The 124589-nt window shown below is 40.0% G+C and overlaps 2 protein-coding genes and 1 long non-coding RNA gene across 4 annotated transcripts; 1 reads left to right on the top strand and 2 right to left on the bottom strand.

Moving 5' to 3' along the window:
* Positions 1 to 20985: 20985 nt before the first annotated feature.
* LOC126267375 (28S ribosomal protein S27, mitochondrial) lies at positions 20986 to 66537 on the bottom strand. 2 transcript variants are annotated; one of them, XM_049972556.1, is made up of 7 exons: positions 66378 to 66537; positions 51522 to 51611; positions 42763 to 42833; positions 34618 to 34870; positions 32602 to 32759; positions 21606 to 21836; positions 20986 to 21521 (listed from the first exon to the last, which is right to left on the bottom strand). In XM_049972556.1, the coding sequence occupies exons 1-7, from the start codon at positions 66448 to 66450 to the stop codon at positions 21036 to 21038; spliced, it is 1362 nt and encodes a 453-aa protein (XP_049828513.1). In that variant the 5' UTR covers positions 66451 to 66537; the 3' UTR covers positions 20986 to 21035. The 2 variants fall into 2 exon arrangements, with proteins under 2 accessions (XP_049828513.1, XP_049828514.1); XM_049972557.1 differs by lacking the exon at positions 42763 to 42833 and having other exon boundaries at positions 66378 to 66467.
* Positions 66538 to 90584: 24047 nt separating this feature from the next.
* Positions 90585 to 95148, bottom strand: LOC126267378 (ATP synthase subunit e, mitochondrial). The gene is made up of 3 exons (XM_049972562.1): positions 95062 to 95148; positions 90869 to 91025; positions 90585 to 90745 (listed from the first exon to the last, which is right to left on the bottom strand). The coding sequence occupies exons 1-3, from the start codon at positions 95104 to 95106 to the stop codon at positions 90696 to 90698; spliced, it is 252 nt and encodes an 83-aa protein (XP_049828519.1). The 5' UTR covers positions 95107 to 95148; the 3' UTR covers positions 90585 to 90695.
* A 227-nt stretch (positions 95149 to 95375) lies between these two features.
* On the top strand, positions 95376 to 117374 carry LOC126267379 (uncharacterized). The gene is made up of 2 exons (XR_007548999.1): positions 95376 to 95857; positions 117008 to 117374. It is a non-coding gene; the product is annotated as an uncharacterized LOC126267379 (long non-coding RNA).
* Positions 117375 to 124589: the final 7215 nt, after the last annotated feature.

The following is a 124589-nucleotide window of genomic DNA, read 5'->3' as shown; positions in this document are numbered from 1 at the left end:
TTTATGCAATTTTAAATCACATTTTCTGCTCCAAAACACACATACCCTTCTGCAATCAAATGAAACTATATGGTTCCAGAGACAATTTCAAATTTCAAACATCTACGTCATACATCTGGAGACAAATGAAAATTTGCACCAAGCCAGGATACGAACCTGGACTCCTTCTCAGTCATAAAATGTGTTAACCACCACACCACCTTGGGACAGTGGCTTTGCAAAACTGCATGGACTATCCTAGCATGCTTCTCTCCTCAATTCAAATTCCCATTCAGGGCTCAGTTCACTTGGTACCCCCCTGGTCTTGGTACAAATTTTCATTCATCGCTTCATTCTGTGCATATACATCATAGATGTCTTAGGTATTAAAAGGCCTGTGGAACCATACAGTTTCATTTGATTAAAACACCTGTGCCTGGGTTTCAGGCAGGATCCACTGTTTCATCATTGCTGAGGTGTTATTCCAAACAATACATTTGGAGAGCCTCCACAATGCTGTTCGAGTTTATGGGGAATACCAAGCGGGCTGGAGCGTGAATGGGAACCATTGAGGAGGGAGGTGTGCTAGGGTAGTCCGTGCAGTTGTGCAAAGCCACTGTGCGAGGGTGGTGTAGTGGTTAGCACATTTGTCTTGTTGGGAAGTGACTGAGGTTTCTTCTGCAACACTTAATAAGAAAATTCTGTCAACTATTATTGCTCTTTTGGCAGCAACACTTTCTGTGAATTTGTAAATACTGTCAATACAGTTTCATTTCTTGCCCTGAGGATGTCTCCACTAGGCCTTCTGTAATGGTAAATTTATCCAAGTGATAAGGTTTTGTGAGTAAATATAGCTACAAAATGTGTGACAGCTAGTGATTAAAAAAAAATGCAAAGCAAAATCCTGCAGGTTCAACAGAATCAAGGGAATGAGAGAATACACATTCAACAAATTCCATCTGTGATTTCAATGTAGCAAAATGAAAGAACAAATTCAATGTTAACAGATATGCACACTAAAATATCATTTGGACCAAGTACACTTGGATAAATATAAACTAATATCATATTGTTCTAGAATCAATAAAAGGGGAGTGGATGTACCACATACTTCAGAATCTGTTTTCATACACAAATTGAAAAAAATTAGAAAATACTATGCCGTAATAGTGGATCTGGACAAACAAAAGCTTGTAGTGTTGACTGCATACAGCCCATAAGCAGAACATATCCTCAGTTTTGTGAGACATTTGAGTATCAATGAACAAAGCCGACTAGACATGTGTTATTTGTGAGATTTTAATGTAAATTACCTGCCCCATAGTTCTGACCGAAAACACCTATACTTTCTGATGACAAGTTTGTAATTATTATGCAGTGTAAGTCCTAATGTTGGTTGAAACTGATTGCACAACAATGATAAACTGTGTATCTAGTCACAGTAGTAATATTTCGTCAATAAATCATACTGACCGGTTAGAAACTGATGTAAAAATTATGTATGTTGTGTGGAACTGATCAGAATTAATCACAGTGTTGAGAGAGAACTTGGAGGAAATATGTTGGGTAGGAAGTGTTGAAGCAGACAATGTTCATGACAACACTTACTCTTTCTTCCTTCTTAAACGTTTTCCTACAACACTTTGAATCCTTTTACATCTGTACACATCCGAAAGGACAGATTGTAATCAAGAACGGAAACTGTTGCCACAGGTATTGTAAATTCATCCAGTCTATCATCAAAAACACAAAACATAAATACTACGCACAATAAATAAATTACAAGAATGAAGTAAAATCTATCTGGAGCAATATTTATTAGGAAAGAGATTAAGACAATTGTGATTAGTTCCTAATAATAGCACCAAGAAATGGATCTAATGATAAAAAACTGTCAAATGTAGCTGTGTGGAATTATTCTAATAGACCTTATACAATACCCTGATGTACTATTGTGATCTATCAATGATTCATGGTATGTTTGCTGGACAATGTAAATGTGCAATGCTACAGTTCATCTATAAAATGTAGATGACCAAATCATCTCCAATTACAAATGAATTTCGCTCCTTCCAGTCGTTTCAAAACTTTTGAGACAGCGGCTTAAATAGAATCCTAACTCACTTTTCAATTGCTCGCATTCAAATGGCTCTGAGCACTATGGGACATAACATCTGAGATCATTAGTTCCCTAGACTTAGAACTACTTAAACCTAACTAACCTAAGGACATCAAACACATCCATGCCCGAGGCAGTATTCGACCCTGCGACTGTAGCATGGTTCCCGACTGAAGTGCCTAGAACCTCTCGGCCACAGCGGCCGGCCTTTCAATTGTAAACTGCATCTCAGTTTGGCTTCTGTATTTTAAGCAAGTAATGTACAATAGAACACTAACTCAGTTTGGCTCTGAATGGAATTCTCTACAAATAAAACTGTAAATTATCTACTAATATTGGGCAAAGCCATATGAGACAAAAGATCACATTGGTATTTTCTGTTACCTTTCCATGTAATGACGTTACTGGCATTCCTCTTATGTGGATGGAGTGTCACCTACACAATAAAATGGCAAACATCAATGTGTCAAACTGGGCCACAGGATTAAAGCCAAAAGTGTCCAGTGCTGATTCTGATTCTGTTCCTATTCTTAACAAATATGAAGAAACCCCCCCCCCCCCCCCAAAGACTTCAAGAAGCTGTTAACAACTGAAATGCTGACTGAGATTGCAAGCATTTTGATGAATACTGTGAACACTACCTTTTGTGCGCAGGGTGTGGCGTATTACACTATCTGAACACACCTTGAAAGTCCAGCTTAGCACTAGTTGCTCACTATATCTGCTGGCAGTGAACTGCCTGTGACAAACTGGTCTATCATATAACTAAACAAGTCCAGTGTTAATGTGTTCATCACTCTTTCGTGCTATACCATGTGATCATCAATTGTATTTATTTTTTGCGATCTTATAAACATTTACATCTGCCACAGTTGTATTATTCCATGCCAAATTTTACATGTAAATACTTTTGGACTTAATGTTAAAAATATTGAAAAATTTCAAAATAATGAGCTAAATGGCAACAGACAAGGACCTGGAAGAGAGAATTAAACTGAGGTCATAGAAAACTCTAAAGTCAGTTTTTGTATTTGAACTCTCAACACAAAATGGATTTGGGTCCGAGATCCAGCCATGGATCCAGTGTTTGGTTCTGGCCACGTTAACAGTTTCTTTTATCATTTTCCAATATCCGCCCCCAAACAAGACTTGCCATCACCCCCCCCCCCCCCTCACTTCTTTATCCTTGCACACTCGCTCACACACACACACACACACACACACACACACACACACACACACTCTCTCTCTCTCTCTCTCTCTCTCTCTCTCTCTCTCTCTCTAGAAACGTGTCACTAAGGCATATTCTTATAATAAATGATGACAATATTATGAACAAGATAGATTGCTACTCACAATATAGAGAAGATGTTGAATTGCAGACAGGCACAACAAATAGTCTGTTATACATTTGAGCTTCAAAAAGGCCTTTTTCTAAAGCAGAAAACACACACATGCAACCACTGTCTTTGAACACTGAACCTGAACTGCGAGCAACTGCACCTGATGGGAGAATCAATTTGTATATGGTGGTGGCAAGGAGAAGGCTGTGGTGGGGTTCACCTCAGTGAAAGCTTCACAGCCTGCATCATCTGGATCCTTCCAACCAACACCAGCTTTTCCGAACTGTGCAGGTGGGGACTCTCTCTGCACTATATCCTATGTTCCCATAACCCTCATGGCTCCAACCTTCACTTGCCCTGTCCTCAACTACCTAACCCTTCCCCTGCTGCCACTCCAGCACTACACAGCCTTTGATTCCACCAATGTAGCCATTAATCTTTTTCCTCCTCTACTTCTCTCCTTTTTCCACTCCCCCACCCCCTCTCCCACCCCCCACCACCATCCCCCACTCCAATCTCAACTGCACCTAGCAGCCCTAGTCCATCCCCACCACATCCCTGCATGCTCCCACAAGTCGCACTACACTCTCCCCCAACCCTACCGTGCTGCTTTTCCCCTTCCCAGCCCCAGCCTCCTCCTTACCCCCATCACCTATGGCTTGCTTCTTCTGTCACATGCACTTACAGTCCAGCCTCATTGATCAAAGACACAGTGGTGACATATATGTGAGTTGTCTTGTGTGAATGTGGTTTCTACTTTAGAAGAGGGCATTTTGGCCTCCTCATTAGTTATGTGATCTACCCATCTTCAGCAGTCTTCTGTACCACCACATTTCGAAAGCTTCTATTATCTTCCTGTCCAAACTATTTATTGTCCACATTTCACTTCCATGCATGGATATGCTCCATACAAATACTTTCAGAAACGACTTCCTGACACTTAAATCTATACTCAATGTTAACAAATTTCTCTTCTTCAGAAACACTTTCCTTGCAATTGCCAGTCTACATTTTAGATCCTCTCTACTTCGACCATCTTGAGTTATTTTGCTCCCCAAATAGCAAAACTCATTTACTACTTAAATCATCTCATTTCCTAATCTAATTCCCTCAGTATCACACAATTTGATTCAACTACATTCCATTATTCTCGTTTTGCTTTTGTTGATGTTCATCTTATATCCTCCTTTCAGGACACTGTCCATTCGGTTCAGCTGCTCTTCCAGGTCCTGTGCTGTCTCTGACAAAATTACAATGTCATTGGCAAACATCAAAGTTTTTATTGCTTCTCCATGGATTTTAATTCCTACTCCAAATTTTTATTTTATTTCCTTTACTGCTTACTCAATATACATATTGAATAACATCAGGGATAGGCTACAACGCTGTCTCACCCACTTCCCTTTCATGCCCATCGACTCTTATGACTGCTATCTGGTTTCCGTACAAATTGTAAATAGTCTTTCGTTCCCTGTATTTTAACCCTGCCACCTTCAGAATTTGAAAGAGAATATTCCAGTCAACATTGTCAAAAGCTTTCTCTAAGTCTACAAATGCTAGAAACGTAGGTTTGCCTTTGCTTAATCTTTCTTCTAAGATACGTCGTGGGGTCAGTATTGCCTCACGTGTTCCATCATTTCTATGGAATCCAAACTGATCTTCCCCGAGGTCAGCTTCTACCAGTTTTCTCATTTGTCTGTAAAGAATTCGTGTTAGTATTTCGCAGCCAAGGCTTATTAAACTGATAATTTGGTAATTTTCACATCTGTCAACACCTGCTTTCTTTGGGATCAGAATTATTACATTGTTTTTGAAGTTTGAGGGTATTTCGCCTGTCTCATACATCTTGCTCACCAGATGGTAGAGTTTTGCCAGGGCTGGCTCTCCCAAGGCTATTAGTAGTTCTATTGGAATGTTGTCTACTCCCGGGGTCTTGTTTTGACTTAAGTCTTTCAGTGCTCTGTCAAATTCTTCACGCAGTATCATATTTCCCATTTCATCTTCATCTACCTCCTCTTCCACTTCCATAATATTGTCCACAAGAACATCGCCTTGTATAGACCCTCTATATACTCCTTCCACCTTTCTGCTTTCCCTTCTTTGCTTAGAACTGGGTTTCCATCTGAGCTCTTGATATTCATGCAAGTGTTTCTCTTTTCTCCAAAGGTCTCTTTAATTTTCCTGTAGGCAGTATCTTTCTTACCCCTTGTGATATACGTCTCTACATCCTTACATTTGTCCTCTAGCCACCCCTGCTTAGCCATTTTGCACTTCCTGTTGATTTCATTTTTGAAATGTTTGTGTTCCTTTTTGCCTGCTTCATTTACTGCGTTTTTATATTTTCTCCTTTCGTCAATTAAATCAATATCTATTCAGTTAGTCAAGGATTTCTATTAGCCCTCATCTAATTACCTACTTGATCCCCTGCTGCTTTCACTATTACATCTCTCAAAGCTACCCATTCTTCTTCTTTCCCTCATTCGTGTCAGTCGTTCCCTAATGCTCTCCCTGAAACTCTCTACAACCTCTGGTTCTTCAATTTATCCAGATCCCTTCTCCTTAAATTCCCACCTTTTTGCAGTTTCTCAGTTTTAATCTACAGTTCATAACCAATAGATTGTGGTCAGAGTCCACATCTGCCCCTGGAAATGTCTTACAATTTAAAACCTGGTTCCTAAATCTCTGTCGTACCATAATCTTCCAGAATCTCCAGGCTTCTTCCATGTATATAACCTCCTTTCATGATTCTTGAACCAAGTGTTAGCTATGATTAAGTTATGCTCTGTACAAAATTCTACAAGGCGGCTTTCTCTTTCATTCCTTACCCCCATTCCATATTCACCTACCACGTTTCCTTCACTTCCGTTTCCTACTATTGAATTCCAGTCACCCATGACTATTAAATTTTCATCTCCCTTCATTATCTGAACAATTTCTTTTATCTCATCATACATTTCATCGATTTCTTCATCATCTGCAGAGCTAGTTGGCATATAAACTTGTACTACTGTAGTAGGCATGGGTTTCATGTCTATCTTGACCACAATAATGCGTTCACTATGCTGTTTGTAGCAGCTTACCCGCACTCCTATTTTGTTATTCATTATTAAACCTACTCCTGCCAGAAGTCTTGTTCTTCCTGCCACCAAACTTCACTAATTCCCACTATATCCAATGTTAACCTATCCATTTCCCCTTTTAAATTTTCTAACCTATCTACCCATTTAAGGGATCTGACATTCCATGCTCCGACCCGTAGAACGCCAGTTTTCTTTCTCCTGATAACAATGTCCTCTTGAGTAGACCCCCGTCCAGAGATCCGAATGTGGGACTATTTTACCTCCGGAATATTTTACCCAAGAGGACGTTATCATCATTTAACCATACAGTAAAGCTGCATGCCCTTGGGAAAAATTACAGCTTTAGTTTCCCCTTGCTTTCAGCCGTTTGTAGTACCAGCACAACAAGGCCGTTTTGGTTAGTGTTACAAGGCCAGATCAGTCAATCATCCAGATTGTTGCCCCTGCAACTACTGAAAAGGGTGTTGCCCCTCTTCAGGAACCATACGTTTGTCTGGCCTCTCAACAGATACCCCTCTTTTGTGGTTGCACCTACAGTACGGCTATTTGTATCTTTGAGGCAGGCAAGCCTCTCCACCAACAGCAAGGTCCGTGGTTCATGGGGGTCAGTTTATTATTATAAATTTTCCTTCGATACTTGTCCCTGTTTTCTAGTGTAACCATGGCTTGTTCGATTTTGTCTTGTAGTGTCATTTCTGTAGTGTGTATCTTTGGTATGAGCAACTCCCACTCACTTATTTGGTCCAGAACATCAATTCATTAGGTGTTAAACATGTTGAAGAATGTGGAAGGTTATTGACCACTTGCATGAAAGGAGTTACGTATTCTACCTATCAGGTGTTTTTGTGAGGTGTGTATGTCCTAATAAACTGGTCAAATTCTTTAAACACTCATTCAGCTTCTGGCTGAAAAAGGCTTACTAATATGTGCTTTATGCCCTGTGAGGTCACAAATTGTTTCTACTTTTGCCTAAGAATATATGAAACATTGTCAGTTAGTAGTACCTAGTACCTTTGGTTTACCTACTCTTCTAGTCTCCCTCAATTCTTTTTCTGATACAGGGTGTTTCAAAAATGACCGGTATATTTGAAACGGCAATACAAACTAAACGAGCAGCGATAGAAATACACCGTTTGTTGCAATATGCTTGGGACAACAGTACATTTTCAGGCAGTCAAACTTTCGAAATTACAGTAGTTACAATTGTCAACAACAGATGGCACTGCGGTCTGGGAAACTCTATAGTACGATATTTTCCACATATCCACCATGCGTAGCAATAATATGACATAGTCTCTGAATGAAATTACCCGAAACCTTTGACAACGTGTCTGGCGGAATGGCTTCACATACAGATGAGATGTACTGCTTCAGCTGTTCAATTGTTTCTGGATTCTGGCGGTACACCTGGTCTTTCAAGTGTCCCCACAGAAAGAAGTCACAGGGGTTCACGCCTGGCGAATAGGGAGGCCAATCCACGCCGCCTCCTGTATGTTTCGGATAGCCCAAAGCAATCACATGATCATCGAAATATTCATTCAGGAAATTAAAGACGTCGGCTGTGCGATGTGGCCGGGCACCATCTTGCATAAACCATGAGGTGTTCGCAGTGTCATCTAAGGCAGTTTGTACCGCCACAAATTCACGAAGTATGTCCAGATAGCATGATGCAGTAATTGTTTCGGATCTGAAAAATGGGCCAATGATTCCTTTGGAAGAAATGGCGGCCCAGACCAGTACTTTTTGAGGATGCAGGGACGATGGGACTGCAACATGGGGCTTTTTGGTTCCCCATATGCGCCAGTTCTGTTTATTGACGAAGCCGTCCAGGTAAAAACAAGCTTCGTCAGTAAACCAAATGCTGCCCACATGCATATCGCCGTCATCAATCCTGTGCACTATATCGTTAGCGAATGTCTCTCGTGCAGCAATGGTAGCGGCGCTGAGGGGTTGCCGCGTTTGAATTTTGTATGGATAGAGGTGTAAACTCTGGCGCATGAGAGGATACGTGGACGTAGGCGTCATTTGGCCCGCAGCTGCAACATGGCGAACGGAAACCCGAGGCCGCTGTTGGATCATCTGCTGCACTAGCTGCGTGTTGCCCTCTGTGGTTGCCGTACGCGGTCGCCCTACCTTTCCAGCACGTTCATCCGTCACGTTCCCAGTCCGTTGAAATTTTTCAAACAGATCCTTTATTGTATCGCTTTTCGGTCCTTTGGTTACATTAAACCTTTGTTGAAAACTTCGTCTTGTTGCAACAACACTGTGTTCTAGGCGGTGGAATTCCAACACCAGAAAAATCCTCTGTTCTAAGGAATAAACCATGTTGTCCACAGCACACTTGCACGTTGTGAACAGCACATACTTACAGCAGAAAGACGACGTACAGAATGGCGCACCCACAGATTGCGTTGTCTTCTATATCTTTCACATCACTTGCAGCACCATCTGTTGTTGAAAATTGTAACTACTGTAATTTCGAAAGTTTGTCCGCCTGAAAATGTACTGTTGTCCCAAGCATATTGCAACAAACGGTGTATTTCTATCGCTGCTCATTTAGTTTTTATTGCCGTTTCAAATATACCGGTCATTTTTGAAACACCCAGTATGTGTGGCTATTCCATTTTTAATGGTATACATTTTAATATGTTTAGAGAAAATATCATATAGTGCTACTACATATGTTGGTCCTCCTTTACTTATTGGATATGGACCAGCTATGTTCAGGGGTACTATATCTGGAGGATTTTTGTGAGTATTGGATGTAACTCAGTATATTTTGACACGTTGGACTGTTTTGATTTTTGACATATTGCACATTTCCTTAATACCTGTAGGACTCACCTTCTCAAATTTGGCAAACAACAAAGTGTTGCAAGTTTTTCAGTACAGTTGCCTATGCCATAATGTCCCCATACTTCATGTGTGTGTCTTATAAATTCATTGATATAATCTTCAAGAATCCACACACACCACTGAGCAGATTTTTTATGTTTCCTATGAAACAAAATGCCCTTGTACTCCTGATACTTACTTACCTTTCCACCTTCATCTTGCTTACGGTTTTGCATGACAATCTTGCTGTAGTATAATTTTCATTGGCTTACAAAACTTACGATAATCAGACTGTTGTGCTGTGCTTTGCATGAATAACGTTGTGATTTCTGCATCCTGCTCTGTTAATTCACCAAATTCTTCTAAACATTGTGGTAACCTGGACAACGCATCTGCAATAAAGGCATTCGAGTCAATTCCGCACTGTTGCTTGGTCCTAAAAGTGCGCGCTTATGGTCTATCCGATGACATATGCGGTTGGATAGAAAGTTTTCTAACAAACAGAGAGCAGTATGTCATCCTGAATGGGGTGACTTCAACAGAAATAAGTGTAACTTCAGGTGGACCCCAGGGCAGTGTAATAGGTCCACTGCTTTTTACAATTTACATAAATGATATGGTTGATGGTATTGACAGCGGCATTAGACTGTTTGTCCATGATGCTGTAGTGTAAAGGAAAGTAGTATCACACAAAAGTTGTGAACAAATCAGTGAGCATTTGCAGAAAATAAATGTGTGGCGTAATGACTCTCAATATTAGTAGGTGTAATCTACTGCGTATAACAAGGCAAAAATCCCCATTAATGTATGAGTACAAAATAAATGTCCAGTCTTTGGAAGCGGTAACATCCGTCAAGTATCTGGGTGTGACTATTCGAAATGATCTCAAATGGAATGATCAGATTACACAAGTAACAGGCAAGGCAAACTCTTAGATTGTGGTTTATTGGTAGAATCTTGAAGTGATGCATTTCTTCAACAAAGGAAACTGCTTAAAATATGTTAGTTCGTCCAGTCTTAGAGTATTGTTCATCTGTATTGGTCCCTTACCAGTTGAGTCTCATTCAAGAGATTAAAAAGTTCCAAAGAAGATCAGCAAGATTTGTGACCGGTACATTTACCCATCGTGAGAGTGTTACAAATCTCATGAAAGTTTGAAGTGGGATATACTAGCAGATAGATGATGCGCTAAATGGGTGGGGCTGCTCAGTAAATTCCGAAATCTGATCTTTGCCAACTTTCAAATAGCGCAATGATCACCATTCAAAGATAAGGGGTATTAGAGTTCATGCTCAGGCATTCAGACAGTTGTTTTTCCATTGTGTGATCTGCGAGTGGAACAGAGAGAGGAAAATATGACTTTAGCGCGAATTGTGCCCTATGCTTGGTGGTTAGCGGAGTATACATGTAGATGTGGAACATTCTGACTTCCTTTAATATAAATGATCTCAAAATTGAATTCTTGTAAATATAGACACCATCTAGCTAATCGACAGCATAATAGTTTACATGTTAAAAGAAATGACAGTGACTGATGGTCACGGTAAACTTCGATATTCTTGCCCCACAAAAAAATGTTCATACTTTTTAAATGCCCATATTACAGCTACACTTTCCAATTCTAACATGGAGTAAGATCTTTCTCCTTCTGATAATGTGCAACTTGGGTAGTTCCTTGCCTTCTTTCTTTTGCATCTAGAACAAGCATGCCCTCAGCCCTTGAGATGGGGCATCATGTGTAGACAAAAATCCTTGGAATGTCAAGGTGGCTAAGAATGTTTGCATTGACCAACGCCTGCTTAATGTTATTAAAGTCCTCTTGACACTTATCATTCCATAACCAAAACATATTTCTTCATAACGAGATGAGCAGTGCATCACTGTTCATCAGTTGTTGTGGTATGAACTTACAAAAAAAAAAACTAGTCTTAAAAAGATCTTAAGTTGTTTTTTATTCCTTGGAGCTAGACAATTGCATATGGCATCAAGTTTCTTGAGATCAGGTAACATATCTTGTCCTGACACAACATGTCCCAAAAATTTGACTTGCTCCTTATCAAAACTAGATTTTTTAAAAATTGGCTGTTGTTACTCCGTAATCTGCAAAGTGTTGGAGCACCTGTTCAATGAGCCTGATATGTTCTAACCAAGTGGGTGTGGCTATTTGCATGTCATCTACATAAACAGTGACTTTGCTAAGCAATTCAAAACCTTGTCCAATGCAGATATAAACACTCCTGCACTAATGTTCTGTCCAAAAGGTAGAATACGAAATTCGTGACTTCTGCCACCACAGACAAATGCTGTATACTTTCAACTTTCTTTATGGTACTTTATTTGCTAGTAGGACATCTTGAGACCGAGTATACTAAAATATCTTGTATAGCAAAACTTTGGAAGCTGTTCGTCTATGTTGTCTGGTCTTATGCATACAGGTACTATAATCTTATTAATACCTCTAGCATCAAGAACTAATCTTACAGAACCATCTGGTTTGCTTACTGGTAATATTGGACTACAATAGGGTGAAAATGAAGGTTGTATAATTCCCCGTTTAATTATATGATTGATCTCTTCCTTTACTGCCTCTCATTTTGCCCATGGAATAGGATATGACATTACACAAAATGCTTCATGTGGATAGACTTCAAATTTATATTTATAATCTTTGATTACTCCTGTCTCCTTACTGGAAACACTGGCATATTTAAATAACAAGTTACAAAGTTCTCGTCATTGCATCTCATTTAGTACCTGTGGTTCACTTAGTTTCTGCTCTACCATATCATAACTCACCTCAGTGTTTGCTTCTTGTTCAGTATCAAATTTGCTTTTGTTACTTTCATCAGATGTTCTGACTAAATCAATAGAAAAGATATCATCATTTACAAAAAGTGGCATTTACCATTACCTATATCCATCTGCATTTTGTATGTTCTAAGCGTGTCCATGCCAATAAGACAATTAACTATAAGTTTGTCAAATATAAGAAAGTTGCACTTCATCGTATAATGTTCAACTTGTAATGGAATAAGTGCCTGATGTTTAACCAATATAGTCTTACTGCCTGTAGCAGTTTGCACCTTGTAATTTTGGGCAGGAAAAAAGTTGAGAACTTGCGTCTCTTCTACAATTCACAAAAAAATGAATTTGACATTAGGTTAGTATCTAAAATTAACTGTATGTCAATGTTAAATATTTTCACGGTAATGACTGTTTGTGTTTGTTATTCCTTGGCTTTATCTATGACATCTAACTCATGCTGATACAAATCATACTTGATGTCACCTTGTTTGTCTAACCTTATAAAACATGTTTGTAGTTCTACCTTGCCACTGCTCCCTGAGAGGTCAATAGCCTGGGTCTTAACTATGACTGGTTGGTGTTTTCCAACGGTGTAGTGTGACTTAATTCATTACCTGGAGAAATTTCAGTTAGTTGCACTGTGTGGGTACTTCGCTAATTTGTGTCGTTAGCTGCTGTGCAGTTATTTTGCTGCCCAAAAGGTCAGCTGCAGTAAAGCGTAAGACATGGCATTGTCGCAGCGCATCAGCCACTGCTGTGGCTGACTGTTTCCATTCATGTTCAGCACAGGGCCTTGTGATGATGAATTGTAATTCGCTTATGCATTGAAAGTACACTTATTGTTTCGGAAATTTCTTTTAAATTGTTTGGTTTTTCCATTCCCACTACCATACTCATTACCTCTGGGTATGTAATTTTGCTGTCATGTGTACCATCCTTTCTGTGTGTTTAGATCACATTTTACCAACAATTTACATAACTAGGTTGTTGTTGTTGTGCCTGATTTTCTATTGCCCTTTTGGGTACAGGTCTTTCCTCATAGATTAAGTCAATAGAATCAAGCACTGACAGCAAATATTCAGTGTCATGCTATGGCATTGCGACTGATTTTTCTCTAACGTGCAATGGTAAACGACTTTTCAAAATTTTTAACACGTCTACCTGTGATAATGGGTTCGTCAAGTAGCTTGTCTTGTTCAGGTGTTTTTTCAAAGTATCCACATTAGCCATTGAATGGTGCAGGGTTGATAACCTCGTGTCTGAGACATTCTTGTACTGCCTCAGAAGAGTATTTCTCAAGAAAAGCTCGTTCAAATTGGATGTAAGTGCTGCAACGTTCGCCCTCTTCACTTGCCCACAAAAGCACATGACCTTGCATATATCCCACAACAAATCTGATTTTCTGTGCTTCTGCCCAGTTGGATGGAAATACATGATGAAAAGCACTGATAAATAAAATGAAATTCATTCTTTTACCTTTGGTAGTGAATGTAGGAAACTATCGATGTATCGGCAAACCTTTGTCTGCAAAAATACACTACTGGCCATTAAAATTGCTACAACAAGAAAAAAGCAGATGATAAACGGTTATTCATTGGACAAATATATTATACACTAGAACCGACATGTGATTAAATTTTCAAGCAATTTGGGTGCACAGATCCTGAGAAATCAGTACCCAGAACAACCACCTCTGGCCGTAATAACAGCCCTGATACGCCTGGGCATTGGGTCAAACAAAGCTTGGATGGCGTGTGCATGTACAGCTGCACATGCAGCTTCAACACAATATCACAGTTCACAAAGAGTGGTGACTGGCATATTGTGACGAGCCAGTTGCTCGGCCACCATTGACCAGACGTTTTCAGTTGGTGAGAGATCTGGAGATTGTGCTGCCCATGGCAGCAGTCGAACATTTTCTGCATCCAGAAAGGCCCGTACAGGACCAGCAACATGCGGTCGTGCATTATCCTGCTGAAATGTAGGGTTTTGCAGGGATTGAATGAAGGGTAGAGTCACGGGTCGTAACACATCTGAAATGTAACCCACTGTTCAAAGTGCCGTCAATGCAAACAAGAGGTGACCTAGACGTGTAACCAATGGCACCCCGTACCATCATGCCGTGTGACACGCCAGTGTGGCAATGAGGAATATACGCTTCCAATGTGCATTCACCACAATGTCGCCAAACATGGATGCGACCATATTGATGCTGTAAACAGAACCTGGATTCATCTGAAAAAATGATGTTTTGCCATTTGTGGACCCAGGTTCATCATTGAGTACACCATCACAGGCACTCCTGTCTGTGATGCAGCGGTAAGGGTAACTGCAACCATGGTCTCCGAACTGATAGTCAATGCTGCTGCAAATGTCGTCGAACTGTTCGTGCAGATGGTGGTTGTCTTACAAACGTCCCCATCTGTTAACTCAGGGATCGGGATGTGGCTGCACAATCCGTTACAGTCATGTGGATAAGATGCCTGTCATCTCGACAGCTAGTGATACAAGGCCATTGGGATCCACCCACCGATTCCATATTCTGCTAACAGACGTTGGACATCGACCAATGTAAGCAGCAATGTTACAATATGATAACCTGCAATCGCGATAGGTTACAAGCCGACCTTTATCAAAGTCGGAAAGGTGATGGTAGGCATTTCTCCTCCTTACACGAGGGCATCACAACAACATTTCACCAGGCAACGCTGGTCAACTGCTATTTGTGTATGAGAAATCGGTTGGAAACTTTCCTCATGTCAGCACATTGTAGGTGTCACCACCGGCGCCAACCTTGTGTGAATGCTCTGAAAAGCTAATCATTTGCATATCACAGCATCTTCTTCCTGCCGGTTAAATTTTGTGTCTGTAGCACGTCATCTTCGTGGTGTAGCAATTTTAGTGGCCAGTAGTGTAATTGCTAGATACATGGCATTTTCCGTCATATTTAGGTGTTTATTGTAGTTACCTGTAATTCAGGCTGGTAATTGTTCAGGTATTGGGAGTTGTGAGTATGTTTACACTTTACACTCCTGTCACTGATATCTGCTTGGGGACTTGTGACAATTTGTGGATAAATACCAACAGGCTGTGGTTAGTCTGTGTATTACTTCAAGATCAGGTAATATTTTCTTCTAAAAGATTGCGGGGCTTATTTTCTGCAGCTTGTAGATTAATGTTTACCTTGTTCACTATTTCATTTTCTGTTTTCTGATGATATCACTCAAATTTTCATTGATTTTCTCTCTCTCTTTCTTAGCTCATGCTGAGTCAACTTCTAATGTTGCTACCCTTGAAGGAAGCTCTTCTACAGCTAGAGGTACACCTTCATAGTCTTTATTTAGTTTGTTTATGTCAGTGGATACTTTTTTTTACTGTCTAACACAACTGGTTTTGTGTGACTTCAATGACTGTGGTTGTGTCTGTGATTTTCTTTATCTGTTGCTCTACTAGATCATTATGATTGTTGAAAGAATCTACCTTCTGTTTCGATTCTGTAATATTACTGTTAACTTCAGAAAGCACTTCATGCTTTACATGTGTTTTCATATCATTCAATTTTTCGTCAATTTCAGTGCAAAAATTTTTGGCTAAGTCATCGAATTTCTGTGAGACTGTGTTTTGCAAATCCTTGAATACTTGTTTTTGTTCTTGTTTCATTGTATTTAGATGTTGTGTGATGGTTTTCAGATTGTGTGTCAAACTATTAATTTTGATGTAAATAAAATAGAAAGAAACTTCCACATGGGAAAAATATATTAAAAACAAAGATTCCAAGACTTACCAAGCCGGAAAGCGCCGGTAGACAGGCACAATAAAAAAACCACACAAACACATATACAAAATTTCGAGCTTTCGCAACCGGCGATTGCTTCATCAGGAAAGAGGGAAGGAGGAGGAGAGATGAAAGGATGTGGGTTTTAAGGGAGAGGGTAAGGAGTCATTCCAATCCCGGGAGCGGAAAGACTTACCCTAGGGGGAAAAAAGGATAGGTATATACTCGCGCACGCACGCGCACGCACGTGCACGCGCGCTCACACACACACACACACACACACACACACACACACACACAAGCTTTCGCAACCGATGGTTGCTTCTTCCCTAAGGGAAGTCTTTCCGCTCCCGGGATTGGAATGACTCCTTACCCTCTCCCTTAAAACCCACATCCTTTCGTCTTTCCCTCTCCTTCCTGAAGAAGCAAACCATCGGTTCCGAAAGCTAGTAATTCTGTGTGTGTGTTTGTCTGTTTTGTTCATTGTGCCTGTCTGCCGGCGCTTTCCCGCTTGGTAAGTCTTGGAATCTTTGTTTTTAATATAACAAATAAAGAAAATAACCCAACAGTAAACGTAACTAGAAAATAAAAACGTGAACTAAAAGATAAAAATGTTGTTGAGACGTACCATAAAATTAAACTATTGTCACGGTCACGGCACTCGTTTCAGTCACTATTACTCAGCCACGAAAACATTACCCCTGCCTCCGATGCTTCCTGACAATTACTGAGAGTAGATCGTACCGCTACCACTGTACGCAGTCTAACAGTGTGACACTGTATTATTCCAGCGTGTATTCTTTTGTTGTGACTTACAGTGTGTGAGTGAACATGACTGAAATTCTTGCGACTCCTCAAACGCCATGTAGTAAGCCCGCGATACACAGTCTGGTGCGAAAAATAATTCTGAATGAGTATGAGTACTGCAAAGAAGAAAAAAAAAAAAATTAATTTATACCATCATTTGTAGCAATCCATGAAGCGTACTGCAACAGACACAGAAATCAGCAATTTGGCTGAAATAGTCCTGGAAAATCTCCCAGTATTTCAGGGAGGCAAAGATGACCATTTATTCAATACATTCATTTGACAGCCCACTGTGACTCACAGCATCCTCTGTAGTTTTTTTTTTTTTTTTTTCATCAATCTACTGACTTGTTTGATGCGGCCCGCCACGAATTCCTTTCCTGTGCTAAGCTCTTCATCTAAGAGTAGGACTTGCAACCTACGTCCTCAATTATTTGCTTGACGTATTCCAATCTCTGTCTTCCTCTACAGTTTTTGCCCTCTACAGCTCCCTCTAGTACCATTGAAGTCATTCCTTCATGTCTTAGCACATGTCCTATCATCCTGTCCCTTCTCCTTATCGGTGTTTTCCACATATTCCTTTCCTCTCCGATTCTGCGTAGAACCTCCTCATTCCTTACCTTATCAGTCCACCTAATTTTCAACATTCATCTATAGCACCAAGTCTCAAATGCTTCGATTCTCTTCTGTTCCGGTTTTCCCACAGTCCATGTTTCACTACCATACAATGCTGTGCTCCAGACGTACATCCTCAGAAATTTCTTCCTCAAATTAAGGCCGGTATTTGATATTAGTAGACTTCTCTTGGCCAGAAATGCCTTTTTTGCCATAGTGAGTCTGCTTTTGATGTCCTCCTTGCTCCGCCCATCATTGGTTATTTTACTGCCTAGGTAGCAGAATTCCTTAACTTCACTGACTTCGTGACCATCAATCCTGATGTTCAGTTTCTCGCTGTTTTCATTTCTACTACTTCTCATTACCTTCGTCTCTCTCCGATTTACTCTCAAACCATACTGTGTACTCATTAGACTGTTCATTCTGTTCAGCAGATCATTTAATTCTTCTTCACTTTCACTCAGGATAGCAATGTCATCAGCGAATCGTATCATTGATATCCTTTCACCTTGTATTTTAATTCCACTCCTGAACCTTTCTTTTATTTCCATCATTGCTTCCTTGATGAACAGATTGAAGAGTAGGGGCGAAAGGCTACAGTCTTGTCTTACTCCCTTCTCAATACAAGCACATCATTCTTGATCGTCCACTCTTATTATTCCGTCTTGGTTGTTGTACATATTGTATATGACCCGTCTCTCCCTATAGCTTACCCCTACTTTTTTTCAGAATCTTGAACAGCTTGCACAATTTTATATTGTCGAACACTTCTTCCAAGTCGACAAATCCTATGAACGTGTCTTGATTTTTCTTTAGCCTTGCTTCCATTATTAGCCGTAACGTCAGAATTGCCTCTCTCGTGCCTTTACTTTTCCTAAAGCCAAACTGGTCATCACCTAGCGCATTCTCAATTTTCTTTTCCATTCTTCTGTATATTATTCTTGTAAGCAGCTTCGATGCATGAGCTGTTAAGCTGATTGTGCGATAATTCTCGCACTTGTCAGCTCTTGCTGTCTTCGGAATTGTGTGGATGATGCTTTTCCGAAAGTCAGATGGTATGTCGCCAGACTCATATATTCTACACATCAACGTGAACAGTCGTTTTATTGCCACTTCCCCTAATGATTTTAGAAATTCTGATGGAATGATATCTATCCCGTCTGCCTTATTTGACCGTAAGTCCTCCAAAGCTCTTTTAAATTCCGATTCTAATACTGGATCCCCTATCTCTTCTAAATCGACTCCTGTTTCTTCTTCTATCACATCAGACAAATCTTCACCTTCATAGAGGCTTTCAATGTATTCTTTCCACCTATCTGCTCTCTCCTCTGCATTTAACAGTGGAATTCCCGTTGCACTCTTAATGTTACCACCGTTGTTTTTAATGTCACCAAAGGTTGTTTTTGACTTTCCTGTATGCTGAGTCTGTCCTTCCGACAATCATATCTTTTTCGATGTCTTCACATTTTTCCTGGAGCCATTTCGTCTTACGTTCCCTGCACTTCCTATTTATTTCATTCCTCAGCGACTTGTATTTCTGTATTCCTGATTTTCCCAGAACATGTTTGTACTTCCTCCTTTCATCAATCAACTGAAGTATTTCTTCTGTTACCCATGGTTTCTTCGCAGCTATCTTCTTTGTACCTATGTTTTCCTTCCCAACTTCTGTGATGGCCCTTTTTAGAGACGTCCATTCCTCTTCAACTGTGTTGCCTACTGCGCTATGTATTGATTCTTCCTGACTAATGTCTTGAACTTCAGCCTACTCTTAATCACTACTATATTGTGATCTGAGTCTATATCTGCTCCTGGGTACACCTTACAATCCAGTATCTGATTTCGGAATCTCTGTCTGACCATGATGTAATCTAATTGAAATCTTCCCGTATCTCCCGGCCTTTTCCAAGTATACCTCCTCCTCTTGTGATTCTTGAACAGGGTATTCGCTATTACTAGCTGAAACGTGTTACAGAACTCAATTAGTCCTTCTCCTCTTTCATCCTTGTCCCAAGCCCATATTCTCCTGTAACCTTTTCTTCTACTCCTTCCCCTACAACTGCATTCCAGTCGCCCATGACTATTAGATTTTGATCCCCCTTTACATACTGCATTACCCTTTCAATATCCTCATACACTTTCTCTATTTGTTCATCTTCAGCTTGCGACATCGGCATGTATACCTGAACTATCGTTGTCGGTGATGGTCTACTGTCGATTCTAATTAGAACAACCCGGTCACTGAACTGTTCACAGTAACACACCCTCTGCCCTACCTTCCTATTCATAACGAATCCTACACCTGTTATACCATTTTCTGCTGCTGTTGATATTACCCGATACTCATCTGACCAGAAATCCTTGTCTTCCTTCCATTTCACTTCACTGACCCCTACTATATCTAGATTGAGCCTTTGCATTTCTCTTTTCAGATTTTCTCATTTCCCTACCACATTCAAGCTTCTGACATTCCATGCCCCGACTCGTAGAACATTATCCTTTCGTTGATTATTCAATCTTTTTCTCATGGTAACCTCCCCCTTGGCAGTCCCCTCCCGGAGATCCGAATGGGGGACTATTCCGAAATGTTTTGTCAATGGAGAGATCATCATGACACTTCTTCAACTACAGGCCACATGTCCTGTGGATACACGTTACGTGTCTTTAATGCAGTGGTTTCCATTGCTTTCTGCATCCTCATGTCATTGATCATTGCTGATTCTTCCGCCTTTAGGGGCAATTTCCCACCCCTAGGACAAGAGAGTGCCCTGAACCTCTATCCGCTTCTCCGCCCTCTTTGACAAGGCCGTTGGCAGAATGAGGCTGACTTCATATGCCGGAAGTCTTCGGCCGCCAATGCCGATTATTTATCAAAATTTAGGCAGTGGCGCGGATTGAACCCGGGACCGAAGACATTTTGATTATGAATCAAAGACGCTACCCCTAGACCACGGGGTACAGGTCTATTCCTCCTTAAAGAGTAACTGAGCAGGTGACTTGATATCTCACAGAGCTTTATAAAGCACAGCTAACAATAAGTATCAACTGCCTTCAACCAGTTTACGAGTAACTTCAACTTACTGTGCTCTATAGTGCTGAGACAGTGCATGTGGGAAAAAAGATTGAGGCAGCCCAATCTCAGCAATCTCTTCCAATATACTTCTCCACATTACTTAAAAGCCTTGAACTACTCACACATCTGACAGGTGCCCAATCAAAGGAGAATCACTTGTATTGGTCTTTTTATTAATAAATAATACTTTTTAAATCATTCAAAGTAAACATTCTTTTCCCCACAGACCATGAAAAGATGTCTGAAGAGAGTTCACAAAGTAGAAAACATGCTAAACATGAGATCACTCAATTAATAAGCTAAGAAGGAAAAGTAATGTACAAGTAACTAAAACTATAGGGTGAAGGAGTATTTTTGCTAAGCACTTGCACTTTGTCAATCTTCACATTAGCTCTTTACATTTTCTTAGTTTCAGTACTTTCTCTATCAAGTCGAGATAGCATCGCATACTGATTTAATTCCATATATGTAGCAATACAGCACTGCCCAAGAAAAGACTTGAAATCACAAGAAAATGAAGGAAGGATATACAAAGTTAAAAATGAACATGACACTACTACTTAAGACATTCTTTAATTATTTGCTTAATGTTCATAATTTACACACATTATTTTTTTCTTTTAGTTACTTCTGGTGGTATGTAATTTTCGTCGTCTTCTTTCTTTTTCCCTTTCCTTTTTACCTCCTCCTTTGGTACAGACTTGGCTTCTTTTATAATAAGGTTAAGTTTCTGTAAATTATCAAAAAAGAATAATTCTTCCTCTTGTTTTGCTAGCCGCTCCTTTTCCTCTTGAATTTGCTGCAATCTTTTCTGTGTCTTCACTTTGTCCAATTCTTTCTGGAGGACTTCTTCACGCAGCTTCTCCCATTCCTTATATACACTACGTTGTGCAGTTATCATCTGCTGCTCATGCTCGGCCACTACAGCTTTAACTTTACTCACGACTGCTGTATGTAAACACTCGCTTGAAACAAGGCCCAAGGTTCTTAGGTTTTCTATTTTTTGTATGCATGTATCTCTTACACTACTTCCAGCGTCCTGTTTTTCTGGATCCTTTTCCATTTTCTGGAATTCACATTCAAGTATTTTTATCTGGAACCAAAACAGAAAGAATCAGTTCTCTGAAGATTCACCAGTTTGTCATCATTTTTTACATATACACACCAGCACACTTACCCCTTCATTGAATACGGTTTGTTTTTTCTCTAACACTTCATCCAGACATTTAACAACTTTGTTCCATTTTTTATATAGTGCCCAACCCACTAACTGGTATGTGTATCCAACAGAATCAGACAAAGCTATGCCAATGGTAGCAAAAGTCTTTCCGAGCAAGAGCTGAGGATCACGTAGATCAAAATGGTCATCAAAATATGGGTTTCGTATGTACTTTACACGTACTTTCACCTGAAAAAAATATTGAAATGTAACTAACAATACCTCAAAATATTTATTTTACATGCACTTCGTTATTACCTCCCCCCCATGGAAAGTCATGGGAATAATGGAAGAAATTTGTGCGACTATCTAATGCTCGATGCCTCAACTATACACTGAGGGAACAAAAGTTATGGGATACTTCCTAATATCATGTTGAGCCTCCTTTCCCCCAGCGTAGTGCAGCAACTCGATATGGCATGGATTCAACAAGTCGTCGTAAGTCCACTGCAGAAATATTGAGCTTTGCTACCTCTACAGCCATCCATAATTGCGAAAGTGTTGCTAGTTAAGGAAGTTGTGCACTAACTGACCTCTCGATTATGTCGCATAAACGTTTCATGGTATTCTGTTGGGTGATCTAGGTGGCCAAAACATTCGCTAGAATTGACAATTTTCTTCAAACCAATCATGAACAACTGTGGCCCTGTGACATGACATCATTGCTTGGGAGTATGAAGCCCATGAATGGCTGAAAATGGCCTCCAAGTAGCCAACTACAACCATTTCCAGTCAGTGATCAGTTCAGTTGGACCAGAGGACCCAGTCCATTCTATATTAACACATTGCGCAACATTGTGGAGCCACCACCAGCTTGCACAGTGCCTTGTTGACAACTTGGAACCATGGCTTCGTGGGATCTGCACTACACTCAAACCCTACCATCAGTTCATACAAACTTAAACCAGGACTCTTCTGACTACGCCATGGTTTTCCAGTCATCCAGAGTACAACTGATATGGTCTCAAGCCCAGGAGATACGCTACAGGCGATGATGTGCTGTTAACGAAGGCACTCGCATAGTTCGTCTGCTGCCATACCTCTTTAACACCAAATTTTGCCACACTGTCCTAACAAATACTTTCATCGTACATTCCACATTGATTTCTGCAGTTATTTCATGGAATGTTGCTTGTCTGTTAGCACTAACAACTCTACGCAAATGCTGTTGCTCTCAGTCATTAAGTGAAGGGTGTCAGCCGCTTTGTTGTCTGAGGTGAGATAATGCCTGGAATTTGGTACTCCTGACACTCCTGTCACTATGGATGTCAGAATATTGAATTTCTTAATGATTTCCAAAATGGAATGTATCATGCGTCTAGCTTCAAGTACTATTTTGTATTTAACGTCTGTTAATTCCGATCGTGTGGCCATCATCATGTCAGAAATCTTTTTGCATGAATCATCTGAGCACAAGTGACAACTCTGCCAATGCACAACCCTTTTATGCCTTGTGCATGTGATACTACCGCCATTTGTATATGTTTGTATCGCTATCCTATGACTTTTGTCCCTTCAGTGTACAGTGAGTTGTTACCTTTACTTCTTCTATTATTATTATTATTATTATTATTATTATTATTATTATTATTACTATTATTCAAATCTACTTGCAATTATGTACAGCATGACCTAATACACAATTCATGAGTCAAATACGAGATACAAAAAACAAACATCAAAATAAAATAGATCTGCGCTTTGTTAGGAAAACGTTAAACAGTGGATATAGGTAAACTGGACAAATGCCAACATATCAAACATTGGCTGCATCTAAATTTTGAAGGGAAGAAAGTTTTGTGTGAGAAAATAAGTAAAATTATCGCAGAGCCTGATAGGGATGCTTTTGGAGAGTAAAACATAGCAATTTAATCATTACATACCAGAATGTCAGTATATAACAAATAAACCACGGCACTTTGACATATACTTAAATGAATCAAAACTGCATTTCTTCATAGAACGTGAATTAGGTTGCAAGGAAGAGGAAGCATACGGATACAGGCTAAGAAATTACAAACACATGAACTTGAACTTTAGAAGGTGGAGAGGTGGGCATTTATAGTAGAAATGATACATCATGTGAAAAAGACAATTGGATTGATGAGCTGAGTAAAGAAACGGTACTTGAGGTTGCATAAATAAATTTAAAACTAGAGAACAATAGCCTGATTATAGTAGCCCTGTACAGGTCACCTGAAAGCAATACTGTAGAATTTTTCAGTTGTCTGGAGGACTTACTGGAGAAGACATCAGCATACAAAAAATGTGCTATTTGTTGGAGACATCAACACAGACTCTTTAAATAACAGCAATAATTATTTGCGTTATGTTGACTTACTTCAGAGTTACAACTATTATCACATAAACTCAGCACCTACAAGAATTACTGTAGAAAGACAGACATGATTGACCACAATCTGCATAACAAAGGAGAACATAAACATACCCACCGTAGAAAACAGAAGATCTGAACACAGAGCCATTACTATGGAGATTGATTTAGGAAATGTAGATATAACTAAAAGTGATTCATTTATGTATTAAAGAAAATTTAATTATAATAAACTTAAGAGGGCATTGGGCAATGAAAAATGGGAACTAGTTTGCAATGCAACAAATGTGAATGATAAACAGGAAATTTTCTGTAAACTATTCAATAAGACTTTAAATGAAACACATCCTTTTGTAAAACAAGTAAGCAAAGTTATTAATCACAAAGCTGATAATTTCCCTTCAAAAAATCATGGAACTGGGAGAACATGAAAGTCTGTTATGTACTCTTTAGAGATACTAAATTACAATACTGTGTAACAAAATACAAACTGGGGGGAGAGGGGGGGGGGGGGGAGAGAGAGAGAGAGAGATTTCTTGACTAAACTTAAAGCTCAGAAATATGCCTATCAAGAAAGCAAACTCAACCTGTGTAAGTAAAACAGCCTGGAAAATAGTGGGAAACAGCTTCTCATCAACACACGAGCATAACATTAAAAGAAAATGACAATGTAACCAATGACCCAAAAGAGAAACACATACAGTTGTTTAATACAATTGTCACAAATGAAACACATGATTGGGCACTGAATTTAAGCCAATCCTTTTTCATCCATGGCATTACTGAGAGGGACTTCCTAGCAATCACTTCTAAACTTCAAGCTAAAATGTCTTGTGGGTGGGATGACATTTCACCTAAGCTGCTACAGGAATGCAGAGGAGAATTAGTGAAGATTCTGACACATCTAATAAATATCTCCCTCTGCCATGGAGAATTCTCTGCTCTTTTGAAAATCACTGGAATTCTACTGGTGTATAAGAAGGGAATAAAAACTGACACTAAAAATTAGAGACCAATATCATTAACTTGAGAGCTTGGGAAACTATTAGAGAGAGCAACATGAAATAAATTTGAGGTATATTTAATCAAACATAATCTACACTCCTGGAAATGGAAAAAAGAACACATTGACACCGGTGTGTCAGACCCACCATACTTGCTCCGGACACTGCGAGAGGGCTGTACAAGCAATGATCACACGCACGGCACAGCGGACACACCAGGAACCGCCGCGTTGGCCGTCGAATGGCACTAGCTGCGCAGCATTTGTGCACCGCCACCGTCAGTGTCAGCCAGTTTGCCGTGGCATACAGAGCTCCATCGCAGTCTTTAACACTGGTAGCATGCCGCGACAGAGTGGACGTGAACCGTATGTGCAGTTGACGGACTTTGAGCAAGGGCGTATAGTGGGCATGCAGGAGGCCGGGTGGATGTACCGCCAAATTGCTCAACTCGTGGGGCATGAGGTCTCCACGGTACATCGATGTTGTCGCCAGTGGTCGGCGGAAGGTGCACGTGCCCGTCGACCTGGGACCGGACCGCAGCAACGCACGGATGCACGCCAAGACCGTAGGATCCTACGCAGTGCCGTAGGGGACCGCACCGCCACTTCCCAGCAAATTAGGGACACTGTTGCTCCTGGGGTATCGGCGAGGACCATTCGCAACCGTCTCCATGAAGCTGGGCTACGGTCCCGCACACCGTTAGGCCGTCTTCCACTCACGCCCCAACATCGTGCAGCCCGCCTCCAGTGGTGTCGCGAAAGGCGTGAATGGAGGGACGAATGGAGACGTGTCGTCTTCAGCGATGAGAGTCGCTTCTGTCTTGGTGCCAATGATGGTCGTATGCGTGTTTGGCGCCGTGCAGGTGAGCGCCACAATCAGAACTGCATACAACTGAGGCACACAGTGCCAACACCCGGCATCATGGTGTGGGGAGCGAACTCCTACACTGGCCGTACACCTCTGGTGATCGTCGAGGGGACACTGAATAGTGCACGGTACATCCAAACCGTCATCGAACCCGTCGTTCTACCATTCCTAGACCGGCAAGGGAACTTGCTGTTCCAACAGGACAATGCATGTCCGCATGTATCCCGTGCCACCCAACGTGCTCTAGAAGGTGTAGTCAACTACCCTGGCCAGCAAGATCTCCGGATCTGTCCCCCATTGAGCATGTTTGGGACTGGATGAAGCGTCGTCTCACGCGGTCTGCACGTCCAGCACGAACGCTGGTCCAACTGAGGCGCCAGGTGGAAATGGCATGGCAAGCCGTTCCACAGGACTACATCCAGCATCTCTACGATCGTCTCCATGGGAGAATAGCAGCCTGCATTGCTGCGAAAGGTGGATATACACTGTACTAGTGCAGACATTGTGCATGCTCTGTTGCCTGTGTCTATGTGCCTGTGGTTCTGTCAGTGTGATCATGTGATGTATCTGACCCCAGGAATGTGTCAATAAAGTTTCCCCTTCCTGGGACAATGAATTCACGGTGTTCTTATTTCAATTTCCAGGAGTGTATTTAACAATCTACAACATGGTTTTAGACAAGGATGATCTACTGTAAAAGCAGTAGCAATTTTTATACATGAAATAGTAAAGAAGTTCGAAGAAGGAGACAGGGTAACGGGCACCTTCCTGGTTATGAGTAAAGCTGTTGATACTGTAAGTCATATAATTCTATTGCATAAATTAGAAGCATGTGGGTAGAGAGGGGTAGCGTTACAACTACTTACCTCCTATTTGAACAACAGGAAACAGTGTGTCAAGCTAAGTTATAAAAGGAACGAACAGTTAGGAACAACCATATCAACCCACGTGATACTTCAATGTGGTGTGCCCCAAGGAAGTGTATTGGGGCCTTTTCTGTGTCTCGTGTACATGAATGTTTTAACTGAACCCCAAAACTGCATGTTTGTACGTTATGCTGATGACATCTCTTGTTAGCTGGGACCGTGATGCGCAAACTACCACAAACAGAAGTGAAATCAATTATAATTTTCTGTCAAGTTATCTTATGGCAAATAAGATAATCGTAAATAAATGGAAGACAGTGACAATGCAATTTATGCTTAACTATAGTCAGAACATAAATAGAACTCTATCTATACATCCACTGGCCTTTAGCTATGGAAACAAACAAAATTTTTTGGTTATAGTTGTTGACAAACAGTGTAATTTTTGACAAACACCTGCCATGGAAAGAACATATAGACCATATTTATAAGAAAACCAGTACAAATGTGTGTACTGAAAAGGGTCTCAGCCTTCGTGGATCATGATAGCTTGGGACAAACATACTTTGGAGCAATACATCCACATCTTCTGTATGGTATTGAGATATGGGGAGGGGCACCAGCTGCCTATACAGGCGGGTTCTTCAGACTACAAATAAGGTAGAAAGAGTGGTAGTCAAGGTAAATAGGAGAGAGCCTTGCAGAGAAATCTTCAGAAAATATGAGCACTATTCAAAAAGTAGGGAACATTTCCATCTGACACCGGTAGGCGTGCACCAATTGTGTACATTTTGGTATGTGTGTGCTCTGCAGCTCAGTTGGCATTCATCCGTGACAGTGGGAAAGTCTCTGCACATCTGTTTTTTTTTTTTCTTTTTTTTTTTCGAAATTCGAATTTGAAATGTGTGCTGCAATCAAAAATCTCTCCAGTTGTGAGGTGCAATCTGTGATATGGTTTTGTTGGCAAAAATCCTAAAACCTATAGAAATTTATCGTGAACTGTGTGAAGTGTACGGAAACAACGTAATGAGTGAATGTTCCATCGAGAAATGGTGCATTCGGTTTGAAAATGGTCAAACCAATGTTAACGACAAAGAGAAGAGCAGAATGAGATTTTCACTCTGCAGCGGAGTGTGCGCTGATATGAAACTTCCTGCCAGATTAAAACTGTGTGCCCGACCGAGACTCGAACTCGGGACCTTTGCCTTCTGTAAGGTTTGGAAGGTAGGAGACGGATACTGGCAGAAGTAAAGCTGTGAGTACCGGGCGTGAGTCGTGCTTCGGTAGCTCAGATGGTAGAGCACTTGCCCGCGAAAGGCACAGGTCCCGAGTTCAAGTCTCGGTCGGGCACACAGTTTTAATCTGCCAGGAAGTTTCAAAGAGAAGAGCAGACGCCCGAGCATTGTGACTGACGATCTTGTCGTTAATGTTGATGAAACGATTTGTGAAACCCATCGCATCACAATAATGGAGCTCTCGCTTTCTTTTCCACAAGTTTCACGGACTTTGTTGTTTGAAATTGTCACTCACAAGCTAGGCTACCACAAATTTTGTTTTTGCACAACAATGCCCGACCTCACATGGCAAACCACAATAAAGAACTCATTAATTTATTCAAATGGGACATTTTCCCTCATCCGCCCTACAGCCCCGATCTTGCACCAAGCGACTTCCACTTGTTTCCCAAGATGAAGAACTAGCTTGCAACACAGTGCTTTGATGAAGACACGGAACTCCCGGCAGGCGTGATTCACCGGGTGAAGTCTCAGGCGGGAGAATTTTATTCTTACCCTTGCAGTGTTTCTTCTCAGACATCAGATTCACACTCAGTAGTCCTCTGGAAAGTGTCAATGTTTTTGCATTAAGATAACATGAGACATGCATGCAAACACCTTATTTTCCACTTCAGTTACATCCATATTAACCAGTGTATAAATTCAAGGCACATATTTCTGCAGTAGCTTAACATTGGTCACACCATTAACTGGTTTTTGTCTACTCGTTTCGTCTATTGGTATGGCAATAACACAGTGAGGCTATTACACTAACCTACAGATGATCCTAGTGGCTGCACATTTTACAGACAAATGGCATTCATTTACTTGGACTAATACAATGCTATAATTTAACAACAGAAAATCCAAGATGAAATAATGACTATATTATGAAAAGGATAGTTGCTACTCACCATGCAGCAGAGCTGATGAGTTGCAGAGAGGCATAACTGCCTATCTGCAACTCTGCATCTACGCTATGTGGTAACAACTATACTTTTCATAAAGTTATAATTTAAACGTGTTTCCAGTTTGTTTCAGTTGTTTGAGCTCAGGTGCTTGCCTTGTAACTGTTGACTGATCTGATTGTGAGAGAACTTGCTTCCTTCCTCTATGCACAGTAGTGGTACTGGCCAGTGCAAGCCAGCACTGCCACAACTACACTGATTGCAGTCATTAGTTGATGCAGCATATCATCAGCATGGCCAACCCAAGTACATTGGTACAGCCATTCAGCTGGCAACCACAACTATCAGGAAAATCCAGGCTGCTTCTGCAGCATTTTGACAGGCAAGCTACGTGACACTTGGAAAACCTGCATCTCAACACGCCTGACCCTGGTATATGTACTGGCCACCCTGGTGGCAGAGAAGGCACTGAATTGATAACTGCCCAGAGAAACACTGTTGCTCTACTGCTGTCCGTTGGTGAAGTCATCATCATCCATCACCCTACAGGACCATTCGTTGTACAGTATGGCATCAGCTTCAATGGGCTGAGTGTCCAAGAAAGACTCTTCTAGTCTCTAACCTGCTTTGTTACTGAGTGAAGACAGCCAGACATCAGGAGGGGGGAGGGGGGGGGGGCAGCAGAGTTTGCTCCCTGGATGTCATCACTTCCATCACCAGTCACTGCTGGGGCACGCTGCCAGCCCATCATGCATGTGGCATAGCGGCATGGGTCTGCAACACCAGCACATGATACAGCTATGCCACCAGCTGGGAATGCCTACCTCACAATATCACTGCTCATGGGCTGTGCTGAACCGTGCCGGACACAGGCAACGATGCAACAAAGCATTGCCATCGAGGATTGAAGTTTGATGCCCATTCTTGCTCAGTGTGGGTATATGATTTCTGATGTATGCTTCACCAGAGAAATAAATCAAGTAGTGCCAACCTGAGTGTGGTTGGGTTTGCTCCTGCCCCCAAGAAAGAAGCCACATGCTTATGGGATCATACTCACCTCCCTGACAATTCTGCTCCTGACCTCCTCACCCTGCAACAGGGTGACTCTACCCAGCAATGTTGATGCTGTGGCAGCACACTTCATGTCTTTCATAACATGAATACTACAAATGATCAAAGAGCTACTTCGTTTCAGTTAGTAGCGCCACTTAGGCTGCCATGATTCAGAATAATTATTGTGGTTTTTTTCTTACTTAATGAGCCTTTAACAAAGGAGACCACAGACTAAACTATTACCGCAGCATACATTTACACACTGTTGTCATGCCTACACAAACACTGTTGTCCTATCTACCTGCAAAAACCTTCATGGCTTTTAAGACTGAGAAAATTTTCAAGAAAAGTTCCTTCATGTCTCTGATATTATCGAGGCAATACGCATCACAATGTTTGTACTGTAAAAAATGTGTTGAGCTTTTCTTTATGAGATACATCTTCAACTGAAAATAATTCTCCATCTGCAAATCTGTCAAAATATATCTTCCAAACATGATCACGAACTAAGGCATTGCAGGCAACAAATCTATGCACTTAAACTGTAATATATGTTCATCCCACACAGCAACAGACAAGAACATACTGATGCTCTTCCATTCAGACTTTACATGTTACTAAAGCCACTCTCCCATGGAACAAAAGATGTTTGCAGACATAGAACAGGTCAAGTTTAGTGATATCACTGTGCAGAATTTCAGTTTTCATAGCTTTTGGTACCATACAAATTTTTTATCATAAAATGTTAGGGCAGGAAATGTTTTTATAATAAAATGGCAGGAAATGCAGCACATCAGGCACTTGCGCGTGTACACACACACACACACACACACACACACACACACATTCTCTCTCTCTCAGGGTTTTACTGCCTGAACGTGAGAATGATGAAGTAATCTTTATCTTATCTGGAAGACTTGTAAAATTGTATCACACTATTTGTACAGGAAGTTTTAAAAGTTGATGTCCTTACTGACAGGACAAAGAACTCTCCTTTAGGTCTTGTATCATGGTCATGGATATGGCAGTTTTTATTTATGTATGCTACAAAGGCATTAACGTGGCTAGCACATGGACAAGAGCAGAAATGTGTGTTATACTAGAGGCAACATAGCAATGTTACATGTGCCCATTTTCTTAAACAAACTGTGTAGTTTAAGCACCAGAACCAATGCTGGAGAGAGCCGCAGTTCCAAATGAAAATGAAGAGCACATTCGGTGTGATGCACCAGCTTTTTATAAGAGCGCACCAACCATGACCGAAACCATGTCTAACATGCTTCACAATAAGAAACTCACTTCGTGTGAGGATGGCATTGTGGACTGCCATGCCTCACTTCAAATTTTACATGTGTACTGCACGACATCACCAACTGTCTGTCATAAATGTTTCTTTAATCTTGGTCTTCAGTATTTCTCTTTAACAGTACCAATATTCTAAAAAAACTTTCCCATGGGATGTACAAATAATTGCTGTATCCTGCTATTAGTGCATGTGAGTGACTGCACCAAGTGTAGTGTCACTGTGCGTATGCACTCAAATCAATCACCAACTGTATCAGTGCAGGCTGGCCACTAGAGGCCATATGTAAAAACCTTTCCCTCAGCATGGTCTGTGCTACGCCGTTTACAGGTGACTCACATCTAAACACACACACAGCAGTGCTGACTCACCCCCCATTATGTTCTTTTAGTTTGCACTGCTCACATAAGTCATTCTGTGCATCCCTTAGGTTGCACCTTCTGTATGATTCTTTTGTACTGTTGCGTGTGGAGTCACAAGAGACTTATTTCCATTATTGTTCAGAGGTTTTCGAATGAAGCCATATTTCTTTTACTTGGGTCAGTTTCATGCATTACTTGCTTACTACAATAACAATAATAATATAAAATGTTAGTTTGATTTTCATTTCATTCTTTGAAATGTAGTCAGTTGGCAAGTTTCTTGCACTGTTTCTCTTGGTGATTGAATCGTTTCATACTTTTTGTTACACAGAGCTAGTTTCCTAGCATTTCTTGTTCTGGTGGACAAGTTAATGTTTTATCATGCTGAATTCAGTACCTCTGATTGTCGGCTGGTAACTCTTAAGAAATTGACGTTGACAGACATCTGTAATAAGTCATCTTTAGACAAAGAGGCTATATTATCATGAGCTTTCCTACACTTGAATCTTCTTCTGCATCACATTTTTAACCCAAGTTCCACACATAAAGAAATACAGTTTAATAAGTGAAATGAAAGCATTTGAATTCACACATGTATGTCTCTAAAGCTGCGTGTATAAAAACACTCTTCTGTTGCAACACTTTTCCTTTCAAAATTTGTTTCTTCTTGTTTTCTTGGCAAATATAAAGTTAGCACCTACAAAACAGCATTCCCTGCCTGCCTTTCAGTACCACAGAACATAGTGTATGCTGAGAACTTTTCCAGTTATTTGTACAATGTTCAAGTTTGTATGTCTATCGGTACCCAGATAGGTACACCATAATTAGTAGTTGTACTAATGTCTCCAGGACAATTTGAAATGTCAGCACTACATTAATCACCTCTAGAACTAACATTTTTCTGGTTTAAACATATTAATAATCTCTTGACATATCTATTTGCTTAATTCATGAAAGAAAAAACTTTAACTTCAATTCTTGCCTCTTCTTCAGTGTCATTTTCTTCCACCACCTCCTCTTTCCAAGGTTCAGCCCCAGGATCCTTTAAGTACATATGGCACGAATAGAGGGCAAGGTGTGCAGTAAGAGGATTGGACCAGTCCTCCTGTAGCATTTCCATTGCAGCAACTTTTGCAGCAGCTGTAAAATAAAAATGCCTAATTACACAAGAAAATGGTCTTAAACTGAAATCTATCAAATAAACATACTCATTTAACAGACATAAATGCATGTGGCTTGCTATCAGAAACATAAGCCACTTGTTCCCCTAAAGAGAAAAATGTTTGACAAAATCTGACACTCCAGTCACCCAAGAACCTAGCACAGCACAGCACAGCAAATGAGCAACAGCATGGTCACAACATTTGAAAACCTGAGAGGTCGAATGTTAGATCTCTCTTTCTGGACCTACAGCTTTGAGTAACTATTTCTTACATGCATTGTTTGTACAGTGTCAAACCGAATGAGGGGTCTATAACACCACAGTTTCCTACGATGCTTTTTGATGATCCAGGGCATGTAAATGTGAGGGGTTTTTGTTTTCTTTTTTTAAATCAAATATTTCCTAATGGTCCTGATTTAATTAAGTCCACGCACTTTATCTGACATTTTCCGGAGAATAGATTCCATTCCCAACTATGTAGAAAGTATAAACTGAAGGGGGACTGCTGCCATCAACTGCAGCGGGACCAGTGGCAACGAGTGAAAACGTGTACCAAACCGGGATTCGAACCCGGAATCTCCAGCTTACTAGGAAGGAGTGGTAACCACTGCGACATCCGGGACACAGCATTATCGCAATTGCATGGACTATCTTGGTACGCCTCAAGGTCAATCCACACTACCACCAAGCACCATCTGTCGACAGTCCCTGTCCATTATACTCCTGCTTGCTACTGAGAGATTCCCACAGGAGGTCAGACATATTTGTGCCTATGCACTGAAGAAAGTGGATCCATTGCTCAGCCAGGCTTATCAATTATTTGAAAGCATGGTGCCTGCTCGTACGGACAGGGATCGCAGACAGGTGGCACTCGGTGGGAGTGTGAACTGGCCGTGAGGCGTAGAAAGATAATCTGTGCAGTTGTGATAACACTGTGTCCCCGATGTTGCAATGGTTACCGTACCTTCCTAGTAAGCAAGAGATCCTGGGTTTGAATCGCGGTCCGGTAAACATTTTTGCTCATTGCTGCTGATTCCACTTAATGTTCCATTACAGCTGATATCAGTGCTCCCCCTTCACTTTACATGCAGTGTTTCACAGCTGTGGGATCTGAATGGTGTCTGTTCTTTCGAATGAACAGACATCATGCATTCAAATATGTAGAAAGTTTTCAAAGTAACTACCTTTAGTTGCCATAACCTTCTACGGAATTCAATACATTAAGCAGTTAAAAATTTCTGTAGATAGGAGGATAAATGGAAACCAGCAATGCCCAATCTGGGGAACAGGATGGACGTTCCAACAATATTTTCTTCAAACCTATCAGTTTTCTCATTGCTAAAAACCTTTACACATCATCCTGCTAAAAGACTTTTCTCCCTCCTTTTGCAATCCAGATCTCTTTGCACATACTTATTCATATAGTTGATCCAGAAGTCTTGTATAGCATTCACTGACAGTATGAACACATACTTTTCCATCCTGGAAAATACTGGCCAGCACATGGAACTGACATTGCCACTTCTGGTGTAGAGCGACCAGCTTCCACCCATTGTATTCTTTGCTGTTTTGTTTCTGTCCTTTTATTGCACGCTATTCGTGCTCAAATGAAGCACACATTTGATGAAGGTAATGGTAAGCTATGTTCACATAGACTGTAGGGCAACACAAATGGGCTTAACTAAATTATGCCTGAAGACGGTGTTGAATAACTGCATTTTAACAGTGATAGTTATGTTATAAAACAGCCTATTTATGATCACGATGCAATACAACTGAGTAAATGGTTGAACTGCATTTATTGCTTTTTTTAGCTTTTGCTATAATATAATTTACCTGCATAATTTCCCGATTTTAGAAATGTATCCATTAACAAACATGAACAATAATAATCAGGAAAGATTCCATAGTTAATTCTGTCATTCAAAATGTTCAACAGCTGTTCATGTCTGCCAAGTTCTAGTAAGATACGAATGACAGCATGTGGTGTGGAAGGTAACATAGATGATGTGTTTTCACTTAATCGAAGCTTATGAACCAAATCTTCCAACTCATCAGCATGTTCTTCAGTCTTCACAGCATTTGCAAACTGTAACAGAAATGAAAATGACATTACTACACCCATGAAAATGTTACTGCACAAAGGAAACAAAATAAGCCTGTGCTGAGTAGATACTACATTAAAATCATTTAAAATGGCAAACTGTGCAACAACACATGAAAAGTATTCCAAGGTTCCTAATATACTTATTTAGTTTGCAAGATGGAACATCAACACAAGCAATTAATAATGAAAATAATCTAATCATCATCTTTTCATTGACAGTGCTTTAACAGAAGGCATGTTTGCTGATTAAATTACAGGAATAGCGTTCTGCAGAATTATGTAAATATTAAAATCTTCGCAAGAGATTTTGTGGTGTGCATAATCAGTAGAACCCTATTCCCATAATTTGAAATAACACCATACATGATGTAATGCCAGATTAAGTGCATTTTACCATTTGATGTATGAAGACAGGAATTCAAACCAGACATGATGGTGTTTCAATGCAAAGGATTAAACCTGGAGGCAAAATAATAAAGAAAATGAACTTATAAAAACTGTATCTGTCATCAGAGGAACACAATTCTGCAAAAAAGAAGCAATTCATGATTACTCTTGCAAAATAATAATCCATACACCTATCTGCCTCCTCTCTCACTGTACAAAACACTCACTGAAATTGTAACAAACCACGCAGAAAAAAAAAAACATTAGTTTTTAATCTGATAAAGCAAATGACCTTTAGACAAGTAAATGTTACAGTGTACCATTTGCAAGTCTCAAATAAAATTATATGATGGGGTGTTTACAAAGTAACAATATTATGAAAAGGAAAGTTGTCACTCACCATATAGCAGAGATGCTCAGTTGCAGATAGGCACAACAAAATGTCTGTCACAAATAAGCTTTCGGCCAACAAAGCCTTTATCAAAAATAGATCACACACACACACACACACACACACACACACACACACACACACACAAACACACAACTGCAGTCTCTGGCAGCTGAAGCCACACTGCGAGCAGCAGCAACAGCATTTCATAATGGGAGTGGCAACTGGGTGGGGGTAAGGAGGAGGATAGGGTGGGGAGTGGGAGGGATAGTTAGGTAGGGGGTGGGGACAGTGAATTACTACTGGGGAGCATACAGGGACAAGGTTGAGGGAGGATAGGGCAGGCAGGTGCAGTCGAGAGGTTAGACGGGGGAAAGGGGAGAGGGGGCGGTAGCAGAAAAGGAGAGAAATAAAAAGACTGGGTGCATTGGTGGAATGAGGGCTGTGTAGTGCTGAAATGGGTACAAGGAAGGTGTTGGATGGGTGAGGACAATGACTAACAAAGGTTGGGGCCAGGAGAGTAATAGGAAGATACGATATATTTCAGGGACAGTTCCCACCTGCACAATTCAGAAAAGCTGGTGTTGGTGGGAAGGATTCGTATGGCACAGGGTGTGAAGAAGTCACTGCGATGAAGGATGTTGTGTTGGGCCACCCACAAAATGTAGCCAAGAAACAAGTGGGCCACCCTGTTGCTCAGCACACTGACCAACACGACATTCTTCATTTCATTGACTGCTTCACACCCTGTGCCATATGGATCCTTCCCAGTAGCACCAGCTTTTCTGAATTGCACATGTGGGAACTCTCCTGGCATCGACCTTCATTAGTCATTGTCCTCACCATCCAGCCCCTTCCCTGTTCTCATTCCAGCACTACACATCCCTCATTCCACTGACGCACCCAGTCTTTTTACTTCTCTCCTTTTCACAAGTTTTCATATTTTGGTAAGCTCAACAGGTTTCATTAAACCAAGTTTTGGCATGTACACAAAGGGAAATGTGCATGGTGGATCATTATCTGTTTTGATTTGTGGTGGGGAGGTAAGTAATTTTAATGTGAGAACTATTCAAAAACTGAGAACTGTTCTAGAAGAAAGAAAACAAATAACTGGAGCAAGGAACAGATTAGAACGAATGAAATAACTGAAAGTGTAATGGAGATGAGCAAGGTACGTCCAAGACAAGGCCTTTATCAAACAGTGCATGTCAAATGTTGTTGTTGTTGTTGTTGGTGGTGGTGGTGGTGGTGGTGGTGGTGGTGGCTATGGTGACTGTGGTTGTTGTTATTATGTTGATTACTTTATGCAATACTTCCTTCAAAAAAAAAAAAAAAAATTAATCGAACCAGTTTTCATTGATTTTATAAATCTACAAATTTTGTCATGATGTACGAATATAATGAGGGCTATATTAAAATGACCTTAAAATGGACATGGTTTATTTTACCCAAGAAATAATCATACCAAGATCTGACAACAGACTTAAGTGTAAAATGTAATTTGAACAAAAAAGTTAGAGGAATAGTAGAATGAATCTAGGTTCCAAAGGAAGTAAAACATTATTAATAAACATTTACATTAGAAGCAATCAGCTGTTGGGAGGATCTAGAGATCTAAGAATAAATTCAAATACAATTTGAGAAGAACAATTATGGAAGGAACAGTAATAGACTAGACCGATAAGGACACATTCATGAACATTAAATCAAGTCACAAGCAGGTACTTTTTAGTGATAGAATTACTACTTCATTCTGAGAAATCTCTTTCTCAGCACTTTCCACGAGTTTTATTTTCATAGTTTGCAGTGCTCTTAGCTTTCCTCTACTCACTTTTTATTTGTCTCATAGTCTTTCAAAGACTTCTCAGTTGCCCTTTTGTCTGTTACTGATTCACTGTATCTACCACGTGCATTTTGGAAATTATGTATTAACTGCTTTGTGACAGTTACAGACACCACACACTCTCTGTGACTGCATCATGAACAGCACTAACAGTACGAGAGTGGCTTCTGTCAAATTTTTGACCAAAACAGAGAAATCTCTTTCAAGGCTGATATTGCCATGGAAGAGACTGCAAGTATCCTTGATAAACCTCTTCACATTTTCACGTTCACTCTTAACCTGAAAGACCATTATCCAGAACTGATTGATGCAACGACAAACCCCATCAAATTCTTTGAGGATATCCTTCACTGACATCAGATCCCCACTTTCTTATGATCAGCATTAATTGCCACTTCTGGGTCTAAACATGGAATGCCCTTTGCAAAAGAGTATGTCAGGGGTAATTTATCCTGAATTTTGGATACCATACTTTTTATAAATATAAGGCACTCATTTCAGAATGCCAAGATATGTTTCTTCAATGTGTCATATTGACCAAGGGCTTCTTTGGCTCTGTGTATGATGTCCATTTTCTGAGGTTACAACTAATTAATATTTAACTAATTAATGGAAAATCTCATATAAAGATGTGAAACAATTACTAACAAAGAGATAGAGGGGCTGGCCAGTACTTACCTCAGCTCAGTACAGCCGATAGAAAGACAAAAAAAAAAAACCGAAAATTTAAGTTCCTAGCTTTCGGAATAAATGTTCCTTCATCAGGGAGGAGAGAGGGGAAAGAAAGGGAAGAAGGGAAAGTGGATTTAGTTACTCACAACCCAGGTTATGAAGCAACAGGGAAAGGAAAACAGGGAAGGTAGCAAGGATGGAGGCATGGTTGTCTGAGGGAAGCCAAAGATATTCTACTGCAGGTACTGTGCCAGCTTCAAACCAAAGAGGTTGCATACAGAAGTAAAGAGGTGTATAGTATAAAGATGTAGGATGGAAAGATGCATGAATGGCTAAAGAGGAAAGGGAAAGAGGAGAAGACTGAAAAGTAAATGGGAGTGAGGTTGTTTAACGTAGGTTCAGTCCAGGGGGATGGCGGGATGAAAGGATGTGCTGGAGTGCAAGTTCCCATCTCCGCAGTTCAGAGGGACTGGTGTTGGGTGGGAGAAGCCAAATGGCACGTACAGTGTAGCAGGTTCCTAGGTCCCTAGAATTATGCTGGAGGGCATGCTCCGCTACTGGGTATTGGACATCTCCTAGGCGGACAGTTCGTCTGTGTCCGTTCATACGCTCAGCCAGTTTAGTTGTTGTCATACCAATGTAAAAGGCTGTGCAGTGCAGGCATGTCAGCTGATAAATGACATGTGTAGTCTCACACGTGGCCCTGCCTTGAATTGTGTATGTTTTCCTAGTAGCGGGGCTGGAGTAGGTGGTTGTGGGGGGATGCTTGGGGCAGGTTTTGCAGCGGGGTCGGTTACAGGGGTAGGAAGCGCTGGGCAGAGAAGGTAGTCTGGGAATATTGCAGGGTTTAACAAGGATGTTACGGAGGTTAGGGGGACGACGAAAGGCAACTCTGGGTGGTGTGGGGAGAATTTTGTCAAGGGATGATCTCATTTCAGGGGTTGACTTGAGAAAGTCATATCCCTGGCGGAGTAATTTATTGATGTATTCGAGGCCAGGATAATATTGGGTGACAAGGGGGATGCTTCTGTGTGGTCTGAGGGTAGGAATATTGTTGTTGGACGGGGAGGAATGTATTGCTCGGGAGATCTGTTTGTGGACAAGGTCTGCAGGATAGTTGCGGGAGAGGAAAGCACTGGTCAGGTTATTGGTGTAATTGTTGAGGGATTCATCACTGGAGCAGATACGTTTGCCACGAATACCTAGGCTGTAGGGAAGGGAGCGTTTGATGTGGAATGGATGGCAGCTATCAAAGTGAAGTTACTGTTGTTTGTTGGTGGGTTTGATATGGACAGAGGTGTGGATGTGAACTTCAACAAGATGAAGGTCAACATCCAGGAAGGTGGCTTTGGTTTTGGAGAAGGACCAGGTGAAATTCAGATTCGAAAAGGAGTTGAGGTTATGGAGGAAATTAAGGAGTGTTTCTTCACCATGAGTCCAGACCACAAAGATGTCATCTATAAACCTATACCAGGCCAGGGGAAGCAGCTGTTGGGTCTTCAGGAAAGCCTCCTCCATGCGGCCCATGAAGAGGTTGGCATAGGATGGAGCCATCCTGGTTCCCATGGCAGTTCCCCTGATTTGTTTGTAGGTCTGGCCTTCAAAAGTGAAGTAATTATGGGTGAGGATGAAGTTGGTAAGTGTGATAAGGAATGAGGTTTTTGGAAGATCTTCGGGTGGGCGTTGGGAGAGGTAGTGCTCAAGGGCAGAGAGACCATGGGTGTGTGGGATGTTTGTGTAAAGGGATGTAGCATCTATGGTCACAAGAAAGGTTTCAGGTGGGAGAGGAGTGGGGATGGATTTGAGGCGTTCTAGGAAGTGGTTTGTGTCCTTGATGTAGGATGGGAGTCTGCAGGTGATAGGTTGGAGGTGTTGGTCTACCAGAGCTGAGATACGTTCTGTTGGGGCTTTGAAGCCTGCTACAATGGGACGGCCAGGATGGTTTTCTTTGTGGATTACTCCCATCCTACATCAAGGACACAAACCACTTCCTAGAACGCCTCAAATCCATCCCCACTCCTCTCCCACCTGAAACCTTTCTTGTGACCATAGATGCTACATCCCTTTACACAAACATCCCACACACCCATGGTCTCTCTGCCCTTGAGCACTACCTCTCCCAACGCCCACCCGAAGATCTTCCAAAAACCTCATTCCTTATCACACTTACCAACTTCATCCTCACCCATAATTACTTCACTTTTGAAGGCCAGACCTACAAACAAATCAGGGGAACTGCCATGGGAACCAGGATGGCTCCATCCTATGCCAACCTCTTCATGGGCCGCATGGAGGAGGCTTTCCAGAAGACCCAACAGCTGCTTCCCCTGGCCTGGTATAGGTTTATAGATGACATCTTTGTGGTCTGGACTCATGGTGAAGAAACACTCCTTAATTTCCTCCATAACCTCAACTCCTTTTCGAATCTGAATTTCACCTGGTCCTTCTCCAAAACCAAAGCCACCTTCCTGGATGTTGACCTTCATCTTGTTGAAGCTCACATCCACACCTCTGTCCATATCAAACCCACCAACAAACAACAGTACCTTCACTTTGATAGCTGCCATCCATTCCACATCAAATGCTCCCTTCCCTACAGCCTAGGTATTCGTGGCAAACGTATCTGCTCCAGTGATGAATCCCTCAACAATTACACCAATAACCTGACCAGTGCTTTCCTCTCCCGCAACTATCCTGCAGACCTTGTCCACAAACAGATCTCCCGAGCAATACATTCCTCCCCGTCCAACAACAATATTCCTACCCTCAGACCACACAGAAGCATCCCCCTTGTCACCCAATATTATCCTGGCCTCGAATACATCAATAAATTACTCCGCCAGGGATATGACTTTCTCAAGTCAACCCCTGAAATGAGATCATCCCTTGACAAAATTCTCCCCACACCACCCAGAGTTGCCTTTCGTCGTCCCCCTAACCTCCGTAACATCCTTGTTAAACCCTGCAATATTCCCAGACTACCTTCTCTGCCCAGCGCTTCCTACCCCTGTAACCGACCCCGCTGCAAAACCTGCCCCATGCATCCCCCCACAACCACCTACTCCAGCCCCGCTACTAGGAAAACATACACAATTCAAGGCAGGGCCACGTGTGAGACTACACATGTCATTTATCAGCTGACATGCCTGCACTGCACAGCCTTTTACATTGGTATGACAACAACTAAACTGGCTGAGCGTATGAACGGACACAGACGAACTGTCCGCCTAGGAGATGTCCAATACCCAGTAGCGGAGCATGCCCTCCAGCATAATTCTAGGGACCTAGGAACCTGCTACACTGTACGTGCGATTTGGCTTCTCCCACCCAACACCAGTCCCTCTGAACTGCGGAGATGGGAACTTGCACTCCAGCACATCCTTTCATCCCGCCATCCCCCTGGACTGAACCTACGTTAAACAACCTCACTCCCATTTACTTTTCAGTCTTCTCCTCTTTCCCTTTCCTCTTTAGCCATTCATGCATCTTTCCATCCTACATCTTTATACTATACACCTCTTTACTTCTGTATGCAACCTCTTTGGTTTGAAGCTGGCACAGTACCTGCAGTAGAATATCTTTGGCTTCCCTCAGACAACCATGCCTCCATCCTTGCTACCTTCCCTGTTTTCCTTTCCCTGTTGCTTCATAACCTGGGTTGTGAGTAACTAAATCCACTTTCCCTTCTTCCCTTTCTTTCCCCTCTCTCCTCCCTGATGAAGGAACATTTATTCCGAAAGCTAGGAACTTAAATTTTCGGTTTTTTTTTTTTTTTGTCTTTCTATCGGCTGTACTGAGCTGAGGTAAGTACTGGCCAGCCCCTCTATCTCTTTGTTAGTAACTAATTAATATTGTTATTCAGATCTATTTTGAAGCTAGTCTGCAGGTGATTTAGACGCATCCATGGATGGCGGCCTCTGATGGGCACCTGGAGCAGCCAAATGGAGTGTTGCTTGAATTGCATGATGTGGTGAATGAGTTGTAAAGGAAATATTACTACAGTAACGTCTCAACATATAGTTGAAGCACTGAGAGCGCGCGCGCACGCACACACACACACACACACACACACACACACACACACACACACACACACACATATGCGGGCGTGCAACAGCATGGTTGGTCTGGGGCACGAGGGTAGTCGTGAAAGTGGGTGTGCGGGCAAGGACTAACAGCGAATGAGGCCATGAGTCTAGGAGAACAAAGGATGTTTTATAAGACAATACCCATCTACATAATTAAGGCAAGCTGGTACTGAGGATAGGGAGTGAGGATGAATTTCAAATCGTATGGGTTGTGAAGCATCCACCGACACCAAGCACATTGTGTTAAGTAGGTGGTCTTCGCCACATTTTGGCAGTGGCCATTCATTCAGATAGATAGCTGGTTAGTGGCCATGCCCACGTAAAAGGCTGGGCAGTAATTACTCTGGAGCTGGTATGTGACTGCCTTCACCAGTGGCATAGCTTCTGATAGAGTAGGATTAGGATATGCCTATGATGACATTAAAGTAGGCTGTTGTGAGAAGGTATAAACAGCAGGTCTTGCTCTTTGATCTTTCATATTCTGATTACATACCAAATCAATGTCAACAGCAGCAGCTTTTCCTTCTTGCTGAAACCTTATATCCAACTCATGGTACATCTCATCTACAAAAAAAGAGGGGAAAATCAAGTGTTAATACAAAATCTTTATGTTGAGCATTAACACTGGTTTTACTAATGCCACAACAAATTTGGTCTGCATATATCTGCATCCAAACTGATAAGTAATTATAAATCAGGCTTGATAAGTAATTATAAATCAGGCTTAATTCTAATAAGAGAGACAAAATATGTCATTTCATATGTCCAACTGATGCCATAAGAATGGCGAGAGCTGAGATGACAAACACAGAAGTAAATATGTTAAACTTATAACTTTCAGAATTTCTCTGTCTGAAAGAAAAGAAAGTAGCTATTAAAAGAACTAAAACTGAAAGGGATACATATGTTCTTCAGAAACGGATATTCACCAAATTCCTAGACCATGGCACAAGAAAGGCTTAAACCAGAGGCAAGACGATTCTGCGGAGAGCTGGGGTGCAAATTTCTCGTCCTCCGCTATCGGGTGGAGAAATGTAGGGTCCCCCTGAATAGGTCAGGCGTGCACTACACGCCGGAAGCGGCTACGAGGGTAGCGGAGTACGTGTGGAGTGCACATGGGGTTTTTTTAGGTTAGAGAATTCCCTCCCTAGGCCCGACAAGACGCCTCCTGAGATGCGGCAAGGCAGGAGTAGGCAAAATGCAACAAGGAATAAAAATATTAATGTGCTTATAGTAAACTGCAGGAGCGTCTATAGAAAGGTCCCAGAACTGCTCTCATTAATAAACGGTCACAACGCCCATATAGTACTAGGAACAGAAAGTTGGCTGAAACCAGACGTAAACAGTAATGAAATCCTAAACTCGGATTGGAATGTATACCGCAGAGATAGGCTGGACAGTGAAGGGGGAGGCGTGTTTATAGCGATAAGAAGTGCAATAGTATCGAAGGAAATTGACGGAGATTCGAATTGTGGAATGGTTTGGGTGAAGGTCACGGTTAAAGCAGGCTCAGACATGGTAATTGGATGTCTCTATAGGCCCCCGGGCTCAGCAGCTGTTGTGGCTCAGCACCTGAAGAATAATTTGGAAAATATTTCGAGTAGATTTCCCCACCATGTTATAGTTCTGGGTGGAGATTTTAATTTGCCGGATATAAGACTGGGAGACTCAAACGTTCATAATGGGTGGCAGGGACAAAGAATCCAGTGAAATATTTTAAAGTGCTTTATCTGAAAACTACCTTGAGCAGTTAAACAAAAAACCGACTCGTGGCGATAACATATTAGACCTTCTGGTGACAAACAGACCCGAACTATTTGAATCAGTTAATGCAGAACAGGGAATCAGCGATCATAAAGCGGTTACTGCATCAATGATTTCAGCCGTAAATAGAAATATTAAAAAAGGTAGGAAGATTTTTCTGTTTAGCAAAAGTGACAAAAAGCAGATTTCAGAGTACTTGGTGGCTCAACACAAAAGTTTTGTCTCAAGTACAGACAGTGTTGAGGATCAGTGGACAAAGTTCAAAACCATGGTACAATATGCGTTAGATGAGTATGTGCCAAGCAAGATCGTAAGAGATGGGAAAGAGCCACCATGGTACAACAACCGAGTTAGAAAACTGCTGCGGAAGCAAAGGGAACTTCACAGCAAACATAAACATAACCAAAGCCTTGCAGACAAACAAAAATTACGCGAAGCGAAATGCAGTGTGAGGAGGGCTATGCGAGAGGCTTTCAATGAATTCGAAAGTAAAGTTCTATGTACTGACTTGGCAGAAAATCCTAAGAAATTTTGGTCCTATGTCAAAGCGGTAGGTGGATCAAAACAAAATGTCCAGACACTCTGTGACCAAAATGGTACTGAAACAGAGGATGACAGACTAAAGGCCGAATTACTAAATGTCTTCTTCCAAAGCTGTTTCACAGAGGAAGACTGCACTGTGCTTCCTTCTCTAGATTGTCGTACAGTTGACAAAATGGTAGATATCGAAGTAGACGACAGAGGGATAGAGAAACAATTAAAATCGCTCAAAAGAGGAAAGGCCGCTGGTCCTGATGGAATACCAGTTCGATTTTACACAGAGTACGCGAAGGAACTTGCCCCCCTTCTTGCAGCGGTGTACCGTAGGTCTCTAGAAGAGCGAAGCGTTCCAAAGGATTGGAAAAAGGCACAGGTCATCCCCGTTTTCAAGAAGGGACGTCGAACAGATGTGCAGAACTATAGACCTATATCTCTAACGTCGATCAGTTGTAGAATTTTGGAACACGTATTATGTTCGAGTATAATGTTCTTTCTGGAGACTAGAAATCTACTCTGTAGGAATCAGCATGGGTTTCGAAAAAGACGGTCGTGTGAAACCCAGCTCGCGCTATTTGTCCACGAGACTCAGAGGGCCTTAGACACGGGTTCACAGGTAGATGCCGTGTTTCTTGACTTCCGCAAGGCGTTTGACACAGTTCCTCACAGTCGTTTAATGAACAAAGTAAGAGCATACGGACTATCAGATCAATTGTGTGATTGGATTGAGGAGTTCCTAGATAACAGAACGCAGCATGTCATTCTCAATGGAGAGAAGTCTTCCGAAGTAAGAGTGATTTCAGGTGTGCCGCAGGGGAATGTCATAGGACCGTTGCTATTCACAATATACATAAATGACCTGGTGGATGACGTCGGAAGTTCACTGAGGCTTTTTGCAGATGATGCTGTGGTGTATCGAGAGGTTGCAACAATGGAAAATTGTACTGAAATGCAGGAGGATCTGCAGCGAATTGACGCATGGTGCATGGAATGGCAATTGAATCTCAATGTAGACAAGTGTAATGTGATGCGAATACATAGAAAGATAGGTCCCTTATCATTTAGCTACAAAATAGCAGGTCAGCAACTGGAAGCAGTTAATTCCATAAATTATCTGGGAGTACTCATTAGGAGTGATTTAAAATGGAATGATCATATAAAGTTGATCGTCGGTAAAGCAGATGCCAGACTGAGATTCATTGGAAGAATCCTAAGGAAATGCAATCCGACAACAAAGGAAGTAGGTTACAGTACGCTTGTTCGCCCAATGCTTGAATACTGCTCAGGAGTGTGGGATCCGCACCAGGTAGGGTTGATAGAAGAGATAGAGAAGATCCAACGGAGAGCAGCGCGCTTCGTTACAGGATCATTTAGTAATTGCGAAAGCATTACGGAGATGATAGATAAACTCCAGTGGAAGACTCTGCAGGAGAGACGCTCAGTAGCTCGGTACGGGCTTTTGTTAAAGTTTCGAGAACATACCTTCACCGAAGAGTCAAGCAGTATATTGCTCCCTCCTACGTATATCTCACGAAAAGACCATGAGAATAAAATCAGAGAGATTAGAGCCCACACAGAAGCATACCGACAATCCTTCTTTCCACGTACAATACGAGACTGGAATAGAAGGGAGAACCGATAGAGGTACTCAGGGTACCCTCCGCCACACACCGTCAGGTGGCTTGCGGAATTTAAAAAAAAAAAAAAAAAAATAATAATAATAATAATAATAATAATAATAATAAAAAAGATAACCAGAAACAGGCTTCCAGCCACTTTATGGATTTCAGAGTACAAATACTAAGCAGCTGCTAATGAGAGCGATCAAAGAAGAGAATTTAATTCAATAGAAATAAAATGAAACAAATGAAAATGGACAATAAATTAATTGATAAAGAAAAAGAAGAATTAAAAGCAGAAAACAGAAAATATAACTGAAAGAAATTTTTAATACAGGGAGAGAGGGGGAAGAATAGAAACAGAGGCAGGTGTTGAAAATCATTTACATGATTAAACAAGTACCCCTGTCACACATCACAAGTATGTTCAAAATGGTTCAAATGGCTCTGAGCACTATGGGACTTAACATATATGGTCATCAGTCCCATAGAACTTAGAACTACTTAAACCTAACTAACCTAAGGACATCACACAACACCCAGTCATCACGAGGCAGAGAAAATCCCTGACACCGCCAGGAATCGAACCCAGGAACCCAGGCGTGGGAAGCGAGAACACTACCGCACGATCACGAGTTGTGGACCAAGTATGTTCAGAAATAGTATACAGTTTGTGTCCACTCAGCATGGTTATGGACATGATAGTAAAAAAAGAGAGAGAAAACTTATTGGTTGGTTGATACAGACAACATTTATTGTCATAAATAATTGCTTTGTTGATTACGTATGTTTCACCATTTGCACTGATAAGTACAACTACTATCTTATCACCATTCATCAACTTGACTGTGAGTGGCATGTCCGAGGTAGGTCTAGGAGACCCATACAAGTGGAGCCAGAGTCCAGGGAAATCTTGGAGTACTACACCCACACCTCAACCAATGAGTTTCAGGTGCCATTTCTCATTGAAACTGAGCCAGTACAACACACTCCACCTGTTTGAAGTCCTGCTGTGTTTTGTGATGCAGGAGACAAGCTCAGAAGTGTAGGGGTCTGCTAATAATTAGTTCAAAATAGTGCAAATAACACCCCTTATGGAAATGACAACAAGGGATAAGAATGACCCCAGGGTACTCAGTATGCTTGTCTGGGAGGATAACTGAACATGATGATGTGACTGTTTTGGCAGTCATTGAGGAAACAGGATGTAATCAGCCGTAGATTGTGGTGCACACTGGAACAAACAATGACTGTCATCTGGGCTCTGTGATCATTTTTGGAATTTTTCCGTGACTGGCAGAGAAGGCTGATATGGCTAGTCTTACTTGGGGGCTTTTCAATGAAGTCCTCAGTCTGCAGAATTGTCCCTTGGACTGATTTGTCACCCTGGTTTTGAATGAAATGCACAACAGAAGACATTGAAGGTTTTGTAACAAGCTAGGCTGAAATTTTCTACACTTGAACCACAGGATTGAGAACTGTAGGGTCCTTCTAAATGGTTTAGGGGTGCATTACATATCAGAAGCTGCTACCTAGGCAGTCGACTTTGTGTAGGGAGCACTAACAGGATGTGAATTTTGTGACTCTCCACTCTTTCCTGTTAATGATACCTGTAAAAGACTCAAGTATTTGTATAAGTTCCAAAGAGTGACCATCCACATACGAGACTATTAAAATCTTAGTGATAAACTGATGAAAACACCACATCAACACTTACTAACAAAATTACAATCGTAAGGATATCAAGTGAAATTTATGACTTGACTGAGGATCTCTTGGAAGGAACGATGCTGCCTGTTATCTCAGATGGAGAGTCATCGAAAGATTGAAAGATATAAAAGTAGCTTCAGAAATGACCCAGGTAAGTGTGTTGAGATCATTTCTGTGTGTGTTGCACTCTAATGAGCTGGTAGACAGTATTAACGCACTTTTTGCAGATGATGCTGGTATCTATAATGAAGTACAATCCACAAAAGTTGCACAAATAAACAGCCAGACCTTGATAAGATTTTTTAGTCACAGTAAGATTGGCAATTTGCTTTAAATTTTCAAAAATGAAAAAAAACTTCAGTTCATAAAACACAATATGCTATGAGTTAAATATCAGTCAGCTACAATGGGAATCAATCAACTTACACAATTTCTGAATTTAACAATTGGTGGAAATATGAAATGGAATAATCACATAGTGTCTGTTGGAGATAAAGCAGAATTTGGTTAATTGGTATGATGTTTGAAAAATGCAATCTGCATTACATTTGCAATCAGTTTATAAAGGTAATTACTTACAAAATACTCATGAACCCATCCTAGAACATTGCTCAAGTGTGTGGAACCCAGACTGAATATGATTAACACGCGACACAGTGTAATGGTCACAGATTTACAGGCGAGTGACACGGAAATGGTGAAGACCTGAACAGGGAGATGCTTGAGATAGATGCCAAGTATTTTGAGTATTATGGAGATGCTTGGAAATTCCAAGAAGGAAGAGGATATTCTTTTTGCAAAACACTACTGAGAAAATTTAGACTACTGGCATTTGCGGCTGACTACAGAATGATTCTACCACTGTTCATGTACATTTCATGTATGGACCCTGAAGAAAAGATAAGAGAAATCAGGGCTTGTACAGGGGCATATAAACAGTCATTTCCCCTCACTCTATTTGGGAACGGAATGTGAAAGGGTATAACTAGCAGATGCAGATAATATCCAAAACAACCACTGTTTGCAGCACACATAGAAGCAAGGAAAATTGAGAGTGTGTTACGACCTAGGAACTTTGCTGTCTATAGTGTTTGCTATAGCTGCTGAAGGGTGTACAGCAAAGTTACACAGCAAAGATGATCAACAAGGTGATTCCACAGTTGTTAAACTGGGCATACAAGAAATTATGTCTCAAACACTTGGTATCATGTCATCCATTCCCTCTTCCAAGGGATTTGTCAGTGCACAATTTGGCAAAGAGCTCTTACAAAGAACACAGGACCTATCAAAACAATCATTGTATGTATCTGAATTAACACATTATCAGTTCAAAAAAACTGCTATGTTAGAAAAAGTAACTTTTAGTCAAACCCACACAATGGATTACATGTTCCTTTCTAATTACTCTAATACCCTCCATTCCACTTTCAACAAAACATTTTAGACACCTCAGGGGAAGTCTGCTGTTAACTATATGATCAGCTGAACATCCATTTCCTAAATTCCCTGCATGATGTGGACAATTTGTCCACACCCTAAAGTATGATTACAATTACATGAAAAATGGATGGTCTAAAAGTCACTGACCAAAACACCCAGCACTCAATAGTTCCCATTCCCTCTACAATCTTATTAGATTCAGTCAAAATATTCTACTTGTCTTCTGCAATAAAGGAAGACAGTTTATCACCACTGCAATACCATTACTTACATCTTACTCTCATCCTTAACAGAGTTTGAACCTGTCTGATGGAAAACAGCTGCTCATGAAGAGATACACAGATTCGCCAGTGATAAAAAGATAACAAAAGGATAATGGCAATACATTGTGGGTCTGTGTTGTTACAGCAGGATCACTCCAACAGTCCACACCAGAGTCACTATCATAGGACCTTTGTTACCATATTCATGAAGATTTCAACCATAATTCATCATTTTCATCAATGCTTTAACGAATTTACCCTTGTGATGCAGAAGTTATTCATTTTAGCACAAACCACAAAAAGGGGCCCTTAATGGTTTTTACCCTAAAATGAGTAATGGATGGGATAATCTCCAATAATCAGTCCCAAATCCAGACTCAAATGCTTGTTTCATATATTATATAACAACATAGCTGCTTGGTTCATTCAAGCATTCAGGGTACAGCACCACAAGATGTAAATTGCAACAAAGAACTCAGAAAATCCCCCATAGTATCTTCCACACAATAAACATCAAAAAGGAAAGCCCTGTCATGATACTACTAGGGCTCAAGTTGAGAACAGCACTCTGCATTCTCAGTCATCTTTTTCAGAGTAACACATATACTGACAGCAGAACCTGATGATTATTTACCGGAATGGAAACTAGTTCAGCTTTATATCCAGAAGCACCCTCAAACTTCATATAAAAACAATGGCACCAGCATAAAACCAAAATGAGGTAGTGCAGGACCACATATATCAGATTCAACCTCACTGTTTACCTCAGTGACAATTTGAAGGCAGATACAATCGAACTGCATTGTGCAGGTGACTAGCAAACACTTGTCACTTTTGTGACCTCAATTCAGGCACATACTTCACTTTGTCAAGTTGTATTTACAGCCTTAATTTGCTGGTACTGTTCTTGAATCAGATCTATGAGCAGAAATCTGCTTCTTACTGATTTTTCCTTTTGTATTCACTATCTTCTGTCAGCTTGCATTTATAGATAACATCCTGGTTATCTTTGAATTATGATATAGAATAAAATGCTTCCACTACAAAATTATGCCTAGTGTTACATGAAGTTATAATATGAAGTGTGCTCAATTGTATCAAAAAATAATGATGTTGTTTTTCTTATTTTATAGACAAGACAAGAAACAACACATTGATAAAACAGTACAGTAGCAAGTTTATTGAAGACTCAGCTCATGTGTACCCTTGGTTCCTATGTGCAATCACACAGAGGCTGCAGAGAGCTTGTGTTTCTTTTCTTAATTAACTTCTCACCAAGCCAGGTTCTCTTTGATGGAATCAAAAGAATATCTATATCTATATCTATATCTCTATCTCCATCTATACTCAGCAAATCACTGAGAAGAGTATTGTACCATTTATCGCAGCTTCTTTCCCTTCAATTCATGTATGCATTTCAGGAAGTATGATTGCTGAATGCCTCTGTGAGCATTATAATTAATCTTGTCTTTGTGATCCTCACAGGAGTGATTTGTAGGGAGTTATAGTTTATTGCCAGATTCATCACTTAAAGTTGATACTTGAAACTCGTTAAGTAGGACTTCACCGGATCTACCTTCAAGGATCTATCATTTCCAGTTTTTAACAGCTCTGTGACACTCTCCCAAGGGTCAAACAAACCTGTAACTATTCATGTTGCCTAATTTGTATACATTCAATGTCCCCTGTTAGCCCTAATGGGTATGGTTATCACACACTTGAGCAATGCACTACGATGGGTCAAATAAATGTTCTGCAAGCAATCAAGTGAACTTACGTGATTGTTCCATTTCATGTTCTTTCAAATTGTTACAGCCAGGTGTTTGTACGAGTTGCCTGTTGTATTGAGGTGTGTGTGTGTGTGTGTGTGTGTGTGTGTGTGTGTGTGTGTGTGTGTGACAAAGAGAAAAAATACTCACCCAATTTAATTTTCTGGATGACTGGAGAGGAAAACCGATTATTCCATGCATCTTCACAACGAAATGCTTCAGATAGTACGTATCGCCTCCCTGTCAACATTTTTAAGTAGCTTTGAAAAACAAAAAAGCATTTATTGACAAAAAAAATCTATCCAGTGAGAAACACTATTTAAATGCAAAAACTCTGGGCAAAAGCAAATTCAAAATTACAGAAAAATTATAGCAATGTATTTATGAGAACTGCAGACAGGCTTTTGAGAATACCACTAGTTCTCTCATCATATTCATACAACATGCACCATTAACAATCACACCTTCATCAGCACTTGGAAAAACCCATTAGGTTCTATTGAAAACTGGGGATTTGTCATCACTTGCTGTCCCTGTTGACAGTATTGTGGATTGGGTGAAAGATAGGCAAAACTGGAAAAGAGTAAATAATAACTAGAAATATTAGGAGGAATCATTATGTTAGAACTATTACAATATTCCACTTTTTAGTTAAAATAGGATGATTTTGTGTTAAAGGATGATGGTTTAGGGCCTAAACAGAAAGGTTACTAGTGCCTTTGGTTGAATTAAAGAGTGTTTGGCTGTCTGTTGGAGATCATCAGTGCCTTTATCCTATATGTATCTAACCAGGAATAACCCTCAGTAGAAAGGTACAAAAGGCAAATACTGGGCAGCCCAACTGTAAGCAAGATACGATAAGACAGAGATAAAATCAAGGAGAAATAGGAGGGAAGTGAGAAAGGGCAAGGTGGGCAAGCCGCCCTGCCCAGAATGCAGTTGGACGTCGCCGAAGCAAGGAATGCAGTGGGACATGCACACTCTCCTCACACCAGCACCGCTTCACCATCCCTTAGCCCAAGGAATTTAGCAATACAGACATGATGAGAAAAGTTTATGACAAAAAAATTACAAATAGCAAACAAAGAAGAACAAAGAGAATAAAAAGGTGGGAATGGTAGAGGCCAACCAGAAGACCATCGAACAAGGGCCACCACTGGTCCCCTAAGTCAACGCAGACAAGGGGTGCCCCTCAAACCTCAACTGCTCTGGCGGTCAATGAGGCTGAAGTGTCCCACCTCACAATGAAACATAAAACCAGGTCAGCAGCCTTGGTAACAACCACTAACATCAGAGGTAGCATGTCAAGAAGCTGAAGATATCACCACAAAGCAGCCAAATTTTTGCAGTCTTGTGGCATGTGGGCCACTGTCAGGCATACGCCATATTGGCAGTAAGAAGGGTCCTAACATCATAGAATATGAATGTGGGTCAGGCAAGTGCGGCCAATGTATAGCCGACAAAAGACACTGGATTTCCTGTGAGAGGCATGAAGAGAAGACTGCCATGTGGTCCTGGCCTCCTTTATTACCCTCAGTTTGTTTGTGGACTCTAAGGTGAACCATTCTGAGTTCTGGACATCCAACAATTGATAGAGTCGACCATAGGTCACAGTTCTGAGGCCTCCATTTCCAAAATTGGTATCCTGATAGCCAACTTTGCCAAGCGGTTGGCATGTTCATTCCCTGAGATCCCAACATGTCCAGGGGTCCACACAAAGATGCTGGGTGTCCAGCTTGATGGACGTCAGAAAGAAGATCCTGGGCAGTCGTGACTACTGGGTGACGATATTAGCACTGGTCTATAGCCTGAGGGCTACTCATGGAGGCACTGCAGATTAGAAGCATCTTCCTGGTACGAGAACGAGTGTAGCTAAGTGCTCCTTAAATGGCCACAATTTTGCAGTGAAGATGCAGAATCCATTCAGCAAGGAGCCTAGTTCACTGCACCTTGCATACGTGTATGTAACTGGTTCATCCATCCACCAATGAGCCTTTGGTGTATGTAACTTTCAAACCTGGAAATGTATTGAGGACAGCCAGGAACAGATGGCAAAACACCATGGGGTCAACTGAATCTTTTGGTCCAAATGATAAATAATTGAAACAGATCCAAGATCAGGGCACATGCCATGGGGAGGGGGGGCATGAACAATTGCTCCCTGACGAGAGGTGACAGTGGAGGAAGTTGGAGTTCAGAACAGAGACACTGTAATCAAACAACAATTGTGACCCCACTTCTGTGTCTCTGTTGTGGGAGGTGGAATCCCTACTAGGAAATAGAACATGATAGTTTGGATGCTTAGGAGAGCATCTTGGTGGCAGAAAACTGAAAGCTGTTGGTGGGGTCCCATGACTGTGCCTTTCGAATGGTGCCTTGCAGCATTCAGCAACGCCTACATTAGAGGAGCAATAGTAAAAGCAAAAATTGTCAGCATACAAGGAGAGTGACACTGAAGACCCAACAGCTACTGTTAGACCACTGACGGGCACTGAAAAGTGAGGGACAATTAATGCAGAGTCCTGTGAGACCCCATACTCTTGAATATAGGGGCTACTGTGGAAATTAAAAAGTTGAACTCGAAGGTATGGTGCAACAAGAAATTCTGGACAAAAATCAGAAGTGGGCCTGGAGACCCAACTCACATGAGGTAGCAAGGATGTGGTGTTGCCATGTCATGTCATAAACATTTTATAGGTTGAAGAAGACAGCAATAAGATGTTTACATCAGTCAAAAGCTGCCTGGATTGCAGACTACAGCAAACCAAATTATCAGCAGTTGAAGAGTCTTGCTAAACACCACCTTGGGACAGAACCAGAAGGCCCCGAGGCTCAATGAACCAATGCAGCTATGGGGATTGGTGTTACTGGCGGGTGAGAAGCAACTGTTCCCAAACTGGGTGTGTGGGAAATAGTAGCAGGAGAGCACCCAACCATCAAGGTGACAGCACAGTCGAGCAGCACTGAGGGCTTGCTGTAGGGTGCATAATGGAGGGGAGTACCGTTAGGAGAGACGACAATGTCATCATAGCTGTAGCAAACGACATTGTCATATCCGGAGTATGTAGACACTCGTACTTTCTCTTGTTCTCTTGGTATGTCAGTCTATCCGAGTACTATATTCTTGTATCTTTTCTCTCTTTCTGAAAGACACTACAGTCTGGTGAGCAAGGCGAATGGTGTTCTCCACAGATGATGCACACAGGGAAAGGGGAGGGGGCAGAGGCAGAGCACAAGGAATGTTCATGTGCAGCAGTTGTCCGCAATCCAGACAGATCTGGCATCACGATGTGAAGACATGTGCCCGACTTTCATACGTTTGAAGCACCACTTGGGGAGAAACATATGATTTCATGTCACATTTGCATATCAACACCTTGACCTTTTCAGCCAAGATGAACATATTGGAGCAACCCTATTGTTCTTTGCCCCCCTATGGACATGGCAGATAAAGTGTACACCATATCACTCCAAATTGGCACACAGCTCAGCATCAGACTGTAAGGAGAGGTCAAGATCAAAATTTAAGCCTTGAACCACGTTTAGACTATTACAGGGAAGGATAGTACCAGAATGCATGCATGTTCAATTACAATTACATTGTAATTCAGAATAATACAGGCAATGCAATATCATATTTATCTGCCAAACCAGGCAAGTGACTTTCAAGTAAAATGTCTCCCCTGTATGGGTACATACATGACTGAGTATTAGTACAGGTTGTAGACTCATGGTTGACATATGGAAGTTTGGGTCTGGTCGTGAGTCATGCTCGGATAACTTAACGGTAAGGTGACCACTCCTGCTAAGTGGGAAATCTGGGTTCAAGTTCCGGTCTGGCACAAATTTTCATTGGCGCCATTTCATTAAACAGATGATGTAGTCCATGTTTGCAACTGTGAATATATTCCATGTATTTCATGATGGCTGTAATAACAGCAGTGCCTTTTCCTTTGGACATGCATACATGTTCAAAGGAACTTTCCATTGTAATTTGGAATAATACAGGCATTGCAATCTCACATAGTACCCTTATGGTGAAACACGTCCAAAATTTTGAAGTTCACAAGCCAAGCTGATACATAAACCTGGCCTCCATATTCAAGCTGGGGGCACACAAAGACTTTAAAAAGTTGGAGTGCCTGCCCAAGACATATAAGCCACACATTTAAGGGTGTTTAAAGTCTTGAGGCATCTCAGTTTTAGTTCTTTAATACATAGCCATCACATTAGCCACTCGTCGAAAGTGAGGCCCAAATATTTCAGCTCATCCTTAAAAGTGAGAACACTAGTTTTAAAACACATAATTAAAAAAAGAGTGGGAGCAATTAAAATCAACATAAACAGTTTTCTCCTAAGAGAATTTGAAAGTGTGGTCTTGAGGTCATTCATCCAACCTGCTCATTGTCAAATGCAGTTGCCAAGTATCTGTTGCAAGGTTCAAGGACATACAGAAGATGGAAACATCGTCCACAAACAAGAAACACGATATGGGATGCCATATTTTGGACGTAGTACCATCAACAACAATGGTAAACGCCATTACACTAAAGACACTCCCTCTAGGGACACCATTCTCCTGTTTAAAATTGTCAGACACTATAATCCCTACTATATACCTTTTTGAGAGGAAGGAGCCTACGAATACGGGGAGATGTCAGAACCTCCACTCACAGAGCTGCAACAATATATTACACCTCTAGGTAGTATCACAGGCCTTTTCCAAATAAACAACTACACCAACAAGACTTTGAGCAGGGTCAAGTTATTGAGTGTGGAGCAATACTTCCTGAACCCTCGCTGAGAGTGAGTAAGTAGTAAACTGGTTTCAAGAACTCGTACTAGGCACCAGTTCACCATACGCTCCAGCATCTTTCCTAACCAGTTTGTGAGCCTGACACAATGATAACTATCGGTGTCAGTCCAGCCCTTCCCTAGCTTTAAGATTGGGTTTAAAACAGATTCTGACCATGACGTGGGAGATACTTCTGTTGTCCAAATATTATTAATGGGCTGAAGGAGGACTTCCTTGACTACTGGATCAACTATTTCACCACGCTGTACGCTTTCAGCTTGCAACCAGGCGCTGTACCACAAGTGAATGACAATGCAGAATCCAGCTCCCAAAGAGAGAATGGCTGGTTATATTCCTACATGTTGACGGAATGGAAACCAAAACAAAACTTCCCTCTTTGTCTCCTGATAATAATGAAAGCCCCATCCTGGCTAGTGTCAGATGGAATGTTCTGATGAGATTCAGTCATTGTCTAAGCAATGTCTCTAGGATACAATGGGAGACACGCTTCATTCATACAGCTGCTGTTGTGTTCGTGAGCTCTGCCCTGAGATCTTCCTAATGGCTTCCCATACTTTTCTTGTAGGTGTCGCTCTACTTTTGGAGTTCAGGAATTCTTGCCAAGACCTCTTCTCACTCTCTTGAATTATTTTCCTCGCCTTTGCCATCGCCACTTGAAATGTTGCAAGATTCACATCTATAGGACACTGATTGAACCTTCGCATAGCAGTCATTCTTTTCCTGATCGCACAATGACACTCCTCATTCTACCAAGAGACAAGCTGCTTCCCATGTGTCCCTAAAACTTTGGGATGGATACACCAGCAACATGGTGAATCATGGCTGTAATGTGATCCATGCAACCCTAGATGCCTTCACATTCCATGAAAAGAACTAATAGTCTGTAATGTAACAAATTAGCCTCTTTGAAAAGCCATCTCATTGGTTTAATTTCGTGATTTGCTTCATCTGGTAGATGTACTGGTCACTGCCACAAGGTCGTCATCCGCTTCAGATTGAATGGTGTCTGTAGGAGCAGGTGAGCACAAAGAGAGGTCTATGGCTGTAGATGGCCCTGTAGGGGTGCTGAAACGTGTAGCTTGACCCATGTTCATCAATAAGATTTCTGTAGTTCATGTCAGATCCTCAAGTATCCAACCCCTGGGGCAAGTGGTGTTAAATCCCCATAGTGCACTGTGTACATTAATGTCTTCTAAAATGAGAAAGGGACAGGGTAGTTCAGCAATAAGCTGCATGAGGCTCTCACTGTCAATGGGCTCATGAGGCAGTAGGTATAACAGCAATTGCTTGGAACATTTTATTTATTTACACATCTAGTTCCATACGAACAAATTGAGGAGCAAATCTCCAAGGTCATGCACGAAATTACAATGTAAAAGTAATAAAAAATAAAATGAAATGTTTATGAAGCCAAAAAAAGTAAAGCCATAGGTTTAAATAAACACAATCAACAATATAACATACGAATTAGCTTAATTTTTCAAGGAACTCCCTAACAGAATAGAAGGATTGACCCATGAGGAAACACTTCAGTTTCAATTTAAAAGTATGAGGATTACTGTTAAGATTTTTGAATTCTTGGGGTAGCTTATTGAAAATGGATGCAGCAGTATACTGCACACCTTTCTGCACAAGAGTTAAGGAAGTGCGATCCAAATGCAAGTTGCATTTCTGCCGAGTATTAACTGAGTGAAAGCTGCTAATTCTTGGGAATAAGCTGATATTGTTAACAAGAAATGACAAAAAAGAAAATATATATTGAGAGAGCAATGTCAAAATACCCACACTAGGGAACAGGAGTCGACAACATGTTCGCAAACTTACAACACTTACTGCCCTAACTGTCCATTTATGAGCCAAAAATATTCTTTGAGTATGGGTAGAGTTACCCCAAAATATAATACATACCAAATAAGCAAATGAAAATAAGCAAAGTACATTACTTTTCATGTCGAACGATCGCTCACTTCAGATACCGTTCGAGTAGTGAAAATGGCAGGATTAAACCCTTGAACAAGATCCTGAGTGTGGGCTTTCCACGATAGCTTACTATCTGAACACCTAGAAATTCGAACTGTTCAGTTTCACAAATCATATGCCCATTCTGTGAAATTAAAACATCACGTTTTGTAGAATTGTTTGTTAGAAACTGTAAAAACTGAGTCTTAGTGTGATTTAGCATTAGTTTATTTTCTGCAAGCCACAAACTTCTGTCATGAACAGCACTATTTGAAACAGAGCAAATGTTACACATAACATCCTTTACTACCACACTAGTGTCATCAGGAAACAGAAATATTTTAGGATTATCACTGATCCCTGGGGCACCCCCCATTTGACTGTACTCCACTCAGACCTCATGTCACAGTCATTCTCAACACTGTGAATAATGACCTGTCTGTTGGTGAAGCAAGAAGTGAACCAAATGTGAGGTACTCCCTGTACTCCGTAATGGTCCAACTTCTGGAGCAATATTTTGTGATCAACACAATCAAATGCCTTAGTAAATCAAAAAAATATGCCTAGCATTCGAAACCTTTTGTTTAACCCATCCAGTACCTCACAGAGAAAAGAGAATATAGTATTTCCAGTTGTTAAACAATTTATAGAGCTGAACTGTACATTTGATAACAAATTATGTGATATAAAATGATCAATTATCCTTACATACAAAGCCTTTTCAATAACTTTGGCCAACAGTGACGGCATACAAATATGTCTAAAATTGTCTACATTATCCCTTTCTCCCTTTTTATAATGTGGCTTTACTGCTGAGTACTTTAAACATTCAGGAAACTGACCATTCCTAAAGAAAAAATTACAAATATGGCTACGTACGAGGCTAACATGCACAGCACTACATGTTAATATTCAGTTAGGCACTCCATCATATCCACGAGAGTCCTTAGTCTTCAGTGTTTTAATTATTGACTCAGTCTCTCCCTTGTCAGTAGCACAGAAGAGTATTTCAGACATGTCTCGGAAAGCAATTTTCCAAGAGAGTTATATAATTCCCTGCAGAAACTAAGTCTTTATTTAACTCACCAACAATGATCATTAAATACTGTACATGTATCTGACTTATCAGCAACAGAAATATTTTTACTATGAACTGACTTTATATTTTCAACCTTGTGCTGCTGACCAGCCGCTTCCTTTTAATTTTATCCTGTAATTGGCTATTCTATTTGCATACCACATACTCTTTGCCTTCCTAATAACATTTTTAAGCACTTTACAATACTGTTTGTAATGGGCTACTGTAGCTTTATTGTGACTACTTCTAACATTTTGATGTAATTCTTGCTTTGTTCTACATGATATCCTTATCAGTCAGCCACCCAGGCTGCCTTTTACTGCTAACACTCTGTTTAAAATGTTGTAATGGAAAGCAACTCTCAAAAAACATGAGAAATGTGTTAAGGAAAGCATTATATTTGTCATCTATGTTATCTGCAGTATAAACATCCTGCCACTATAGTTCCTTGAAGAGGTTTAAAAAACTCGCTACTGCCATTGGATTAGCTTTCCTACACAGTTTGTAATTATATGTGACATTTGTTTGAGTACAAAAGCCTTTTAGTGTTAAAACTTGTGTCTCACAGTCTGAAAGACCATTCACTTTTTTACTAATAAAATGCCTTTCTAGTAATGAAGAAAGAATAAAAATACTGCCCATGGCTGTGCCAGCATTCCCCTGCAGCCTAGTTGGAAGAAGCACAGTCTGCATCAGATCATATGAGTTTAGGAGATCTACCAACATCATTTTTCTTGCACAGTCATATACAAAATTAATATAACTAATTTCTGTTACTTCCTGTAAGTGAATCAAGAACCCTCTCTAGCTTGAGCAGAAATGCTCTGAAGTCAGAGTTATGGGATCTATAAAAAACAAGAATTACAAGTTTAGTTTCACTAAATTCAACTGCCTCTGCACAACATTCAAATATCTGTTCAGTTTAGTGCCATGATACATCTGTGGACTCAAACGGAATACTGTTTTTATATGTACATGGCCACTCCTCTACTTCGCATGGAACTCCTCGAAAAACAACCAGCTAATCTGTATACTGGTAAAGGAAGCCTCTGAATTGTCAAATTATTTAAGTGGTGCTCTGATATACCAATAATGTCAGAGTCAATATCTATAAGCAGTTCACTAACTTTGTATCTAATACCTCTTATATTTTGATGAAATATGCTGCTTCCTTCTCTACTTGGATACCTGACCACCTCTGAAGGTGATTCCTTAGTTAGGGGGACTTCCTTTAAACAGGTATACCTACCAGCTGACTTCAATCCATACATACAGTGTGTGCGCGCGCGCGAGTATATACCTATCCTTTTTTCCCCCTAAGGTAAGTCTTTCCGCTCCCAGGATTGGAATGACTCCTTACCCTCTCCCTTAAAACCCACATCCTTTCATCTTTCCTTTTCCTTCCCTCTTTCCTGACGAAGCAGCCGCTGGTTGCGAAAGCTCGAAATTCTGTATGTGTGTTTTATTCATTGCGCCTATCTACCGGCACTTTCCCGCTTGGTAAGTCTTGGAATCTTTATTTTTAATATATATTTCCCATGTGGAAGTTTCTTTCTAATATATATATATATATATATATATTCCAAGACTTACCAAGCGGGAAAGCACCGGTAGATAGGCACAATGAATAAAACACAAACACACACACAGAATTTGAGCTTTCGCAATCAGCGGCTGCTTCGTCAGGAAAGAGGGAAGGAAAAGGAAAGATGAAAGGATGTGGGTTTTAAGGGAGAGGGTAAGGAGTCATTCCAATCCCGGGAGCAGAAAGACTTACCTTAGGGGGAAAAAAGGATAGGTATATGCTCGCGCGCACGCTCGCACACACACACACACACACACACACACACACACACACACACACACACACACACACACACACAGACACGAATGCAATGAAAGATTATTTACAAATGTGAGCCCAATGCCAAATATAGTGCCGTACAAGTAGTGATTTGTTTTAGAAATTATCATTTCCCTGTCAGGACAAAACTATGGTACCAACACCACATTCTGTGCAAAGACCCTTCGGCAGTCCAGAATGTTGATTGGTTCAGTATTTTATTCCAGCAGAGAAATTAGAAGTTAGAGAAGAAAGAAATTGTATAGTTTATCACCCCAATATCATTAAAAGCATGAGCTTGGATAGGAGGAGAAAGGGGAAGGAAATCGGCCATGGCTTTGTTGTAGGAACAATTTCAGCATTCATCATATATTGTAAATGCTGAAAATCTACATAACGGTGAACAGATGGGGATTACAATCCTGCTCCTTCCAAATACAGATCTAGTTCCATAACCAATGAGTTGCTTCTCTTACAAACTAAACATTTCTTAAGTAATTTTTTTTTCTGCGGAGGTTTACTATGAGTTGCTAGTAGTTAATGTAGCCAATAATTATCAATACTATTTATGAAATACACATCTACCAATTAAATATTTTTGTCTACTTTAAAATACAAACTGTGAAAGTGGTGTAGTATAATGAGTACACTATGGTAATTATCAAAATATCTGAACAAACATGACTAACATAATGATAGGCTATCCTTAAGCTAGTGAACAACTGGAATTTTCTGCCAAGTAAAATTTGTACAATTCACAAAGAAGTGCAGCAACTACTTTTAGAAAGAAAATGCATTGTAATGCCTACTCTTGAAATGTAGTTGAGTGACTAGGCAGGTACGGTAGACAGAGTTTATTCACTAAATTTAAGACTGTAGATGGTAAGAGTTCAGGTTGATGATACATTTGTTGACTTTCAGGAAACCTTCAATACAATTCCATATTGTTTAGGCTGTAAAAGATGTTCCTTCAAAATAATGAAACAAGTATACTGTTGGATTGAAAATATCATATTACCAACCCAGAACACTGCTCTTAATGGGGAAGACACTATCAAACATTTATTTACTTAGCACCCATTTTATTACATTCAAAGTTCAATTACATTGTCAAAGTAACTTGTAATTTTACACCAAGGCAAGATCATTTCTTATGAACACATCTTCAGGACTGTAGTAACATAAACAGTTTGCAACTTAACGAGGCACAAGCAAAATAAAATTTTGTACATAAATACAGAGAAAATAGACATATTGCTGAAAACTCACTTCAATATATTGGTCAATTTTATAAAGTATTAAATATTGCAGTTAAAGAGGCATAACAACATGTGGAATTTCATATCCGCATAAATAGCACAGAAGACAGGTACATATTTAAGACACATGAGTACATTAGTGAAAGGAGTTTAGTTTTGCCTAGGAATACTTTGATAACTATGAACTTTTGTTTACAGAGATTAATGTTTGGTATTCATTTTACATTATCCAGCAGTGCACAGCAGAGGATTTTGGCTCATAAACTACATTGTCCTGATACTCAGATTTCCTGTGTACATCCCTATGACAGTCATCCCTATCTCTTGTTTGATAACCGTGACACTCGCTGTTCAACACTGAAAACAATCTACGGCTCTTAATGAAGCCTATACTTTCAAATATAAATGTAGATGGCATGGTCATGATTTTTAATTCCTTAAAAATACCTCTATATTATTTTCTGTAAGCAAAATCCTTTATTAATCTAATAGCTTTCTTTTGAAGTTTACAAAGATTGCTTAACAAAAGAGGTATTTCCTCAGAATTGTATGTTATATTTTAGTAGACTACGCATGTAGGCATGGTAAGCATTTAATACTGTTTCAGCATAGCAACAATCTTTAAGCATTCTTAATATGTTACACCATTTGCTAAATTTTTTGTTAAGCATTTCTATATGTTTTTCTCTAATTATATAAATTGATAAGACTCCTTACACGGATGGGGTAAACTTCCTTCAGCCGCTTGTCTCAGCAGAGACAGACGGTCAAACACATCGTGCAGGAATGCCCACTAAGGGCATATGAGGGTGACCCACAGGATTTCCTAATGGCGACCCAAGAGGCAATCTACTATATATTATCTAACCTGGACGTTTGTTTGTGATTGCTCTTCTGTGAGCGTAAATTTACAATTGGTGGTGTCCTTATATACAAACCATTATTTATTGTTCTGTTTATACATATGTGATTTTTTTTTTAAATCGTGTTGTTTCTGTAATTTTTACTGTGATGTTATGAGCCATATGCTAAATAAATAAATAAATAATATGTTTTTCCCATCTTAAATGTCCATCCACCAACAATTCTAAAATTTTATGAGATTCTGTTGCTGAATTTGGCTATTCCCTAATGTAAACTTTATGTTGGACCTATTTTTGTTCCTTATATGGCTGAAATTTATCCATACAGTTTTCTTGTCTTTAATACTTAGACAGTTATCCTTAAATCATTTTTCAGCTATTTCTACACTTTTATTGATCTTTTGCTGCAACTCAATCATTATTTCCTTTTATAAAGAAGCTAGTATTGTAGCCAAATAATATAGTATCAACTTTGAAAATTGTTGTGGTAAATTAACAAAGATTCCAAGACTTACCAAGTGGGAAAGCACCGGTAGATGGGCGCACACACACACAGAATTTCTAGCTTTCTCAACCGACGGTTGCTTCTTCAGGAAAGAGGGAAGGAGAGGGAAAGACGAAAGGATGTGGGTTTAATAAATAAAATGCACAAACACACACACAGAATTTCTAGCTTTCTCAAGCGACGGTTGCTTCTTCAGGAAAGAGGGAAGGAGAGGGAAAGACGAAAGGATGTGGGTTTAATAAATAAAATGCACAAACACACACACAGAATTTCTAGCTTTCGCAACCAACGGTTGCTTCTTCAGGAAAGAGGGAAGGAGAGGAAAGACGAAACCCACATCCTTTTGTCTTTCCCTCTCCTTCCCTCTTTCCTGAAGAAGCAACCGTCGGTTGCGAAAGCTAGAAATTCTGTGTGTGTGTTTGTGCGTTTTATTTATTGTGCCTATCTACCGGCGCTTTCCTGCTTGGTAAGTCTTGGAATCTTTGTTTTTAATATATTTTTCCCATGTGGAAGTTTCTTTCTATTCTATATATATATATAGACACACACACACACAGTGGTAAACATTACCTTCCTGGATACAGGTACATTGGGCCTTTCACTTATTGGAGGTCCTACCTTCGTCTTTGAATTAAATTTACTTGTGATGGAGTTTTGTGCTACATTAATACAATGATAATTAAATATAGTAACAGAATTAGATAATCAACAATTTCATTTCTGTGTTTTAAAGTGATTTTATTACTTGCTTTATCGTGTCTGCCTGTATAATCATTAATAACTTTCCTCATTAATTTCATTTTGTTGTTTCTCTTTCTGATTTAGGGATCACTGTGGTTCTTTTTTACCGCAACTACAGCTTCCCTGTACTTTTTCATATAGTACTTCAAGTGTGGTTTCAAGGTAGTATTTTGCTTTTCACATTTCTATAGCATTCAAAGACTTTCTGATGACTATTTGATTTCACTTGTAATCCATATATTTGAATTTTTGTTAATTTTCAGAGGAAATGAAATATTATAGCAGTCTATATAATTAGACAAGAACATACTGCATTTTATATCTACATAACCATTGGTTTCTGTATCCCATTTTGCATTTTTAAAACATGATATTAAAGACCATAATGCTGTCATCATTAATTAATCTTCTCTCAACGTAGTTCTCAGTTATATTTCTTACGAGATTTTTTAAAATTAATTTAAATGCTCGATGATTAGAGAAAACTGCTTTACTAGTACATATTGATTTATCAGTGATCATTTGATCAATACTAGTTTCATTTCTGCTGGTGTATCTGGTGGCATTCTCTGCATTTACATTCATACTATGTTTTTAGCAGATTAACATGTTTCTGCCCCTTTGTGCAGCTGTTCTCGAAATTAACATTGAAACCTCCAGTATAATTTTGTATTTTGATTGACTATTTAAACAGTTTAGAAGGTTTTCCAAATCATCAGATAACAGTTTCAAATGAAAGTAGCATCAAGTGTACCTCAAGGAAATATATCTGGTTAGTTGCTAAATATAGCTCCAAAATCATTTGACTGTTGAGGTGTGTGTCTACTAGAACGTAAACTTCCGCACATCACTTTCAGAAGCCACACCTGCAAATTCTTTGGCTTGTCAACATCCTCAGCTAGTTGAGTTCCACAAGTTTTTTCAACTTCCAGGAGTAGCTTCTGTAAATTAGTGGAAACAGTTTCTTGCATCTTGCTGCAAATACTTGCCAATTTTTCCAGTTGCAGGAATTTGTTCTCAAACTTCCACAAGTTTTGTTTGTCAATACTGGTACAAAAATGTCTGTGTGAAAAAGGAGAATGTACAAAGACAGACGGGCCATAGCTAATATAGCACTGGAACCCGTGAACATTTATAATTGGCCACAGTCAACTGAAGAAATGCAAAATGAGTGTACTGATTACTTTGTGTCAACAGAAAGGGAAGTAGAATGGCAATATAGATGTCTTTAAATTTTAGCAGATTTTTGGTGTTAACATAAATGATTTACATTATAACAAAAGTAAAAATACTGTTCATAGAAATCAAAGGGTAATTAAAAGGGGGCCTCTTGGCAAGGTACTAGCCATATTTTTGTATCCCGTTTTCAAACATTTGATTGTAAAATAGACAAGAGATATTTAACAATTGCATATAACATACTCAGAAATTTTCTTCAGCATTTGATGACAGCAGCCATTTGTAATTTAGTAGCTACTGAAACTGGTGAGGGGTGGGACCGGAGCCCTTCAAAACAAGTAATACATCAGTTCCTTTAAAAGGGAGATAAAAGTTCAAGCAAATTTCTCTTAACAAGCTTCAGTTCTTCTCACAAGTCTTGAATCCTTCATTATTCATCTGCATTATGTTAACTTTATCTTCATTCTAGTGATGTGACCAAGAAGATGGACAAGACGTCTGCAAGGATTTGTTTGCTTCATAGTTATTATATCCTAGCGATAAAAAGTGGGTGAACGAATTTGAATGACAGTTCTTTTCTGATTCCAGTATCTGAATTTATTTATACTCTTATATTTACCACGACTTGATGTACTGGTTGACTTAAAGCTCTAATAGTCGCCAATAGTTGAACAGTGTAGTACGTCATACTAACACCATGAGGCTGATTATTTCGTTTTACCGCCACGCAACGTTTATGCTACACATTATCAATAAAACTTACCTTCTTTTGTAATATATGATACTGCTTCACATCTCTTACATAATGATAGTACTTTCCTTACAGCCCTAAACATTGTGAACTACATTACAGAACACAACACAAGACCATAGCAGACGCACAAAGCGTTTGTTTACCGAAATATTATTCAAATATCTTTGACCAGAGTTAATTTTTCCCACCAGAGTTCAGTGTATACCACCACGGTGGAGCGAGGCCGAAAATAATAATAATACAGGGTCATAGCGGGAATGACTAGTAGCATGCTACCCCAACTGAAAAAAAAAGAAAAACTCAGGACAGAAAACAACAGTTGATACACAAGTTCCGCTGAATTGAAGGAATTTCTTGCACCAAGAAAACGAAGTTTTATACTTCCACGTAATAAATCATTATTGACCACAGTATTTCGCGTTTCATCTAAGGGCTCAACGACAGCAACAAGCCCCTGAAACATAAAAAAGTTTCGAAACTCGTAAATTACTTTTGTATGTTTCTGATCTCAATAGCAACTTCTCGCAAAAACACTGTGGCTTTTCAAATGCAGCTCATTTAGTTACCCACTCATATATAATGAACGTTGATCTCTAGTTATTTCTTCAACTTTTGCAAACTTTGTATCAGTAGCTCGACTGCAACAAACACAATGGCACAAATAATGTCTATTTGCCTTGGCAAGTTACTCCATGAAAAGCGCTTAATGCCTATAGGGTGCTTGCACATACAAACTGCCTGATGCAATAGATAGGGCCAGCATTTGATTGACAAATTTTCAGAGTATTCTGGTATTTGGCTTTATGTGGGCATTAAGGGTGTACACCCTGCAAAGTGTGCATTTGGAATGCGGAAAAATAATTGCTTGAATACCACTGTGTGATCTGTAATTAGGGCAATCTTGTATTCCCAGTTCCTACACGGGAGATCCTAGGGGGAGCAGAGGAGAGTGTATTGTACAGCTAGGTTTGTCAATATTGGTTCTCCAGATTGTGTATGTAGTCTTTCGTGGGACAGTTGACGTCTGTACACAAGCACCTGTCAGTTTAGGGTTTTCAATTTCTATGTAAATTCCCCCACAGAGGAAACAAAACTGTTGCCATTCAAGCTGCCCTTCTTTGTATACCACACATTTAGTATATCTTGATTATAGTTGATACCATACTTGGATTTAGTGTTCAGTTCCAGAGAGTTTACAGTTTGTCAATCTCTCCCCCCCCCCCCCCCCCCCTCCCCCAGATGTAACTTAATGTTATAATTTACACAATATAAATCAAAGTGTGCATTCATCATTAACAGAATTTCTTGTAACACTAGGACTGTGAACACAGATCTGCATACTGTAACCTCTAGTATATGAGTATGTAAATGATGTGGAATGCTACAGCTACCAATCATTTCTCTCTGCATTTGGGAAAGTCAGTCTCTCTGACCTTTTTCTTAGTGAAAGATCTTTCACTTACTGTCTAGTTTTATTCAATACCCTGTAATTTCTGATTCTGGGTGTGGACTCATGAAGCATGTCAGATTTATTGTTGGCAGAAACTATGAATGGGTGCCTTTTCTTAGCTGGAATGTTTTTTGTAGCTAGTCAAGCTGCAAGACCATCCACACTGTCTAGCCGTTTGACAAGCAATTAGAAAGTATCCTCTGGTAATTATAGCTTGTAATTTTTTAGAATCCTATCCAACTCTAAGATCTTCATTTTCATGCTACTTTAATCTCTGAAAGTTTATTATAGATAATTTCAACTTCAAAAAGCTAAGGTCAACATTAACATTGTCCACAGGTCATCATTATACCCTATGTCATCAAAAGTATCCAGACACCTCGAAAAACATATGATTTTCATATTAGGTACATTGTGCCGCCACCTACTGCCAGGTACTCCATATCAGCGACCTCAGCAGTCATTAGACATCGTGAGAGTGCAGAATGGGGCGCTCTGTGGAACTCATAGACTTCAAACACTGTCAGGTGATAGGGCGTCACTTATGTCATATGTCTGTACGCAAGATTTCCACAGTCCTAAAAATCCCTAGGTCCACTGTTTCCAATGTCATAGTGAAGTAGAAAAGTGAAGGGATACGTACAGCACAAAAGCGTACAGGCTGACCTCGTCTGTTATCTGACAGAGACAGCCAACAATTGAAGAGGGTTGTAATGTGTAATAGTCAGACATCTATCCAGACCATCACACAGGAATTCCAAGCTGCATCAGGATTCACTGCAAGTACTATGACGGTTAGGTAGGAGGTGAGAAAACTTGGACTTCACGGTCATGTGGCTACTCATAAGCCACACATTACACTGGTAAATGCCAAACGACGCCTCGTTTAGTGTAAGGAGCGTAAACATTGGACAATTGAACAGTGGAAAAATGTTGTGTGGAACGATGAATCGTGGTACACTGTAGTGATCCAATGGCAGGGTGTGGGTACGGTGAATGCCTGGTGAACATCATTTACCAGCGTGTGTAGTAAAATCCGGAGGCAGTGGAGTTATGGTGTGGTCGTGTTTTTCAGGCAGGAACCTTGCAACTCTTGTTGTTTTACGTGGCACTATCATAGCACAGGCCTACATTGATATTTCAAGCACCTTTCTGCTTTCCATTGTTGAAGGGCAATTCGAGGAAGGTGATGGAGCACTCGTTCATAATGCTCAGCCTGTGGTAGAGTGGTTACATGACAATAACATACCTGTAATGGACTGGCCTGCACAGAGTCCTGACCTAAATCCTATAAGAACACCTTTGGGATATTTTGGAATACCAACTTTGTGAAACCGACCGAAATTGATACCTCTCCTTAGTGCAGCACTCTGTGATGAGTGGGCTTCCATTCCCCAAAAAACCTTCCAGCATCTGACTGAACATATGCCTGTGAGAGTGGAAGGCTAAGGATGTGCCAACACCATACTGAATTCTGGCATCACCCATGGATGGTGCCACAAACTTGTAAGTAATTTTCAACCAGGTGTCTGGATGCTTTTGACCACATAGTGTATAATGTGAACATTAAGGGTCCCCCCACACTTACCTGGGCCACTCCTGAAGTTTTTTATACATCTGTTGAAGCCTCTGCATCCTGCACTAACATATTATGTTGCAACCTCCCTCCCAAGAAATTTTCAGTCCAGTCACCAATCACATTTTCTATCAAATATTAGCATATCTGGCAATGCTTCACAACTGCTAAATAGGCGTGGGAAATCAATGTATGTCCTAATCTTCTGTATCCCCACAAATTGTGTCAGGTTACAAATTTTGGCTTCTCACTGTTACTTCGCTCACTCTGAGGGCATGGCACTTGAAAATGTAATAGACCATATAGAACAATTACTTCAATTGTTTGCATGTGTATTTTCCTGCTGCTGGTTGGAGAGCAGATTGTATTAGCTATCCAGTTGTGTCTGTTCTGCTCCTGCCACTTCGTGAATAAATTCTTTTATCTGTCCGATTATGTGTATTCTCCAGCTGCTGCTGTTCTCTGGTTGCCACTTGGTGAATAATTTTTTTTGTCTGTCCAATTACATTACATAATTTTTAATAAATATTCAGATGGACATAGGTTGTATATTTAGGAAAGTAACAGTTTACAGGTTTTTTCTTGGAACAGACTGCAAAAAAATACTGTGCTGTTAAAATGTGTGGTTTCGTTTTCTTTCTCACTGTTAGTTTTAACTATAACAGCAACAATTAGATAAATTGTTACTCCAAGTATATAATTTTAAACAAAAATTATACACACTAAAATGTGTCATGCTGTTTTCTTCCTCACACTCATTTCTAATAGGAAACTTGCCTATATTAGGAAGATTGTATTTCTGGCTTATCGCTAATGATTAAAATACAACTACACAATATGATTTATTTGAAACTTTGTGATGATACCCCTTGATTCCACCACCATCAGCAGAAAATATTACCAAACTAGGCGTTTGTATGACAACTACAAGCTCAGGCAGCAGAACCTGGGAAAGGGAAACAAAACCAGATGTGCAAGTCAATCTACAGTGGAGTGTGAAATCCGTATACAACACTGTAACTGGATATGACTCTCAGATACATTTGTATGAACTGGAAAGTAAGCAGCAGCCAACTGTATGGATGTTCCAAGAGTAATATAAAACAACAAAAGTCGTTTGTTCATGACTTCTTTCTGTTCCCTATATGGAAACAAAAAACGTATCGATAATGATTTTTATCTTCTCCAGAGTCTGTTGAATCCTTCCAAAACCATATTACTGAAGTACCAACAATAAAGTGGGAAAAAATGCTTCCAGAATAGCTTCAAACAGTTGCAGAAGTGTATGAAATACAGAGGCAAATATGTTGAGAAACATTAAAACAATTTGTACAGGGTCTGCCAGATTAAGTAGTAGGGCATAAAAAGGACATGGCTTCAAAACAAACTGACAAATTTATGGAAATACACATTGAAAACAAAGAAAAATATGCCATTGCATATAACATACACCTTTTATTTGGTTCTGAACATAATACCATACAGGTGGTTGCAATCATGTTCGACACAATCCTCCAGGTGGCAAATGAAAGCTTCTGTCACCCCATTCAGCTTTTCAAAGGCATTTCCTCCACAGCTGTACCAATCCCTTCCTTGAGTCCAGCCACAGTATGAGGATGTGAAGTGTACACTTGATTCTTCAAGTATCCCCACAAGAAGTCAAGAGTAATCAAATTGGGTTACCATGTTGGCCAGTAAATATCTCCCACAACAGAAACCAATTGACTAGGAAAATAACAATACAAGACATCTGAAGATACATGGGCCGTATGAGCTGTTGCCCCACCTACTGGAACCATATGGAACTGTTCAAGCACCCAGATGAGATTTAATCAAGACAGTTTTCTTCCTCATTTTTATTGTCTACAGTTCAGAAATCCACACACTTGTCAGTTGCAGCAGATCAGATATTGGAGATATTAATCATTTAATCTTCGCTTCTCCCAAGTTCCAGCAATATATGGAACAATAAATACTCATGTAAATGAGAAATCAAAGAGCATCAGTCACTTGAGCATTACTAGTCTTTTAATACAAAATGATAAGGTAGTTCTTAGATGTCTGATTGTTGTTGTTGTTGTGGTCTTCATTCCTGAGACTGGTTTGATGCAGCTCTCCATGCTACTCTATCCTGTGCAAGCTTCTTCATCTCCCAGTACCTACTGCAACCTACATCCTTCTGAATCTGCTTAGTGTACTCATCTCTCGGTCTCCCTCTACATTTTTACCCTCCACACTGCCCTCCAATGCTAAATTTGTGATCCCTTGATGCCTCAAAACATGTCCTACCAACCGATCCCTTCTTCTAGTCAAGTTGTGCCACAAACTTCTCTTCTCCCCAATCCTATTCAATACCTCCTCATTAGTTACGTGATCTATCCACCTTATCTTCAGTATTCTTCTGTAGCACCACATTTCGAAAGCTTCTATTCTCTTCTTGTCCAAACTAGTTATCGTCCATGTTTCACTTCCATACATGGCTACACTCCAAACAAATATTTTCAGTAATGACTTCCTGACACTTAAATCTATTTTCGATGTTAACAAATTTCTCTTCTTCAGAAACGCTTTCCTTGCCATTGCCAGTCTACATTTTATATCCTCTCTACTTCGACCATCATCAGTTATTTTACTTCCTAAATAGCAAAACTCCTTTACTACTTTAAGTGTCTCATTTCCTAATCTAATTCCCTCAGCATCACCCGATTTAATTGGACTACATTCCATTATCCTCGTTTTGCTTTTGTTGATGTTCATCTTATATCCTCCTTTCAAGACACTGTCCATTCCGTTCAACTGCTCTTCCAAGTCCTTTGCCGTCTCTGACAGAATTACAATGTCATCGGCGAACCTCAAAGTTTTTACTTCGTCTCCATGAATTTTAATACCTACTCCAAATTTTTCTTTTGTTTCCTTTACTGCTTGCTCAATATACAGATTGAATAACATCGGGGAGAGGCTACAACCCTGTCTCACTCCTTTCCCAACCACTGCTTCCCTTTCATGCCCCTCGACTCTTATGACTGCCATCTGGTTTCTGTACAAATTGTAAATAGCCTTTCGCTCCCTGTATTTTACCCCTGCCACCTTTAGAATTTGAAAAAGAGTATTCCAGTCAACATTGTCAAAAGCTTTCTCTAAGTCTACAAATGCTAGAAACGTAGGTTTGCCTTTTCTTAATCTTTCTTCTAAGATAAGTCGTAAGGTCAGTATTGCCTCACGTGTTCCAACATTTCGACGGAATCCAAACTGATCCTCCCCGAGGTCCGCATCTACCAGTTTTTCCATTCGTCTGTAAAGAATTCGCGTTAGTATTTTGCAGCTGTGACTTATTAAACTGATAGTTCGGTAATTTTCACATCTGTCAGCACCTGCTTTCTTTGGGATTGGAATTATTATATTCTTCTTGAAGTCTGAGGGTATTTCGCCTGTCTCATACATCTTGCTCACCAGCTGGTAGAGTTTTGTCATGACTGGCTCTCCCAAGGCCGTCAGTAGTTCTAATGGAATGTTGTCTACTCCGGAGGCCTTGTTCCGACTCAGGTCTTTCAGTGCTCTGTCAAACTCTTCACGCAATATCGTATCACCCATTTCGTCTTCATCTACATCCTCTTCCATTTCCATAATATTGTCCTCAAGTACATCACCCTTGTATAAACCTTCTATATACTCCTTCCACCTTTCTGCCTTCCCTTCTTTGCTTAGAACTGGGTTGCCATCTGAGCTCTTGATATTCATACACGTGGTTCTCTTCTCTCCAAAGGTCTCTTTAATTTTCCTGTAGGCAGTATCTATCTTACCCCTAGTGAGACAAGCCTCTACATCCTTACATTTATCCTCTAGCCATCCCTGTTTAGCCATTTTGCACTTCCTCTCGATCTCATTTTTGAGACGTTTGTATTCCTTTTTGCCTGCTTCATTTACTGCATTTTTATATTTTCTCCTTTCATCAATTAAATTCAATATTTCTTCTGTTACCCAAGGATTTCTAGCAGCCCTCGTCTTTTTACCTACTTTATCCTCTGCTGCCTTCACTACTTCATCCCTCAGAGCTACCCATTCTTCTTCTATTGTATTTCTTTCCCCTATTCCTGTCAGTTGTTCCCTTATGCTCTCCCTGAAACTGTGTACAACCTCTGGTTCTTTCAGTTTATCCAGGTCCCATCTCCTTAATTTCCCACATTTTTGCAGTTTCTTCAGTTTTAATCTACAGGTCATAACCAATAGATTGTGGTCAGAGTCCACATCTGCCCCTGGAAATGTCTTACAACTTAAAACCTGGTTCCTAAATCTCTGTCTTACCATTATATAATCTATCTGATACCTTTTAGTATCTCCAGGGTTCTTCCACGTATACAACCTTCTTTCATGATTCTTAAACCAAGTGTTACCTATGACTAAGTTGTGCTCTGTACAAAATTCTACTAGGCGGCTTCCTCTTTCATTTCTTAGCCCCAATCCATATTCACCTACTATGTTTCCTTCTCTCCCTTTTCCTACACTCGAATTCCAGTCACCCATTACTATTAAATTTTCGTCTCCCTTCACTATCTGAATAATTTCTTTTATTTCATCGTACATTTCTTCAATTTCTTCGTCATCTGCAGAGCTAGTTGGCATATAAACTTGTACTACTGTAGTAGGTGTGGGCTTCGTATCTATCTTGGCCACAATAATGCGTTCACTATGCTGTTTGTAGTAGCTTACTCGCATTCCTATTTTCCTATTCATTATTAAACCTACTCCTGCATTACCCCTATTTGATTTTGTGTTTATAACCCTGTAATCACCTGACCAGAAGTCTTGTTCCTCCTGCCACCGAACTTCACTAATTCCCACTATATCTAACTTTAACCTATCCATTTCCCTTTTCAAATTTTCTAACCTACCTGCCCGATTAAGGAATCTGACATTCCACGCTCCGATCCGTAGAACGCCAGTTTTCTTTCTCGTGATAACGACATCCTCCTGAGTAGTCCCCGCCCGGAGATCCGAATGGGGGACTATTTTACCTCCGGAATATTTTACCCAAGAGGATGCCATCATCATTTAATCATACAGTAAAGCTGCATGTCCTCGGGAAAAATTACGGCTGTAGTTTCCCCTTGCTTTCAGCCGTTCGCAGTACCAGCACAGCAACGACGTTTTGGTTAATGTTGCAAGGCCAGATCAGTCAATCATCCAGACTGTTGCCCCTGCAACTACTGAAAAGGCCTCTGCCCCTCTTCAGGAAACACACGTTTGTCTGGCCTCTCAACAGATACCCCTCCGTTGTGGTTGCACCTACGGTACGGCCATCTGTATCGCTGAGGCACGCAAGCCTCCCCACCAACGGCAAGGTCCATGGTTCATGGGGGGGGGGGGGGGGGAAGATTTGTTTTTGTTAGTAACTTTAAAATCTGACCATGGACCAATAGAGAAAGTACGACTTCCATTTGAGTGGTTAATTAATAAAATTTTCTTGCATGATATCAATTTTCAACAAAATATTGGAATTAATATAACTGTATCTCAAAAAGTTATGACTGTGCAAAGAAGACACATCAAGTTGCAGACAGGCACAATTAAAAGACACTTACATAAAGCTTTCAGCTACAATCTTCATCAGTAAAAGAGAAAACACACACACACACACACACACACACACACACACACACACACGCACGCATGCACACACAACTGTCAACTCAAGCATCTCGGGTTGAAAAGCAACCATTGCATAGGATGCAGGCAGCAGTCTGGAAGGGGTGGGGAAAGAGACGAACTCTGTCTGGTGAAGTGTGTAGGGACTAGACTGCCAACAGGCACAGTGTCAGGAGGTTGTGGAGCAGGGAGCTGGGGAAAAAAGGAGCAGAAAAGGACAGAAGTAGGGAAAGATGGGCAGATGCATTGGCAGAGGGCTGCTAATAAACAGGGTGGGTGATGAGAATGGGAAGGAGGTGACAGGACACAGAGGTGGAAACTGTTTGGTGGAGGCTGTGATCATTATGAAAGTGACCGAGCGAGGTGGCGCAGTGGTTAGACACTGGACTCGCATTCGGGAGGACGACAGTTCAATCCCGCGTCCAACCATCCTGATTTAGGTTTTCCGTGATTTCCCTAAATTGCTCCAGGCAAATGCCGGGGTGGTTCCTTTCAAAGGGCACGGCCGACTTCCTTCCCTAATCCAATGACCTCACTGTCTGGTCTCCTTCCCCAACACAACCAATCATTATGAAAGTGGAAACTGTGTTGTCAGAGTAACTCCTATCTATGCAGTTCATAAAAGTTGGTGGTGGTGGAGGGAAAGATCCAGGTGGCTCAGTTAGTGAAGCCGTCATTGAAATTATGTGAGTTATGTTCAGCTGCATGTTGTACCACAGGGTTGTCTACTTTGCTCTTGGCCACAGTTTTGCGGTGGCCATTCATCGTGATGGACAGCTGGTTGGTAGTCATACCAATATAAAAATGTATAAATAGCTATGCAATGATTGCAGATCTGGTAAGTGGCATGGATGCTTTCACAGGTGGCCCAGTCTCAGATGGGATATGATAAACCTGTGACAGGACTAGAATAGGAAGTGCCGGGTTGGTGGATTGGGCAGGTTTTGCACCTGAGTCTTCCGCACTGATATGATCTTTGTGGCAAGGGGTTGGGATTAGTGGCATAGGGATGGACTAGGTTGTTATGAAGGTTGGGTGGGCGATTGAACACCAGTTTAGGAGGGGTGGAAAGTATCTCGGGTAGGTTGACCCTCATTTCAGGGCATGATGACAGGTAATCAAAGCCCTGGCACAGGATGTGGTTCAGTTGTTCCAGTCTGTGGTGATACTGGGTGATAAATAAGAACACTCCTTAGTGGCTGGTTCTTGGGGGGGGGGGGGGGGGGTTGTAAGGGGAAATGGCATGGGAGATCTGTTTGCGGACAAGGTTGGGGTAGTGTCCATCTGTGAAGGCCTTGGTGAAAGCCTCAACATAATGAGCAAGGGGGATTTTGTCACTGCAGATACACAATCCCTGAGTGGCTAGGCTGTATGTTAGGGATTGTTTGGTGTGAAAGGGATGACAGATGTCAAAATGGACTCAGGGCAAGAAACCTCGCCTTCATTCCTTTACAGCCTCAACACTTCCTCTCCCATCCACTTCATGTGGTGCTCCTCAACTCAGAATGCCACCTCCCTAGATGCTGACCTCTTCCTATCTAATGGTTCCCTCTGCACCTCCATTCACATTAAACCCACCAACCACCAATAGTACCTGCATTTTCATTTTGATAGCCGTCATCCCTTTCACACCAAAAAAACCCTCCCATACAGGCTAGCTTGCGTGTGAATGGTGCGTTTCTCTCTCTTCCTGATGAAGGCTGTAGCTGAAAGCTTTATGAGTCTTTTAATTGTGACTGTCTGCAATCTGACCTGTCTTCTTTAAGGTAAGTAGCAATCTGGCTTCCTACATTGAAGGTATTCCAACCTGGAGCTTCCATTGTTTGATCTGAGATATGACTGTGCAATTTTTTACTTATTACGCCTTTATTCAGAAATTAAGAAGCTTTTCCCATCCTTGATAATACTGAAGAAATATTCTTTTCCCATTTTTCAGTAATTTGTACATTTATTTGTTTAAAAAAAATAAGTTTGTCATCTTAATTGATGACTAAATGATGTATTCACCCTGAAGGCCAAATAGGTGTAATAATAATAAATAATAATAATAATAACCCAGAACCTGTAATTCTGCTTACGTATACCACTGTCTAGATGGAAATGTGCCTCATCTGACACCAGTATGTTGTTTTGCACTGGTGGGTTGTCAGCTAAAAGTCCCAGGAAGTGCAAGGGTTCATCAGGCAACTTTATCTTGTTCAGTTAGTTTCTTTATGACCTGCAATTTGTATTGGTTATCATGGATCAATCTCATGTTATTAGAGTCAAGGCATGTACGGCAGCAGGATGGTTAGAACTTCGGATAAGTGAGACACATACTCATCCACTCACTCTGCAGCCTGCTACACCCTTCATTGCCCTGGACTTTTATATTTTTCACAAGATGCAGTAGTCCTGAATTTTTGCACCAACTGAACAATCGTCCAATGATCCAGGTCTTTATCATTTCATTTCAACTCAAAATGGTGACAAAAGAGATGCAGAACAGTGACAGGGGACTCTTAATTTTTAAATGCAACTCAACAGCAAATATTCAATGCTTTGATCTCCACAAAGGCATAATTACAAACAGCCTTCTTTCCTCAATGCAATGCATGCATACTTATTTCATACAGGCACAACAGTGACACCATACAATGTGACTCAAGTCATGCTGTTCATTCTGCTCAACCGTAAAAATGTTTTCCTTTCATTGTTTAGCAGAAACTTAGAAAGGTGGCACTTGTAAATAAAGCTCTCTCTTCCTGGCACAAGGTACTACTGATGCAGATGTCAGCCATTTCTCTGTTCTACTGGAATTTGTACCAAAATTCTTGTAAAGTAAAATTGGATTTCAGGTGCTGCAAGAATAGTTTTATGAAATAAATTTCTGATCTTTGTGCCCATGGTAAAATTTTTCCCCATCGTTCAACCACTAAATTTCACTGAATAGTGTGACCAAGTCTACATTTATCATTCTGTGACACTAATTTTCCTTTCTTTGCTAAATCTGGTTGTTGCTATGCGACCACCTGTGTGTTCACATATAGTTGGATTTGAAAATAAACTATCAGTAGTTGTTGTGCTCTGTCCTACTGACTGGAATTATTACTGTGTGCAACAAATCAAACTTGTACATCAGTAACTCTACTGGCTCTCAGTCCACACTAATATGAGAACAATACTGAAATCTACTCATACAATGCGTTCCTAGGTAATTGTACTATGTGTACTTTCTCTGAATTCTTAATGAAGTTTAAAACTTTTCTGTTGGAGCTTTTACTGTGTCAAACACCATAATCCAAGTTTTTGCATATAACATTGAAGAACAATAATCAACAAAGAGCAGCTCAATATAGGTACTTTGCAGTACCCATTCAGATCTAGGGATGTTTGTGTCCCTGCAGCTTATATACTGGGTCCAATCTTTCTTAATATTTGACTTGTTATGTCATATAAATGGACTATCTTAATATAGGTACTTTGCTTAGTAGTAGTTGATGATGATCATTAAGTCTGCAGAACATTAAGCTAAACACAGATGTTGAAATATGAAGTAGACTGAACCACGGATAAAGTGTGGTACACTGCAAGTTACATCTGCATCAGTCATCATAAACAAGATGTACATAATATTACCTCTTGCTAATGGAACCAAATTTAAGTGCTGTTAATTTCCCTTGAATAACTTGATACCATACTGACTTGGGGTGACTCAATAAAGGAAATGGCTTGTAAAACTCAAGTCAAATATATGATCTAAGAGAACTACCCTTTGAAACAGAGGAAGCTGGAATCTCCTCTCGGCTCTTATCGCATCTCTGCTAGTAATTAATTTTTTCCTATATTCCTTTAACTAGGATGAGTTTCACTTGGATTTATTGTACAGCCTTATTTTTAAAGTGTTGATTCTGGCAATACAGGTAATTTTTATGAAAACTTTATCAATTAAAAATATTGATAATTGAGCTACTTAATGTAAATCAAGTTTAAATTTCTAGTGAGTTAATTGGCAGCTCTGGTAATAATGGTGCCACCCATTAGAAAGACTGACATTCCAACTTTGCTGGAATCTATTTTGATTTATCTACATACAATCAACTTATGAGATAATTAACATTAAAGCTTATGACCAGTTACACTTCCATTGTAGATTTTACCTCTGTACTTATTAGATTTTGCTTTCTGCCATTATACCTTCATTGAACTGATTTGTTCATGAGCACGATGATACACCTCAATAAATGATTAAACCATTACTTAAAATTTTTGCGTAATTTACCATAATGAACTCTTGAATTAGGTACAATGGTTTCATTAACTTTTTTAATCTGTTAACTCACAACCTATTTCATACAGTAACTGTTAATACTTATAGTACACCGTAAGTAGCTTAAGAATGTTCAGGTTATAATACCAACAGTACTACAAAAAGGATAGACTGCTGCCCACAGTAATGACGACTCAATGAGTTACAGGCAGGCACAATGAAAGGCTGTTAAACTCTGAGCTTCGGGCCAAAGCGTTCTTCAGAAAGGAAATACACACAGTCAGACAAGGGAGTAAAACTCATGCACACAACTGCTATCTCTGGCTGCTTTTCAATTGATGGAAGTTGTTTAAAGTGGACGGTAATTGAGTCTTTTGCATCACTTTGTGTTTCATCATGTTGATGACTATGTAAAAACTCAAGTGTGTGCACTATTTACATAATCTATAGCCAGTGTTCGGCTAATATTGTGTCTAAAATGGACTGTCTTCATGTAGTGATTATGTTATTGATACTGAAGTGGAGAGATGGAGGTACATACTTCCATAAAAACATGTGGTGTGACACTTGATCTTGTAATCATAATGTTGGTGGTGGTAATAAATGTAGGGAAAACCCACATTACTTGGAAGTCTGCGTAGTGTATATCATTTGCACAATTCGTCCTTAATGGATAATGCAGGTAGGCACTGTCTTGTGTTAATATTCCAGTGCTAAAATGTTTATTATGCACAATCACACAGCATAAGGCACCACACTGTGTGGTCATCAAATGAGAACCAATGCTTTTTTTTATATTGCAAAAGAGGGCAGTGAAGATAATGTGCAACATGACACACAGAGGTCATTGTATATTCAGCTTTACAAAACTTCACAGTATGGCTGCCATAGCATAGCCACACATTCAGTATCAAGAACAAACATGATCTAATACAGTTCCGTTATAGCTGGACAAATAATGCACAAGTCTTTTCATACAAGTTGAAATCTTCACTGCCTTACCTAAGCCTAACATACCACAATGTTAAAAAAATATAAACCACATAAAACTGTGTGTCTGTTTTCTCTCTTATGCTGAAGAAACGAGGCATTCAAGACTAGATAATGTTAAGGCACTCACTAAGCAATATTGAGATTTTTCCACTTTTTGTATCTGCCAGAAGATGTCAAAGCCACTAGCAGAGTAATATTTGAAGAAACCATACATCAATACAAAACACACAATTTTTTGTGCTTTAATATGATAAGCCACAAAACAATATTATGATGCAGAGGAAACAACATGAGGTGTGTGGAAGAAAAAATGAATTATGGAACTGATAAGGAAGCCGATTGTTATGAGAGTGAATCCTCATGTGATGATGCTTAGGCAAATCCATATGATATCACATTATCAGAGGTAAGCATCAACAAAAGGTAATTATGTGGCTTGCCATATTATTGCACGTGACTGTGGCTTATCAGGACGTGCAGTACTATATGTAACGTTGACTGTCATGAGGCTGGTGGTGGTCAAAGCAGAGTCTTATACCTGACACTGCATGCTCACCGGTGGCCACAGCAGGACATTATGCCGAACGCCAAATGCCTAGCCCGGTGCGGAAACATCCATCACTGTGCATGGGGCAGTCAATGTGTTAAAAAAATACCAATATTTAGTGGAACCATTTACTATAGGGCTATTTTCTAGATATTTATCTCAAGCCCTTAACCATAACAAGTGTTATACTTGTAATAGGGACCACTGAAGTTGAGTTGAGCTATGGTGATCCCTGACAGATGTAGTAGGCTGGGCAAAGCAGCTTCATGCTCCTACTTCAACCAATCATGTATCACGCATCTGTAGATGTATCTCTGGCAAAGGCACAGTGTTGTCACAGCTACACAGATCACTATTGCTTTTGCCTGCAGCCATTAGCACTATGCATCTGAAAGTTGGAACAGCCCTGTTGGCTGTCCAGGATCATCTTATACAGACTCAACTCTACTACATATGCCCACTATAGGGATTATTGTGGTTTGTCATTATATAGCTGTTGAATTGCTGTATTGTCCAGTGTAGATTCATGCTGCTGCTGTTGTTGTTGTTGTTGTTGTTGTTGTGGTTTTCAGTCCTGAGACTGGTTTGATGCAGCTCTCCATGCTACTCTACCCTGCGCAAGCTTCATCTCCCAGTACCTACGGCAGCCTACATCCTTCTGAATCTGCGGGTGATGGAGCCCCTTAGGAAAATAGCGGAAAGGTCGGGGAAGAAGGCCAGTGTTCACTCTGTCTGCTTGCCGGGGGGTCTCATCCGAGATGTGGAGGAGGCCCTACCGGCGGCGATAGAGAGCACTGGGTGCACCCGACTGCAAATTGTTGCTCATGTCGGCACCAATGACTCTTGCCGTCTGGGTTCAGAGGTCATCCTCAGTTCGTACAGGCGGTTGGCGGAGTTGGTGAAGGTGGAAAGCCTCGCTCGCGGGGTGGAATCAGAGCTAACTATTTGTAGTATCGTTCCGAGAACCGATCGCGGTCCTCTGGTTTGGAGCCGAGTGGAAGGCTTAAACCAGAGGCTCAGACGATTCTGCGGAGAGCTGGGGTGCAAATTTCTCGACCTCCGCTATCGGGTGGAGAAATGTAGGGTCCCCCTGAATAGGTCAGGCGTGCACTACACACCGGAAGCGGCTACGAGGGTAGCGGAGTACGTGTGGAGTGCACATGGGTTTCTTTTAGGTTAGAGAATTCCCTCCCTAGGCCCGACAAGACGCCTCCTGAGACGCGGCAAGGCAGGAGTAGGCAAAATGCAACAAGGAATAACAATATTAATGTGCTAATAGTAAACTGCAGAAGCGTCTATAGAAAGGTCCCAGAACTGCTCTCATTAATAAACGGTCACAACGCCCATATAGTACTAGGAACAGAAAGTTGGCTGAAACCAGACGTAAACAGTAATGAAATCCTAAACTCTGATTGGAATGTATACCGCAGAGATAGGCTGAACAGTGAAGGGGGAGGCGTGTTATAGCGATAAGAAGTGCAATAGTATCGAAGGAAATTGACGGAGATTCGAATTGTGAAATGATTTGGGTGAAGGTCACGGTTAAAGCAGGCTCAGACATGGTAATTGGATGTCTCTATAGGCCCCCTGCCTCAGCAGCTGTTGTGGCTGAGCAGTTGAAGAATAATTTGGAAAATATTTCGAGTAGATTTCCCCACCATGTTATAGTTCTGGGTGGAGATTTTAATTTGCCGGATATAGACTGGGAGACTCAAACGTTCATAACGGGTGGCAGGGACAAAGAATCCAGTGAAATATTTTAAAGTGCTTTATCTGAAAACTACCTTGAGCAGTTAAACAGAAAACCGACTCGTGGCGATAATATATTAGACCTTCTGGTGACAAACAGACCCGAACTATTTGAATCAGTTAATGCAGAACAGGGAATCAGCGATCATAAAGCGGTTACTGCGTCGATGATTTCAGCCGTAAATAGAAATATTAAAAAAGGTAGGAAGATTTTTCTGTTTAGCAAAAGTGACAAAAAGCAGATTACAGAGTACCTGACGGCTCAACACAAAAGTGCAGATAGTGTTGAGGATCAGTGGACAAAGTTCAAAACCATGGTACAATATGCGTTAGATGAGTATGTGCCAAGCAAGATCGTAAGAGATGGAAAAGAGCCACCGTGGTACAACAACCGAGTTAGAAAACTGCTGCGGAAGCAAAGGGAACTTCACAGCAAACATAAACATAGCCAAAGCCTTGCAGACAAACAAAAATTACGCGAAGCGAAATGTAGTGTGAGGAGGGCTATGCGAGAGGCTTTCAATGAATTCGAAAGTAACGTTCTATGTACTGACTTGGCAGAAAATCCTAAGAAATTTTGGTCCTATGTCAAAGCGGTAGGTGGATCAAAACAAAATGTCCAGACACTCTGTGACCAAAATGGTACTGAAACAGAGGATGACAGACTAAAGGCCGAATTACTAAATGTCTTCTTCCAAAGCTGTTTCACAGAGGAAGACTGCACTGTGCTTCCTTCTCTAGATTGTCGCACAGTTGACAAAATGGTAGATATCGAAGTAGACGACAGAGGGATAGAGAAACAATTAAAATCGCTCAAAAGAGGAAAGGCCGCTGGTCCTGATGGGATACCAGTTCGATTTTACACAGACTACGCGAAGGAACTTGCCCCCCTTCTTGCAGCGGTGTACCGTAGGTCTCTAGAAGAGCGAAGCGTTCCAAAGGATTGGAAAAGGGCACAGGTCATCCCCGTTCTCAAGAAGGGACGTCGAACAGATGTGCAGAACTATAGACCTATATCTCTAACGTCGATCAGTTGTAGAATTTTGGAACACGTATTATGTTCGAGTATAATGTCTTTTCTGGAGACTAGAAATCTACTCTGTAGGAATCAGCATGGGTTTCGAAAAAGACGATCGTGTGAAACCCAGCTCGCGCTATTCGTCCACGAGACTCAGAGGGCCTTAGACACGGGTTCACAGGTAGATGCCGTGTTTCTTGACTTCCGCAAGGCGTTTGACACAGTTCCCCATAGTCGTTTAATGAACAAAGTAAGAGCATATGGACTATCAGATCAATTGTGTGATTGGATTGAGGAGTTCCTAGATAACAGAACGCAGCACGTCATTCTCAATGGAGAGAAGTCTTCCGAAGTAAGAGTGATTTCAGGTGTGCCGCAGGGGAGTGTCATAGGACCGTTGCTATTCACAATATACATAAATGACCTGGTGGATGACATCGGAAGTTCACTGAGGCTTTTTGCAGATGATGCTGTGGTGTATCGAGAGGTTGCAACAATGGAAAATTGTACTGAAATGCAGGAGGATCTGCAGCGAATTGACGCATGGTGCACGGAATGGCAATTGAATCTCAATGTAGCGAAGTGTAATGTGATGCGAATACATAGAAAGATAGGTCCCTTATCATTTAGCTACAAAATAGCAGGTCAGCAACTGGAAGCAGTTAATTCCATAAATTATCTGGGAGTACGCATTAGGAGTGATTTAAAATGGAATGATCATATAAAGTTGATCGTCGGTAAAGCAGATGCCAGACTGAGATTCATTGGAAGAATCCTAAGGAAATGCAATCCGACAACAAAGGAAGTAGGTTACAGTACGCTTGTTCGCCCAATGCTTGAATACTGCTCAGCAGTGTGGGATCCGCACCAGGTAGGGTTGATAGAAGAGATAGAGAAGATCCAACGGAGAGCAGCGCGCTTCGTTACAGGATCATTTAGTAATTGCGAAAGCGTTACGGAAGACTCTGTGGAAGACTCTGCAGGAGAGACGCTCAGTAGCTCGGTACGGGCTTTTGTTGAAGTTTCGAGAACATACCTTCACCGAAGAGTCAAGCAGTATATTGCTCCCTCCTACGTATATCTCGCGAAGAGACCATGAGGATAAAATCAGAGAGATTAGAGCCCACACAGAAGCATACCGACAGTCCTTCTTTCCACGTACAATACGAGACTGGAATAGAAGGGAGAACCGATAGAGGTACTCAGGGTACCCTCCGCCACACACCGTCAGGTGGCTTGCGGAGTAAGGATGTAGATGTAGATGCTTAGTGTATTCATCTCTTGGTCTCCCTCTACGATTTTTACCCTCCACAATGACCTCCAGTACCAAATTGGTGATCCCTTGATGCCTCAGAATATGTCATACCAACGGATTCCTCCTCCTAGTCAAGTTGTGCCACAAACTCCTCTTCTCCCCAATTCTATTCAATACCTCCTCATTAGTTATGTGATCTACCCATCTAATCTTCAGCATTCTTCTGTAGCACCACATTTCGAAAGCTTCTTTTCTCTTCTTGTCTAAACTATTTATCGCCCATGTTTCACTTCCACACATGGCTACACTCCATACAAATACTTTCACAAACGACTTCCTGACACTTAAATCTATACTCTATGTTAACAAATTTCTCTTCTTCAGAAACGCTTTCCTTGCCATTGACAGTCTACATTTTATATCCTCTTTACTTCGACCATCATCAGTTATTTTGCTCCCCGAATAGCAAAACCCCTTTACTATTTTAAGTGTCTCATTTCCTAATCTAATTCCCTCAGCATCACCCGATTTAATTTGACTACATTCCATTATCCTCGTTTTGCTTTTGTTGATGTTCATCTTATATCCTTCTTTCAAGACACTGTCCATTCCGTTCAACTGCTCTTCCAAGTCCTTCAGTGTCTCTGACAGAATTACAATGTCATCGGCAAACCTCAATGTTCTTATTTCTTCTCGATGGATTTTAATACCTACGCCGAATTTTTCTTTTATTTCCTTTACTGCTTGCTCAATACACATATTGAATAGCATCGGGGAGAGGCTACAACCCTGTCTCACTCCCTTCCCAACCACTGCTTCCCTTTCATGTCCCTCAATTCTTATAACTGCCATCTGGTTTCTGTACAAATTATAAATAGCCTTTTACTCCCTGTATTTTACCCCTGCCATCTTCACAATTTGAAAGAGTATTCCAGTCAACATTGTCGAAAGCTTTCTCTAAGTCTACATATGCTAGAAACGTAGGTTTGCCTTTCCTAAACCTTTTTTCTAAGATAAGTCGTAGGGTCAGTATTGCCTCACGTGTTCCAACATTTCTACGGAATCCAAACTGATCTTCCCTGAGGTCAGCTTCTACCAGTTTTCCATTCGTCTGTAAAGAATTCGCGTTAGTATTTTGCAGCTGTGGCTTAGTGAACTGACAGTTGGGTAATTTTCACATATGTCAACACCACCTTTCATGGGACTGGAATTACTGTTTTCTTCTTGAAGTCTGAGGGAATTTCGCCTGTCTCATACATCTTGTTTACCAGATGGTAGAGTTTTGTCAGGACTGGCTCTCCCAAGGCTGTCAGTAGTTCTAATGGAATGTTCTCTACTCTCAGGGCCTTTTTCGACTTAGGTCTTTCAGTGCTCTGTCAAACTCTTCATGCAATATCATATCTCCCATTTCATCTTCATCCTCTTCCATTTCCATAATATTGTCCTCAAGTACATCGCCCTTGTATAGACCCTCTATGTACTCCTTCCACCTTTCTGCTTTCCCTTCTTTGCTTAGAACTGGGTTTCCATCTTAGCTCTTGATATTCATACAAGTGGTTCTCTTTTCTCCAGAGGTCTCTTTAATTTTCCTGTAGGCTGTATCTATCTTACCACTAGTGAGATAAGCCTCTACATCCCTACATTTGTCCTCTAGCCATCCCTACTTAGCCATTTTGCACTTCCTGTCGATCTCATTTTTGAGACGTTTCTATTCCTTTTTGCCTGCTTCACTTACTGCATTTTTATATTTTCTCCTTTCATCAATTAAATTCAGTATCTCTTCTGTTACCCAAAGGATTTCTACTAGCCCTCGTCTTTTTACCTACTTGATACTCTGTTGCCTTCACTATTTCATCTCCCAAAGCTAGGCATTCTTCTTCTATTGTATTTCTTTCCCCCATTCTTGTCAATCGTTCCATAACGCTCTCCCTGAAACATTCTACAACCTATGGTTCTGACAGTAGTCCAGGTCCCATCTCCTCAAATTCTCACCTTTTTGCAGTTCTTCAGTTTTAATCTACAGTTCATAACCAATAGAATGTGGCCAGAGTCCCATCTGCCCCTGGAAATGTTTTACAATTTAAAACCTGGTTCCTAAATCTCTGCCTTACCATTATATAATCTATCTGATACCTTCTAGTATATCCAGGATTCTTCCATGTATACAACCTTCTTGACCCAAGTGTTAGCTATGATTAAGTTATCTTTCATACAAAATTCTACCAGGCAGCTTCCTTTTTCATTCCTTAACCCTATTCCATAGTCAAGTACTACGTTTCTTTCTCTTCCTTTTCCTACTGTCGAATTCCAGTCACCCATTACTATTAAATTTTCGTCTCCCTTCACTATCTGAATAATTTCTTTTATTTCATCGTACATTTCTTCAATTTCTTCGTCATCTGCAGAGCTAGTTGGCATATAAACTTGTACTACTGTAGTAGGTGTGGGCTTCGTATCTATCTTGGCCACAATAATGCGTTCACTATGCTGTTTGTAGTAGCTTACTCGCATTCCTATTTTCCTATTCATTATTAAACCTACTCCTGCATTACCCCTATTTGATTTTGTGTTTATAACCCTGTAATCACCTGACCAGAAGTCTTGTTCCTCCTGCCACCGAACTTCACTAATTCCCACTATATCTAACTTTAACCTATCCATTTCCCTTTTCAAATTTTCTAACCTACCTGCCCGATTAAGGAATCTGACATTCCACGCTCCGATCCGTAGAACGCCAGTTTTCTTTCTCGTGATAACGACATCCTCCTGAGTAGTCCCCGCCCGGAGATCCGAATGGGGGACTATTTTACCTCCGGAATATTTTACCCAAGAGGATGCCATCATCATTTAATCATACAGTAAAGCTGCATGTCCTCGGGAAAAATTACGGCTGTAGTTTCCCCTTGCTTTCAGCCGTTCGCAGTACCAGCACAGCAACGACGTTTTGGTTAATGTTGCAAGGCCAGATCAGTCAATCATCCAGACTGTTGCCCCTGCAACTACTGAAAAGGCCTCTGCCCCTCTTCAGGAAACACACGTTTGTCTGGCCTCTCAACAGATACCCCTCCGTTGTGGTTGCACCTACGGTACGGCCATCTGTATCGCTGAGGCACGCAAGCCTCCCCACCAACGGCAAGGTCCATGGTTCATGGGGGGGGGGGTGGGGGGGGTGGGGGGGGGGAAGATTTGTTTTTGTTAGTAACTTTAAAATCTGACCATGGACCAATAGAGAAAGTACGACTTCCATTTGAGTGGTTAATTAATAAAATTTTCTTGCATGATATCAATTTTCAACAAAATATTGGAATTAATATAACTGTATCTCAAAAAGTTATGACTGTGCAAAGAAGACACATCAAGTTGCAGACAGGCACAATTAAAAGACACTTACATAAAGCTTTCAGCTACAATCTTCATCAGTAAAAGAGAACACACACACACACACACACACACACACACACACACACACACACGCACGCATGCACATATTCACCTACTATGTTTCCTTCTCTCCCTTTTCCTACACTCTAATTCCAGTCACCCATTACTATTAAATTTTCGTCTCCCTTCACTATCTGAATATTATTTTTATCTCATCATACATTTCATCAATCTCTTTGTCATCTGCCGAGCTAGTTGGCATATAAACTTGTACTACTGTAGTAGGCAGGGGCTTCATGTCTATCTTGGCCACAATAATGCGTTCACTATGCTGTTTGTAGTAGCTTACTCGCACTCCTATTTTTTATTCATTATTGAACCTACTCCTGCATTACCCCTATTTGATTTTGTATTTATAACCCTGTATTCACCTGACCAAAAGTCTTGTTCCTCCTGCCACCGAACATCACCAATTCCCACTATATCCAACTTTAACCTATCCATTTCCCTTTTTAAATTTTCTAACCTACCTGCCCGATTATGGGATCTGACATTCCACGCTCTGATCCATAGAACACCAGTTTTCTTTCTCTTGATAACGACGTCCTCTTGAGTAGTCCCCGCCCGGAGATCCGAATGGGGGACTATTTTACCTCCGGAATATTTTACCCAAGAGGACGCCATCATTTAATCATACAGGGTTCATGCTGTTAGTGATTTTTGCATTCTTTAACTATTGCAATGTGGAAAACAAACTCCTGTTAAGGGTGTAGTCATCTCCCCTGCTAAGGACAAAAGTCGTGGCAGCCGACTCCAAATTTGAGTAAAAGGGATACACAAACACCAGCATAATCTCATATGCATTAAAACAGATAGTAACCAGAATCAAAGAACTTTAGAAAAATTATCATTATTATACTTAAATAATAATTATTGATAAAATTATTATTTAGCAGAAGCAGCACAGTATAATGATGTATTATTACCACAAACTGGATTTGTTTCATAAAAATTCTGTAACATGGACATCACTTTTATTTTTAAGGACCAAGTGTAGGTAAATGATGCAATCAAAAGGAAAGAAGCTGCTAGAGAAATGGGACCTCAATGTGATTGCCACTGGAAATGCACAACAAAGATAGGAGAAGTGGCTTCCACAATATTCCATGGCATCTGAAACTTTGGGAATTATGACGTGCAAAACAACTATGTTATTTCAGTACCTCAATGGCACCTCCAAACTGCACCGAACAGAAAAAAAGGAAAACTGAGCAGTATTCTAGAAACATAATTTATATATTCCATTAAGGTGCAAGGAAAACTCATCAAAGTCTTTACGGCAGCATCTCTCTCTGGTGTTGGGCTACAAAAATCAAGAGGAATAGTGGAAAACATTGTACAGCAAGTTGCTAGTGGTAAAAAGTTTGTTAGAAAGAGCAATGGGGCACCATGAGGAGTACACGTGCTCACAATCATATGCAAAGTACATCCACTTGTCAAAGCTACTACAGCAGGCACAGGCACTTGTATGTGGTGACAAATACATGGAAATTTAACACAGGTTTTATATTTCTGATCATGTGACTCCCATCAGATATTCTGCAACCATTGAGAAATATAAAATGGTGACTGAGGAGTCCAAAAGGCAATTGAGATTTCCAAGAACATAAGTAACTTATAAAGGGAAGACATGCATGGGCTTCCTGCTTCATGGTTTCCTGTCATCAAGGAAGTAAATACATGGCAATAGTGCACAAGAAACACAAACTACAACCAGGAGACCACCTCTGTGGCTTGACAGTCACAGTTTGATAAACATTGTCCTCCTCATGCTATGCCTGTTTCACTTTCTATCCAATGACAATGACGCACTAACAGTAGCCAGAAGATTTTATTCAGTAAATCCATTTCTTTAGCATAAGCATAGGAAGGCTCCTTTTCATAAGTGAACATGACACCAGTACTTGACAGTGGTTGGTTAACTGAACACCAGAAGATCCTGAATAAGATCCCAGAAGAAGCATTTGAATATCAATCATGTAGAAGAAACATAAGAGGATGTCCTGCAAGATTTAACCTTCAATTCCATTATTATCGTCAGCCTCTTCTAAGAATGATGCTTTTTCACACCCGGCAAATTTTTCCCATACTTCCAATCTTTTCACTTTGTCAGCTCTTTGGCTGGACACTCAAAACCTTCACATAAAATGGCTAAACATACACACTAGAATGATCCAAACATAACAATATATATAGTGCATATATATTACAAAGTTCTGTAGATGATGTATAAAATTTGGCTGTGTAAACAATATGCAAACGAACTGGGATTTTTCATCTATCCGACAAACTAGATACAAAGATTTATATTTTTATTTCAACATAATATAATGTTAGCATACATATATACACAAAAATCCAAATAGAGCAGTGTGTAATACTACATTTAATTCTACAACACATTGTTTATGGTTCTGGTTGCACTCCAGCAGCCCGTGCCAATTCTGCCATTTCAACTGGAAAAGAGGAATAGCAAAACTTAGTGCATTCACTGCAGTTAGTGTATAAAAACAAGTGCAAATTTCATAGGAAACTAGTGAGAACTAGAGTCTCATATGAGAGACTACTGCTAAACTTACTTTTACTTAATCTAGCCTTTTCTTCCTTTAACTTAGCGTCACGAATTGCCTTTTCTTTTTCCTCTATTTCTCGCAATGCAGCTTCTTTCTTGGAAAGTGATCTTTGTCTTGATGCCCCGTAAAGCACTCCAGCCAAAAGGAAACTCCATCGGCCAAACTAAACCAAATAAAAAAAATCACATCATGATACTGCTACTCCAGCAATAAACCATAGTGGTTACCAGAAATGACTGCAACCAGTCACCTTTGCTGCTGATAGCTCCCCCCCCCCCCCCCACTACCAGTTTCGAATTATCTAGTGATTCATCTGTTGGTGTGACTCATCATCAGATGGTATACAGTTCTCAATGTTCGACTTAAGAATTACTACCGACTTGACATTAAGATTTAAGTAATTCCAGATATTGATCACAAACTGATCTCTACAGGGCTACAAACGAACATCAAGTACGATTTGCTGGGCATCTCAAAACTGGTAATGGTAAAATAAAAATAATTTACCATCACAAAAGGTGACTGGCTGCAGTTGTTTCTGATACCCATTATACACCAAAATCTCGCCATTCCACATCCACAAAGGAAATAGCTTTAATAAACCATAGTTGCCCCAGGCATGTAGTTGCAATAAATACTTAGCTTCTTCTGGGCACTGAGGCTTCTGTATGAAATGATAATTACATATTTCTTTAATAACAAATTTTTAAAAATCCCAATCTTATGAATGATGCTAAGACCAGCTGTTGTGCAAATAATGAATAGTAAAGGTCAAAAAGTCACCAATTATATTATACTGAAGACATGCCTTTAACCTCACTGGAAAACTAGAAATATTAACTAGGTTTATGAACATTGCCAATAGCATCAGTTCTGCAAATTTTCTATAGCAGATTACCTCTCTTCAAAAAGTGACAGATCTACATGTAAATGATCTAATTAATCCCTACTAATGATTGGGTTCTGAGACCCTTTAGTCTTATTTTAACAGAAGGCTGGATAGATGAGTAAATAACTCCAAGGCAAAAATTCTAAATTTATTTTTTCACTTCTAATAGAGCATCAAGAATACTGAGGAGAAAAGAATATATGATAAATCACACAGAAAGTAAGTTCTACTCCTGAATCACAGCTACACAACTATCTTTGCCTTCTGTGCATACACCATGAAAGAATGATGTAACTAGGAAGATGCAGCAATTGTGTGGATTTAAAAGAGTGGTACATATAAGAATCTCAAGCAGTAATTGAATTCCTCAACTGTGTGAATCTTAACACCAGATAAATTTATGATAAACTGGGCAAAACTGATTAAGGTGAGGCAATGAGCATACTAGTTCACACACGTGGGGCTATTCAATTCAGGATGTGAAAATGTCACAGTCTATAGAGAAAAAGACTTTCCACTGTGACAAAGAGGATATACAAAGCAAACTCTGGAACTAAGGTATAAGTGCACTTAATGTACCACGGCTTTCCCCCTGCATGCTGCTGTTGGCAACAGTTGTTGCAATGAGCGATTGGAAGTGAATGCAATGAATCACGAGTTGGTTGTGGGTAGCCAGCGCGAATGCTCACTTGCAATTTGCTATTCTTTGTAAATAAAGTTAGGCGTACCTGCTATTTTATTCTGCAAGATTAGAATTTAACCACACTGTCCGAATTTTTATTGAAACTGCAAATAAGACACGTAACAACATTATTGCAATGATGAACTTATTTCTCAGGCTCACTATGGCAGCAACTTTATTTTTGTGTTAAGTCGTCAGCTTCACCAACTCTCAACCAAACTGTCACATTCAAACCCTATCTAAGTCTTGGACTTCATTGCTTAACAGGCTGTTGGGAAATTTAGTTTTCTTCCATTCAAATTAGTTGGGTTCACCAACTCAACCAAACTGTCACCTTCCCAATTAACCCAGGCCTTTGGCTATTCTACTGGTTAGCCTTTCTTCCCAAGCTCCATTCTGGAAACAAAGCAATTTGCATATTCTGCCAAAAGAAATCATTAGATTCCATGACTCTCAATGGGTACAGTATAATACGGTCGACTAGCTATGGCCGACAAACTGCCAACAATAGCATGAAGCTGAAGGGCCTGATACATAACTTGAATTAGAATTAACATATTGAAGGAAGCAACTGTATGAAAGTAGTGAAAGGTATACTTCCATGTTTCATAAATACTGCTTACAGCCCTTACATGTGTTACTTTTTTACATGGCCTAGAACTGTCTGTGTATACTATTCCTAAGTATGGAATAGGTGTGTGGGTTGCCTTTACAGTAATTCAGACAATGTGCTTGTGGTTCATATACATATTTATAAAATCACTGTCTCCGTTATGGTGCACTTCACAAAACAGAATTTGCTTCAGTGGGTAGTCAAAAAAATAGAAGAATAAAATACGTCATTCCAACCAGCAAGATGACATTTGCATGGAATGAAAGTGATAGCACTGACATTGCGCATAAACAATAGTTCACTTTGAAATGTACATCTAACACATCAGGGTAAAAGTTATGTAGTGGAGCCACCTTTTTGCATTTTTCAGAGTTTAAGAATACTTGTACATAACGTGCACCAAACTGCTCTTTGGAGACTTCTCTATTATCTAGTACAGGTTTCTGAATCGACTTGCCACTTTATTTTTTAGAATGAAAAGTGCTGCAGGTCACAGGTCAGCCTGACACCAGAGCTTTTATTTGGCATGTGACATTCTCTTTCGTTGGTTTCACCAACTCTCAACAAAATTATTCCCATTCAACTTAACCTAGACTTCGGGCTATTGTACAGATCAGTATCGCCATAACCAAGATTCAAGAGGAGGGGGTGATACTACACTCTAGCCCAGGTTTGACCTAAAATGTGTGTCCTATGGAAAAAGGCTTTCATAAGGAAAGTCTTGGCTACTTCAATGGGCTGATTTAAGTCTGCTATATTTAACTAGGAGAAAAACTCCATTTCGTCAAAATATCAGCACTGGGGCTCTATATCAGTGCTTCGAGTGAAAAATATAGCCTAACAGAACTGTTAAGCAGCATTTGTGAGTGAGGTGATAATTTCATTATCAACTGGCAAAACCAACAAATGTAATATCATAAATTATAATTTTTGTTAGGGGGACTATTTTACATATATCAGATTTTGATGAGCGGTTTATGTCCTCTTATGATGACACAGGTGACACCGAACGAGTGGTTTCAGCAGGTTCAATGTTTCCAATCTAATACTTTACCAACAGTTGCAGACACAGGACAAAGCACAATTTTTCAAGTTTACTCAATACCAATTTATATAATTTTGTAGATGCACTGAGCAAATAATTTATGGAAGGTACACACACACTGCCCTCATTCACACACGATCACTCAAGCTGTTTGTCACTCTTAAGATGCCTGCATGTAGCTTTATCTGCATAATCAAATGGCAGGCTAGAGGACGAGGCAGGTCCTCTTTATTATGTTACTTCTCCGGTGTGTTAAGTGTTTTTCAAATTTACTCTTATCCGTGAGCCCAAACGATATTCCCAAATACATTGAAATGTACATACATTTAGCATGATGCCATAAGTACCCGAGATTCAGGAATGGCCTCACGTTATGGGATTTCTTCCCGGTCCAACTGTATAATGTGCGCTAGAAGAATTAACTAACTATTCCGATCTTTCTCCACAATTCTTATTGGAGCGACAGGAGGCCTGAAGAATAAACTCGTCACCTAATACCGGCTTTTTAAACATTGTTACTCAACTCTCAAGGAATAATTTGAACCTATAGTCTTCGCCGTTCGTGTTCCACAACGCGATAACCTCCCGTCCATTGAAACAAATCTGTGACCTGATGCCGTATCCTCACGGAAAAACGCTGTCCGACGTTGACGGTACAGTATATTGAACCACAAAGGTATTGCCAGATCCCTAATGGGCAACTTCCAGTCAGATGGTTAACATCGATTTTTAAATTATTTATTAGCTATTATCACATCTACACATCCGATACGTTCACCGTATACACATCTTTCCGATGAGAAAAAATCTCATATTCAATTTCAGTGCGTGAGTGAGGACTACAGTCGTATCATGTAAATATAACGCATGTTAAGTTAGAATTACTTTTTAATAATGATTATACTTGAGAGAATTGTTCTCAAACGGGTTTTTCTTTTCACTTTTAGAACGATGTTTAAACAAATTCTACCTTTATCAGAGGAGATACCCTCACTGGTGGTGGAAGATCCGCCATGATTGCACGAATGGCCACAATTAGAAGTTCACAGATATTATAGCCTAGCATAGATCCCTAGTAAAACTCAAAGGTCATAAACATATAAGCTAAGTAAAAATTACGTATTTAAATATATAAGCTGCATCGCTTTTTTAACTACTGGATTTCCACATTTTTTTACTTCATTTACATGGTCAATAATTTATGAATAAAATTTTTTATTTACTTCCTAATGAAAAATTTGATTATCTATTTCTCGAGCGTAAAGAAGCAGTACAATTATTGTTTCGAAAAGAGACATCGACGGGTATTCATGGTCAGGGTTCCTCAGATTTTCAAATGAAATTCTGCTTTGTAAACGTGGAGAAATATCTCTCCATTTTAACACTGAAGAACAAGTTGTGGGAATGTCTTTGATTGCCAACAGTGTTGTGTAAATAGTATCGTTGTTGTTTTGGTGTTATGAAACGTCATTGTCAATCAAAAGCGTGAAGGTTTAGGAGGTTTGTTATAGCTGTGACAGTGTGTGTTAACTGATGCTGGACTGGGAACGAAAGGTTATAAATAGGAAAAATGTTTCATTATTTGCTGGTGTTCCTGGCTCTATGTCACTGCGCACAGGCAGCAAGCGATTTCGACTTTGGAGACGCTCTAGCGCTTATATTGGGTTTGATTATTAGCATGGTTGGAATTTGCGCTTGCCTTGGTTGTTATGCAAGGAGAAGAAGCAACATGGAAACACTTTAATAACGATGACGTTCTTAACGAGGTGCGTTTTGTTACAAGATGCACAGACCATAGTGTTTATTGTTACGAGTTTTACAGGTGTTACCTGTGACGTTACTATGTAATTATTCGTTTACAGCCAGTGAAAATTTTCACGATATATATAGGTTCAGACGTAGGACTTAACCTGTCTCTGTCTTCCTGTTTGCTGACTACAGAGGCTTAGTGCTACTCGCAGAGTTACGCAGACGAAATTGGTTTTATTTTCGTTGTAAATAAGTTGGCGACATAAATACATGCAACACAATTAAATCCCTCCACCCCACTGTCTGTAACACAATGCCAAGTGTGCAGGTCGCAGTAAAAAGCGATAGTTCTTCAGAGTATAAGGTATTCTTGAATCAGATGACACACAATCATAAATGACGGAAGGTTGATGATAAAAATCCATTTTCTGTTTTTAACGGTCCATTTAATTAGCCAGTTTATTGTCTTCGGGATTACTACTGGCTCTTAAGGAACCTTCATACCTGCCACAAGGCTTGACATATTTATTGAGTTTAAACGTATTGCAAATTCAGTGTACACTGTATACTTTAATTTTCCATTCATTTCACTATCTTAAGTTTTTTAAACGAAGCTGCCTTCCATAAATACATTAAAATTTGGTTTATTATTTTATTTCACCTGTCTTGTTGCTCATATTTCAATACTGTGAAATACAAATGCCCAGTCACTTGTAAAGGTGGTGACAGACTTTGGTTTATTGGTAGAATCCTGGGAAAGTGCAATCAGTTTACAAAAATGATTACATAAAAAATAATTTGCGTTATGCATCCTAGAATATCACTTAAGTATGTGAGAACTGAACGAAGCAGGACCAACGGGAAATATTGAAAGTATACAGAGAAGAGCAGCATAAATAGTTGCAGGTTTGTTTGACCCATGGAAGGGTGTTACAGATGCTGAAGAAATTGAACTGGCAGGCACTTGAAGATAGACCCAATTTATCGCCAGAAAGTGTACTTACATAGTTTCAAGAAACAGCTTTAAAAAGATTACTCTAGGAACATACTAAATCCCCTATGTACTGCTCCCATAGGGATTGTGAGGACAAGATTAGATTAATTATGATACACCCAGAGCCGTCCAAACAGTCATTCTTCCTGCATTCCCTAAGTTAATAGAATGAGAAACTGTAATAAATAGTACACTGGAAAGAACCTTATGTCATGCACAAGTCTGCAGAGTATGGATGTAACTATAGACAGTTCTACGAAGAGAAAAACAAGAAATCTCTTTAGATGGCCAGTCCTTTCCTACTCTTCAATTTCATTTATTGAGCTGTAATTACCGTAAGACAGATCGGTACATTTCTATAGGGAATAGCTTGTCAGTAACACTGGACTTCCTTTGAGTTCTTATCTGTGGTGATATACTGATCTGTAGTGTAGCATCAGGCCCAGATTAGGTTGGAAGGTTGTAATCTGGTTGTGATTTGGTGAAACCAACAGAAGTGACTGCAAGATAAAGTTTGTCATAACAGACTAATCTGTAGTGTAGGGATATACTTTTGTGCAATATTTAACACTCGTTTTGTTTTATAAACTAAAATGCTGATGTAAATTCAGAATATCTATATTAGACAATAAACAAGTCTTCAGTGAGTATTTTGGTGCGTAGTACCAACATATATCTTGCTTAAACTAGAAAAATGCAAGGGAGCTCGACTATGTAACTTTTATCTCAGCAGTGTTCATTCTTTTTATTAGAGATTCCCATTATTGACCCTCAAACCTAGAATTGTTGTGTGTTTTACTTCAAGAATTGTTGCCTCTGCATGAGAGCTGAATGTCAGTGTGTGCATTACTTACTTACTCACTTTGAACAAACTTGGAGGTATCTCCTGTAGTTAAATTAAGAGTTATTAGTGTATATCTCAAAAAATGAATCTAGTACGGAAGACTGCGCAATACCCACACTACCGGTATTACTGTGATATTCATCCTCCAGAAGACTCAAAACACTTCTGATTTGGTACATTTCTGCCTATATTTCCTTCCCTGCTATTTTAGTCATGTGTCATTGTCACCATTGTTAGACCTGCTGCCCCACCCCTCCATTTCTCTTAAATTTTCAGTGTGAAGGCCATGCAGGAAAGATTGCTTAAAGAGGCATATGTCCCATCAGTTGCGTTATTTCATCCTAAGCACATAATGAGAATGATACACAAATGTGCCAAAAATCCAACAGAGTAGTCAACCTGATGATGTGAGCTAGGTTGTGGGAGGGTGTAAAGTACCTACATGATGATGGCCCCCTGCCACACATGTATCGCATGTTTCTTAAGGGCTATCACCTCCCCATGAATATCCCATATGACATGTGCATCTATATACATGCTCTGTAAGCCATTATACAAAATGTGATTCTAAAGTTTCAAGACTTAACTCAGAGCTAGAAATTTATTGGACATTTGAGTACAGCAGACTAAAATTCTTCAAAATATGATCCTTCAGCGTCAACACTGTCATCCACTGTTCGTAGCCCTTCAGGAAGGCCTCAAGCGTCGTGTTGTCAAGGGCTCTCATCGAAGCCTGCTGAATGGTGTTGATGGAGTCGAATTGCTTCCTTTTTAGGTCTGTCTTGATTCGGGGGAACAGGAAAAAGTTACTTGGAGCCAAGTCGAGGCTGTAGGGTGGCTGTGGCAGTGTTGTCACATTGAACTTGACCAAAATTTCGGTGGCGGGACGTGACTTGTGAGCAGGTCAAGTTCAACGTGACAACACTGCTGCAGCCACCCTACAGCCCCGACTTTGCTCCAAGTGACTTTTTCCTCTTTCCACGAATCAGGATAAGCCTAAAAGGGAAGTGATTCGATGCCATCCAGCAGAATTCGACAAGAGCCCTTGACAGCATGACGCCTGAGGCCTTCTAGAAGGGTTACAAACAGTGGAAGACACGCTGGCAGCATTGTGTTGATGTTAAAGGACCATATTTCGAAGAATTTTAGTTTGCTGTACTTAAATGTCCATTAAATTTCTAGCTGTGAGTTAAGTCTTGGAACTTTTGGATCACACTCTGTATGTTACATGACGGAGTGTACCACAAAAGGTCATTTCATTTAGTCTTCTTTTCACAGTTGGATCAAATGTCTGTAAGCCTCCATATGAACCTTAGTTTCTCTTATCTTGTCTTTGCAGTCTGTATGTAAATTTTACATTGGTGGCAATAGAATTGTTCTACAGACGGCTGGAAATGCCTATTTTCTAAATTTTCTTAGTACTGTTATCTAAGCCCTGGACATGCAAAATAAACAAGTAAATCACCACAACACTTTGTTATGATTGAACCAACTGGTTACAAATCTAATGACGCACCTCTGACTTCCTGTCCTTTAATCTGGCATGGTAAGGATTCCGCACACTTGGGCAGTACTCAAGGATGTGTTGCACTAGTGTTCCGCATATGTTCTATTTTATAGGTGAGCTACACTTTCCTCAGATTCTCCCAATAATCCAGTTAACCATTTTCCTTCCCTACGACTGTCCTCATACTTGGCTTGCAGTGTCACGTCTAGATATTTAATTGATGTAACGCTGAGCTACTAATACTTTATTTAAAAAAATTACAGGGTTGTTTTTTCTACTCATCTGCATTAACTTACGTTTTTCTACATTTAGAACGAGCTACCAGTCATTACACCAAGAAGAAATTCCATCTAAGTCATACAGTACTCTTCTATGGTCTCTCGGTTGCAGCACTTTGCTACTTATTAAAGTGTCATGAGCATACAGTCGCAGATTACTGTTCATCCTATCCCTCAGATCATTTACATGTATAACAAACCATAGTGCTCGTATTACACTTCCCTGGGACATTATTAATAATTTTCGTTATATCATACTGGGTTCTGTTACTTAAGGAAAACTTTGAGCCACTCACAGACCTGGGAACATATTCCATATGCTTGGATCTTTATCAGTCTGCAGTGGGGCAACATGTCAAATGCTTTCTGGAATGTGGAATCTGCCGCCTCATCCGTGTTTCACAGGGTATCATAAAAGGGCAAGCTGAGTTTCACAGAAGTGATGCTGTCTAAATCTGCACAGTTTTTTTTTAGATAGAAGCATTTCTGTCTCAAGGATATTTATTACATTCAAACTGAGAATGTGTTGAAATATTCTGCAGCCAACTAATGTTATGGATAATTGTCCATTCTTTTACCCTTTTTGTGTGCAGGAGTTGCCTACAGTTTTTTTCCAGTCTCTTGGGAATTTTCACTGGGTGTGATATTTGTAATAAGCGCAAGCTATGTAAGGTTCCAAACCAAATTGGGATTGCATCCATACCTGGTGACTTATTTGTTTTCAAGTCATTCATTTGCTTTTCCATGACAGGGATACCTATATCTATGTAGTCCATATTGGATCTGTGCACCAGTCAGATGATGGTATGTCTGTACGATCCTGCTATGTAAATGATTTCTTAAATTTGAAATTTAAAAGTTCGGCTTTCCTTCTGGTGCTTGCTATTGCCACTCCAGACTGGTTGATGAGTGACTGGGTAGTTGCCTGTGACCCACTTAGTGATTGTACATGAGACCAGAATATTCTCGGGTTCTCAGCAGCATATTTTGCTAAGATATAACAGTGGACGGCAGAGCCAAGTTTTGAAATTTTCTGTTCATCTTTCTCCACCAAGTGTCAGCAATAAATGAGATTCAGACTACCTCTGGACACCTTGCTGTTGAGTCAAAGTTGATGGTGATTACTGCTCTCCTCCAGGTTGCAACAATTGGCAGCAGTGGCATTTCAATTTTACACATTGTTGCCCACATCAGCAGTTTGTAATACTTGGCAACATTGGAGGTGTCTGCCCTTTCTGCCACCATGTATAAGCAAACCCCATCCTTTCCATGCTTTCCTACCACTGTCTGTCTCTGAACAGAAATGCATACTGGCATGTAACATGCACTGTAGGAATATGTCCCTATCATATCTGGGCTCAAGAAAACTCTTTCCACGCCAGATAGCCATTGTTGTGGCACTTTGGTAGCTGTAGGAAGAACTATCGTCAGAAGGGGCAGCACCAAGGTGGAGAAATTGTAATTAAAAGCATACTGTTTGACACTGATAGGTATATGACTCCTGCATCCTCATCTGATAGAAATGGATGGTACAGTGCAGAAACATAACAAACCCAAGGTAAAGCCCCCCACCCGCCCCTCCTTTGCACAAAGTGGGAGGAGAAATGATACACAAGACAGGGAGAGAAATATTCACAAAGTTCCTGGCCTTTACTGTGGCAGACGATGAATCCTTGTTGGCTACAGAATCTTTATTCCTTTGTGAGAAAAACTGTAAACAAACTCGGAGGCATTATTTGCAAAAACAGACATAATGTCTGATAGGATAGCAGCAATCAGTTCATTTTACAATGTTACTTATAATCTGTCTTGATTGCAAAATTTTTATTCATATGACCAGTTTCGGTTCATCTAGAACTATCTTCAGATCTGATATTTCTGTTACAGGAGTAGCCAGTCCAAATCCAGCAACTTTCACAGAAATATCAGATCTGAAGATGGTTCTAGATGAACCGAAACTGGTCATATGAATAAAAATTTTGCAATCAAGGCGGATTATAAGTAACATTGTAAAAATCAGAGGGCATTACTTTGATGGGGGAGGAAATCTGAAATGGCCGTATATTGATTGAAATGACATTCCTTGCTTGATCATGGGCCCTACTCTCCTGCTGTAAATTTGGTGACATTTCTGTTAGTAATGCCTCACTGGAGGCTGTGTTGTGATTCAAGGTGTAATTTTTCTATGGTGGACTACTTGCAAACCTAGAAAACCAAATTGTTTACATTGTTTGCTGTAGGGTACACATGGGAGTATTTATTTATGCCTTCGATATTGAGCCGATACGAGAAAAAGCAAAAAAAATGATATATTGATGTAAATGTTTAGCATTTTCACCATAATTTTAACTTCTCATAAATGATCCAATGTGTAATTACTGAGAGCAGCTGGTACACAAAGCTTGCAAATAGCACTCACTTTGCACCAACTGTAAAGAGTAATCCCTCTGCTGTTTAAGACTAAACAAGAATTTAAGAAAGAACACAAAATGTGTGTGTACAAAGCTCGTGATTGTCTAATGTACCAGGAAGCTAGAAAAAAGTATGATTGTCTCCATCCTGTTCAGAAGACAATAATTTTGCACAAAAGGTAACTAAACCAGCCTTTACAACAAAGGTGAAAGCTCCCATCACCACCCCCACACAATCAGTGCTAGAGACACTGGCAGCTGGCACACACCTCTTCACATGATGGAGGGATTCCTTGTTACACCCCTGCCCATCTCTTCTACGTTTGCTCAGGAGACTTCAGCCCCCTTATCCTCACACACATGCCCATACAGGAGTAATTTTACTGACTGATGGTTGTTCACCCCCATGGTTTTAATCACCCAAGCCATTGTAGTTTTCATCCCATTTACAGCCAACATCCATGGAAGGTGCAGAGAATTGACCTTTCTTTCAAATTCACAAGAAGAAAAGAAAAAAAAGAAGATACAAAGACTAAAGCTGAACCCACATAATGGGTTGCTTTCACAACCACCTCCTTTTGTGCACTTTGTCCACAAATGCATCATGATATGTTCCTCATTGCATAGGATGTTGTAGACCTTTGTGCTGTCCAGTAGGTGTTCAGCTGGTGCTGAATGAGTACAACAGTTCAGAAATAATTTATACTGATGGCTGAAGAGTTGATGACTTGAGCTGTTTATGCCTGGCTGAAGAGTTGATGACTGAACTGTTCATGTCTTCACATATATAAGGGCAGTGAACAATACAGCTTGTGGTATAGATGCAGCTTTTTCATAGTGGATTTGGTAGCCGTTATGCTCCTCACCACATTTGCACACGAGTCTTCCTTAATTTGTAGTGGCTCCATGCACAGCTTACAGACTGTAACTACTGTTACCCTTGACACTCGTTGGTGCTCACTATTGATAATATTCTCTGTGCCCCTTTTGATGATGCACCTGAATCTCAGATTATGTTGAGATCTTGGGGAATTCACTTGCAGGCCAGTTAACCAAAGCAACTACCAAGAAGCACATCCTTAGACAAACTGCACCACCTTATTGTATGTGTGAACACTACCATCCCCTCCACCTCCCACTGGTAGCATGTTGTTGTTGTTGTGGTCTTCAGTCCTCGGACTGGTTTGATGCAGCTCTCCATGCTACTCTATCCTGTGCAAGCTTCTTCATCTCCCAGTACTTAATGCAACCTACATCCTTCTGAACCTGCTTACTGTATTCATCTCTTGGTCTCCCTCTACGATTTTTACCTTCCACGCTGCCCTCCAGTGCTAAATTTGTGATCCCTTGATGCCTCAAAACATGTCCTACCAACCGGTCCCTTCTTTTTGTCAAGTTGTGCCACAAACTCCTCCCCAATTCTATTCAATACCTCCTCATTAGTTATGTGATCTACCCATCTAATCTTAAGCATTCTTCTGTAGCACCACATTTCGAAAGCTACTATTCTCTCCGTGTCCAAACTAGTTATCGTCCATGTTTCACTTCCATACATGGCTACACTCCATACAAATACTTTCAGAAACAACTTCCTGACATTTAAATCTATACTCGATGTTAACAAATTTCTCTTTTTCAGAAACGCTTTCCTTGCCATTGCCAGTCTACATTTTATATCCTCTCTACTTCGACCATCATCAGTTATTTTGCTCCCCAAATAGCAAAACTCCTTTACTACTTTAAGTGTCTCATTTCCTAATCTAATTCCCTCAGCATCACCCGATTTAATTTGAATACATTCCATTATCCTCGTTTTGCTTTTGTTGATGTTCATCTTATATCATCCTTTCAAGACACTGTCCATTCCGTTCAACTGCTCTTCCAAGTCCTTTGCCATCTCTGACAGAATTACAATGTCATCGGCGAACCTCAAAGTTTTTATTTCTTCTCCATGAATTTTAATACCTACTCCAAATTTTTCTTTTTTTTTTTTTTTTACTGCCTGCTCAATATACAGATTGAATAACATCGGGGAGAGGCTACAACCCTGTCTCACTCCCTTCCCAACCACTGCTTCTCTTTCATGCCCCTCGACTCTTATAACTGCCATCTGGTTTCTGTACAAATTGTAAATAGCCTTACACTCCCTGTATTTTACCCCTGCCACCTTTAGAATTTGAAAGATAGTATTCCAGTCAACATTGTCAAAAGCTTTCTCTAAGTCTACGAATGCTAGATACGTAGGTTTGCCTTTTCTTAATCTTTCTTCTAAGATAAGTCGTAAGGTTAGTATTGCCTCACGTGTTCCAACATTTTTGCAGAATCCAAACTGATCTTCCCCAAGATCTGCTTCCACCAGTTTTTCCATTCGTCTGTAAAGAATTCGCGTTACTATTTTGCAGCTGTGATTTATTAAACTGATAGTTCGGTAATTTTCACATCTGTCAACACCTGCTTTCTTTGGGACTGGAATTATTATATTCTTCTTGAGGTCTGTGGGTATTTCGCCTATCTCATACATCTTGCTCACCAGATGGTAGAGTTTTGTCACGACTGGCTCTCCCTAGGCCGTCAGTAGTTCAAATGGAATGTTGTCTACTCCCGGGGCCTTGTTTCGACTCAGATCTTTCAGTGCTCTGTCAAACTCTTCCCGCAGTATTGTATCTCCCATTTCATCTTCATCTGCATCCTCTTCCATTTCCAGTACATCGCCCTTGTATAAACCTTCTATATACTCCTTCCACCTTTCCGCCTTCCCTTCTTTGCTCAGAACTGGGTTCCATCTGAGCTCTTGATATTCATACAAGTGGCTCTCTTTTCTCCAAAGGTCTCTTTAATTTTCCTGTAGGCAGTATCTATCTTACCCCTTGTGAGATAAGCCTCTACATCCTTAGATTTGTCCTCTAGCCATCCCTGCTTAGCCATTTTGCACTTCCTGTCGATCTCATTTTTGAGACGTTTGTATTCCTTTTTGCCTGCTTCATTTACTGCATTTTTATATTTTCTCCTTTCATCAATTAAATTCAATATTTCTTCTGTTACCCATGGATTTCTATTAGCCCTCGTCTTTTTACCTACTTTATCTTCTGCTGCCTTCACTACTTCATTCCTCAGAGCTACCCATTCTTCTTCTACTGTATTTCTTTCCTCCATTCCTGTCAATTGTTCCCTTATGCTCTCCCTGAAACACTCTACAACATCTGGTTCTTTCAGTTTATCCAGGTCCCATCTCCTTAAATTCCCACCTTTTTGCAGTTTCTCAGTTTTAATCTACAGTTCATAATCAGTAGATTGTGGTCGGAATCCCCACCTGCTCCTGGAAATGTCTTACAATTTAAAATCTGGTTCCTAAATCTCTGTCTTATCATTATATAATCTATCTGAAAACCTTTTAGTATCTCCAGGATTCTTCGATGTATACAACCTTCTTTTATGATGCTTGAACCAAGTATTAGCTATGATTAAGTTATGCTCTGTCCAAAATTCTACCAGACGGCTTCCTCTTTTATTTCTTCCCCCCAATCCATATTCACCTACTATGTTTCTTTCCCTCCCTTTGCCTACTGACGAATTCCAGTCACCCATGACTATTAAATTTTCATCTCCCTTCACTACCTGAACAATTTCTTTTATCTCATGATACATTTCCTCAATTTCATCATCATCTGCAGAGCTAGTTGGCATATAAACTTGTACTACTGTAGTAGGCTTGGGCTTTGTGTCTATCTTGGCCACAATAATGCGTTCACTATGCTGTTTGTAGTAGCTTAATCGCACCCCTATTTTCCTATTCATTATTAAACCTACTCCTGCATTACCCCTATTTGATTTTGTATTTATAACCCTTTATTCAGCTGACCAAAAGTCTTGTTCCTCTTGCCACCGAACTTCACTAATTCCCACTATATCTAACTTTAACCCATCCATTTCCCTTTTTAAATTTTCTAACCTACCTGCTCGATTAAGGGATCTGACATTCCACGCTCCAATCCGTAGAACGCCAGTTTTCTTTCTCCTGATAACGACGTCCTCTTGAGTAGTCCCCGCCCGGAGATCCGAATGGGGGACTATTTTACCTCCGGAATATTTTACCCAAGAGGACGACATCATCATTTAATCATACAGTAAAGCTGCATGCCCTCGGGAAAAATTACGGCTGTAGTTTCCCTTGCTTTCAGTCGTTTGCAGTACCAGCACAGCAAGGTCGTTTTGGTTAATGTTACAAGGCCAGATCAGTCAATCATGCAGACTGTTGCCCCTCTTCAGGAACCACACGTTTGTCTGGCCTCTCAACAGATACCCCTCCGTTGTGGTTGCACCTACGGTACGGCCATCTGTATCGCTGAGGCACGCAAGCCTCCCCACCACCGGCAAGGTCCATGGTTCATGGGGGGGACTGGTAGCATGTCTCCACCAAAATTTTTACTGCTGTGCAACAAACCCTGAAACTAACTAATTCATTAGCCTTAGTCATAGCTATCTACACCCAATTGGCAGCCTAGGTCTTAATGTTTTAACTGACAGTATGATTATCATACTTATGAATTTTCGTTATGTGACCTCGTCAGCTGTCGTCGAGGTCAAGGGTTACCTCTCGCCTCGTAATCAGCCCTGAGCCTTCAGGCTGCCTCTGTCTGATGAACCAGTGTGATTCCTGGCCCTTTGAATCTCTTCAAATTTTTGTATTTCTTGTTGGTGTAAAGCATGTGTGTTATTTTACTACTTCCTGTCGTATTGGTGGTTTGATTTTTCCTTCACTCTTTTACACTGAACATTGGAGGGGATAAGCACTGGTAGGACACGGAAGGCATGATTCCTGCCATGTGGGAATTCTGGGAGGGAGCTCTAGTTGCACTCGGTCAATGCACTTTCCCCACCTCATGCTATTTTATTGCCATTGCAAGGCTGTTTTACCTATATCCTTCCTTTTGCTTGTTTCATTATTCTAGATGAATTATTAAGAAACTATTTGGCTGACTACCCTTTTCCTTCTAGAGGAACTCTATTGACCGTGATGGAAGAACCGATGACCCCATAGTTTTACCCTCTACCCCAGATCTAATTGAACCCTTGCTACTTGCAGTAAGATGGTAATTGCAAACTGTGATGATGCTTCTCTGACATGACAACTATATGCTTAAGATAGGTTTTTTTTTTTTTCTCTCTCTAGGCATGTTATGTTCACTGCAAAACAATTGGTGGAAGAACATTTTCTTTGTAAATAGAACCTGTTTGACCTAGCATGAGGAGAAGCTAGAATTAATTATCATGCATCAAACATACCTGAAAAGGAATGCTTTGGGATGAAACAGTGTCCATGTGGGTAGTGATCATTTTTGGTGGACACAGGCAGATCCATGTCTTTTCACATGAAACTGTAATTGTATAGGTCTTCAAATAAACCACACTTAATTTGTGAGTACATCCTTATTCTTCTGCAATGACTTCATCTTGTAAGCTAGGAGGTACCAGTTGGAACTGCTGACCTAAATCTTGTAGAACATGTATGGAATGCTATCTGGAGGAATCCTATTACTCACATTCGTGCTCAGACTGCTTTGGCATTGAGAGTGCCAAGTATGGCATTCAATGTGTCCTGTAGAGCCAGTGCTCACCAACATTAAAAGAATCATGAATTATTGTAAGTGCTGCATTGCTGACTCATGCAGGAACTAAGGGGGGGGGGGGGGGGGGGAGAGAGAGAGAGAGAGAGAGAGAGAGAGAGAGAGAGAGAGAGAGAGAGAGAGAGAGAGCACTACTATCAGTACTGTAATAGGAAATCTGGGTAAAACATAGACAATGGGATAATGAAAACACACTTGAGCATTGCTTTAGTTTTTCTTATTTCTGTAAATCACTTAATGCACATGTCAGAGAAGTTTCTTGAATATGCTATTTCTGCTTCTCTTGCCAGTACTCCTCTGGCAAGTCAGTGCTTCATACTGGCAATGACTTTGATACTGACACTCCTCTCTTCCTTTGAAAGAAGTAAAAACAAAAATGTTGCAAGTCACTATGTATGATGTAGAATGTATGTAAATGAATTAGCTAGAAGTATGGTAGGATACATAAACATGTGGCTCTGTAACTTTATCCAACAAAACACTATGTGTGTAGATTCTGATACAGAACAGTTATTAAAGTGAAGTATGATTTACAAAAGATAATCCGATAATGTGCTCCAACAAAACACTGTGTGTAGATTCTGATACAGAACAGTTATTAAAGTGAAGTATGATTTACAAAAGATAATCCGATAATGTGCCAAGTGGTATATTGTTAACTTAGCTAACTGAAAATGCATGTTAAGCTTTATTGGGAGTTACACATTCATTAAGGTAAGCTACTTTGTACACCATCATGGCAGTCTCCTCTGTCACAAATACTGTTATGTGAAGGCTTCCTTACTCAATAGGTACCAGTCCTAAGGGATCCTCAAGCTATGGCTCTCACTACCTTGGCTCACAAATTTGTCCCTTTTTTTGACATAATAATTATCACTAATTTTAGGTATCTATTTCTTCTTTTTTATGGAAGTAATACATTACATGTATTAACTAAAAGTAAAGGAATTAATTTTCAAACATATACTCTTGCAATATTTAGCAAACTTTTAATACATTTTAATACTTTTCTCTTTGACAGGACTACTAACCTCATAATTGAGTCCTTTTAAGTAATAATAATAATAATAATAATAATAATAAAACAACGAAATCTTAAGACAACCACCAGAACAAGCACAAATAGAACACGAAGTGACACACGTGTTAGATATAGAAGAAAAATTGCAGCTGACATATATAGAATACAAAGACACAAATACAGATATTAGACCATTCTTGCATAGACCCCCAAATAACCGACAAATCAAAACAACGATAACTATCAACTCAATCATACACAACAAAATAAATGAAAATACAATTATGGCAGAGTTACAACTACTGGTTTATATAGGAGCACTCACTACACTAAATACACACTAGGCAGAGATCAGAACCAACCAACACACACAAGAAAACCACAAAACCAGCACGGTAACACAGGCTACAGATCAGAATAAAAAACTGAGAAGAGACATCGGACAGCTAACACAATTTATAAGAAATGAAATATCAGACAAAAACGAAAAAGGTTAGGTAAAATCTCACAACAAGAAGTAACAGAGCAATTAGATGAAAAGAAGCAGAAATTACAAGCATTGGCCAAACGACTTAGAAGATACAAAAAAAAGTGAAAATGGAAACAAAACCAAACATTCAACACAAACCAAAAGAAATTTTATCAGACAATGGATAACACACACATTAAAATAGACAATCCACCAAACATAACAGACATGGAACACTTCTGGAGCAACATATTGTCAAACTCTGTACAACATAATAGACATGCACGGTGGATACAAGCAGAAACAGACACATACAAGATGATACCACAAATGCCTGAAGTGATAATTATGCTACATGAAGTCACCCGAGCAATTAATTCTACACATAATTGGAAAGCCCATGGAAAAGATAAAATAGCAAATTTCTGGCTAAAGAAGTTCACCTCAACACATTCACATCTAACTAAATTATTTAACAAACATAATTGTTGGGTTCAAATTAATGATGGTGTAAATAAAATTGAATGAAACTTCCACATGGGAAAAATATATTAAAAACAAAGATTCCAAGACTTACCAAGCGGGGAAAGTGCCGGTAGATAGGCACAATAAATAAAACACACACACAGAATTTCTAGCTTTCGCAACCGACGGTTGCTTCTTCAGGAAAGAGGGAAGGAGAGGGAAAGACGAAAGGATGTGGGTTTTAAGGGAGAGGGTAAGGAGTCATTCCAATCCCGGGAGCGGAAAGACTTACCTTAGGGGGAAAAAGGACAGGTGTACACTCGCACACACACACATATCCATCCGCACATACACAGACACAAGCAGAGGAGCACAATGATGTAAAGAGCAACTGATAATAGATGCCGAGGTGACATATCAAGCTAAAACTAAACAAAGGTCACTATCCTATGCATACATTGTATTCAAAGGACTGGGTATGTACTGGCAGGTTATGAAAATGAGGCTAACAATTGTTTGATGAAGAAAATGTCTGCTTGTGTCTGTGTATGTGCGGATGGATATGTGTGTGTGTGCGCGAGTGTACACCTGTCCTTTTTCCCCCTAAGGTAAGTCTTTCCGCTTCCGGGATTGGAATGACTCCTTACCCTCTCCCTTAAAACCCACATCCTTTCGTCTTTCCCTCTCCTTCCCTCTTTCCTGAAGAAGCAACCGTCGGTTGCGAAAGCTAGAAATTCTGTGTGTGTGTTTGTGTGTTTTATTTATTGTGCCTATCTACCGGCGCTTTCCCGCTTGGTAAGTCTTGGAATCTTTGTTTTTAATAAATTATTTAATAGTTACATTGCAGACCCTGATACACTTACACAAGGAATAACTTATCTGAAAACTAAAGATCAAGCAGACACAGCAAACCCAGCAAAATATCGCCCCATAACATACCTACCAACAATATACAAAATATTAACTTCAGTCATTACAATAGAAATTAATGACATACAACACAGAACAAAATTATAAATGATGAACAAAAAGGCTGCTGCAAAGGAGCACAATGATGTAAAGAGCAACTGATAATAGATGCCGAGGTGACATATCAAGCTAAAACTAAACAAAGGTCACTACACTACGCATACATTGATTAGCAAAAAGCTTTTGATAGTGTACCCCACTCATGGTTACTACAGATATTGGAAATATACAAAGTAGATCCTAAAGTGATACTGTTCCTAAACATAGTAATGAAAAATTGGAAAACCACACTTAATATCCAGACAAATTTAAATAATATCACATCACAGCCAATACAGATTAAGTGTGGAATATACCAAGGAGACTCATTAAGTCCTTTCTGGTTCTGCCTTGCTCTGAACCCATTATCCAACATGTTAAATAATACAAATTATGGATATAATATTACTGGAACATACCAACACAAAATCACACATTTGCTATACATGGATGATCTAAAACTACTGGCAGCAACAACTCAACCAATTACTAAAGATAACAGAAGTATTCAGCAATGATATAAATATCGCTTTTGGAACAGACAAGCGTAAGAAAAATAGCATAGTTAAACACACTAAACAAGAAGATTACTTATTGGATAACCACAGCGACTGCATAGAAGCGATGGAAAAACAGATGCCTATAAATATCTAGGATACAGGCAAAAAATAGGAATAGATAATACAAATATTAAAGAAGAACTAAAAGAAAAATATAGACAAAGGCTAACAAAAATACAGAACTGACAGCAAGAAACAAGACAAAAGCTATAAATACTTATGCTATACCAATATTGACCTATTCATTTGGAGTAGTGAAATGGAGTAACACAGAACTAGAAGCGTTCAACACACTTACATGATCACAATGCCACAAATATAGAATACATCACATACCTTCAGCAACAGAAAGATTCACATTAAGCAGAAAGGAAGGAGGAAGGGAATTTATCGACATAAAAAACCTACATTATGGACAGGTAGACAATTTAAGAAAAATTTTTATAGCACGAGCAGAAACTACCAAAATATGCAAAGCAATCACCCATTTAAATACATCGGCTACACCATTGCAATTTCATAACCATTTCTACAACCCTTTAGATCACATAACATCAACAGATACGAAGAAAGTAAATTGAAAAAAGAAAACATTACATGGCAAGCACTCGTATCATCTAACACAGCCACATATCGATCAAGACGCATCCAACACGTGGCTAAGAAAAGGCAAGATATACAGTGAGACGGAAGGATTCATGATTGCAATACAGGATCAAACAATAAACACCAGATATTACAGCAATCATTTTATTAAAGATCCCAATACCACAACAGATAAATGCAGACTTTGCAAACAACAAATAGATACAGTAGATCACATCACAAGCGGAAGTACAATATTACCAAATACAGAATACACCAGAAAACATGACAATGTAGCAAAAATAACACATCAACAACTTGCCATACAACATAAACTAATAAAACGACACATTCCCACTTACAAGTATGCACCAGAAAATGTACTGGAGAATGATGAATACAAATTATACTGGAACAGAACCATTATAACAGATAAAACACCACCACATAACAAACCTGACATCTACTCACCAATAAAAAGAAGAAATTAACACAACTAATTGAAATATCCATACCCAATACAACAAATATACAGGAGAAAAAATTGAAAAATACATCCAACTGGCTAAGGAAGTCAAGGACATGTGGCATCAGGATAAAGTTGACATTATACCAATTATACTATCAACTACAGGAGCCATACCACACAATATCCACCAGTACATCAATGCAATACAGTTACATCCAAATGTATATATACAACTACAGAAATCTGTAATTATTGATAATGTTCAATTACCCAAAAGTTCCTAAATGCAATGTAACATATACTGTACAATTAAAAGGAAGTCACACTTGATCAAGGTCCGCGTCACTTTCCATTTTTAACTAGACATAACGTCTGAGAAAGGAAAGAAATAATAATAGTAAATAATAATGAGTAGCAGCACTGCACTATTTCAAATATTGTGTGTCTGAAGCTCTCTGTGTGGGTTGTACTGTTACAGGAAAGTTACTGTTTGTAATTATTTTAATTTTATTTCATTCCACATTTTGAGTATGTAGTTATAAAGTAATCACTTTTGATCTATATCAATCCCCAGCAAAAAGTGTAAGATTTCGAACAGTTACATCTTTCACCATATATTTAATACATTGACCCAGTAGAGCTCCCACCCACCGGAGGCATCACTCTCTTCCCAACAAAGCAGAAATACATTTTAACAAGTTAAGAAATAACTGAAAGAAGCATCTTTTGCAATCTTCTATTTACAGAAGCAGGAACAGTGAGCCATATCTGATCCTTTACCATGTAACATGTATGTATGGTCATAATTTGTTGAGTGAATGTTGCATTTTGGCTTCTTTGAATGATAAGTAGTGTACACACATTTTAAGAAATGTTTTATTGATGTCACACAGTCAATTAAAAATGGCAAAATCTTGTCCAAAAATAAAACACCTATTTTACACCAGCTCTTTCAAAACTCTTTTGTATGAAGTTGAAAATGCGCCAACAAACATAAATACTGTATGACATATTTGTATTATAGGTGTTTATAGGAATCAAACCAGTGTGCTTTTATTCACATTAATTTGCAACACAAATGGTATTTGTTTAAGGTAACTCCTTCATGTCTGATATATTAATACACACTGATGAGCCAAAACATTATGATTCTTGCCTACCATGATATTGTATACTGCCTGATGGCATTGTAGTCACATGACACATGGTAAGAAAAGTATACAACTTAAGCAGAGATGAATGGAGAACCATTTTAGTCACAATATGAGCCACAGAAGGCAAATCCACTAATGTATGCAACTTTGGAAAAGGCAGATTGTTATGGCCTGGCACCTGAGTACAAGCATCTTGTAAACAGTGAAGTAGCTTCCACATGCTACTGTCATGAAGATTTATGGAAACTGGTGAAAGATAGTGAAACCATGAGTAGGCAACAAGATGTTGGACATCCACACTGCATCAAAGAACATAGAAGTCAGAGGCATGCCTGCACTGTTAAGCTTAATGGTGGCAATCTGTGGCAAATCTAACAACAGACATAAGTAGCAGAGGCCCAGGTGTTTTGTAGTGCCATTCACATTGCTGAACATTGGGCTCTGCAACAGGTGACCCCTGTGTGCTCCCATGTTGACCTATCAACATTGTCAATTATGATTGCAGTGAGCAAGTATCTTTGGCATTGGACTGTAAAATAGCGTAAACATATCACCTGGTCACACTACGTGGATGGTTGTATCCAGCAGCTCCAATATCCAGGCAGATAACTGCACTAAACATGCCTCATGCCACAAATGCAGGCTAGGTGAAACCAGTAATATGCTATTCACTTCAGTTACAATGGGACCTGTGGTAATAATCAAAGGCACCATGAGAGTACGGACTAATGAACATCATTGCAGACTACTTGCACCCTTCATGCTTGATGTCTTCCCTGATGACGGAGGCATCTTTCAGCAGGATAACAGTCCAAATCACAAGTCCAGAACATGCTACAGTGGTCTGAGTAGCGTGATAGTGAACTAACGTTGATGTATTGGCTCAAATTTGCGTAATCTGAATCCAACAGAATATGTCTGCGACACTATAATACCACCAGCCAGTAATTTATAGGAATTATGTGATCCATGTATAAACATATTGTGCTACAAATCTCAGGAAACCTACCAAGGCCTTGTTGGTTCCTCGAGTGCAGATCAGATGTGCGCAACTGCTTGCCAGTTATGCAGCACACATTCGTAGTGCTCCTGAGCATCCGAATTAACATCTCCTTTTCCTCCCTGCGGCAGTCCATCTCCCGTATCAGCGACCCAGGTTGAAGCTAACGATTGCGGTTCGTGTGCGCTCCGTTCTCTCCGAACTGGAGTCCTTCTCTTTAGCACCTCTTTTTGTGGTCCATTCACATATGCCTCCATGGTGTACACCTTGGCCACAGCTTCATCTGGACCTGTCATGTGGCCCTTAGGACTCCGTTAACCCTGTGACTCTCTGCAGTCACTTCCTCTCGATTCTTAATGTGTTCCGGGGCTCTGAAGTGGTTTACACTGATGGCTGATGGTCACATAGGCTTTGCGTACGTTCACGATGGCCATATTGAACAGCATTCCTTACCCGATGCCTGTGGTGTATTCATTGCAGAGCTGGTGGCCATTTCTCGTGCACTTCAGTATCTCCGTTCATGGGACCCCTGGTCACGTCGGAATCCTAGGAAATGAACTTGCTGACAGGCTGGCCAAACGAGCTACACGGAAACCACTTCTGGAGATGGGCATCCCTGCAACTGACCTGCGTTTGTTATTATGCCACAAGGTTTTTCAACTTTGGGAGACGGAGTGGCAAAATTTCAGTACGCACAACAAACTAAGAGCCATTATGGGGACCATGAATGTGTGGAAGTCCTCGATTAGGGCCTCTTGCAGGGACTCCGTGGTTCTCTGCCGGCTCCGCATTGGCCATGTCTGGGTGACCCACGGCTACGTCCTGCGCCGTGAAGACCTACCTCAGCGCCCGGTTGACAGTGGCCCATATTCTTCTGCTCTGTACTCCTCTGGCTGCCCTGTGACTTCATCTTCGGTTGCCAAACTCGTTATCATTGATTTTAGCAGACAACGCTTCATAGGCTGATTTGGTTGTAAGTTTCATCCTTGAGTGTGGGTTTTATCATTTAATCTGAGTTTTAGTGCCCCTTTTCTCTCCTCCTTAGGGCGGAGATTTTAATGTGTTGCAGGGTGACTGCCTTTTCCTTTTTATTTTCGTGGTCAGCCAGCTAATGTAATCTGCTTCTTTGTTTTACTTCTCCTAACTGTTTCTTGCATCTCTCTGTTGTTTCCTTGTCCTTTTTTGTTCCTTTTAGTGTTCGTTGCCTTTCCTTCATTCTAGTGGTCTTTCCTTTCTTTACATTTTGTGTTATATGTCTCGTCTGTTCTATTCTCATACTTGTGGCATTGTTTTATTAGGAACAAGGGACCAATGACCTCATAGTTTGGTCCCTTTTCTCCTCTTTTAAACCAACCACCCAAAACTGTTGTTTTTCCAAGCCACACAGAGTTGTTTCTGTATTGCATTTCAAAGGTGGACCAGTGTGCTACTAAGGAGGTGGACATAATCAGTGTTAACCTCAGTAATTGTGAAACAATTGTAGAAACTGCCTTTTATGTTATAGTTTTATGGCTTATAACTAAATATGTATATGTAGTATGTATGTTCCTTCTATGGCTAAATTTGAAGATTTAATTGTAGTGTGACCAGAATTCAGAAACATTTCTAAAATTGCCCTTGTAGTTGGTCAGGTGAATAATTTATAGTCCAGAATGAAGGAAGATTGGATGTAATGTCCTGTCGACATAAAGCTCATTAGAGGTGCATTGTGTCAAGTTTGGGGAAGGAAATTGGCTGTGTCTTTCAAAGGACCCATCCCATCATTTGCCTGGAGTGATTTAGGCAAATCATAGAAAACTTCAATTTGGATGGCCGGATGCGGATTTGAACCATCATCCTCCTGAATGCAAGTCCATTGTGCTAACCACTGCATCACTCCGTTCGGTGCATCCAGAATGAATTTTCACTGTCTAGCAGCATGTGTGCTGATTTGAAACTTGCTGGCAGATTAAAACTGTGAACTGAACTGGATCTGGGTCCACGAAATACATAATTCTTATGTTCAACTTCTGGTTGTCTGACACACAGTTTTAATTTACTTGAAAGTTTCAAATTCTGTAGTACTGAATAACACTGCCTTGTACAAAAATAAATTGATACTCTTCAAAAAATGTTTATTGAAGCCACCAGTATTGGTTGAATCAACTGGTGTTTTCTCCATAATGCCTAAAATAAAGTCCATTTTCATTTTCTGTTGGACTCATATTCTTACAGTTATATATCCTGTTTGCACTTTGATGTTGTGTCCTGTTGCCATTTATCATTCAATCTGTAATTTCCATATTTAGTTTTCCAATATTTTCTTATGTCTCATAAATGAGTTTCACCGTTTAAATTGCTATTAGCATAATGTTCCCTTCCAAACCCTCCCCTCCCCCCCCCCACCCCCACTCTTTCTCCCCCTCTTTTTTTTCCATAGTGTTTCCTCTTTGTTCCTCCACCATCCATCCACCCCTCATAATACTCTTGCTGGCTAATACACTGCATGTAGTACCAGCATTGCATTATAATTTTGTTGTGCTATTTATTTTTGAAAAGAAAATGGTAATGTGTGTTTTATAGATGCCTCAAATTAAAGTCTTGGTTGATAGATACTCTGGTTCTAATCAGACATTTGACAAATACCAGAACTGCCTTTTAACTGTGTGTATCCTATGCAAGTTTTTCCCTCAGTGCAGATCTTTATCAAATTCCTTTTTTCTTCCTTTAATAGTACAACATGAGTAATATATTTGTTGTTAAATTAATGTTAATTACTGATAGTTGTTTCTTTTACAGATTTATTGGCATTAAATGCAGCACATTGTGATTATGGAAGAGAAAAATGTGATGTGAAGAATTGAGAAGTCATTTTTACACTTCACTCAACTTTATGGCTTTTCTTTGTGCCTTTAATGAATGTGCCTGAACAGTGGAATGATTTAGCAGATACTTGTGGAAAAATTGTAATTTCTCACCTTTGAATACAATTATGTGTAGACATGTCAGCTATAGTTTTAATTCTGCACAACTGGATATCCAGTATTTCTTTAGTGTTAAGTTACAGTGTGCCTAGAAATATTGTACGCCATGTTACGTGAATGTGCAATTGATGTGATATAACATTTTGATTTTTACTTTCAATAAAAAAATGTAATTTGTTAAACTTTCTTGTACTGCTGGTCTTATATATAAAATTTTTGTTTGTGTTGTTAGGAACAAATGTGAGGTAACAGGAGCATGCAGCATAATATTGATTGTTAGTTTCAGTAGAGTGGCTGGTGAAAATTAATCAGCAACCACTGTGTCAAGTACCTATGATTCTTTATTATTAATATTCTTACACCTCAGATAGACAAATGTTCATCCTGACAATTTTTCTAATTTGATCTTCTAAATGAGTGGTAGCCCAGGCATCTGTTTGTTCAATTCTTAATCATTAAAAGATTACACTGGAGTATAACAACAAAAATAATCAATTTTTTGTAATATAGTTGGATGGACAAAATATCTACTCGCCAAGCATCAACAGGAGAACACACATTAAAATAAGGTTTTACGGATGCAGGTTTTTGGAGTCAGTGGTGCCTTCTTCTGGCAGAAAGGTTGAAGGGGAAAGAAGAGGGGTGAAGGAAAAATGCTAAGGAAAAGGGGTAGAGTTTGGAAAAGTCACCCAGAAACCCAGATCAAGAGAGAGTTGCCATGGGAGACTTATCCCATCTGCAAGTCTCCCCTGACCTGGGGCTCTGGATGATTTTTCAGAAATCTACCCATTTTCCTTCACCCCTCTGCCTTCCCCTTCAACCTTCCTGCCAAAAGAAGAAACTACTGGCTCCAAAAACTTGCATACATAAAACCGCCTTTTTTAAAAATTTTTTAGAATATATGTGTGTATTCTCCTGCCACCGCTTGATGAGCAGATGTTTTTATCTATGCAATTACATTTTAATGGAGTATGTGTTGTCTTCACATTTACCTAAGCAATCCACCAAAGTCATTGAAGATCTGTGTAAAGCAAGACCTTCGGACAATGTGTGTGGATCAGATTCCAATATGTGGAGCAAACTGTCATCAAGCATGTTAAAAAGGCCCGAAGATATTTTCAATTTTCTGGAATTCAAGAGAAGAATACTCTAGATTTAATTTGTAAGATATCATTTTACATCATCTCTTACCACCCTCATAATTATTTATAAATTTTCAGTGGTGTGACTAAGAAAGAGAACACAATTGGCTGCATAGTGATTTACTCAATCATATCTTAAAGATCCATTTTCCAGAAGAGTTTATAGCTTGTGACACAGAAGTAAGTGCAACTTTGAGGGAACTGGAGCAGATGGTACATATTTGGCTGCAAAATGTCTCATCTGCTCAGATTCCCTGCACCAAAAGCTGTCTAGTGCGTGTAGCCAGCAAAGTGGAACTTATCAATTACATTCAGTGCAGCAGTCATCTCCATCTACAGCATGTTCTACTAAATGTCAGGAGATGAGGGAACACTGAACAGTGAATTGCTGGATGTAGCAGCCAAGTATCTACAGGGGCAAGCTATATGCTTTAACACCCCTAGCCTAGAGTATTTTAATTCATAAGACAGTGGGTGCAAACTTAGCTTGGTTACCCAAATTTCTTGTGTCTGTGTGTTCAACACACAAATAGTTTTGGATGGAGATTTCTGTTAGTGTGGGTGCTCAAGATACCTGAGTTATGCCTCATTGTGCATGGAAATACTACTCTGTATGATTCCCTCTTTCAATATTTTCTCTAGTTATTGCAGCAATGAATAAGGTTAACAGAATGATGTTGCCTTTATGATTACGTACCATTAACAAAAATACAACATTTAAAGCATTAGAAATCAAACCTCAGACTTCCAAAACACATGAATGATGACAATGTAAAGGTTGTCTCCAAAGAAAGTCTCTATTTTATGTGTCAGAATAAAATAGAGGTTGAAATAAATCAACAAAATCTCTATTTATTTTATTTGATGGCTCAACATGTAAACATTGGGATGGCTGCCACTTTGCTGTGGATATTTTCTTTGAACAGCTCCAGAGAAATCAAATTATTGACATAGACTTTAGGTTTGTCATATCACCATAAGAAAAAATTCCATTGGGCTCAAATCTGGACTATGTGGTGGTCACTTTGTCACTCGTCCTGGAGGTCAATTTGCCAATGAAAATTTCACAAACTACAGGATAGATGCATCGGATGTGTGTGCTGTGACTCTGTCTTGCTGAAACAATGTTCTTTGGTCATAATCAGGAAATGTTTGCAATTCGGGCACCAAAAAATCGTTTAACATTGCCACATAACATTCCGAATTCACTGTAACTGCAGGCTGCACTTGTCCATGAAAAAGTATGAGACAGTTATTCTTCATCCGACAACACAGCCCATACTGTAACTTTTGGTGAAAGGGGTGTTTCTCACACTTCTGTTTAGGAGTTGGTGCACTCCAATTGTGACAATTTTGCTATTGAAGTGACTGTTCAGATGAAAATGAACCTTGTCAGAAAACAAGATGTTAAATGAAAGGCACTCAGTCATACCATTAATAAACTGCAGCCTATGTCTGGCATCCTAGGCTTTAATTCTTGCACCAATTGGATTTTATAAAGATGTAGATTAAGGTCTTTTTGCAGAAGTTGATGCAGCGATGACCTGGCACATCTAAAGAACTTGCACACTTATGAATGGAGAGATTAGGAACATCCTGAACAGAACGATTTACTCTCCACAGATTCACCCGTTCTTGATGAGCTTGCTCATCTAGCAGCAAAGAGGAACTCATCCTGCAACAGATCTTTTATTTTTGTGGGCACTTGTAGTCTTAATGTCCACAACTCTTATTTTTCCTTCTTGCCTCCCCACTCTTCCAGTGTTACCACACATTCCAACACAGCTCCTTTTTGATACATTCATTGCCTTATTCAATATACTTCCCCAGTTCTGAGTGTTAGTTGTGCTATCCCAAACAGAAATTGCTGTAGCATAAAACAGTATACTCTGTTGTGATCTCAGGAGTAACTAGGAAAGAACCTTAACCAGCAAAGCATGGAAGCCTTGGTAAGCTTAATGTAATGTATGAGGCTAGAGGGTCATTTGTAGAGTTTTTCTGCATTCCTCATATGCTCCCTTAAACATGATGTTCCATTCACACTCCTAATGATTATTATGGAGTATGTATGCATCTTATGTAACTGAGTGGTTATGAACACAGAATTCCTATGCAGTGATTAAACACTATACTGCAGACTTTTTCCAGCATCAGTACTCTTTTCCCTTTAAAATCGGCTTACTCCTCTATTGTAGGGTGTGAAAGATTCATCCATTAGATACTATTTCCTATCTCTCAATAGACTATTGCTTTCTTCAGAAGCCCTTTACTCCTCAAAACATCACCCACAAACCATTACTATCAAACAGCTCTTTCAGAGCATCCAACTTTCTTGTAGTCTCTTCTGAAGAAGTCTCACAGAAGATCCTTCTATTCATTATACATCAAAATTCTAACCTCTCAAATATCACAAAGTATGTGAATAGTATTTTGTCTTCCCTTACAGCTTGTCTGTACGTATCCTATCATGATCACTACTCATGTTACAATATTTTAAATAGTTTGTCAAATAATCTGCTAATTACTTAAATCATTACTGCTGGGACAGCCTCCAACATTTTGATTTTCTCTACTTGTTAGGGTTTCCTGACTTAATTAACACAATACAAAATCCACAGCACAATTAAACTGCAACTATATGTAAAGAAATTGGTACATTACCAGGCAGTAATCATTTTCAGTAATTAGTACAACTCTCACACTCATTAATTCATCTCATAAAACTCACTATTAGATGTCTTTACCCACTTAAGTTGCTCTCTTGGATCTCATCTACAATCCGTTGTAAAGTTCTTTGCCAAATTTCAATCATTTTCTTTATCCGAGGCTCACAATTGATATGAATCTTTGAATAATTCCATGGTGCCTAAAACTTAATTACAAAATAAAATTAACATCTGCAGGCATCATGGAAACTTCAGAGCCACCTTCAGCAGCCACAAGGAAATTTGTAGACCTGAATGGTTGTTGTGCTGTCATTGCTAATTTGTTCTGATTTCCTGCACACTGTCACTGCCGGTATATGCTCCCTGCTGTTACCTTATCAACTACTGAATACATACCGTAACATGTGCCAGTGCCTATCCATTCAGAGTGTGAATACAACAACTAAACTCTTGCAATATGCAGTTGTTGTTGTTGTTGTTGTTGTTGTTGTGGTCTTCAGTCCTGAGACTGGTTTGTTGCAGCTCTCCATGCTACTCTATCCTGTGCAAGCTGCTTCATCTCCAAGTACGTACTGCAGCCTACATCCCTCTGAATCTGCTTAGTGTATTCATCTCTTGGTCTCCCTCTATGATTTTTACCCTCCATGCTGCCCTCCAATACTAAATTGGTAATCCCTTGATTCCTCAGAACATGTCCTACCAAGCGATCCCTTCTTCTAGTCAAGCTGTGCCATAAACTTCTCCTCCCCCCAATCCTCTCCAATAACACCTTGTTAGTTATGCGATCTACCCATGTAATCTTCAGCATTCTTCTGTAGCACCACATTTCGAAAGCTTCTATTCTCTTCTTGTCCAAACTATTTATCGTCCATGATTCACTTCCATACATGGCTACACTCCACACAAATACTTTCAGAAACGACTTCCTGACACTTCAATCTATACTCAATGTTAACAAATTTCTCTTCTTCAGAAATGCTTTCATTGCCATTGACAGTCTACATTTTATATCCTCCCTTCTTCGACCATCATCAGTTAATTTGCTCCCCAAATAGTAAAACTCCTTTACTACTTTAAGTGTCTTATTTCCTAATCTAATTCCCTCAGCATCACCCGATTTAATTCGACTACATTCCATTATCGTCATTTTGCTTTTGTTGATGTCCATCTTATACCCTCCTTTCAAGACACTGACCATTCCGTTTAAGTGCTCTTCCAAGTCCTTTGCTATCTCTGACAGAATTACAATGTCATCGGCGAACCTCAAAGTTTTTATTTCTTCTCCATGGATTTTAATTTTTACTCTGAATTTTTCTTTTGTTTCATTTACTGATTGCTCGATATACAGATTGAATAACATTGGGGAGAGGCTACAACCCTGTCTCACTCCCTTCCCAACCACTGCTTCCCTTTCATGCCCCTCCACTCTTATAACTGCCATCTGGTTTCTGTACAAATCGTAAATAGCCTTTTGCTCCCTGTATTTTACCCCTGCCACCTTTAGAATTTGAAAGAGAGTATTCCAATCAACATTGTCAAAAGCTTTCTCTAAGTCTACAAATGCTAGAAACGTAGGTTTGCCTTTCCTTAACCTAGCTTCTAAGATAAGTCGTAGGATCAGTATTGCCTCACTTGTTCCAATATTTCTACGGAATCCAAACTGATCTTCCCCGAGGTGGGCTTCGACTAGTTTTTCCATTCGTCTGTAAAGAATTGGCATTAGTATTTTGCAGCTGTGGCTATTTAACTGATAGTTGGGTAATTTTCACATCTGTCAACACCTGCTTTCTTTGGGATTGGAATTATTATATTCTTCTTGAAGTCTGAGGGTATTTCACCTGTCTCATACATCTTGCTCAGCAGATGATAGAGTTTTGTCAGGACTGGCCCTCCCAAGGCCGTCAGTAGTTCTAATGGAATGTTGTCTACTCCCGGGGCCTTTTTTCGACTCAGGTCTTTCAGTGCTCTGTCAGACTCTTCATGCAGTATCGTATCTCCCATTTCATCTTCATCTACATCCTCTTCCATTTCCATAATATTGTCCTCAAGAATATCGCCCTTGTATAGACCCTCTGTATACTCCTTCCATCTTTCTGCTTTCTCTTCTTTGCTTAGAACTGGGTTTCCATCTGAGCTTTTGATATTCATGCAAATGGTTCTCTTTTCCTGTAGGCAGTGTCTATCTTACCCCTACTGAGATAAGCCTCTACATCCCTACATTTGTCCTCTAGCCATCCCTGCTTAGCCATGTTGCACTTCCTTTCAATCTCATTTTTGAGACGTTTCTATTCCTTTTTGCCTGCTTCATTTACTGCATTTTTATATATTCTCCTTTCATCAATTAAATTCAATATTTCCTCTGTTACCCAAGGATTTCTACTAGCCCTCGTCTTTTTACCTACTTGATCCTCTGCTGCCTTCACCATTTCATTCCTCAAAACTACCCATTCTTATTCTACTGTATTTCTTTCCCCCATTCCTGTCAAATGTTCCCTTATGCTGTCCCTGAAACTCTGTACAACCTCTGGTTCTTTCAATTTATCCAGGTTCCATCTCTTTAAATTCCCACCTTTTTGCAGTTTCTTCAGTTTTAATCTACAGGTCATAACCAATAGATTGTGGTCAGAGTCCACATCTGCCCCTGGAAATGTCTTACAATTTAAAATCTGGTTCCTAAATCTCTGTCCTACCATTATATAATCTATCTGAAACCTTTTAGTATCTCCAGGCTTCTTCCATGTATACAACCTTCTTTTATGATTCTTGAACCAAGTGTTAGCTGCAAAATTCTATCAGGCGGCTTCCTCTTTCATGTCTTACCCCCAATCCATATTCACCTACTACTTTTCCTTCTCTCCCTTTTCCTACTGCCGAATTCCAGTCACCCATGACTATTAAATTTTCTCCTCCCTTCACTATCTGAATAATTTCTTTTATTCCATCATACATTTCTTCAATTTTTTTGTCATCTGCAGAGCTAGTCGGCATATAAACTTGTACTTCTGTTGGAGGCGTGTGCTTCGTGTCTATCTTGGCCACAATAATGCATTGTCTATGCTGTTTGTAGTAGCTTACCCACACTCCTATTTTTTATTCATTATTAAACCTACTCCTGCATTACTCCTATTTGATTTTGTATTTATAACCCTGTATTCGCCTGACCACAAGTCTTGTTCCTCCTGCCACCGAACTTCACTAATTCCCACTATATCTAACTTTAACCTATCCATTTCCCTTTTTAAATTTTCTAACCTACCTGCCCGATTAAGGGATCTGACATTCCACACTCCGATCCGAACTATACAGTAATGCTGCATGCCCTCGGGAAATATGCAGTAGGAAGTTCTAAACTATATATGTCTAACCTCAGTGTTGACACACTTACAATGTCATATCTTTTACAGATGAGATCATTAGTTGCAGACTGTATGATTCATGATACAAAATTCTGTACATCACATATGAGGACTATTAAGTAACATTTGAATTGAAATACTGAATATTTATCAAAATAACCACAAACCATTTATTATCTATGTCTTACTTCAGTATGTTGAATGGTCACCAACTTATTCTTCTACAAACCACA

Source organism: Schistocerca gregaria, chromosome 4 (assembly GCF_023897955.1).
Source record: "Schistocerca gregaria isolate iqSchGreg1 chromosome 4, iqSchGreg1.2, whole genome shotgun sequence".
NCBI lineage: Eukaryota > Metazoa > Arthropoda > Insecta > Orthoptera > Acrididae > Schistocerca > Schistocerca gregaria.
The sequence above is the reverse complement of the archived record's forward strand: the minus strand, read 5'-3'. Positions and strand labels throughout refer to the sequence as shown.

Coding starts and splice junctions, on each gene's coding strand:
- LOC126267375 (XM_049972556.1), bottom strand. CDS start 66,450: ATGTTTAGGGCTGTAAGGAAAGTACTATCATTATGTAAGAGATGTGAA. Junction 51,612..66,377: donor ATCATATATTACAAAAGAAG/GTAAGTTTTATT, acceptor AAATGTTGACAG/GGAGGCGATACGTACTATCT. Junction 42,834..51,521: donor CATCCAGAAAATTAAATTGG/GTGAGTATTTTT, acceptor CTTTTTTTGTAG/ATGAGATGTACCATGAGTTG.
- LOC126267378 (XM_049972562.1), bottom strand. CDS start 95,106: ATGGCGGATCTTCCACCACCAGTGAGGGTATCTCCTCTGATAAAG. Junction 91,026..95,061: donor GGGTATCTCCTCTGATAAAG/GTAGAATTTGTT, acceptor TATTTGGTTTAG/TTTGGCCGATGGAGTTTCCT. Junction 90,746..90,868: donor AAAGGCTAGATTAAGTAAAA/GTAAGTTTAGCA, acceptor CCTCTTTTCCAG/TTGAAATGGCAGAATTGGCA.